Source organism: Triturus cristatus, chromosome 2_2 (assembly GCF_964204655.1).
Source record: "Triturus cristatus chromosome 2_2, aTriCri1.1, whole genome shotgun sequence".
NCBI lineage: Eukaryota > Metazoa > Chordata > Amphibia > Caudata > Salamandridae > Triturus > Triturus cristatus.
The window spans coordinates 467,567,479-467,711,657 of NC_140582.1; the positions used below are offsets into that span (position 1 = coordinate 467,567,479).

The 144,179-nt window shown below is 43.8% G+C and overlaps 1 long non-coding RNA gene across 1 annotated transcript; it reads left to right on the plus strand.

Moving 5' to 3' along the window:
- Window positions 1-3,979: 3,979 nt before the first annotated feature.
- Window positions 3,980-85,399, plus strand: LOC146862375 (uncharacterized). The gene is made up of 3 exons (XR_014978434.1): window positions 3,980-4,017; window positions 29,436-29,591; window positions 85,039-85,399. It is a non-coding gene; the product is annotated as an uncharacterized LOC146862375 (long non-coding RNA).
- Window positions 85,400-144,179: the final 58,780 nt, after the last annotated feature.

Sequence of the window (144,179 nt, forward strand, 5' to 3'; positions counted from 1 at the left end):
TTAACACAAAACGTGTTATCTATCAAAACATATGTACATTTTAGCTGATTTTAAAACAGGCTACTGATACAGCATTCTCAAAAAAGTGTGTGCCCTATGGGGTTTCTCATCTTTCAAATGTGTATTGTATTAACCCATATCTTTAAACTACGTGAAGTTGTAAAGTTTAAAGGATACATTTGGTGGATTCTGATGTTAATGCAAAAAGACTCCACCCTTGGAGAGTGATGCACTTTTGAGTGTCAGAATTTCAGACTCCAAGAACTCGGTTGGAGAAGAATGGGGGCAAAGGTTAGACAAACACGGGAGGCATCTTCTGAGGTTTTGTACCAGCTTCACAGATATTGGTCATTGTTCACACACAGATATACTAGCAAATGTACCGTCAGTACCACCCAATAAAATGTCATAGGGTATAGTTAATACAAAGTGGTATCACCTCCAACCACACCACCACTGGATTTACCAGGTTCTCAGTAAGGGGTTGCCAGGAACCTGTCAAAAGTACTGGTAACCATCCTGCTACCTGGAGAGCCTGAGGACTGGGACGAGGATCAAGTGAGGTGCAGCAGCTATGGAGCCGATGAGGGGTAACATGAGGAGGTACCAGCTGAATACGCCTGTCAGGTATGTTTGGAGCACAACAGGGTCTACTAGATATTGGATATAGGAATCTATAAGCCAAAACAAGGTCGATGACTGCAAAGTGGAGGAAACAAGGAACGGAAGGTGGAAAACAACTCAGGTGCAGACAAGGATTATATGGTTGGTGAGATTATGAATTGGAGTGCCGGACAACTAAGCAGTAATGAACAGACCACTGTTACTGACATTTCCCAAATTCTCCTGGAAGCTCCCACCTACCCTTGGGTATCATTCCGTGTGGTTTCCTTGTGATCTTGGCCTGGAAGGCCTGCCTGACACATTTGTGCCCCAGCTGCCACTGGCCAGCCTTCCAAACCTCCAGTCCTGCTTCCTTGCCATGTCATTTCTACTGGGAAAAGATCTTCCATAGGCTGTTCTCCAATGGTATTATAATACCGTGACCACATCTTGGCAGGGGAGCTTGGGTGTACCAATGTATAAAAAAAAGAATGAAAACTCAACTCAAAATAGCTTTATTAAATGTCTCAGGTAAAATATTTGCTGTCTTCTTCAGCATTTGCAAGCACAGGTTGGTGAAAAGCAAATAATGTGTATACTTTGGAGGGATTTTCTTACTAACTATAGTGTAATTGGTATCGCATTAGCACTAAAGCTAAGCGTTGAAGTGTAATGTGAGTCACATACAGATAGTTGCATCCTTCCCCAACATCAAAAGTATTTGGAAAAGTTGATCAAAATATATCACTCTTCAAATTATTCCTGGAGTATCCAAAACAGGCTTTTAAAACTTTTTTTGATGAACAATTGTATTGCTTTTGACAGTAAACAAACACCAGTAAATCAGCAGTGTACAGAGAGAATAACAATTCCCAAGCAAATGAATAATCGTTCCCAGAACGCTCGACCCCACAAGGTTCAATTGGGTATCAACAGTCAGCACACAGTCATGACTAATCCACGGTACCCAGCCATTTGCCCCATACCCTACAGTATTTCTTCGGGTATCCCCAAGCTTCATACATAGGTTTTTCTTGTGTCGCACACCAGTCCACCCCCCTCCGCCACTTCCCAGAGCAGGTTTGAGCTGGAAGTTTCCAGGAGGCGGCTAGCCACGACCATAGCCATATTGAAAAACAGCTTTTCATTCCTGGACCCGTCCAGCCCATCTGTAATCCCCAGGAGCGAGTGTCGGCTTTTTAAACTTTTAAACATTGTGAACGTTCTGATCGCCACAAGTAAAGAATGTCCTCAAAAAATCTTTATGGAAAATGCCCTCAAATAGGGTGTGTACTCCTCCGCCTGTCTCTTTCACGTGAATAAGGCAGATTTTCTGAAAGTCATAGCTGGATGGCATAGTTATTCCCAGAGCTAGGTGAATGCCAAGTACCAGTCATTATGTATGCTGACGATCTAGTATCCTTTGATAAGACACCTGTAAATCTTCAATAATGGTTGGCATTTGTAATATCATAGCCTTGCACAGATCAATTATAAACATGATCAAAACTAAAGTCTTATTATGTGCTTGGGACGATATCGACGCTCCCAGGAAATGTGCAATATTGAATACAGAAACTGAATTAGAAACTCTGTATACCTACCTGGGGACCGCATTTCAGAATATCTTTACCTTTAATAGGCATGTTGTAAAACAAAAGTTGTTTTTCCCCCAAATGTTTTTATTTTGGAATATCTATAAACAAAGAAAAAACTGAAAAACAATGAGCTGATACATCGTGAATGATATTTGCACACTACAAGGTAAGATGGGAGACTTCAGGCTTCCTGTAGGTAATGATGAGATAGTATGGATGGCCCGAGCTGGGTGGATAAGGTGAGTTGGCCAGACCTACACTAGTAGGTGGGCATATGAGATGCCCGATTGTGCAAAAGAGAGAAAGATAGTGGAGAGAGAGAGAAAGAAAGTGAGGACAGGAGGGAGAAGAAGTGTAGTGGGGGGGAGGGGGAATGTTGTAAAACAAAAGTTTAAAGCCACATCAACAAGTTTAGTTTTACTGCGCTTCTTTGCAGGTATGGTCAGGGAGAATGTGCAACTCCTATTTTCAGTATGCACAACAAATATTCCATCAATTGAGCTATATTGCATAAAATGTATACAATTAAAGCACTTGCTCGCTATGAAATAAATTGAAGGACTTCTGCGGAAGACCCATCTATCCCCTAGGAAAGCACCTCTCTCGAAACGCTAGGTTTAATTGGCCTGAGTTATAGAGACCGTGCTCAAATAATTCCATTATTTTTGCATTGAGCTTAACTGTGCCAAATCCCATTTGGGCAGTAACTTCCGCAGAGTTACAGAATGAAGTAAATTATACATGCTCAACAAACTAAATAATGTGGCATTGTTTCGTCTCGGTGTGACTGTCTAAAGTGAAAGAGCAGATCTTTTGTCCAAGCTATTATCACTGGAAAAACATTAGGTGATTACATACATTTTGTAGCCCTGCTTTAGATGGGAAAATGCAGTTATATTTAGCACCAAATATAGATCCAGAGATTAGGAGGTTTTGTTTGACTTTCAAGACTGTTGGTCTTCAATTAGGCAAAATACATGACAAACCCAGCAGGAGAATTTTACATGCAGGTTTTACATTTGTTGTATGCATGGCTTAGTGCATGTGTTATTTTTCTTTCCTGGTGCGGAGCTGGTAGATATAGAGTTTTGCTGCCTTTGTATTAAATATTAATGCACCTACAATTTTAGGTATTTTGCATTGATTATATAATTAAGAATCTGTGAATTCTTGCTATCAGTTATTTATTTTGTTAATTGCTTAGTGTTATTTAAATCACGAACATTGCCTATTATGTATTTTAACCATCTGTATGAATTTACATATTAGTAAACTTACGTACTAAGAACCCACCAACTCTTTGAAGGTTTTATGGTGTTCTATCGAGGCGTAATCAGGTCCAACAGATTTATCATCAGCTGCGGCTCCTCCGCTTAAGCGGAGGAGCGTCACCCCACTGCTTTTCAGTAGTGGAAAAAAGGGCAAAAAATGATAATAACATATTGTTATTATTTTTCCTTATGGAGGCAGTTTTGGGGGGTAACAGGGCTAGGCTGTCTCACAGCCAGTAGGAGGAAGAAGTGGCTTGTGCACTTAAGTGCACATCACTGTTTGGCTGGCCGTCTTGGGCAAGCCAAACAGTTATGCACACTTAGCATGTTTTTCACCGGGCTGTAATGCACTGCCTGGGTGGAGAACATGCCCAGTCTCCCGGTCCTCGTCTGAGCACTGAACCACAGAGCTCAGACCAAAAAAACGACGCTGCTGCCATGGTGACAGCAGCGTCGTGTTTGGCTTCTAGGAGCCTGGGTGCTCCCTGCTTCAGAGGAGAGACAACACTCGGAGGAAACAGAGAGACGGCAGCCCTGCAGGGGAGGTAAATGGGATTTGTTGCTTCAATTTTCACATCCCCCAACCCTCCTGCCCGCCACCCCCATTCTGTACCAGCCGCCACTGCTTATCATTGGGAAAGCCTGCAATCTTTGTAAGACTTTTTCAAGAAAAAAAGGTTGTTCCACCCTAAGCGCATTCTGCTTTTCTAAAATTCTATTCAGTTACATTCCTTTGAAGTAATCAATTTTTTCATGCGATCTTGAACAATCATTAGATGAAATTTTTGCTTAAATTATCCAAAGACCCTTACATGTATTCATAGTATCTCATATCGTCATGTCATACATTGTAGCTGTTGTGTTTTCTGAGGTCTTTTCTCTGAGTTTGAGAGCACTAACTATAACTTGTGCCTTCCCGATGCACTGTCTATTCCATTTCATATTACATCACTTATAGCATGCTAAATGATAGCATTCATAACAAGACTGATGACATGTTAAATTACATCATTTATGAGAAGCGTGTGCATGGTGGCGGGGCGAGTTATAGTTACTGTATTGTGGCTAGCGAGTTGACAACACAGTGTACGGAGGAGCATGAGTTATAGTAAGTTTTGCTCAGTGCACAAATTCTAACTTTAAGTTATAACTATAACTTTAGAATTTCTATGGTTTGTGTACTTTAAGTTGATTTTCCATACAAATAATTAATTAAGTTTTCCTAATTACAGCTTATCCTCATCCTTTGTATTTTCCATTACATTTCAATGTTTTTTAAATAAAGATGTGTTTGAAATCATATAATGTTGTTTAATATGGTATTAACTGTTTAGAATGTTTTTTTTGGTACCCTGGTACTTTTGCGAAAGTTCAAAGGTAATTATGAGGAGTGTTGTTGCATAAAGTGGAGTGGTGTAGAGTGGAGTGGCACATGGTGGAGTAGAATGGAGTAGAGAGTCGGAGAGTCGAATGTCATAGAAAACAGTGCAGTGGCGTGCCATTATTTGGCGTGTCTTAGAGTGTCTTAGAGAGGAGGGGCATAGAGTGGAGTGGCATAGAGTGGAGTGGCATGTCATAGAGTGGAGTGGCATATCATAGAGTGGAGTGGGGTGTCATAGAGTTGAATCGACTGGGGTATCGTCGAGTAGAGTTTCATAGAGTGGCATAGAGTGGAGTTCTGTGTTGTAGATTGTAGTGGCATAAAGTGGTGTAGAGTGGGGTGTCGCTGAGTTAAGTGTCGTAGAGTAGAGTGGAAGACAGTGTCGTAGAGTCAAGTGTCGTAGAGTGGAGTGTCATAGAGTGGAGTGTTGAATAGTGGAATGTTGTAGAGTGTCATAAAGTGGAGTGGCGTAGAGTTACGTAGAGTGGAGCAGATTTGAGTACAGTGGATTAGTGTGCCATAGAATAGAGTTGAGTAGAGTGGAGTTAAGTGGCACTGAGTGGCGTAGAATGTGTTGCATAGAATATCATCAAGTGGAGTAGGGTGTCCTAGATAGGCATAGAGTGGAGTAGAGTGTTGTGTGGTGGCATAGAGTGGAGTTAAGTGTTGTAAAGTGTAGTGGCATAGAGTGCAGTTGAGTGTCGCTGAGTGGAAGGAAGTAGAGTGGCATAGAGTCTAGTGGCAGAGAGTAGAGTGTCTCCTGGAATATGCATATAGAATTATGTAATATGAAATTATTAAGAACAATAGAGGGCATTTTTAGATTTTCAGCAAAAATAGGAAATAAACCAGTCCGGGAAATTGTTGCCCTGTATAGAAGTAAGTGTGTTACAGGTGCCTGTTATGGAGGAGCTATATGGGGGAGAGCCAATATTGCCCCTTTACAAGTTCAAGAAAATACATTTTTAAAAAGAGTGTTGGCAGTCCCAAGTTCCACAGCCAATTATATAGTTGATAAAGAATTATCCATACCGTATCTAAGCGATATTATAAATATGTCAGGACTTACTTTTTGGCAAGGGATTTCGGCGAAAGATGAGACCAAATTCACCAAGGATCTAATTATGGATTGCTTGGCCCTCGACTGCGGTAAAAAAAGTCCTTGGCTAGAGCATATACGTAATCTTTTTAAAAGTTGTAAGGCAGACTCCGACATAAAGACCCCTGCCATCATTCAGAAATATAGCAAAAAAGACCTGAAGATAAGATATATTACAGCCAGGGAATGTGAAAGAGAGGCTGAAGTCAGCCTAAAACAAAGTATGACCGCTTACTGTGAGCATCCATCATCGATGAGCACCCAAGGATATTTAACCATGGTGAGAAATACCCAACACAGATTTTATTTAACGAGGCTTACGATTGGCACATTGCATTAGTTAATAGCATTTCCAAAAATGGATAAGTGGTGTCATGACCTCCCTAACTGTCCATGTGACGGAAAGTCTGCCCAGTCTACGTTACATTTTATACTCTTTTGTAATTTTTATAGGTATATACGGAAATTGGTTTTAAAACCCCTTTTCTTATCTAATAATTTTTTTATTATAATCACGCTTTTAACTTTATATGCTTTTTGGAAGATGAAAAAACAATGAATGCTGTCATCCTTTTTCTGCAAATGGCAATCAAGAGAAGAAAGGACTATTCATATCTGGATGCCCTAAGATATGAAAAACCTGATGATTGCAATCAGTAGTATTATTTTATTAGTCTATTAGTCTAAATTTATTCTAAGATCTTGCACTTTGCACTTCATGCATTTCTTCTTATAATATAGGCGTCCGCTTTACCCTGATTTATGTTGACGCTCTTGACCCAATGTCTTTATGATATCGGCTATTTTACAATTAAAATAATGTATAAATGTGTATTTTATTAGGAAGTATTGAATGTTCATGAAATATGATGTTTTTTAACTTGAATGATTAACTACCCTCTCTGTTTAGGATGCTTTTATGGATTTTTTTTTTACACCGAATAAAGCTGATTTGACTTGACTTGACTTGAGTAGAGTGTCATAGAGTATCATCTCGTACAGTGTTGTGGCGATAAGTGTTGTGACGTAGCGTGTCATGGTGTAGTGTAACTTGGCATAGAGTGGAATGGCGTGTCCGAGAGTACAGGGGAGCGGCGTGTCATTGAGTGGCATGTTGTAGAATGTTTTGGAGTGGAGGAGCATAGACCTGAATAACATGCCACAGAGTGGAGTGGTGTGTCAAAGAGTGAAGTGGCGTGTTTTAGAGTGGTATGTCGTCGAGTGGAGTGTTGTAGAGTGGCATAGGGTGGAGTACAATGTTGTACAGTGGAGTGGCATAGAGTGGAGTATTGTTGAGTTGAGTGTCGTAAAATAGACTGGAGGAGAGTGTTTTAAAGAGGGGATTCTTGGAGTGGAGTGTTGTGGAGTGGAGTGTTGTAGAGTGTAGTGTCATAGAGTGTTGAAGAGTGGACTAAAGTGGAGGGACCCCGGAACACAGTGGTTTCCCTGCCCACACCCACACGGGCAGAAATACCTGCGTTCACTCCCGCTTGGCGTGAGAATTTTTGATTCTTCCACAATGTGGGAGCAAACACAAAGTCTGCTCCCAGCTGGTGGGAGCTTAGAAAATGCTCACGCCAGCTGGGAGCAGACTTTTGATCTGTTTTCCTGCCCGCACTTAAGCAGACATGGAAACAGTTCAAAATATTGCTCCACCTAAGAGGGCGCAGCATAAGTAGCAAAGCCGGCTCCCCTGCATACCCCAACATGTGCATGGGTGGCCACCAGGGCACTCAACTTTAATAGTGCAGGCCCCAGGGGATAGGGTCCTCTGGGCCGATAACGGCTCAGGAGGGGGGCGTACAGCTCCTCTTCTCTTTATTTTGTGGAGTGGTCCTGGGGGGTGGTGTCCCCATGCCCTAACAAGACTTGAGGAGGGGGGCCCCATCCCCTTTAATTGAAACCTATGGCCTATTTGGATGCGGTCCCTAGGGCCTAACATGGCTCGGTGAGGCGAGCCACGTGGCCCCCCTGTAATGTAATGTAATGTAAAAGGATCTGTAGAGTGCAAACTAATCACAGGTGAGGGTCGCTAGGTGCTGAGTAGGTGCAGAAGGTCTGGAGCATCAGTTGAAGAGAGTCCACCCTAGAAAACAAAACTAAATAATACTATCCTTCCTAGCTCAGTTTGACACTGTCAAGAACTGTGTGTCCCCTAAAAATGTATAGGGAAAAACAATGTTTTGATAAAATAACCCTCACCCCCCAAAAGGTCCCTTGGTGGCATGCTTCATCATCGGGTTCTTCCCACCCCGCTGCGGGGCGGGCGTGCTACGACCGATGAAGACGTGGGAGCACTTAGAAGTGAGAAGATACTATGTGTAATGTGAGAGTGAAGGGGCCAAAAGTGAATGAAATGTGATTAAAAAAAATACCTGGCTATGCGGAAACTACAATTTAATACTCCTAGCTGGTATTGATAGAAGTGGGGAGTGGAGGATGTATGCTATGATGGGCTACTACCTCCTTAGTCTACATGTTTCAAAGCCGTCACCAGGCTTCTCATCAGGACCAACTGAATGATCCCTACACCACTCTACAAAAAAAAAACAACAACATTGTGGTCTGCAGAATTGCAGTGCGTATTAATAACATGCACTGTATACTGTACCCAGTTGGTATAGTTTCTTAGGTTTATATTATTATTACCACTCTATAGCCCCATGAGCTATTTTCACAGGAGGGGAGGGGCGCTTTTAGTCACACATTTATCAAAGCTGGTCTCTCACCCTAGTCAATTGTCATTGTGTTTCCCTATACATCTTTAGGGGACAAATAGTTCTTGACAGTGTCGAACTGAGCTAGGAAGGATACTATTATTTAGTTTTGTTTTCTAGGGTGGATTCTTTTTGGTTTGTCATGATACACAGAGGAGGGTGAGTCTACCACTTTTTCAACCTCTTCACTCTCTCTCTTGTTTATCAATTCAGCATCAGTTGAAGAGCCAGGACTTCAGTTTTATATGGCATGCTGTGAGCAAGGTGGAAGTTCTGATGTCCCTGGGAAAAGGCTTTCCAGGTCTTTGCTTCTAGATAGGCAAATGAGTGGCCTCCTGCCCTGCTTTTGAGAATGCACACTGGGGATGGGGTCCCCAGGGCCTAACAAGGCTCGGGGCGGAACGTCAGTGATGTCATAAATGATGTAATAGAACATGTCATGAGTGATGTATTATGTGAGTTCAAATGCACTGCATGGCTGGGGCGCAAGTTATAGTTTTGCCATAGTATAACTATAACTGGCATATTTCTGTGTTTTGTGTTAGTTCAAAATATTAATGTCACTGACATATTCTCCTAACTATAACAATACTTTAACCTTTGGTTTTTCCAGTGAATATAATCTATATATATGTATATATATCAGCAACACTCCATTGAAGTGTCAATTGTTCCTCGTAGAGAATGGAGCACGGACCACAATATATATATATATATATATATATATATATATATATATATATATATATATATATATATAGATATGTATATAGATAGATAGATATATAATCAATCCCCTCAATCCTCCAGAAATCGGGTGCAGGCACCAATTTTACTGCTTGCAATTATTTTATTCCATGTAAGAAGATGCTGTTACGATGCATTTCGGCCAGTCCTGGCCTTAACCACATGCACATATATATATATGTATACATGTATATGTATGGAGATAAACAGATTGGGAACACTTTAAATATATTAAACAGACAAATGGAAAAATAAATTCAATGACTATAGTAATAGACATGAAGACCATTTTCATATATATGTTCATCCTTCACTCTTGTGCATAGGGCACCTGTTTTTTGATGTTATCGCGGCCGCCCATCCGCGGAGAGCAGCACCACCCCGAGGATTGGAAAGGGGGCCGTGGGGCTTGGCATTTGCCGGGTTCCATGGAGCAGCTTTTGGGAGGATTTGGAACAGGAGCATTCATGTGGGGCCCATCCAGGGTTTCATTCCATCTATCCCAGCAGATGATATTGTGGGCAAGAAATTTTTCACACACTGTAAGTTCCAGAATCCATCTGGGACAGAAACCTCACCTGATTGGCCCATTGGAGGGCAGAAATAGAGACAGCTGCGTGATGCTGAAAAGTGGCTGTGATACACCAGGAAGAAGGGCGTTCCGCCAGAAACGCGTCGTGAATTACACAGCATATTTAGATTTATTGACTCTCAGCCTGTATCCTGTTCTTCCCTGAATAAAGGTTTGCCACAGACCGGCGCTGACTCGAGTTCACTCTTGTGCATAGGGCACCTGTTTTTGATATATATATATATATAAGCAATCAATCAATCAAGATATTTATAGAGCGCGCTACTCACCCGTTAGGGTCTCAAGGCGCTGGGGAAGGGGGGGGGGTGCCGCTACTGCTCGAAGAGCCAGGTCTTGAGGCTGAGATGGTCCTGTGTCAGTCGAAGGTGGGAGGGGAGTGAGTTCCAGGTCTTTGCTGCCAGGTAGGAGAAGGATCTTCCCCTGGAGGTGGCTCTGCGGATCCGTGGGACGATGGCGAGGGCGTGGCTGGTGGAGCGGAGCTGGCGGGTGGGGGTGTAAAACGTGAGACTACTGTTGAGGTATTTCGGTCCCATGTTGTGGATGGCTTTGTGTGCGTGGGTGAGCAGTCTGAACGTGATCCTCTTGTTGACGGGGAGCCAGTGGAGATTTCTTAGGTGCGTTGAGATGTGACTGCGGCGAGGGATGTTGAGGATGAGACGCGCAGAGGCGTTTTGTATGCGCTGGACACGGTTTTGGAGTTTGGTTGTTGTTCCAGCGTAAAGGGCGTTCCTGTAGTCCAGTCAGCTGGTGACGAGGGCCTGGGTGACTGTTCTTCTGGTTTCCATCGAAAGATTTTCCGGAGCATGCGCAGGGTGTTGAAGCATGCGGAGGAGACGGCGTTGACTTGCTTGGTCATTGTGAGCGAGGAGTCCAGGATGAAGCCCAGGTTGCGTGCGTGGTCGGTGGGAGTTGGTGCGGCGCCCAGTGCCGAGGGCCACCAGGAGTTGTCCCATGCGAAGGGGGATTGTCCGAGGACGAGGACCTCCGTCTTATCCGAGTTGAGTTTGAGACGGCTGTGCTTCATCCAGTCTGCTACCTCTTTCATTCCTTCCTGGAAGTTTGTTTTTGCGGTGGCTGGTTCCTTGGTGAGGGAGAGTATCAGCTGGGTGTCCTCGGCATAGGAGATGATGTTGAGGTTGTGTTTTCGTGCGATGGCGGCGAGGGGGCTCATGTAGATATTGAAGAGTGTTGGGCTCAGTGAGGATCCTTGGGGTACGCCGCAGATGATTTCGTATGCCGAGGAGCGGAAAGGGGGGAGGCGGACTCTAGGTTCTGCCGGTGAGGAAAGAGGTGATCCATGTGAGAAGTTGGCCTGATATAATATGTCGCTAGTTCTAGTGTACACCTTGTATCAGTCCAAACAACCCTTATGGTGATTGGTTGTAAAGTCAACCTTATAGACCAGCTATCCTAGTGGTAGCATGGACAAGAGCAGTCTTAGGCTAACTCTGTATGGCATGTGAAGCCAGCTGTTATACCATATGTAATCCCTTGAATACCAAATGAAAGGACACCACAACAGATATATATAAAAATAGAATGTATTTATTCTAGTCAAACCCTCAGCACTCTTTATGAGATTCGCGGTAAGTACAACACATGCTTATTTAAGCATACATTAAGTCACACAGGTAAGTAATACAGTTAGGCCCTAGGGGCCACGCAAACCATATACTAAGTAAGTGGTATAAGAACCACTGTCACGAACACAGGATAAAATCGCTGGGGCTACACTATACTACCAAAGGTTAGGAAGTGGGAGGTCCACGGGATTCAGGTGCAGAGTGGAAACACTCACGCGTAATGCGTAAAAGTCGATAGAAATAGAAGTTATTAGAATTTAACAGTTTTAGGACACTTCTTGAATAGCTAGGAAGTCGAGACTTGGAAACTAGACCCTAGGATAGTCAATACCCTTGTGAGCACCGGAGTACTCAAGTTACCTAGCCACGGGCTGCGGGTGCATAGGTGTGAACTTGCGTCGGGTTTCGTCGTTGACTCCTATGGATGCCTGAAGGAAAGTTGCTGACAGGCAGTCAGTGAAGAGTATCCGGTGGATCTCAAGGATGGAATCAAGAAGGAAGGATACCTGCAAGCAGAAGGGACAGAGTCTAGGTCACCAGCCAGGTGCCGGGAAGGAACCAGGAAGGAACCAGGCGATGTCGTGAAGATGCAGGTGAAGAGGTGAAGCTTGTCGCAGCAGCCACGGGTACCAGGAGACGTCGAGGACAACCAGGACCAGGAGGTGAGCTGTCCCACAAAGGCTCTTGCTGTCGGCGGCGTCGATGTCGAGTTAGGACCCAACAAGCCTTGGCAAGCGGAACCCACACAGGACGGAGGACTTGCTTCTGGTGCAGACCAGGAAGGTCTGGGGTGCTTCTCTTTCACAGAGGAGCGGGTGCCAGTCTGGAGGAGCCGGACCAGCAAGGTGAAAACAAAGGTTCGTCGTCGCAGAGGTCACTAGCCAATGGGCCATCAACCGGACAACACGTCGAGGCACTCAGGTGCAGAAGGGCCCCACGCAGAACACGTGAAGTGTGGGGAGCTGATCTTCTTTGCAGATGGTGCTCGGGATGGGGACTTCTCAATTCCCCAAGCACAGCCTAGAGGAAGCCTCAGAAGTTGCGCTAGTCAGGTACTAGCCACTTTTCCCAAGTCGCCGGTCCCACGTCCCTCGTCGCCACCATGGGTCTCAGCTTCACTGTGGATGTGGATGTGGATCTGGATCAGAGGTGTCTGGAAGTCTCGGCGCTGGTCAGTCTCTGCAGTCGTCCCTCGTAGGATCAGTCGCAAAGCAAGCAGCGGTCGCTGGATGGTACCTGGTTGCCCAGGGTGGTCACTCCTTGGCCACAAGGGAGATTTCTTCAGTCTTCTTCCTGAGGTCGAATGTCGAAGGTCCAGAGTTTCTGTTCAAGTTGCAGATTCAGGTTAATCTAATTTAGCTGGGCTCAGCTACCTACTGATATACTGGGCTAGTGGGCTGGGGTACCTGCAAGGTCCCTCCTATGGGTGGGACCAGGAAGGGGAGTGGCTACACCCCCTTTTCTTTGTCCAGTTTCACGCCAGAGCTGGGGCTGGAGTGCCCCAGCACTGGTTTGAACTGGACTATGCATGGAGCACCTTGTGTGCCCCAGGCATGTCTCATTCCTTTCAGCCCTCCCTGCCCCAATACACTAAAGTCTGTCTGGGGAGGTGCTAGCACCTCCCCAAGCAGGAAACCTATTGTCCAGGCCTCCCTGGCTGGGAGGGCTCCCAGCTGCAGGAGGTCAGACTCGTGTCTGTGGCAGCAGCATCCATTTTGTGATGCTGAGGCTTTGGTCAGAGTTAAACAGCAAAAATAGGATTTTAACATGTCTCTCCCTCTAGAAGGGGGGAACATTATCCTCATCACCAGAAATGGTATGGGGGTATTATTCCAAAGTGTTAGACACCTTACACAACATGTTTTGATAAAGCCAAACCATAGTTACCATAACCGTTTAAGATTATAAGGTACTTTAAGAGTATATGGTAGGCTATATCATAGAACAGCTATAAGGTCATGGTTCCGAAAGCTGCAGACAGGCTCAGCTCATGCTAGAGCACCATCTCACATGTTACTAAGCACTCTGCCTCCAGGATTGTTAAGGCCTGCCATAGAAGTGGCTCACAGGTACACATGTGTCTATTTTAAGGGTAGATATAGGTATACTATATCTAAGCAAGGGGTGATTACACGACCTTGCCCCAGCTGAGTGATCAGCCAGTTGTGTCTGATTGGAAGGCCAGGCCAGGGGTGGCATAATACATGTTGCAGCCCCTGGGAGGCCTAGGGTACACCTATGCCCTCGGTACCTAGGGTACACTGTACAGGGTCCAATAAGGTGACCCTTACCAATTGGGTATGTACCTAGGGTACATGGAGTCCATTTTAAAGAGAGAGCAGACAGCCTGAGACCCTGAATGGCAGGATCTCAGTCCAACTAAGTCGAAAAACCAGTTAGACACTAAGCAAAACGTTGGGGGTAACCATAGTCAGATATCCACCTTCCTACAATCCATTCCAGGGCCTTCCCCTGGATACCCGTTTTGTTGAGGCGGTGGACTAGGGTGCAGTGGCATACGGTGTCAAAGGCTGCTGAAGGTCCAGGAGGATGAGGGCGGCTGTTTCTCCGTTGTCCATTAAGGTTCTGATGTCGTCTGTGGCTGCGATGAGGGCGGTCTCGGTGCTGTGATTTGCTCGGAATCCGGATTGGGAAGGGTCGAGCGAGTTGTTGTCCTCGAGGAAGGCGGTCAGTTGTTTGTTGACGGTCTTCTTGATGACTTTGGCCGGGAAGGGGAGGAGTGAGATGGGCCGGAAGTTCTTGAGGTCCCTGGGGTCAGCGGTGGTTTTTTCCAGAAGAGCGTTGATCTCAGCGTGCTTCCAGCTCTCCGGGAAGGTGGCTGACGTGAAGGAGCTGTTTATGGTGTTCCGTAGGTGGGGTGCGATGATGGTGTCGGCCTTGTTGAAGATGTGATGGGGGCAAGGGTCGGCGGGGGAGCCGGAGTGGATGGTGTTCATGATGTGGATGGTGTCTTCGCTGCTGATGGGAGTCCAGGAGTTGATGGTGGTGGTGGGGGCCGTCGGGCTGGTGTCCGGAGGTGGAGGCTGGGGACCGAAGCTGTCGTGTATGTCAGCAAACTTGCGGTGGAAGAACGTGGCGAGGGAGTTGCAGATGTCTTGTGAAGGGGTGATGTCGTTGTTGTTGGCGTCTGGGTTCGAGAACTCTTTGACGATGCTGAAGAGTTCTTTGCTGTTGTGGGTGTTGTTGTCTAGTCGTTCCTTGAGTGATGTCCTCTTGGTGTTCCGGATCTGCTGATGGTATTCGCGGGTGGCAGCTTTGAGGGCTGTCATGTTGTCTGTTGTCCGTTCTTTGCGCCAGGTTTTTCCGAGAGTTCGGCAGGATTTCTTTGCAGTTTTGAGGGCGTCTGTGAACCATGCGGGTTTTCTGGTGGTGGACTTGCAGTGGGTGTTCTTTAGTGGAGCGAGGTCGTTGGTGCAGTTGGTGAGCCAATGGGTGAGGTTGAGTGCTGAGATGTTGGCGTCGGGTGTGTTGGTGTCAGCAGGTGGGTTCTGGCTCAGTGATGTGGTGAGTTGGTCCTTGGTGATTTGCTCCAGCATCTGCGGGGGATCCGAAGCGTGTGTTGGTGATGGGTGGGCTTCTTGAATGTGAAGTGTACGCAGCTGTGGTCGGTCCAGTGAAGTCTGGTGGCGTGGTTGAAGGTGATGTGGTTGCTGGCGGAGAAGATGGCATCGAGGGTGTGGCCGGCGTGGTGGGTGGGGGAGTCTACTAATTGCTTGAGTTCGAGGCTCCAGAAATCGGGTGCAAGCACCGATTTTACTGCTTGCAATTATTTTATTCCATGTAAGAAGATGCTGTTATGACACATTTCGGCCAGTCCTGGCCTTGACCACGTGCATATATATATATGTATACATATGCAGGTATACAGATTGGGAACACTTTAAATATATTAAACAGACAAATGGATAAATAAATTCAATGACTATAGTAATAGACATGAAGACCATTTTCACGTAGATGTTCATCCTTCATCATTTAAAAGTGCATGATTATAATCCTATTTTCTCTGACAGCATATCTCCCAGTGCAGATATGTTCTGTTGAGCTAGGTGAACACTCTGGGTCTTCATTAGAGCTGTGTTCTTCAGAGGCACTGTTAGGCGGCATGTGGGTTATTATTGTAATGAAGCCTGTCTCTGGTACTGGCTAGGAGTCTTGTGGTTAGATATCGAGCGGCTATGAGCCAATCAAAATGCAGCATTTTCGTAGTGTACAATAGTCTGATTTACAAAACTGTAAATAATGTGGTAAAGTGCTCATAACAGGTTTTGCTGTATATGTGAATCGCCAATACTGCTGCCAAACCATGTGCTTATAATGACATTATGTTTCCAAATGCTTTACTATCATTCTGAGCAATTGCTCTATTTAGATCCTCACTGTTTCACTTACACATCCTTTTTATCTTTAATTAGCTGCTGATATTGAGGTTCAGGTTGTGCAACATCAGCTCTTTCCTGTGGGACTGTCTGCCTTAAGTGCTTGAAGGAGTCCTCCCTTTCTTGTGTGGAGTATACTCTTCAAGCAATCACAATCCCTCTTCTAATTGAGAATCCATTAGCTTGGTTAGCCAGGTGGCAAGATTTCTAATTACGTCATGCCAAGTTAGATCTTCAGTATAGATTCTTTGTTTGTCATTTCGGAGCTAAAAATGATTTCTATATGGGGATTTGATTCATGTGCATAAATTGAATGCAAGTTGACTTGGGCTAATTTGATTTCATGACAATTGATAGACATCATCAAGGCTTTTGCAAATGGATGATCTTGCACATTACCTGCTCGTGGTTTATTAACAGAAATCATGTCTGGATTGGTTATTAGATCTCAAACTGTCCCATCTCAGGTACATGTAGCTCACCCAGTCCTGAATGTTCCTTTACATTTCGGTACCTCGAGTCCTCCATTTCGAATTTGAACTAAAAGAAAAAAAGACTGGATAAACTACTCCTGCGTGACAAGAGTTATCGTGAAAGCTCTGGTATATTGTGGTTCTTATAGTGGGAGAGCGCCACCAGCCTCCAATGTGGGCTATAGTATTTTCTCACTAGGGGGGGCGTGGCTAGGCGCCCGAGGATGATGGCGGCGTCGGCGTAGGAGCTCCATCCGTACCAGAGCTCACCGGCGGTTCGCGCTTCCCATGCGAACAATGGAGGGAAGCCTTCGCTGTCGGAAGGTGCCGGGCGTGTCCTGAGCCCACTTCTGACGCTGCGGCGGACTTGCTTTCAATTCTGCTGCCCTTTTGAATCCCGGTCGCGGCTCTGCATCAGCCGCGACCGCCATTTTACAAGAAACTGGGGTAGTAATGTATCAGAGGATGCACATCATAGCAATTATTGACATCAAATTGGGTGTATAGTAATACTTGCCGGAGAAACAGTGAAAACGGTAACAAATTGGATAAGTGGTGCCGCTCGGGATTAGAAAGCACCCTACTACCTGAGTGCTGAATTATACGTATCATGCAATGCAATCCCCGTAATTAACAGATTTTGTACATAAATTAATCCCGGCACTCTAAAGTCATCTAATACTCTTAATGGTTATTAGCCAAAAAAGTGAAGGACACAATGACAATAATGAAAAACTGGCTGCGGAACATATTAGGTCCTCACGAAAGTATATGTCAGAAAGTAATTTAATACACAATTTTTACAGAAAGGAAAAACACATTCATGAGCAAAAAATCATCAGAACTCCCTAGTGTATTTAGTTCTAGTTGTTATTTCATGAGAAGGGGAATTCAGTTTTCTGAATCTTGATACAGATGGATGACAGCCGACACGTGTTTCGTCACGTATAGTGACTTCCTCAGGGCTATAGAAAGAGTCTTTGGACGCTTTATAAGTCAAGCATAAATTGAACTTCTGTTGACGTGTAATGTTCAATGTAGATAATTTCGAACGAGGATTCTGACGTACAATATGGTTCCAAGGATTTTAGAACCTAGTAAAGTTTCGAAGAGACAAGTCTTGTTGCAAGAAAGTCTTCTGATAATTGTATAGTTGTCTGTAGGCAGTAACAGATCTTCCCCAGTAATTTCTACTATTACTATAGAGAAGATAGACCACGAATAGAAATTTTTTCACACTTCTGATTCATGTAACCTTAGACGAAAATTGTTCAAATCTCAGTGAAAGTTATTGATGGATTACAGCTTGTTTGGAAAAGAACCAGTCTCCACCAAGGTTTCCAATATTCAGGGATGCTGCACCGTGATATAAAATTGATTTGTGAGACAAAATTGATGGAACGGTCTTCGCGTGGTCGTCTATGTGGTAATTTTTAGTAAGTTGTTTGTTGGCTTCAACGTATTAGGTGAAGTGCACAAACCGGCTCTGGTAAGCCCTCCTAGTATGGTGGTTGTTGCCCGGAAATTGACCCCCGTCCCTTCGTATCGGTAATGGCCGATACGTGACGAAACACGTGTCGGCTGTCATCCATCTGTATCAAGATTCAGAAAACTGAATTCCCCTTCTCATGAAATAACAACTAGAACTAAATACACTAGGGAGTTCTGATGATTTTTTGCTCATGAATGTGTTTTTCCTTTCTGTAAAAATTGTGTATTAAATTACTTTCTGACATATACTTTCGTGAGGACCTAATATGTTCCGCAGCCAGTTTTTCATTATTGTCATTGTGTCCTTCACTTTTTTGGCTAATAACCATTAAGAGTATTAGATGACTTTAGAGTGCCGGGATTAATTTAAGCGACCGGCATTTTGTTTATGTCTGCCCGCGATCCCCTCAGCAGCGCGTTTTATTGCGCATTGGATTCCCGGCTGCTTCGCTGAACCTGCAATATTCCCAGCACTCCCAGCGACACAGATGTCACAGACCTGCATCTCTAGGTGACTTCTTATTAATTAGTATGGCTTTTTCATGGACTTAATTGATATTTTTTGCTCTCCTCAAATCCGGCAGCCATTTTAGGACCTCAATCTGCGTGTCCTGGCTCTTTGGTATTCTTGTCTCTTGTTTTTTTTTTTTTTTTCTGACCTAGCATATTTTCTCGCCAACTCTTTTTACTTGCTCCTCTTTTACTCTCCACGTTCTTTGGATCCTGCAAAGTACCTGTTTTTGTTTCCAGTCTGGCAGGGTGTTCTCAGTGAACCTGCACTTCATAGGCGCGTTGATGGCTGACTGTTCCAGCAAAGTCCAAAAGCGCAATTATATTAAAAACTCCAAGCTTTTCACGGAACTGGCTCATTTAGAAGCCTGTAGTCAAAAAAGAAGGATCTCCCTTGGATCTGTATATGCCAACAATCATATAAACACACAAACCTTTACTTTTTAAAAGAGTTTTTAGCAGCAGGGTGAAAATCAGCATCAATGAAGTAAACAAACAAATAACTAGATCATTAGTTTATTAAAATTAGTCACATAGATCTCACATAAAGCGAGCCGTTGTATACATCTATTAACACAATTGTATAACAATTTATCAGAATACACAAAAAGATTCTTGTTAAAAATACAATAAAAAATTGTACATATAATTCAATGACAAGTAGTGTAATAACACCACACCAATATAGCTCACTGTCAATATACAATAAAATAAAAATGTAATAGTAGAAGCAAAGGAAATTGGGAAAAAGGGAGAAAAACAGGAAAATTATTCCTACTTTCAAAGGGAAAATCGCTCAATCAAAAATTGATTCACTGTGACCCTGGTAACATTTCATTATGTTATGCATATCACATAACCCGTGTTGTCACAAAATGTATTCGATTTCCCTTAAATAGAGCATCGACGCGTTTCGGTAGGCCACAGGTAACGGCCAACACCTTCCTCAGGATTGTATGCTGATCCCAATTTAATAATTAGAAAATCTGAAAAACATGTACAACAAAGCTGACATGAGTGACTACCCATTATGCACATCTAAAACAATTATTTGTTATACTTCATTGACCACGATAAGACCCGTGCTATAACAACAATTCTATTTCACCACATACACACATTCTTGCACACCGCAATATGAAGATTCACAATGCTTTTTACGAGTTGCTTGATTACCACATTAATTTTCCTCAAGTGGAAGCAAATAGCTAATCGTCCAATATATTATGAACTAGATCAACTACGGGAGGATATCCTCTCTCACTAAACGATTCTATGTGTGTTATATTGTATACATGATGGCTTTCCAGAATTTAACAATTTGCCATCATGTGAGCCAAATACCAACAGTTCTATTTATCATATTTCTACCCCTGCTGGACACACAAACTCCGGCAACAATGCAGTGTTGATAAGTACCCCAATAAACGATCAAATCACTGCATCTATTAGAAGAGATATGGATGTTACCTTAAAATATTCTCTGGCTTGCGTAAGTCAAAGCACCGCAATACTGATGGTCCATCAATCAACTCATGGACAGCGGTCACAATAACCTCTGTTACCTAACATAAATGGGAAAACAGATGTACGATTTTCATTTACCCTACCAAAAAAGAGGGGCAAAGCTCCCTATCTATTAAGTTCGGTGTTGGTGGTAACACAGCCTTAGATCCTGTATTTACCATTAAAATCTTTTTATGCTGCCTGGTAGTATTCGTACCATTCCTTGACTGTAGATATTGTAATTTTAGAAAGTCTTCAGTCTCTTTCCAATGAGATATCTGAAACAAAAGAGACCTCTATTACTGCCCATAAAACCTCAAATGTCTTAGCTATTTTTTCTCTTAGGTCTCTATCTCAGTTAACTGTAACTCCTAATACCATATACACGGAGCTGTACTTACGTAGATATCACTACTGCTGGCTGAACTCTACCGCATGTGACTACATCCAGACCATTCTGTTCTTGGCTATATATGAAAAAACAGTCATATATTACCAACAACTCAACTGATAGAGACTACAATACGGCGCTGTCTATATCAGAACGGCGGCTATGAATCTAAAGGGCTTCAACAATACGGGCATCTTCCAAGCATGCCGCTGATAAGTCACCTCCCTAATAATAGATACCTTATAGTTCTTTTTATAGTCCCCTTTTAATACGGTGTGGACAGCAAATACCATCGGCAATGATATCCAGTACGACCCTGAGGCGAAAAAAGAAGGCAAGAGGTCAACTTTGCAAGTCCCGATATAGCTAAAGACGCAATTCACTCCTAGCCGCTAGCTATTCACGTACCTTAATAGGGTTCAATACTGTCAGTACACGGGATTCCTTCAAAAATGTTGAACACGGGATCCAGCCAGTAACCGGCTTAAATATAACCCGGAAGTTGTTAGCACCGGAACAAGAAGTTACACTTCCGGGGCAAGAAAAAAAGAAGAAGAAAAAGACGAACCCGATATAGCCTGAAACGTACATCACCGTAGTGACCGCCATCTTAGTATTGTTACACCAGTACACAAGACCAACAATTTAGTTAATTAGTTCTTTTGTATTGATGAAACAATGTTAGCTCAAAGTACTTATGACACGCCACCCAATACATGTTTACTAGAAACAGATACGTTCTCAAGCAACGATAATTTTTCACCATAGATGTCACGTGAATATATTTATATTGCAACCCAGCGGAAAAGAAGATATAACGGCAGGAGAAGCACCAAAGATGTAATTTTAGGGACTCATGTGCCGCATACCTTAATTGTTAGTATGTCTATCATAGGATTCACTAATAATTTATATTTCGTTGTACTATAAGGCCAAAGACAGGTTCTCGGTAAATAGCATAGAGAAAGATATTCACCACATGGATGATATTTTTCACAACTATCCTAGGCCTTAATCTACATAAGCGAGAAAAATTTAATAGGGTGATTATCATTTTAAAGAAGACTTTACCTCTATTTAGAGTCTTCACTGATGCTATTACCCCAACAAATGGGGCTGTCACAGGTGGTCATTAAGCCTAGGATGCAGAGAGGAAGCCAAAAGGTAAACATGGGCCAGAAGGTAATGAAATCACCCATCAGTTTACAGAACTCCAATATTAGATTTTATCTTGTTACCAGAGCTTCCCACTCCTCACGTGAGTTCAGACCTTTCCGTATGGTATTGAGATGAAAGATAAACCATTGTTCGCGGGCCTTACGTTTACAGGTGATGTTCCCACCTCTCTTGTCAAGCTTGACCTTTTCTAAGATGAACCAAGAAAAATCATTTTCACCATGTCCGACTTCAAGAATGTGCGATACGAGAGGTGCTGTTAGTTTTTTCATTTTAATGGCTGACCTATGTTCTTGAATTCTCACTCTCATCTCTCTACCCATTTCACCAACGTACCCCAGATTACAGGGGCAACGTAAGAAGTAGATCACATTTTTACTTCTACAGTTGTTAAGTGTTGTAGATCGAATACTAATGCCATTGTAAAAGATGTATTTTGTTTGTATGCATAGCGGGCATACATTACAGGTACCACATCTCACATTCCCCACTGCTGGAGTGTTGGTAATCGTTCTTTGAATCCAGTTGTTTTCCTCACGATATGTATGCACCAGCATATCTCTTAGATTGCTATTTCTCTTAAAGGCAAATAGCGGTTTCTCCAATTTTATTTCTTCATCGTGATTAATAATGTGCCAGTTTCTATTGACTACATTTTTAATCTGGTTGCTAAGGTGAGAAAATTTGCTGACAAACACGACCTTGTTAGGTGGTTCTTTTCTACCCATCGATTTTTTAACCAGTGCTTCGCGGTCATAGAATCTAGCACGTTTAAGGGAGTGTGAGAGGAGTTTGTTAGGATAGCCTCTATCCTTGAACTTGCGTTTGAGGTCTTCGGCATGTTTATAGAAGTCTTGAAGGTCAGAACAATTCCTTCGAACACGAAGGAAATGACTGAACGGAATGCTTTCCCTTTGGGACTTAGGATGGAAGCTGGAGAAGTGGAGGAGAGTGTTTTTGGCCATTGGTTTAGTAAACAACTCAACCTCCAGTCTTCCGTTCGAGTCTTTTATGGTGATATCAAGAAAATCTACCTTGCTTTTACTGTGGTATGATGTGAACCTCAAGTTCGAATCCCCCTGGTTAAGCCAATCAAGGAATTCATTCAGTGTCTCAGTGTCACCCTCCCAAATGAAAAAAATATCGTCAATGTAGCGGTACCAGCCCGCTACATTTTCGAAAAAGGGGGCTACCTCGTTATATATATGTTTGGACTCAAACTGGCCAACATAGAGGCAAGCCAGACTAGGAGCACAGGTAGCCCCCATGCTGGTCCCTTTGAGTTGTTTAAAGTATTCATCCTTGAACAAAAAGACATTATTTTTCAAGATCATGTTGACACACCTCACAATGAATTCTGCATTAGCTCCACCCAAGTCTTGATCTCCCAGAATATCGTGAATGTCTGCAACCGTGTCATTTTGCGGGATATTTGTGTAGAGAGACTCAATGTCCAGAGTGACCAGACACTGAGTCTCTCCACAGAAAGGAAGTCCCTCAACAAGTGAAATAATGTGGGCAGAATCTCTTACATAAGAGCTTAGATTGCAAACGATTGGACGTAGAAAGTGATCAACGTACTTACTTACAGGTTCTAACAAGGAGTTGATACTACTCACAATGGGTCTCATTGGTGGGTCAGTGGCATTTTTATGAATCTTCGGTAGACCATAGATGGCAGGAGTCTTGGGTTCCATGTTGTTTAAAAACTTAAATTCATCTTCACAGATCCAAGACTTATCTCTTGCCTCTCTCAAGAGTCCCAAACATTCTCGTGCCACAACTTCAAGACTTTGTACATTTGTCCACTTATAGTGCTCGTCAACATTGAGCAGTTTAAGCATTCTGTGTTCATAGTCCGTGGTATTGAAAACAACAACCCCCCCACCCTTGTCTGCAGGTTTGATAGTAAGGCATCTATCTGCTTCTAGGGAATTAAGGGCCTGTCTCTCATTTCTATTAACATTCTGACCAGAACTTGTCTTGTTGCATTTACCAAGAATATTACCAATCCCACTCTCAACTGCTTTTTCAAACGCTTCAATGTTTTTGCCAACCATGGCTAAAGTTGGAGTAAATACTGATTTAGGTTTTAAGCCAGAAAGATTTACCCGCTCCTGACTTTCCCGATTTTCAAAGAATCTTCTCAGTCGTACTTTACGAAAGAAGGAGCGCAAATCTTTTTCTAACTGGAATTTGTCTATGTTAGTAGACGGAACAAAACTAAAGCCCTTACTCAAGATGTTAATTTCCATATCATTAAGTACTCTATTAGACAGATTGATTACTGGTGCTCGGTCTGCCGCCAGTAGCGTTGACTCCTTGTGCGCATATACTCCTGCTGTTGAGGAGGACCCCTGTTCATTTGGTCTACCGAAGATTCATAAAAATGCCACTGACCCACCAATGAGACCCATTGTGAGTAGTATCAACTCCTTGTTAGAACCTGTAAGTAAGTACGTTGATCACTTTCTACGTCCAATCGTTTGCAATCTAAGATCTTATGTAAGAGATTCTGCCCACATAATTTCACTTGTTGAGGGACTTCCTTTCTGTGGAGAGACTCAGTGTCTGGTCACTCTGGACATTGAGTCTCTCTACACAAATATCCCGCAAAATGACACGGTTGCAGTCATTCGCGATATTCTGAGAGATCAAGACTTGGGTGGAGCTAATGCAGACTTCATTGTGAGGTGTGTCAACATGATCTTGAAAAATAATGTATTTTTGTTCAAGGATGAATACTTTAAACAACTCAAAGGGACCAGCATGGGGGCTACCTGTGCTCCTAGTCTGGCTTGCCTCTATGTTGGCCAGTTTGAGACCGCACATATATATAACGAGGTAGCCCCCTTTTTCGAAAATGTAGCGGGCTGGTACCGCTACATTGACGATATTTTTTTCATTTGGGAGGGTGACACTGAGACACTGAATGAATTCCTTGATTGGCTTAACCAGGGGGATTCGAACTTGAGGTTCACATCATACCACAGTAAAAGCAAGGTAGATTTTCTTGATATCACCATAAAAGACTCGAACGGAAGACTGGAGGTTGAGTTGTTTACTAAACCAATGGCCAAAAACACTCTCCTCCACTTCTCCAGCTTCCATCCTAAGTCCCAAAGGGAAAGCATTCCGTTCAGTCAATTCCTTCGTCTTCGAAGGAATTGTTCTGAACTTCAAGACTTCTATAAACATGCCGAAGACCTCAAACGCAAGTTCAAGGATAGAAGCTATCCTAACAAACTCCTCTCACACTCCCTTAAACGTGCTAGATTCTATGACCGCGAAGCACTGGTTAAAAAATCGATAGGTAGAAAAGAACCACCTAACAAGGTCGTGTTTGTCAGCAAATTTTCTCACCTTAGCAACCAGATTAAAAATGTAGTCAATAGAAACTGGCACATTATTAATCACGATGAAGAAATAAAATTGGAGAAACCGCTATTTGCCTTTAAGAGAAATAGCAATCTAAGAGATATGCTGGTGCATACATATCGTGAGGAAAACAACTGGATTCAAAGAACGATTACCAACACTCCAGCAGTGGGGAATGTGAGATGTGGTACCTGTAATGTATGCCCGCTATGCATACAAACAAAAGACATCTCTTACAATGGCATTAGTATTCGATCTACAACACTTAACAACTGTAGAAGTAAAAATGTGATCTACTTCTTACGTTGCCCCTGTAATCTGGGGTACGTTGGTGAAACGGGTAGAGAGATGAGAGTGAGAATTCAAGAACATAGGTCAGCCATTAAAATGAAAAAACTAACAGCACCTCTTGTATCGCACTTTCTTGAAGTCGGACATGGTGAAAATGATTTTTCTTGGTTCATCTTAGAAAAGGTCAAGCTTGACAAGAGAGGTGGGAACATCACCTGTAAACGTAAGGCCCGCGAACAATGGTTTATCTCTCATCTCAATACCATACGGAAAGGTCTGAACTCACGTGAGGAGTGGGAAGCTCTGGTAACAAGATAAAATCTAATATTGGAGTTCTGTAAACTGATGGGTGATTTCATTACCTTCTGGCCCATGTTTACCTTTTGGCTTCCTCTCTGCATCCTAGGCTTAATGACCACCTGTGACAGCCCCATTTGATGGGGTAATAGCATCAGTGAAGACTCTAAATAGAGGTAAAGTCTTCTTTAAAATGATAATCACCCTATTAAATTTTTCTCGCTTATGTAGATTAAGGCCTAGGATAGTTGTGAAAAATATCATCCATGTGGTGAATATCTTTCTCTATGCTATTTACCGAGAACCTGTCTTTGGCCTTATAGTACAACGAAATATAAATTATTAGTGAATCCTATGATAGACATACTAACAATTAAGGTATGCGGCACATGAGTCCCTAAAATTACATCTTTGGTGCTTCTCCTGCCGTTATATCTTCTTTTCCGCTGGGTTGCAATATAAATATATTCACGTGACATCTATGGTGAAAAATTATCGTTGCTTGAGAACGTATCTGTTTCTAGTAAACATGTATTGGGTGGCGTGTCATAAGTACTTTGAGCTAACATTGTTTCATCAATACAAAAGAACTAATTAACTAAATTGTTGGTCTTGTGTACTGGTGTAACAATACTAAGATGGCGGTCACTACGGTGATGTACGTTTCAGGCTATATCGGGTTCGTCTTTTTCTTCTTCTTTTTTTCTTGCCCCGGAAGTGTAACTTCTTGTTCCGGTGCTAACAACTTCCGGGTTATATTTAAGCCGGTTACTGGCTGGATCCCGTGTTCAACATTTTTGAAGGAATCCCGTGTACTGACAGTATTGAACCCTATTAAGGTACGTGAATAGCTAGCGGCTAGGAGTGAATTGCGTCTTTAGCTATATCGGGACTTGCAAAGTTGACCTCTTGCCTTCTTTTTTCGCCTCAGGGTCGTACTGGATATCATTGCCGATGGTATTTGCTGTCCACACCGTATTAAAAGGGGACTATAAAAAGTACTATAAGGTATCTATTATTAGGGAGGTGACTTATCAGCGGCATGCTTGGAAGATGCCCGTATTGTTGAAGCCCTTTAGATTCATAGCCGCCGTTCTGATATAGACAGCGCCGTATTGTAGTCTCTATCAGTTGAGTTGTTGGTAATATATGACTGTTTTTTCATATATAGCCAAGAACTGAATGGTCTGGATGTAGTCACATGCGGTAGAGTTCAGCCAGCAGTAGTGATATCTACGTAAGTACAGCTCCGTGTATATGGTATTAGGAGTTACAGTTAACTGAGATAGAGACCTAAGAGAAAAAATAGCTAAGACATTTGAGGTTTTATGGGCAGTAATAGAGGTCTCTTTTGTTTCAGATATCTCATTGGAAAGAGACTGAAGACTTTCTAAAATTACAATATCTACAGTCAAGGAATGGTACGAATACTACCAGGCAGCATAAAAAGATTTTAATGGTAAATACAGGATCTAAGGCTGTATTACCACTAACACCGAACTTAATAGATAGGGAGCTTTGCCCCTCTTTTTTGGTAGGGTAAATGAAAATCGTACATCTGTTTTCCCATTTATGTTAGGTAACAGAGGTTATTGTGACCGCTGTCCATGAGTTGATTGATGGACCATCAGTATTGCGGTGCTTTGACTTACGCAAGCCAGAGAATATTTTAAGGTAACATCCATATCTCTTCTAATAGATGCAGTGATTTGATCGTTTATTGGGGTACTTATCAACACTGCATTGTTGCCGGAGTTTGTGTGTCCAGCAGGGGTAGAAATATGATAAATAGAACTGTTGGTATTTGGCTCACATGATGGCAAATTGTTAAATTCTGGAAAGCCATCATGTATACAATATAACACACATAGAATTGTTTAGTGAGAGAGGATATCCTCCCGTAGTTGATCTAGTTCATAATATATTGGACGATTAGCTATTTGCTTCCACTTGAGGAAAATTAATGTGGTAATCAAGCCACTCGTAAAAAGCATTGTGAATCTTCATATTGCGGTGTGCAAGAATGTGTATATGTGGTGAAATAGAATTGTTGTTATAGCACGGGTCTTATCGTGGTCAATGAAGTATAACAAATAATTGTTTTAGATGTGCATAATGGGTAGTCACTCATGTCAGCTTTGTTGTACATGTTTTTCAGATTTTCTAATTATTAAATTGGGATCAGCATACAATCCTGAGGAAGGTGTTGGCCGTTACCTGTGGCCTACCGAAACGCGTCGATGCTCTATTTAAGGGAAATCGAATACATTTTGTGACAACACGGGTTATGTGATATGCATAACATAATGAAATGTTACCAGGGTCACAGTGAATCAATTTTTGATTGAGCGATTTTCCCTTTGAAAGTAGGAATAATTTTCCTGTTTTTCTCCCTTTTTCCCAATTTCCTTTGCTTCTACTATTACATTTTTATTTTATTGTATATTGACAGTGAGCTATATTGGTGTGGTGTTATTACACTACTTGTCATTGAATTATATGTACAATTTTTTATTGTATTTTTAACAAGAATCTTTTTGTGTATTCTGATAAATTGTTATACAATTGTGTTAATAGATGTGTACAACGGCTCGCTTTATGTGAGATCTATGTGACTAATTTTAATAAACTAATGATCTAGTTATTTGTTTGTTTACTTCATTGATGCTGATTTTCACCCTGCTGCTAAAAACTCTTTTAAAAAGTAAAGGTTTGTGTGTTTATATGATTGTTGGCATATACAGATCCAAGGGAGATCCTTCTTTTTTGACTACGGTCTTGCTTGGTACCCCTCTTCCTTGGTATAGGGGTCCCTCTCTCTTTGTTTGAGTCATTTAGAAGCCTCTCAGTCTCTCCCTACTACTGAGACGACGTAGAATATGGAAACCTCTTCACAGTCTTCAGTAAAAATGACGCCCAAGAGGTTAAAAAAAGATCCACCTTCGCCTCCTAAGTCCTCTTCGACCATTTTGATGGAGTTGCTCCTTGAAGAGATACGGGCCTTGCGCCCTTTCATGGAAGAAACCAATGCTAAGTTGCAGGTTCTTACTGACAATTGGGCTTTGATGGATGAAAGAATGTCATCGGTGGAGCGTGATGTCTCCTCTCTTCAGGACTCTGCAGCCATGGTCACCCATATGCATGCGCAGATCTCCTCTCTCCAGAAGCAGGTGGAGGACCTGGAAAATCGAAACAGACGCAACAACCTCCGCCTTTACGGCCTGGTGGAAGGCTGCGAGGGGAGTGATCCCATCAATTTTTTCAAATCTTTTCTTCCTAAGCTTTTACACTTGCCCGAGGATACCCCGCTCAACATCCAGCGTGCCCACAGGCTTGGACGAGCTTCCTCCTCTCTATCCACGCCAGTGAAGCCCAGAGGTGTAATAATGTATTTTCTGGAATACACAGATCTGCTGAAAGTTCTTTCAGCAGCCAGAGCCTCTCCTCGTCTCACATGGTCAGGTTCCACTTTGTTCTTTGCGCAGGATTACGCCAGAGCCACTGCAAATCGTCGTAAGGCCTTCTTGGACATGAGACCTGACCTTCGCTCCATTGGTGCCAGATATGGTCTCTTCCACCCTTGCTTATTCAAAGTCACCTACAATAATAAGACTACGACATATGAGGAGCCTACGCGACTTTGGAGTTTCCTGAACTCTTGTGGCCAGGTTCACATGGAGCTTTCTGGGCCTTCCTCTTCTCTCCCACCGTGACTTTTTCTGAAGTTGTATTATGATGTTCCAGTTTCTTATGTCTGCTGATTTTTCTAATTCAACTGTTCTTAAACTTGCATGTTCTCTTGATAAGTTTATGCTTTCCATTGTAGTATTTGTTATTGACGTTGTGGTTCCTTGGTTCGTCCCATTCATTGCTTGTCTTGTGCCCCTGTCGTCTGCCGTCGCCTAACATTGTTACCTTTCTTCCTTCACAGATCAATGTTCCGCGTTCCGTCCTGTTCCTCTGGTTGGACGTCTCACTGACCCTGAGTGTCCTGCCTTCTCCAGTTGGCCCTACCTCCCTCCCCCCGACTCCATGTACGTCCTTGCTTGTCCCTGTTCCTGATCGTATCTTCCCTAAATTACCCCTTGTAAGTATTCCTCATCCCATTTTTGACATGTCTGTTCTTGTTTCGCTTCTCCTTACTTTGATTTTTCCCTTCACATTTTCAGGTTTATTGGTGTCAGTATCTTTTCCGCGACCTCTTTCTTCTTCTCTCTTTCTCTCCTTCTTTCTCCTCATCGCTTATTGGCTCCCTTGGTCATGCTTCTTTCTCTTTATATATTTTATCCCCCTGTTACTTCACTTCTCCTTTGACTCATATTTACGTTCTTCTCCCTTCGGCCTTCTTCTCTCTTGTCTCGCTTGTTCATTGGTCTTTTTGCGCATGTTCTTTTTTCTCTTTCATTGGACCTTACTTATCAATATTTCTGGACTTCATTTTATCTTTTCATCGATGTCAGTATCACCTTGGCTTTTCTCTATCTTTATGGCATCTCTTAGTCTTCTTTTACTCTTCTTTCTCTTGTCCATTCCATTTCTTCTCTATTCTTATTTCTTTCTTTCTTTTTCCTACGTTCTTATTTTTCGCGAGGCTTTCTCTCGATGTTTTAATTTTTCTTTGCATTACTCTTTTAATAATCCTTAATGTCAGTACGTATTGTTTCTTGGAATGTTAAAGGTCTTCATTCTCCTATTAAAATTATCTCTCATCTAGCCAAGTTGAATGTAGACATTGCCTTCTTTCAAGAAACCCATTTGTCTGATATTGAAGCTGCTAAGCTCAAGAGGGGTTGGGTAGGTGATGTGTTCTCTGCTCCTGGTGATGGTAAAAGAAATGGTGTGGCTGTGTTAATTCGCAAATCTCTCTCTCATTCGCTCTTGACTTCTGAGTCAGACCCCGAAGGTAGATGGTTGTATGTCAAACTTTCCTCAAAGGGTATTCCCATCTCCCTTCTCAACATTTACGCACCTACTGGTGGTGACCCCGCCTTTTGGCGCACAATGGCTTCTCGTATTTCTGAATACGTTGATGACAATTTTATTATGGCAGGAGACTGCAATCTACCCCTTGATCCCTTTTTAGATAGACATTCCAAAGCATCTTATATCCCTAATAAGTCTCATAAACTGTTTGTTCAAGCAATATCCCAGCACAAACTCATTGATGCCTGGCGTTTATGTAACCCTACTACTAAAGAGTTTACCTTTTACTCCCCATCCCACCAATCACAGTCCCGCATTGATTACATCTTTCTTTCCCATCATATCTCTCAGTCCCTCACTCACGCCGATATTGGTCCCATCTTGTTCTCTGATCACGCCCCTGTACTGGTTAATATTGATGTCTTACCCAAGTCCACTGGGCCAAAACGATGGCGCTTTAATAATACTCTACTTCTTGATCCCAAATTTACCACCTCCTTTGTTGAATTTACTACAGAATTTTTTGCCATTAATGACACACCCACTTTGCCCAAGCATGCTATTTGGGACGCTTATAAGGCTACAGCCAGGGGTTTCATCATTGATCATGTGGCTAGAAAGCGTAAGACTGCTCGCAAGCGTGCTAGTGATCTTCTCCTCACGATTAAAAAACTGGAGCATTCTTTCTATACTTCCCATTCGCAGGAAAGTTTGACTACTCTTATTGAAGCTAAGATGCAATTTAACAAACAATCCACTGATGATGCTTCGTTATATTTGTTGAAATCTAGTTCAAAATTCTACGGGGGTAAGAACAAAGCGGGGAAGGTTTTAGCCAATTATTTAAAAGTCAAGCAACATAAATTGAATATTGAGTCTGTTTATGATGTTAATTCTGTTTTAAGGCACACAGATGTTGATATTTTAGAGGAATTTTCCCGCTTTTACTCCACGCTTTACTCTTCTGAAACTCACCCTACTGCCCAATCCCTCGCGACCTTTTTCTCCAGCATTCAGGCACCTCCCAATTTTCCTGTTGACTTATCCATTCTTGAACTGCCCATCTCTAGTTCCGAACTACACACTGCACTTCAGTCACTCAAGAAGGATAAAGCCCCGGGTCCGGACGGATTTACAGTTGAATTTTATTTGCACTTTTCTAAATTACTATTACCCAGATTACATTCTCTTATTGATTCTTTTATTCTTAGTGGCACTTCCTCTGGCACTTTCTCAGACGCCCACATATGTATTATACCCAAAGAAGGAAAAGACACCCAGCATTGCAAGAATTACAGACCAATCTCCTTGGTTAACATTGATTACAAGATATATGCTAAATCCCTTGCCATAAGATTAGACCCCTTTCTTCCTGAACTGTTGGGCCCGGAACAATCTGGATTTGTTAAAGGTCGTTTCATCACAGATAATACTAGACTTCTGTTCAATGTCCTGTCCAAATCCTCACGGTTCCAGGATTCGCTAGCGGCAATTGCTTTGGACGCAGAAAAAGCGTTTGATAGAGTAGAGTGGACTTTCCTTTTTTCCGCCCTCAGATGGTTTGGGTTTGGTCCTAATTTTATTTCCTTTGTTTCTTTCCTGTATTCCAGTCCCAGAGCGGCGGTTTGTGCTAATGGTCTAGTCTCTTCTTTCTTCAACTTAGGTAGAGGAGTTCGTCAGGGTTGTCCCCTTTCCCCCTTCCTTTTTAATCTGGCCTTAGAACCCTTTCTCTCAAAACTCCGCCGAAATCCTAATTTGCATGGTTTCCAAATCTCCCAAACAAACATCAAACTTGCTGCCTATGCAGATGATATCCTACTCTTTATGTCCAATCCTGCCATTTCTATTCCCGCATTTCTAACTGAAGTTCATGAATACTCCCAAATTTCTGGTTATAAGTTGAACAACGACAAATGTGAAATTCTACCCCTTACAAAATTTACCTTCAAACCTAATTTTGCTGCGTCCAATTTTACTTGGAGTCCCTCACATATCAAATATCTTGGTTTGTACATTACCCCCTCCCTTCCCGATACTGTCTTGTTGTGCCTCAATAAGTGTACCCAGAAATTGTCCGACCTCACTTCTAGATGGCACCCGCTTTACCTTTCCTGGTGGGGTCGCCTTGACACGATTAAAATGATGCTCTCCCCAATAGTTCTTTACACTATCTCCAATATTCCAGTTCCTATTCCAGCTAAATTGTTTAGGAAAATCAATACTATTCTCTCTTCTTTCCTCTGGTCCGGCCAAAAAAGCGCGTATGTCCTTGTTTAGACTACGACTTCCCAAGTCAGAGGGTGGGGTCAACTTTCCAGATTTTCCCACTTATCATAAAGCATTCCTTCTGCGACAAGCTTCCCTTTGGTTGCGGGATCCTGCTGAATCTTCCCCCTTATGGCTTGTTATTGAGCGTCTTTCTTTATCCCCCTTTACTTTCGCTGAGTATCTCTCATTTTCTCGTAAGCCCCAGTTTATTTCCACTCCCATCCATAAGTTCACTACCAAACTTCTTCTTTCCACTTCCCCAAGCCCTCCTGCCTCTGTAGCCGAATTTCTCAATACCACCATTTGGTATAATAATAGTATCCTCATTAATCACAAGCCCTTTTATTGGAAATCTTGGAGACAAAAGGGTTTGATCTGGGTATCCCATCTCTTTTCTGGCTCTGATTTCTTACCTTTCTCCGTTCTTAGCCAAAATTTCAATCTCCCTCACTCCTTTGCCCGTAAGTATCTCACGCTTAAGAATGCAGTTATGTCCACCTATACCCAATTCTCTAACTCTCCCACCCAACCCGACCCTCCGAATCCTACTCTGCACCTCCATTCCTTGCTGCGTACTCATCCCACAGCCTCCTCAATTTACCACTCATTTCACAAGACTCTCACACCTAGGCCAAAATACATGGTAGAGGAACAATGGCAGTCTGATTTTGACATCTCTTGGCCCACTTCTCTTTGGGATAAAATGTGGACCAAACTTCGCAAGTCGTCCAGGGCTGCTTCTCTCACACAAACCCTTTTTTTTATCTATAACAGACTTCTCTTTTCACCCCATATGTTGAATAAAAGGTTTCCTTTAATCCCTGACCTTTGTTGGTCCTGCTCGACACCTAAGGCTTTTTCACATGCTTTTTTCCTGTACTGCTACGCACAATTTTTGGAAACAAGTTTGGGCTCAAATTAATGCCATATTTCACACTGCATTTCCCTTCTCCTTTGTTAATTTTTTTTTAGGGAGTCTCTCTCCCTGTTGGGCAGATATTGATTTTAATGTGTAAATTGTTGACTTGTTGCTAGCTGTTGCATTCCAGCAAATTACTGTTAATTGGAAAATTTTTGCTAATATTTCTTTTAGCGCATGGTGGTACAATGTATGTCATAATCACAGGCTAGATACTGTCTTTATTTACCCCCTCAGTCTGGCCAAAAAGCGACATGATCCTTGGCTTCCTGTGACCCTGTACCTTGATATCTGTGCTAAGAGCTCTTCTCATTTGCCTCCTTTTCAGCAGGAGGTCTCTAAGCCTCCTTGATTGACCTTTTTGTTCCTTTGCATTTTTATAATTCATTTTTACTGCATATTATCTCCAGTTCTGCTTTCTGTTATATAGCCTCAATTATTTGTTATCTCTCAGTCTCATGTTTATTTCCACAGTCATGTTCTATTCCACCTCTCATATTGCTGTTATGTTTTAGGTTTTCTTATGTATCGACACCTTTATTTGTCTAATAAAAATCTTTTGAACTAGTATTTTCTCACTACACATGATGTGATCTCAGAATGCATCTGTAATAAGAAAATAACGCTTCCAATAATGTATTGCAAGGTAGTAATAATGTCCGATTTTTGGTGTGCAAGGACACCTGCTTATATTCAAACTGCACTTTTCAGTAACATACAGTTTGATCTGGTCTAACTTTGCTTTTGTCCACTGATTTTTATTGATTATTAGACCCCCAACTGGGTCACTATAAGAATGCAGAAAGTCACTTTAGAGTTCCATGCCACTCTAAAGGCTTTGAAGCTTCGGTCTCGTGCCTCTTTGTAGAGGGTAAATAACTCCATGTAAACAACAGATTTCATATCTGGCACAAGGTCCTCTTTTGCACCATTGGGTGCACCTGGCGTGGAAGAAAACCTTGAGCTCAATCAGCAAACAAAATGTGCCTACAGCAGCTCATACAGCTAACTCACAAAGGTAGCCCATGAACTGGATAGATCGCTGCAGGGAAACATAGAGCATCAGTTTAAAGCAATGCTTTGTGTTCTTCCGCATGATGCTCCCGCTCTTCAGGAGGATGGCCATGAAGGTGCGCCTGCTCTTCTCCAGTGGCTGCCTCTAGACCCCCTTCAGAGGTCATGGGGCTGGATGAGCAAGTAGAGCAATGCACAACCTTCTCCAGGGTTGCCTTTTGAGAGGAGCAGAGACTCAATGTGGAGAGAGGAGCCTATGATAATACTCTTTTTGGAGGATCATTCAGACCTTCTGGACCTTTACACATTGCACAGTTCTAAAATGTGCATCCACGCAGCGTGGATTATCAAAGGGGCCGGCAAGTGTCTGCATTCCCTTCTTTAATACAAAAGTACGCCTGCAGAAACAAGAAGAGTCTGAAGCGTACAGCCCCAATAGATTTAAGAACATACCATTGAGAGGTGACACTGGTCGATCTTCAAGACAGCTGCTTTCTACTGCAGCTTTGGGCTCCCTCTCCTAGGCTGTGTGTGGTGGCTTTGGGCAGGGAGTCAGGGGTGGGTGGACCTATGGCTGGCATATGAAGGAGTCACACACTCACGCAATGCCTGACTGGCAGCTTTGCACAGCACGGTCCTGAGGAAATTTGGTGCAGCAGGACCTTTGTTGTGGTGTGGAAAGAGTGCCTTCAAGATGGTGCCACTGGGTATTAAGTGGCTGTGATGAGAGAACAGGCCCACAAAAGAGGTGCAACCCTGAGCCAAATACATCCAAAGACAGTTGATCATGAGCCCTTGCTGGGACAACACAGTAGTTAATGCAGAGTATGACCCAAAAAAGCTGGAGAGAAAAGCAGGATTTCTGGCTATCCAGCTGCAAACACGAGCTAACGATACAGAACCAAAGAGAGTTCAAAGACTGCACTGTAGCTGTCATAAACAAGATGGAATCTGAACTGGAATTCCTCGAAAATACGACAAGAGGCACAAGAGTGTCAAATACTTTGGAGAGTGAGGCTATCAGAAGCAAGGTCTTTGAGGGTATTCAGCCAAAACCATTTGATATCCAGAAGCCAACTGGAATCCCTATCAGAGGGCTTAGAGACACCACGAATGGCATAGATGCCATGGCATCATTATGGATTTGGGCTCAGTTATGCAGAAGGGGAAACTTACAAAAGTGGCAACAAGAAGCAAGAGACTGTTTTGGAAGAACTACAAGATCCTCCTCTTCTCTGCTTTTCTCCCGGGCAATACAACGAATAAGACAAGGTTGTGAAAAAGGAGTTGAAATCTGGGCCTAACACCCCAAAAATCGGAGGGTGATGGCAGGTGGCTTTGTGCAGGTGTTTACCCAACTGGGGACTGACTGAAACTTCCTTACATCTGTGAAATTCAGAAATACTGGTGATTAAGTGTCTTCTACTGTTTGAATCCGCCTGTATTTATTAATTTTCTGGTGTACTGTATTGGTTAGTCCTCATCATTTTGCGTGTCCCCGAGTACCTGTAAGTTGGAGGGTAATTTGCTGAAGCATTTTTGTGGTTTCAGATATTGTGCTTCGTTACTCTTCAGGGTTAGAATACTGTGGAGCTGGGTCCTGTGTTTGAGATTTTTCACATCTTTTCTTCTTTCCTTCTGTATTTTTTGGGGGAGCAATAGTGTTATTTTATTTCCTTTATTGGTGATGTAGTGTGTATTATGACATAAAACAGGTCATAAAGCTTTGGCCTTTTGAGATTAACATGTGCTTAGTACCATTCCTTTAGACAAATGTCTTACTACTGGGTTAATTAGTGAATGCAGAGATTTAAACCATAAAATGTTACCATTTCGCACTACACTTTCTGAAAAAAACCTTTGGGTGAAAGAATACCCCTACTTATCTGTAAAGTGGTCTGTATATTTTACAAGGTTTTGGCCAATATTTCAGGAAAACTGCGCTTTCAGAAGCACCATTTGTCACTTCATTTGCCCAGCCAATCATCAGTCCATCCCCGGCCAGATGACCACCAGCACATTTCCCATAGCTCCTCCAACCTCCACATCCACCAATGCCTGCCACACAGTTCAAATGGTTCAAGTAGCACTGTGACAAAGAAGCTGGACATTAAAGTAATACTGGATCACTTAGTAATTGTCTAAATATTGTCACCGTCTTGATGCCTCTTCATCCTGCCTTCTGTTTTTGCTGTTACCTCCATAAATGGGCAATTTAGGAAGTGCAAGGAGGAGGGTGAGACCAAAATCCCAAAAATCGTCATACCGCCATTGAGTGGCGTTGTGAAAAAAACAATAGTGTTTCTTTGGTTGGTAAGATGTGATAGCACAGTGACTGACTCCATAGAGTGGATAAAGCCCTGTAGGGACTTTGATGAGGAACACCCAGAGTAAGGAAGACTATCAGGGTATTTCACAAGTGCAAGTAGCAGGGATGTAGAAGGGGATGGTTTGGCGTCCTAATTGTAGAGTACCGACATCATAGCTTTGGGTTCTACCCCTTGATCCACAAATTCTACGACCTGGGGTAAATCCCTGCGTTCAGTAGTTAAATCAACTTACAAAAATTAACGTTCTTATGAACAGGATAACTTTAGAATTCATTAGCATATGAAAACATTGATGCTGAGAGTACACTACTCACCACCAGAAGGTGCTACCCAAGACTCAGCAGTGAGCGTAGCTCTGCACATTTGTATTTTACTGATTCTCTTGAGAAAGATTGAGAATGATTTTATTTCATTGCTCTCGGCATGCACCTAAAAACAGAGGACTATCGCATCTTTAACAGGCAAGATAAAACAGAAGAACTAAAACTGTGGTTAACAGCTCCTGTTAGAGAGCTGACCTTCAAAATGACAACTCCCGGGTAGGGTGGCACTGATATGAACATTTTGTGGTAGGGAAAAAATGGATGGCAGCAGCATTATATAGCTCGGCAAATATACTTAATTAAATTAAGGACAAATGTTTCTTGAAATTCCAGGACAGTGTCTTCATTGCTCTCTACTGATAGAAACTAAGAATAGATCTTTTTTGTTCAATTGTCTTGAAAATCTATACAACATAAGAGAATACAATCCAGCAAAACAACGCTGATGTCGCAGGACAGCGTTGGCATCAAGATAGAAATTTAAATAGTTAGTCACAGTAGCGGCTGCCTTAAATAAACAAGTATTTGTAATGCAATATGTCTCGCATTTCTGAGAGTTTGAGCTATTGGCATTGTAAATGACGATGTCTTGTATTTATGTGTTGATTTTTAAAACATAAATTAAAAGCATTTTCATTTACAATGCCAGTAGCTGAAACTCTCGCAAATGCGAGACCTGTTGCATTGCAAATGCTTATTTTATCCTATGTACTTGCAGCGGCACTGAGCGTATCCATTAAAAAACACATGACAGTGGGCATTTCATATAAAAAAAAACATTATTTGCATATGAGGCAACTGCCCTTCTTGGCAAGTGAAATCATATACAGTTTAATTACAAAGCAGGTACACAAAAAGCAGGATAAAGTACTATAACATTTAAAGCGCAACGACTCTCGAGAAGAATGAAGACGACAGGGGCAGAAGCTAAGGCACCTCTTTAGAACACTTTGTGTGAGATTTCAGATGGCACAGTGAGAAATGGGGTAAACAAAAGGCATGTCCACAGCCCACATTTCATACACAATTTTATGTTTTGTGGAACATTTCCGTTCTGTTTTGAACAATTAGTCTAGTGGTAACAAACCTTAGCACGGGGTAATTTAATCCATATGGGTCCTTGTATTTTAGCTGACCTACTACGAGACTTGCTTCACAAACATCTTGCATTTCCAATTTGGGGGAGGTGAGACAGAGCTAGAAAAATGCACACTTGTGGAATCACAAAAGAAAACAGGCGGAGGCTGCAGCAGCCATAGGAAGGAAGGGACCCTGATGCCAGGCTGTTTGTTTCAAAAGCAGGAGGGAGGAGGAGGCAGCTGCAGCCAAAACAGACCTTGGTCTTTGAATGCACTGCAAATGTGGCAAGATAAGAGCAAGATCTACAGCCCTGTTTATAACAGAGCTCTGTAAACCACAAGCACTGGTCTCCAGTGATCCGGGTTAAAGAAAGAAATAGTGCTCACAAGCTCTGAGTAACAAGACATGTAACGGGGGCAGTCCCTGAAAATTGGACGAGCGTTTAAGCCCAAATCCTGAATACAGCATGCCTCACAGAGACAGCGCAAGCACTGCCTAGGCGAGGCCTAAAAATGGTGGGGTGCGAAGGTGCTATTCACTGTCAGCTGGAGCACAACTGCTGCAGCACTTCTCTCTTCCACAAGCAGGAAAAGGAAGGACTTCCTACTTGTGGAGCAGAACTACAACCAATACTGGAACTACTTTGAGCTGCTTTCATGCTGTGAAAGCAGCTCCAGGATTGGTGGGAGCAGACTCACCCAGCGCTCATTTTGAGGCTAGGGACCTGTGCCAGCAATCCCCAGGCTGTTTCACAGCCTAAGGTTTGCTGGGTCTACACTGCACATGTTGGATAGGACGGCTGTAGACAGCCGGCCAATCTGTGATGTGACCTGTAGACCAGTGCTGTAATCCTGCATTTGCAGGATTCAGCCCCACCCTTACGCTGTACACAGCGCAAGCTGTGTGGTGGCAAATAAATAAAATGTTATTGAAATGCTATTTTATTTATTTGTGTTTGCCTGCTGCACTCTCAGCAGGCGGGGAGACCCTTCTCCGCTCGTGAGGAGGAGTCACCCCTGGTTAGTCACAGCAAGCTCGGCAGAAAATTAATATCATGGCCAGCTTTAAGACGGTGCCACAGGTGTTGCCACATTGGGTGCTGATCTGGAGGGGGTACTGACCTCAAGGGGGGCACTGTATTTATCAGTAAGACACAGGAAGGAATGGTGGTATGGTTTGTAGGGAAATGGCGCCTAAAAGGGTAAGTCCACTCAGTATTAATTAAACAATCTCAGTTAGCACGGTGTTGTAGGGTGGAGAGAACCACCTGCCTCCCCAAATCCTGTGGCCTAAGCTACAACTCAACGTAATTTCAATCCCCAGCACATGTTAAAATTTGACAATGAAACAAATGACAGCAGTAGCTATAGTAAGTCACAAACAAATATATACAGAAATCAAAGTTGTTTCTTCTGCCTTTTTTTCCTTTTCATGGATTCTTCGTAAACAGATCTTAAGCCAACACGTGTTTTGTCGCCTCAGTTAATAGGTACATGCAACTTTTTCAAGGCTAAGTGGAAACATAGGATACAGTCACTAATACAGTCTTGCTAGCAACTGTATATCTACAATATATTTCTGTAATACCTCCACCGTGTATTGTTCACATGTTGCCGATAAATCTTTACTTCTCCTTTTACTCGTGCACCATTTGACCATAATCTGGTCTTGTTATCACCATAAACGTGAGTGAACACAAGAAAGTTTGGTGATCCAAAAACATTAGACCCTTCACATATCACCAGCAATGTGCTATGTGCTAAATTACATTCTTATGTGTGCCTATCTCACCATATACCTCGCATCAATGAGTCAATAAGATAGTCCAAAGACACAGCAACCCACCTGTAAGTGCCACACCACACACACAAGTGAAAACGTGTTAAAACCAAAACCAACCTTCACTGTCTTCATTTTTTTCATTCCACTTTCACTGGCTCTTTGGCCAGGTCATTGACATTGCACATTCACACTCGTCCAAATTCTAAATGTATTTACTTCTAATATCTTGGGACAGTGATGTGTGTTTTCAATACTGAAATACAGCAGCAGCTCACTAATATTACTGCAAATAATCTCTGTGACACCCTTCGATTTCTTATATGTGAGGTCCTGTTTTGATCTAAAAAAACTGTTTTATGAATGTTGCATGAAAACTGTAATTAAAACAATCTATTTAAGAATTACATATGGTCATCAGGGCAAGACTGCATCACAGAGTAGGCTCTATCAGGAGACCCCCTGTAAGACTAGGGCCCAGGGCCAGAGCCCACTTTGCCCATTTCTTAAAACGTTAACCAATTGGGGTGCGCCAAAAAAGATTGTCACACCAGGTGCCACCAGCGCTAAATAAACAACACTTACAATCCATTCGTTTAGCAACAATAAAACACGTAAAATTTGCATGAACTAAAATATTTTCAGTGGCTCTAACTATTACGAGCTTCCGCCAGGGGATTCAAGCTAGCCAGGCTGATGAATGGTAATACCCAGAAACCGGTCCCAGGATGCTTGTTTCCGGTTCAGGGAGGACCTCGCTTGGCAGTTCGGTCTGGACTGTTCCCATGAGCCACAGGGTCAAGATTGATTTGCATATGGCTGGGTCTAAACTGGGGTGGCATGTTGAGCAAAAGAACGATGGATTTCACCCACATCTCTTGACTGGGGGTGAATGTATGATTTATTCAGCATTCCGTCCATCATTTGTTTGCGTAGCACTTTTCACCCTAAGTGAGATGGGTATGCCCAGACGTGGGTCCCTTGCTCACTGTGCCACTGGATTCAAGCTAGCCTGGCTGATGAAGGGTAATACTCAGAAACTGGTCCCAGAATGCTTGTTTCCGGTCCAGGGAGTACCTGGCTTGGCAGTTCGGTCTGGACTGTTCCCATGAGGCACAGGGTCAAGACTGATTTGCATATGGCTGGGTCTAAACTGGGGTAGCATGGTGAGCAAAAAAACGATGGATTTAACCCAGATTTCTTGACTGGTGGTGAATGTATGATTTATTCAGCATTCCATCCATCATTTGCGTAGCACTTTTTACCCTAAGTGGGATGGGTATGCCCAGACGTGGGTCCCTTGCTCACTGTGCCACTGAATTCAAGCTAGCCTGGCTGATGAAGGGTAATACCCAGAAACCGTCCCCAGGATGCTTGTTTCTGATCCAGGGAGGACCTGACTTGGCAGTTCGTTCTCGACTGTTCCCATGAGGCATAGGGTCAAGACTGATTTACATATGGCTGGGTCTAAACTGGGGTGGCATGGTGAGTAAAAGAACGATGGATTTAACCCAGATCTCTTGACTGGGGGTGAATGTATGATTTATTCAGCATTCCGTCCATCATTTGTTTGCGTAGCACTAAAATTTAAATACAGCATTTCTCTCTAAAATGTCCCAAATATACTCTCTCACATCACCTACATTAAAAATAAATTAAAGTATAGCGGTGTTTAAAACAATTTGTTTAAGAATTGCCCACCTCATCAGTGTAAGACTCTCTGCAGAACACAAATGGCTCTATAAGGGGGCCCTTTAAAAGTCTGGGGCCTGGGCCAGAGCCCACTTTGCCCATGCCTTAAGCGTCTCTGCGATAAACGCACCTTGGTGTTCCTCCTCTTAAACTACACAGAAACACTTCACACGCAGTTTCAAACAAAAAACTGTCCACTTCCAATCACACACTCTACATGGTGTAGAGTGCTACCCACGTGGGCAGGCTCTTCAGCGGCCCATATAGGTGTAGTAAACAGTATATAAATATTACAATACAATACAATTAGTGAAATGGACCATATTCAGCATTTCCCTTGTGGTGGAATCATGTCATGCACACTTGGAAAGGCTTTTTGCAGGTAGGCCTTTAGAAGTTGCTGAGTTGAATAGCCGCCAAACATATAATCAAAAAGTTCAAGTCTGTTTATAGCTTCTATCATGACCTTAGGAGTAATTTTCAGGTGAGGTTCCCAGATTAAATCAATCTGAAAGATATTTATATTGCAAGACCGTCTCGAGCTAATGCGCCAATGAAAAGACCCATTATTCTTCCCAAATTCCAATACTTCTGTTTTCAATATATTTATGGTAAGGTGACCTTACAGAAACCAGTCAAAGTATCCAATAGGTGCCATAGGCTATTAGGCCCATCACAACCAATGGTCAGCATACAATCCTACGTTCAAGTGCTTTTGCAGTATCTTGGGTAGAAAGGCACTAACTAGTGATACATGCGAGAGCTCAGCAAGATATAAAGCAAACAATAATGGCGCCACGACACATCCCAGTTTCAAACCGTTTTTTTTACCAGATTTTATTGGGGTTTTACACAGTTACATTCAAGATATCAAATGTGCAATACATATTATGTAGAAGAGTGTTGACACATAATCATCATTGTCTTATGGTTAAAGTTTAATATCCCAACTCCCTCTCCCACCCCCTCACTGTATGCCCCCTGTTTCAAACCGTTTTGAGATTGAAATTCTTCCTTCCTCAAAGCAGACTTGGCCCATGTAGACGAGTGCAGGAGCTCAATCAGATTTACTTTTTGATCTTCTTACAACTATTTTCCCAAGTTAGTCCAAAGACTTCTTCAATCCACCATATTGAATGTCGCCTGGAAGTCGACAGAACAGGCGCACAATTTACCACCTGTCATTGACGTCCGAAAAATGCACCATAGGGAGTATATTGTATGTGTGCTTTTCAATAAATGGTGAAAACATACTTGCTTCATTGGGATAAATCCTAACTGTTCACCAACATCCTTCAAACAAGCAAGCATAAGTTTTTAAAATGACTGAGAAGCTGTGCATAATAAAGAAATTAACTAATAGGCAGCTGGGTTCTATCTATTGCCTTTTTTTCGAAGCTGAGTTATTAGAGAACTGAACCATGATGATGGCAGTGGTCAGCTGCTGCCACATGAAACAAGCATTAGTAAAGCAAAAAATAACACTTGCCTTAAGGAGCTATTGGCTCTGCTGCCATCTTTTTCATGCTTTACAGGGCCAAAACTAGAAGGAAGCGTTTAAAAAAGGAATAAAAATAAAACATAATGACACAGCCTCCGGGCCATGCCATTTTGTAGGTGTGTGCATGTATTAAACACACATGTGCGTGGCTACAAAATGACGCAGTCCAGAGGCTGTGTGTCACTGTGCCTATTTTCTTTTTATAGTTAATGGGGCCTAGTTAGGAGGTCGGGAGGGAAGGAATTGGGGCAGGTGGGAGCGGGGTTGAAGGCAGAGCAGTAAATACATGGCACTGCTTGCTCACGTCATAAGATCCTACAGAATCAACATTGTCTCATACGCAGATGACTCACAGCTCATCCTCTCCCTCACTGACAATGCCAACACCACCAGGACCAACTTCACCACATGCATGTCCAGTGTGGCGAACTGGATGAAACAGAAATGCCTAAAGCTCAACACCGACAAAACGGAAGTCCTGATCTTCAGAAACAATAGCTCTCCGTGGAACTACTCCTGGTGGCTAGTTGAACTGGGACCCCACTCCTACAGGTCACGCCACAAACCTTAGAGTCATACTATACATTAAACATACGATGACCCAACAGGTGAATTTCGTAACTTCTTCCTGCTTCCACATTTCACGTATGCTACACAAGATCTTGAAAATGGCTTCCACAAACCACCAAACACACCGCTCCTTGAGCCATCATTATCAGTAGATTGGACAACTGCAACACACTCTCCCTCACACAGATCAAATGCATCCATAAAAGCAGGGCAGGAGGTCGCTGTTTCTCCTACATCGCCGCCAAAACCTGGAATGACCTACCCCAACACATCAGGACTTCTCCCGCAAAAAACTGAAGACCTGGCTCTTCATCTAGATCCCCTTCTTCTCTGCAGTATCCCGCTGAGCTCCAGATCGGCATTCACATCTGCTCTAGCGCCTGAATACATTCATGGGTGATATGTGTACTCTATAACTCTACATAACATAACAAAGCATAAGATAACATTATACGTCATAACATAACATATAACAAAACAACTTAGAAGAGGCAACAAGGGGGGGCACAGAAGCACATGGGCGAGCTAGGGCAACATAAGCGCAGGTAGGGGCTACAAGCACATGTGTCATAAAGAGCAATACGGGGGCATACAAGCTCATGAGTGAGAGATTGGGTGGAGGATAGATGCACACCAGTAAAAGAGTGATATGGAGTGGGGAGAAGAGAAGCATATGAAGGAAACAGCTTGCAAACACATGCATTCTCATAGAGTGCTTCAACAAAAAGATAATAGTAACTCCAGAAACATGAGCAGTGGAAGAACTTTGCTTTGGGAATGCTCCAGGCTAGGGCCAAACACAAGAAGAGGAAGTGGAGCTGGTACGTGCTGACGAACGAGAAAGAAGCCTATGGCAATGAAGCCAACTAATGGTAGCCGTTGGGCAGGTTCTAAGCCAACAAATTGTGCCACAAGTGACGGTGCATGTACTCCCTCAGGCAAGACCGAAAAATAGGAGGGTAATTATAAAGTTGCCCATCTGGACTTTTTTGACAACCAGATGGGATGGGATCTCTATTCGGACCAAGAGCCCGACTGCCTTTTAATGATTTAATAAAGCTATAATATAGTTTGAAGTTAAAATTGTTAAATCTGCCTCACAGGAAAAATAGATTCTTGAACCTTCTCAGGATTTATTGGAGCCCAAACTAGGTGTCCAAGGTCAGCCACGTTGTCAAAATGTTGCACCCAAAATGACAAGCTTTTTCGTATATTGACGACTTCCACATGTTTTTTAATGTCCCGCACTGCAAGGCTATTGCCGACGCGTGAGTAGACTCATTTCCTCTATTCTGCAACAAGAAATGGAGGTGACATTTTGGTTCTATTTGTGAAAAGAAATGTGAAAGTGGGATGTCTTGGATGGAACAATGTTTATTGTTTCTTTTAACGTTACTTGTCAGACGTTAAACTAGTAAACAGTGGGTAATGAAACATGCTCCTTCTGCATTAGGAGGCCTACCTTCTGTAAAACTGGTACATAAATTGGATATGAGCAGCTGTATAAGATAAAGACCAAAGTTTCGGTTCTTGACGAATCTTGTTTGGGAGGGGATAGTTCAATAGTGGTCTAACATCCAGCGGTGGCTCCTCCGTTATGGCGTAGGAGCGTCGCCCTGCCTGCTGCGAGTGCAACAGGCACACACACTAACAAAATGGTAATAAATAACATTTTATTAATGTGTCCCAGGCTCACGCTGTTATAGTGTGATGGCACGGGGTGGGGCTGATTAGTGCAATTGCACTATTAATTCAGCCCCCTGCCAGTCCGCAGGCCAGATTGGCTGGCTGCCTACAGCCAACCAATCTGAGCTGCGCACTTCAGAGCCTGCAATCCCAATGCTGAGAAAAAGCTGAGGAATTGCAGCCGCAGCCCCCCCCCCCCCCCCCCTCGTCTCAAAATGAGCACCGGGTTAGCCTGCTCCAACCAATCCTGGAGCTGTGGTGCAGCTTTGGTTGGTTTTGCATTGTAGGGCAGAAGTCCTTCCCTTTACGCCTGAGTCAGCGCCTAGAGGAAGAAGGCAACAGCATCCAAAGAACATGGAAGAGAGCGTCAGGTGGCAGGTAAGTTATTCATGTTTGTTTTTTTAACGCTTGTTTTCCCTCCCCCCCTCCCTGTCGTCCCCCGGCCCACTTTCCAGCCCACCACTCTGTCCACACACCAGCTGCTACTGCTAACATCATGTGATAAAACCTCCTCTTTAAGCAGATTGACGATGGGCTTTATGACCAGGGGATTTCTGCCCACTGAAATAATTAGATACAGGGGCGTGGCTTGGTGAGTAACGTTGGCATATACTGTTAAAATACATTATACAAGCAGGGCTCATGAGAGGGGCTCAATAGGCAGTGAAAAAGGGAGAGGAATGAGGATTGGTAGGAGTACTAAGGGATAGAAACACAATATTTTGTGTAAAATAATCAAGATTTCAGGGCTTTCAAAACAGATGAGTGTGTGTGTGTGTGTGTTTTTTGTCAGTGTGCGCTTGCAAAAATCCTAGGTGAAATCCGACAGCCACCTCACCATATCCGACTGAAAGCACCTGTACCAAACTATTCATCAGAAAATACAATTACTACGGGGATGTAACACCAGATAGTCTAGGTTGATGGTAATGCTTCAAGGCTTGTGGATAGTTGTATAAATCTAGAGGCTATATGAGCGTTTACAATAATAAAACTCACTTTGGCTCTGAGGGGCCGGTCACATAAGCCAATCACACCTCTTCTCTCATATTCAAGTCGGCCCCAGAGGTCAGAGTTGCAGCCTGTAGCCTCCAAAGCCCAGACTCTGCCACTCAACTTCTGCAAGAGCTGATGCCATTAGCGACCAGGCTTTAGGTGTGCACATAAAAAAACACATGCTCTCTTTTCAGAGAGAGAGTGTGAGGCAGAGATTGGGAAACAAAGAGATAAGGAGAGTGAAAGAAGGAGCTGCTTCAGCTACTTTGTAATTGTGACAAGAAACACTACAGCTGCACTTAGTGTATGATAACCAAAACCAACTCCAGGTTGTCCATCAGACAAGACTGAGTAAAATGAGGGCCTATTGCAGAATGAAGTCTTTTTAGCTTTTTTGGTGCTCTTGTGGGAGTAAGGGAAGATTTTCAAATGTAAAAGATAATGAATTATTGATATCCATCAGTTTAAAATTGTTTATATGATTAGAACCAGATCCCACAAAACACCAGCTATCAAAACCAAAGGAGCATGAAAAGCAGACGTAAGGTGAACTGTGTCAAGTTATTACGTCATTCAAGAAGCAGGCATTAAACTACATCTAGACGTACTTGGGGCTTCATTAAAAGTTTTGCACCAGGCTTTTCCCTTTTCTTTGGAGTTTCCATTGATAATGAGGAAGCACTTGTGTAAAAGGTGTTCGTGCCTGTGACTGAGCTCATTTTGCACATTGCGTCATCAGTAGCCTACAGCTGATGGTACAATGCAATGCACACAATTGAGCGTCCTATCTGTGCACAACTCACAAGAGGTGCAACGTGCAAAAAAAAACAAAAAAACACTAAATTACAATTTACGCCTGATTTGGAGAGCCTTTTAATGAGCCATTAAGGTGCAAAAAAAGTTACTTCAAACAAGTGGAAGGTAGTGCTAGCACTCGAATATTACTTCGATTCTCCTCCTATTCCAGCTGTAAAAGGTTGATTTTGCTTCAGCTACTAAAATGCAATGAGCACAACTTTTAAAAGACCTAAATCCCGCTTTATGAGTTCCAGTATGGGACTGATCCAGCTATCCCAGTCATCCTTTTTTAATTCAGACTACAACATAATCCTGAGGGTGCCATTGTGAGTACCTGCGTCTCAGATGTTCACAGATCTGAATAACAATTCCATGTCCACCATTTTGACACAGAAAACCCTCTAATTTCAGGGTAGTTAATACTGAGGCATAATTTCCTCACCGTACTAACTTGTCTCCAAAATATTGCATGGCCATGCTACTGCTTTGTCTAAGTTTGGAATGGCTTCTCGAAAGTCAGTCAGTCTCAATGACGTGATTGATACTTTACCTTGGTTTAGCCGACAGAAGTTGAGCAAGTTTGTGACAAAACATTAGTTGTCTTGACCTCCAGATTGGACCCTATACATCAGTGAAAGACTGGACCTTATATCGCTTTGAATAGGCTAGACACTATAGCTCACTGAATAGGTTGGACCATGTTCCCCAATGACTGATTGGACCCTATATCTCAGTAAATAGATTGCATATCATTGAATGAATCTTGTGCACTGATCAATTTCAAACACCTTCTGCTCTCAAACTATGCTTAGGTTTGGAACATTTATTCAACACCTAAAGAATGTATTTTCTACTGACAAGATGTATGTAAAATCCCAAGGTTCGGACTCACACTTGTAGCATTATGCAAGTTCTTGAGAGAAGTTCCAGCACACCTTTCTTTTTTTTGGTAGAAGCGCCACCAGTATGTACGTTTGTACTAAGGAGCGCTTACGCCCTTCCCCCCTGGGCAGGCCATCCGGCTGATGGTGGAAAACATGCATCCAGCATGATGTTAATGTGGAAGCCCAGGGCGCCTTGTATTTCCAATGGTACAATGTTGGACTTTGAAACGTGCCTTCCGATCTTCGGCTGAGCAGCATTGTTCAAAGGAGCCCAAGAGCAGCAGCAAAGACTTTCCCAGTCAGAGTGAAGAGCATGGCACTGTCCGCACGAGGGCCGAGATGCTAATCATTTGTGAGTGTTGGCATTAGGGCCTGAAGGGTGAAAACCATATCATTTTTAAAGATAAGTAGATTTCAATGGACTCAAATAGATCCCAGCAAAGTGCACATTGGTTAAAGCCTTTGAGAAGCTTGGGGTGGTAAATTGCATTAAAGTCCACTTCCATATCCATGGAGAAGAGAGCAGTGGTCCCTTGGCAGACAAAAGATACTGCATAGTGCAGTGAAGATGAAAGGATTGATTAACTGTCCCTACACCGTCTCCGAAGCATAGAGATAGAGAACAGGACTGCAGAACAGCTGAGGATCAATTTACAGAACAGCTTCTCTGCAATATTGAGGAAAGAGAGAAGCCATTATTTGGGGGGCAGAGATATGTCCCCCTCCTTTTTTTATGTCCCTACACAAGCTTCAGGGAACTACACGAGGCAGCGGACAACTTTTCCTATGTTTCTATGAAAGAGACCCTGGTAACGATCTACTACCGGCACCAAGCTAGGACCCAGTGGTTCCTTGTATTTTATTGAGGACGAAGAACCATCATCCAAAGTGCAGATATGAATGCTTCCCAGAATCTGGGCCGTGTAGAATTGCTGCAGACACATCAAAACAAGCATTTACAATTAATAATATTGAGTTAGGAAGTTTCCAGCTTGTGTCTGAGGTTAAGCTGTCTGGTTTGGGCTTCAGTCTTGAGCTTCCCAGATTACTCATGTCCAGGATGGCACAGAGTCATGCTGCATGATGGATTTCTTCAGCTTGGGTCAGTTTGGGTGAAAGTAAATATCGTTTCTCTTCAATTATATTTTTGTGGGTGCACGTCCCTACTGCTGCGCCGAAGATAAAGTTGATGTTAACATATTTCTTAAACGGCCTGCAAGAGTTCTTGCTCTGCTTATATTATAGCATGAAGATAAAAAAGGGGGGAGAATGGACCACTTGTACCTGTGTTACCAGGGTCAAAAACGGTGTGATTCCAGAGCGAGCACAAGAAAGCACTCCTGCAGCTACAGTAGGCTGGGAGAGACTCGTCGAAGCCTACAATAGGGATCCCGAGGTACTATTGACCTGCCAATTCAGTGGATTAAATATAACCCACTCTACATTGCCGTACAAGTAGCGACAGTTCACATTCACTGGTCCTGAAGAAAGCCCCCTGGACCCGGCTGGGCATAATGGGGGTGAAACATGTCGACCTCACATATGGACTTAACTAGTGCGTAAGATCAGTAACGCTGTCTACATACGCACACTCTTTGTTTTAACTTCTTACACATCCCCACACAATAAATACATTTAGAACAACGAGCATGTAGAAAGAATTTTAACCTCACTTAACATTGAGCACTTTACCCTCCTTTTTGGTCTCTGGGCACTAGTGTTATACCAGTGGTTTTACCTCCAGGTGGAGGTTAGCATACCAAAAACGACCCTATGGTGATGCTGTCACGTTACGATTAGGCGGAGGACCAAGATATACCACCTTTCCACACACGTACATGTATGAGGGTTTTTATGAAAGGTACCAACCGTTTTTGACCCTGGTAACACAGGTACAAGTGGTCCATCCCCCCCCCCCCTTTTTGATCTTTGTACCTTATCTGGATGCTGAATGGACCTTCGCTTCTTCTTCCCTACCCCCTTGTGATTAAATATATTATATCATGCCCACATTAGTGGAGTCCATTTTTAGCATATCGCTACAAACATCTGTTGCTGAGTGCTAATGTCATCCTTTTTCATTAAGGACCCAGGCATATTGCAGATTACTACATGGCTATAAATGATGTAATTGACTTAAAGTTACGGTTCTCTTATGACATAAAGTAATTTAAATTCTAATATGCGTGAAATAATGTCATTACCTTGTGGGGAGCTGTGTGGGTGACACACATATATTCAGAATGCAAACGAGACGCACTACATGTGCTAATGCTTGGTTGCCTAAGGGTTTGGATAAACACCAGTAAGCTTTAAGAACTATGTCACTATAGTTCTGGAGGTCTCTAAAATGATTAGCGCCGGCATCATCAATTATGCAGAACTGTGTGAATAAACTACGGTGTAAATTAATTCAGATCAACAGAGGCTCCTGTGATTGATTTTCTGTTAGACGATAAGAAATTGTTTCCAGCGCTGTCAATCCTGCTAATACTAGACACCTACATAGCCATGTGTATTCAGAGATACCGAGCACCCGCATGTGTGAGTGATAGTTGATTAAACACTTTTGTATAGAATATCGAAACTGTAAGATATGTCCTAAAGCAGAGGCCTTAGAACTGTAAGAAGTTCATCCCATGATGGTCGTCACTTGATGTCCAAGGGGGGGGGGAGGTTAGCAGACCCTGGCCACAAAGAACATTTATTACACCCTGAAAGTATAAAGACAAACCTCGTGCAGAAAAACAGCGCTGCAATTTTAGTGAAATAATTCATAGTGGTGGTAAGCCCCTCTATACTGGGCCATCAGTAATGTGTTTTGAACAGTCGTGTACTAGCTGGGAGTAGGTGTCCAATCGGGGCCTCCAAATAACCACAACCTCAGCCCCCTCATTTTCGATGAAGGGGACACTTTTAGGGTGACAGGTCTGAAAAATGTATATCGCCACGTTTAAAAGGATTAACCACACTAAACTGCAATATTTACATTGCTAATATACGGAGTACGGCCTGCACTGCCAGGAGAACTAGGTGGAGGTAAACAGCCATGTTTTCAGAGCCTTCCTAAAAAGCTGCCGATTGGATTGAAATCTCATGGCCGTTGGCATTTTGTTCCTCAACTTTGCTTCACAATTCGATAAAGTCCTACCACCCCATCTTGACCGCCTGATTTTGAGAGTCTGGATAAGGCCCAGATTTGCAGACCTAAGAGCTCGAGAAGGGGTGTAAGGTAAGAATTTTTTTTGGATGTCCTCGGAACCACCACCGTAAAGTGCCTTATGCACCAGGCATAGAGCCTTAAATTCCACGTGCTGCTGAATGGGAAGTCAGTGCAGTGACTTGATCCCTGCCGAGGTAGAATGTCCTTTGGGTATATTTAGAAGTAGTCGTGCTGCAGCGTTCTGTAGAGACTGCAGTTTCCTCATCTGGGTCTTGTCAATGCCCAGGAAAAGGGCGTTGCTGGGCATTGCAATAATCCAATTTGGACAAGAAGAGAGCCACCACCACCGTCTTTTGCAGTTCTTGTGATATAAAAGGGTTTTTTTTTTCGCTGGGTTTTAATAAGAAAGAAGCAGGAGGAAGTGAGACTGTTGACCTGGGCAAAAAAATTCAGCTGGTCGTCGAAGATAACTCCGAGGTTCCTGACCTTAGAGACCGGGCAGGGGAACTTCCCAGCCTCAACCGGCCACCAGGATTCGTTCCACAGTGATCGGCCCTTGCCAAACTCTACCACCTCTGTTTTATCGGTGTTAATTTTCAGGAAACTATGGTTCATCCAGGTCCTGATCTCAGTGAGACAAACATGAAAACTGATGGCTGTGGTCTCAGGCTGGTTGGATATAGAGATCACAAGCTGAGAGTCATGAGCGTAGGAGACCAGGGCAAAACCATGCCTCTTGATGAGTCTGGCCAACAATGTCGGGGACAGGGCCGATCCCTGTGGGACCCCGCATGGAAGATGGAAGCTATCAGATTGCAGACCATCCCAGTTTAGACTCTGCTCCCTTGCCTCCAAAAAAGAGGAGAGGAGGGCAAGAGGTGTGCCCTCGATTCCCACGTTCTTCAGCCGCTCGGTGCACTAACACCGTGTGATTCACGATGTCAAATACTGCTGATAGGTCTAGGAGGATGAGGACCGCTCTGCCCTCTCCATCCACTATTCTGCAGTAATCAGGGCTGACTCAGTGGAATGACAGGACCGAAAACCATGCTGTGTAGAATCAAGCAGGTTGTTAGCATTTAGATTGTAAGACAGCACCTTATTAATTGACTTCTCCAGAATTTTGGCTACTATCGACAAGCCAGCAATTGGGCCGTAGTTCTTAGGTTCAGTAGGGTCCAGAGTCGGCTTTTTGAGAATTGGCCTCCCAGAGTCTTTAAGAGGTCATTATAAATCAGTTGCACCTTATTCTGAAAGTATAAGGCCACTTTGTTACACATGTCTTGGTCTGCTTTAAATGCATTGTCCTGCTGCGGTTTAGCCAGTAGTTTAACAGATTAAAAAAGTTCCTTACCGGAGTTTCCGGCTTCCTCAATCTTCGTCGTAAAAAATAGCCTCTTAGCTGCAATAATTGCTTCCTTGTACTCTTGCAGAGCTAGATTTTAGGCTGCTTTCTTTTCACTACTGTAGTCTAGTCTCCAGAGACGTTCAGCTCTCCTACAGTTTATTTTTAGGCACTTAAGCTCAGGGCCATACCAAGGTGTCAACGTCTTACACCTTTTTACCGTCACTAGTTGTTCAGGCGCAACACAATTGGCTGCTGCCAGAAGCCAGTCATTGAACTGGGACGCTGCTGCATTATTGTACTTAGCTAACATAATGGGGAATTGACCTAGGGCAGTTTCTAGATCCCTGCCTTGAACCTTATTTCAACTTCGAATTTTTACCTTGGAAGGCTTAATTTGAGTACAGTAAATGGGCAGCGTAACCTTGATTTTAAAATAGACGGCCTTATGGTCCGTCCATTGAAGAGTTGATGTTTTAGTCAGATTGATGTCAGAGTTGTTAGTAAAAATGCCATCCAAAGTATGGCCAGCCAGGTGGGTGGGTTCGGTTACTAGTTGGGTTAAGCCGTATGCTGCTAAATTGTTAAGCAGTCTGACTGTGTCCGAATTGTTCATTAGTTCCAGGGGGTAGTTAAAATCACCCAGAATAGTGAGGGAGTGGGAGACTGTATAGGACTCCAACAGTGTCAGCAGTGCCTGGGTGAAAACAGCTCTGGGCCTAGGTGGGCGATAAATGAGTAGCCCCTGAAAGGTAGAAAGATTGTTTAATTTTATACAAAAATGCAGCGCCACTGCTGGTAGAACTGAGATGGCTTCCACACGCACCTTCAAATGGTCTCGGTGGATCATGGCTATGCCTCCCCCCTTTACCTTCATCCCTATCTTGAGAGCTGACTACATAGCCCCCTAGCAGGGCAATGTTCCAGTCCGGGGCTGAGGTTTTGTCCGTCCAGCTCTCTGTCAGAAAGATTATGTCTGGGTTAGAAATCTGAATCAAGTCATCTAGCTGGTATTTATGTTTTACTACCGAGCGGACATTCAGCAGAAAACACTGAACGGACTGCTCGTGTATTACCTTTGGGACTCTGACTAACCCATTCGTGGTGATGTTATTAGTCATCCCCCCCGTTTCTCTATTCATACGAGTGTCAGTCTTCTCTCCTCCCGTTCCTCTCCCTGCCATGTTTGTGTGCCCATAACTGTTATCAGAAATCGGATTCAGCCGGTAGAGACATTTGGAGCATAAGGACTCACCCGTATTGTTGTTTTCAAGGAGCATATCAGGGGCACTTCATATGCTCTTCTGAGATTAAACAGCTGATTTCTGCAGTAGCTTTGGGACATAAAACGGCCACGGGTTGTGGCGCAGGTCGCTCTCCGGGCGCCGATGGGTGCAGACGGGCTTGCTTTTGGCGCGCCTTTGGCGCGACCGCTGCGTGCACCCGCTGTGCGGTCGCTCCAGCATGGTTTAAATAGTGGAGAGTAAAGGACTAGACCGTCAACCCCAGTGCAGTGACATATGGGTACCGCCGGGGTCGAGGAAGGAAACTAAATTGTAAGCACAGTAATAAAATCACTATGATAAAACACCTAAGAGATAAACATGTGCAAAAACGCAGCTAACTGTAGAGCATTTAGCAGCAGTACATCGGGCTCGCTATCCCTACCTCATGGGGACTCACGCAATCTCCCTTGAAACATCTGTCTTGTTTGCTATGTTTTACCCTGCATATATTTATTATAAGAGATTGAAAAGCATCAATGAAAGTATATTTTCTCTACATGTTGTAGAAGGTCCTAAACCCTGACTGGACAGTGGTGGAAGCAGTAACATCCTGACGAAAATGACATTGATCACTGGTACACAATTCTCTGCTATCAGAACCTGAACAGGCCCACACTTCAGGGATTTTTTGTAGGGGAAGTTTGTGAGCATACAATGTATTGCTCAGGCCCTAAAGGGCTGCATAAGAACAAAGAGAGTCTGTCGCAGCCAACTGTCCTGACCTGGTTGGATTGTGGTGAAGAATATCAGAGAATACACAGCGATTGGCTTCAAAGATTTTTTCTGAATATAAAACGGTGATATTAAGTTCTCTCCACAGAAAATATCCAGCGCTAGGATGATATGGTTACCGAAAGATGATTGCTTTTAAAGATCTAGGTCCTGTATAAACATAGAAACCCACGCAGACCGCATGTCGTAAAATGCAGCCCAGAAGGTTCAATTTTAAAACCACCTTGAGAATAGGCTTACTGCATTAGTGATATGATGCAGAATTGTGGCAGGTACTTATTCTTCATTTCTGTGCTTAATGTGTGAAAAATGATGGCGGCTGACAGCCACATCATGGCGTTCTGCACGCACACAGATTATGGCATCCATTAGCCCATGTGTCTGCGGAATAATCGCAAAGCGCTGTGCACAGCTCTCTTGTCCTGTCGCCGCACACTGCACCCAACGTATTGAGCAAATCCTCAAGTTCATTGTATTAAAGCAGATTTAAGGATTCTACTAGAAACCTCTGACAGGACTACTGTGTGCGCGGGGGACCCCCAATTTTGACACCCTAAAATTTACCTCAACAGAACAGCCACAATGCGGTGAATCAGAGACGGTGTTAAACCCCAATTTCATGAGGCAATGTGTCCTCGAGTTAAGGCATCTCCCAGTACATTAAAAATATCAGAAATACAGTCAATTAAACAAAAGGGCCTACTCAATAATTGAATTCTAGATCGTCAATAGTTTAGAGGATTTATTATAAAATTCAAAAAGGTGCGGTACAGAGTAGTTGCCATGAAGGCACCCAGCAAACTAGAGCATTACAGAGAAGTTCAATTCAAAATAATTCTAATTCCCAAGTGGGCAGCAAAATCAGGAGAGAAACTGACAACATGTCAGGTAGCATTCAGGGAAGCTCAGGAAAGCTCTGACTCACTCCCAGATTTGGGGGTTTTATATATAATTTTAAAATACGAAATATCGTAAACTGCAGATTCATAGTCGTGTGAGCAAACATAGCATCTCATTAGCACATTATAACACAGTTTTATTAAATGTTATAATGCCTTAACAACTAAGCACTATCCCACTACATGCTAATGCCATCCAGAGATGGTGGAACAATGTAGATACACAAACAACAGCAAGTAGGGTACAATGAGCTTGACGAAGGACCTTGAAATGTAGTTACAGTTTTATGACTCAGCCCGGGAAAGCTCATCGAAAACAGCATGAACAATGACAATGGAAATAAAGAGATATGATTCTGCTTGAACATAGTGGCGGCTGGTGGATTTCACTAGGGGTGAGGCAAAATGGTTCAACACGACAATAACAAGCAAGCTAATGCAACCTGCAAGCCTGTGTGGAAAGAGGACATGCGAGGGACTTTTTATCACCTGGATGCACATTTTTTATTTTGCCTAATATATTTTAAGAAAAACCAATACACTTTTTTTTTTTTAAAGGGTGCAAATGTTACCTTTCTGCACTCACCATACTGCACACACAGACCCAAGTCTCACCCTGCATTCTGACACACGCACACTTCTCTCTGCCCTCACACAGGAACAAAGCTCCCCCTGCACTCAGACAGCCCCCCACCTCTCTTTGCCCTCACTCAGATACAAAGCTCTCCCTGCTCTCACATAGCTACACTGCTCTCCCCGCACTCACACAGTTTACCCTGTACTCAAACACACATACAGCTCACCCTGTACTGAGACAGGCACACAGCTCACCTTGCATTTACAAAGGCACAACATTCACATTGACACCACTCCCCCAGCACTCACAAAGGCACACTGCTCACTCTGCTTTCTCAAAGACACAACACTTATCCTGCACTAACAGACACACTGAACACGTTTAGTTACACTGCTTACTTTGCATTCACACATGCTCACTATTCTCACACTGGTACACTGCTGGTCCTGCACTTTGAAAATGGACTCATGAAGCATTCCAGTACTGTCTTGGTCTGGATTGGGGGAGGGCATTGTCTGGGGTATGAGAACGGCTGCTTCTTGTCAACAGTTCCTGGGAACCTGGATTCTGTGGCAGTCATTACAGTGGAATATGTTGTGCCTGCAATAAACACAGTTTACCATGGTGCATAGGTTAAATGGAATAGAATGAGATTTATAAAGTTTTTTTTTTTTTTTGTGTCTGGTCCGGCAGGTGATCTATCCCACACAGTACAATCTTACAGTTTGTGTTGTACAGAAATTAGATATACATATGAACAATTGTCAACAGACAGTTATCTGCAGGTGCATTGAATCGGTCACAGTACCTTGACATTTCCTAGTGGCCAGGGAGGCATCCCACATATTATAACAATTACATGCCATTATTCGCCCCAGTGCAGTGTATTTAGATAACAGGCACATGTTCATACTCCCCATCCCCCTTAATATACCCAGTCATCTCCGCCCATCTCGTACAGTGGTTGTTCAAATCTCCAAACTTGACTTACTCATCACTCTGTCTTTGCTGAAGGTATTGCCTTAGCGGTTCCCAGAAATCCCCAGGCCTTGATGCTTGTGGTAGTTCTTCCGCATAAACCTCCATAGTTTCCCTGCAGTATGTCATGTCTACCAGCCAGTCCTTGAACTTAGGGGGGCACTTGCTACCCCATCTAATTGCCACCCATCTTTTTGCCAGAAGCAGGGATACCGCTAGGAATTTACGCTTCTTCACGGGCTTTAGTTTATATATCCCCAACAAACACACCAGAGAAGTGCTCGGCACTAGTTCAGCCAGCAAGCTCATTATTGCATCCATTATTTCTTGCCAGTATGTGTGTATCTGAGGGCATGCCCACACTAGGTGCAGGAAATCTGCGTGTACTGCGCCACATCTTTGACGTTTGTCATGCGTTCTGAGACCATATCTATGCATCGGGGAGTAATAGAATTGATGCAGAAATTTAAAGTGTATGATATGCAGATTGCAATTTGATGTCAATAACCTTAATTGCGTGCAGCTATATTCCCAGTCCTGTACCGCAATTGCCTCACCCAGTAGTGTTTCCCACCTGATAAGTGATATATTACTAAGCTCTTTTTGCTCTGCTTGTAAGGCAGTGTATAAACGAGTAATTAATTTCTGACGTGTTGGTGCTTTCAGCATAGCTTGTAGTGCTAGTAGTGTTGATGGTTCCTCCGGGTAGGTTATATACATATCCCTGATCGCCATCTGCAAGCGCAGAAGGGCGAAAATCTTCATTGGTGTGTTATGTATGCACAATGATGGGTCGCCCGTTGTATAACTCTGCCATGCGGGAAAGCATCCCCCATGACGGAGATCTTCATGTCCGACAATAGCTTTGTCATCTTCGGTTCCTGAGATTTATAAAGTCCACTAAACCCAAAGGTATCAAAGCGCTAGTGCTGGGAAACGACCGAAGGAGACCAAGGAACCACACTCACAGGAGAGAGAAGAGCCAGATTTTACCATGCTTGTGAAACACGGAGAAAGAATTCAGGGCCACGATGTGCACAGGTAAAGTATTCCAAAATTTAGACGCCACCACGGAGAAGGAGTGGCCACCCTATCTGGTTTTGCAGAATCCGGGGACAATCACCTTCTTGACAGAGGATGACCTGAGCAGTCTATTAGGTGTATACCGCTGAAAGGCTGTTCTGAACAGCACAGGACCTTGATGGTAGAGAGCCTGGAAGGCCATGCAAAGGCTTTATATACCTCTCGCTTTCTTCCTGGCAGCCAGTGTGGGGAGCTAATTCCCTTTCTCACTGAGAGATGTTCAGGCACCTTTAAAACAAGGCTGGCTTCCACATTCTGAATATTCTAAAGCCTGTTCAGCAAGGACTTGTTGATGTTCGTATATGAAGCATTGCAGTAGTCTAAGCAAGATTTTATCAAGGATATGACCATTGCAACTGGAAGTTCAGGAGGGATTTGAGAAAAGATTTTCCTCAAAGTCCTGATGATGAAAATACAGGAGATGGCGGTCCGATTGATCTGAGTGTCAAAATCAAGAGAATTATCAAAAAAGCTCCATGTTTGTAGCAAATTCAACTGGAGATGGTAAAGGACCTCATGTCTCTGGCCACCCAATCTTGGACCACATTGAGTGCTGAGCCCCAAACACCAGAATCTCTGTTTCTTTCAGCATTTAATTTTAAACAGTTGTCTTTCATCCAAACACTGATGGAATTCATACACTGTTTAAACGTATCTGCTACCAGATCGTCCGATAAGGAAACAATAATTTGAGTGTCAGCTGCATAAGATAACACTTGGACACTGAACAAGCGCACCAACTCAGAAAGGGGGGGAGATGTACAAACTGAAAATAGTGGGGCATAGGGAACCCCACAGGGAGCTTGAAAGCCTCAGCTCTAAAATCTTCACAACTGACTGTTTGGACCGTTAGGAAGAAGCAGAGGAGGGCCAAAGCAATGGCCCTCACACCCACCTGATCGAGTCTTTAGACCAGGCGAGAGGGTGATATACTGTCAATTGCTGCAGACAGGTCCAGCATTACCAAGATGGCAACACCTCCTTTGTCTGACCAACCTAGCAATGAATTGAGACTGCAGCGGCAACCACTGAAGACTCTGTGCTATGACCACTTCTGAACCCATTCTGGGACGGACCCAGGAGATCCTGAGTATTAATGAGTTTAAGCAGCTCATGGTTAATTTACTTTTCTAACATATTTTTTTTTGCAGAATAATAACAATATCTTCCTTCCAAAGACTGGGATAGACAACTGTTTCCAATGTCTGGTTGATGACTTTATGTAAAAAAGTCGCAATCTGATCAGGTGTAAGTTGAAAAATTCTGGGTGGGCAAGGATCGTCATGCAAACCAGATTTCATATTCATCAGATAGTTTTTTACTTGCAGAGAAGAGATTGGTGGAAATGCAGGCACAACCGCGGTGGGATTCAAGTCAGCAGTCTATAGATGGGTCAAGCGTTTCTTCATTAAAGTTGAAGTCTGAATAAATCTTAGGATTTTATCCCTAAAATAGACAGCAACTTTATCGCAAAAACTTTGTGCATTCTCCATAGACTGTTGGACTGGATGAGTAGAGAGCTCCTTTACCACCTTGAAGAGTTAATAAGGAGAATTACTTGCAGATCTAATTTTGATTTGGCAATGCCAATAGCACGTTTTTAAGTAAGTAATAACCTTTTGTGTTTTTCTTTATCTTCTGGGGCAAAGTTCACCGTCCATTTACGTTCTTGCCTCCGACATAGCTGCCTAAGGCCTTTAAGGTCATCCGAGAACCAGGGAGCAGAGGCTTTGACCTAGTGCAGACCTTAGCTTTCAATGGAGCAACCTTATCTATTGTGGACTTTACCCAACCTACAAAATCTTCTGCATTAGGACCCTGGGAATGGTTGTTCCCCACCAAGGAGGTTTTTTGAGGGCAGAATCCATATCATCTGATGAGATTTTACTCCAATTTCTGTATGATACCGATTTTTGCTGCGCCTGCTCCGCCCTCACCTGCATTACAATTCTAAAAGTTACCGCCTGGTGATTGACCCAACTTAAAGGGAGAATATCCCCAACAACCAATCCTGAATAGTTAGTAAAAATAGCATCCAGCGATTGGCCAGCAAAATGAGTGGGGGATTTAACCATCTGGATAAAACCAAAATTTGTTATAAATTCAAGAAAGGCATTTTAATCATTAGAATTGTCTTCGAAATGAAAGTTAAAATCACGAAATATTGTGAAGTTAGAATTAGCAACAAAAGGTTCCAAAACTTGACCCAGGCATCAAAAAAGTGAACCGCAACACCTCACATGCGTCTAGCAGGCCAAGGCTAACTGGTTCTTTGGTTTTGTTAATCAAATTGCTTGATATAATGGCTAGCCCCCCACCCCTACGGAGAGGATCGTCAAGCCTGACAATAACATTGCTGGAGGGACCGCTGCACCAAATTTGGCCAGAGAATCTTTCGCCCAGATTTATGCAATAAACAAGCAATCCAGACGCAAGGATTGCATCAAATCACAGACTTCCAAATTATGTTTATCAAAGAGCGCACATTGATTAGAGCACAGGTGATCTCCTTTTGTATGTGTGATCTCCTCTTAATGACCTCCACCCCTTCTCTAACCGTAGGTGCAAGCAGTCCTCGAACGTCAGTCAAATTAGTATGCTAAGTACAATTCAATCAGTAATTAATCATTCTGTTTTCTAAGTTGAGGGTACTACACCCCTCATTTTAAACTTTATGATGCCACTCAAGTATTTCTGACCGAAAGCACTGTTTTCAAATACTCTCTTTAGGGGTAATGTAAAAACAGTCGGTATTCCTGCCCTTTGGTGCCGCGGACGGGCGCAGACAGGCTTGCATTTGATGTGCCTTCGGCACGCCAGTAGTAAGCCCGCCATACATATCTGCTACACGTGCATCAGCTGGCTTTTTGTGGCCGATATGGCACATTGCTGTAATCAGCACTAGACTGCTGACTTGCACCTCTCTATGGGTGGGACAAAAAAGCTGCTAAGGAGAGGAAAGTGTGCCCTATTACAGTACAAACAGCGTGATCCCCAGTAACACAGTTTCCCCCCCCTCACAACCAAATTCACATAAGGTGATAAAGCACAAAATTCAAAGTAAGTCACAAGTCACATTTAACAAGTGCAGTTCTAAAGCACGTATTCACCAAATGCAGCCCTCTATGAACAATTAGTGCAGTTACTGTGGAGCATTCAACAAGTGTATTTGACTATGAATAGTCAATAATTAAATGAAGCTTTTAAAGTATGCTTTAAGGCTTAGTGAGTTGATCCGTCACTGCTTACAATGAACCAATGGTCAAGAATTCAATCAAATCCTGACAAGGCAGACTTCCATCCTTCTGAGGTCAGTAAATGGATCATCACAAATTAAGTAATAATCACATATGTTATTTACATTGCTCAGAAAAGACAGAGTGTAGGAAGCTGGCTCTGCATATACTATACCAAAGTGAGGTATAGTGTGCACGGTGTCCAGTGGGTCCCCAAAGGTAAGCAGAGGTTAATGTAGATAGTGCTTTACTCTCTATTTATGGTAGTGTAAGCGAGCAGTAAGGCCTGATCAGAGGGCAGTGTTAAGCATTTATTATACACACTCAGGGAAAACATGGTTTCACACACTCAAGGACTGAACTACCAATTTGTTTTGTATAAAAATATTATTAAGTTGTGTTTTATTTCCTAGAACCAAACCAGGCCTGGTACAGGTAAGTGAAATGATACGTTGCAGAAACAATACAGTTGAACGCAATTGTATATACTTGGTCTTGGTTACAGATAAATCACTTATAAAAAGCAACTGTTGAATTACTGCATATATACCTTATAATTACTTGGTGAGCATTGATTATATTACTTTACAGGTTACTTTTCTTACACAGTGTGGTATACCTGGATGCCACACTGGGAAATTCCCTGAAAAAGGTAAGCAAATGCAGTTTTGTAATACAATTAGAGTTTTGCATGGTTATTCACGAGGCACTCTTAGTCCTGAAAGAAAAAAAATGAGGTTACAGTCCGTGAGTAGGATTCGGTCAGATGGACACTCGGTTTGCACCGCCAGCGGCACAGCGGTAGCCGGTTGCAGAGTGTAGGGACCACACGTCAGCCAACGGCCTAAGCAAGGTCGTTGGTTTTGGGACTGCGACAGAGCAGGCCACCTTGTTGATGGAACACAAAAAGCTCCTTGTGTCTAGGTTAGCACTGAAGGCCCCAATGGCCAACACAAGAACTACACTGCCAGCGGCACAGAGGCCGCTGGGTGTAGGATGAAGTCTTTGAGGATCCCAGGGTTTCTCAGGGAAGACCTTCGGTCTTGGGCCAAGCGGCAGATTCGGTCGAGGATTCCTGGAAGGCGGTCAGCGACCGGGTAGGCGAATGGGGTCTTTGGGACTTGAAGCCTTGTAGCCACAAGTGCTCGCAGAAGGAGTCGGTCGGGCAGTCATGGTTAGGCTCCTTAGACCACTTCGATAAGAGAGACAGCCAGGGTGTCGCCTTCGGACGCGGTTGGAGAGGATCTCCCAGATAATGGCTGCAGGCTCTGGTTACAAGCTAGTGGAGGTTCAGGGGTCACCATAACCCAGGCTAGGATCGCTGGGGGACCTTCCTAGTGTGTTGGGCCACTTGAGTTTGGGTACAAGGCGCGGGGTGCTGAGTGGTGGGAGACTCACGGAGTCAGTTGGTCTTGAGCAAGTCCAGTGCTTACAGGAGACAAAGTCTTTGAATTATGAAGGAAGGGCAGGTCCTCTGGGTTCTTGAGGGCTGATGGCTGCAGGACACACTGAGGTTTTGCTGGAGGAGTCTGAGGTCGGGACAGGCCAGTAGGGCTGGGGCCAGGTCAGTGGGTGTCCACCTCTTTGTCTTTCAGCCTGGCAGTTTGGTCCTTCTTCTTCTTGTCAGCTCTTGTCTGAGGAGGCAATGTTCAGGGTTGCCCCTAAATACTAAATATAGGGGTGTTACAGATAGGTACAGGTACGGACCAATGGGTCTCTTTACTGAGGTGGGTACACCCACTATTATTTCACCCTTCAATGGGATGGGTGAATAAGCCTCACTCTGGTTAGCTGAGTCCCGCCATCTGTAAGACGGCAGGGACTGAGAGTTGTGCTTCACCTCGCCTCTCCCACCTGAGGGGTGGGATTGGCAAAGTGGGCACACCTCTCCTCCTAACTTGGTTCTCCTGCCAATTCTCTGGCCCAAAGTAGGGGTCAGAACCGGTGAGGGCCAGTTGCTGGGAGCAGCCAAATGCTGGGGTAGCTCACAAAGTCAGCAAGCCTTTGAAGCTTCCCCTTCGTGGACCCAGCCATCCTGGGACAGGAGGCTTGGCACCTCGACCCAGGATGGGCTTTGTTTCAGGACCCTGGGAGCAGCAGGCTCTCGACCCAGGGGTCAGGAAACATGTCCAGTGATGGCAGCTGGCGAGCAGCCACTTAGCCAGGACACTAGAGTTAGATCATTTTTCAAGGGGCATCTCTAAGATGCCCTCTGAGTGCATTTTTCATTAAATCCCACACTGGCATCTGTGTGGGTTTAATGTGCTGCCTGGCAGTAACCAAGTCCTGAATAACTGTTCTTTGGGCTGGAACAGGAAGACATCCACAGATTTTCCTAAGCCATTTTAATAATCCAAAACATTTGGATGCAACCTTGGTGATCTTCTGGTTCATAGACAGCCTGTTGTCAAGTCAAAAACCAAGATTCTTGACAACGGGTATTGGAGTTGGAGATGCACCCAGAACCTCAGGGCAGAGATGGGGTCCTCAAAGGGGAGGTTGTTTCCCACCAACAATATTTCAGTCTTTTCTCCATTCAATTTGAGGGAGTTAGCATTCATCCATGCTGAAACTTTTGTAAGTCAGGTATTCAAAGCATCAGCAATTAGATTGTCCTGAGGTGACAATAATACCAGAAACTAGGTGTCGTCAGCATATAAAAAAAGTGTGAGACCACAGCTTTCCACAACATCCGCAAGTGGCCTTTTGTAAAGATTAAATAGGGTCGGACTGAGAGTGGAGCCCTGAGTTACGCCAGATGATAATGGGTAAGGCTTTGAGCGACGCTGTTGAGTGTGTACCTGGAAGACTTGGTCCTGCAGGAAAGAACTTAGCCAGGTCAAGGCTTTGCCCTGCACATCCATCTTCTCTAATCTTTGGAGAAGGATATTATAGTTAACCATGTCAAACGCGGCACTAAGATCTAAAGGAATCAATCAGTAGTACCACCTTTATCTAACTGACACCTTAGATCTTCAGTGATGTCGAGAAGAGCTGACTCCGTGCTATGGCCAGCTCTGAAACCTGATTGAAAGGGGTGGAGCAGACCATTTAGTTCCGCATACGCTGTGAGTTGTTTATTCATGTGTGTGAGTCTGCTGGGTCTTCATCAAGAGAACCCAAAAAGGAGGTTCAGCAGACGTTACGCTATTCAGATGCTGAGTTAGTATTTCCAGAAATTGTGGAGCAAATTTGCTACACACCAAAGGCAGAAAAGGGTCTGAAGGTGAACCTGATTTGGTAGCCTTAAGAAGCAAGGTAAAAGTCAGGAGGTCCAAGGGCAGAAAGGAATTCAGATAGCAAGATGAGGGAGGTCCTGGGGTGAAATCCTCCCTTTTATGAAAGTGTGAGCATACTAGTGCATCACAGGCATTGTCAAATGTAGAATTGGAGATGTTAACATAGGTCATAGGTGCAGCACAGGTGCCATCTAAATTCAGTTGTAATTCAAAGCAGTTAGGGTCGGCCGAAGAGACACATTGAGATTGCGAGAGGCAACAGGAGCAATATTCGTTGGATCTGATAATGTTTTTAATACTTGAAAAATGGTTTTAGCACAATTTTGTGCCGTGGTTATTTTTAAGTCTCGCCTATGCAGCGCGCATGCGCTGATAGGAAAAAGACCTTCAGAAATCGCTTCGGCTTTTCAGCCAAAAACGTGCACGCATTGCATTGCTTTCAATGGCAATGCGTGCATGTTTGGCGATTCCCTTGCGGGAGCGAGCTTTGGCAAGGCTCGCTCCCGCAAGGGAATCGCTGTGTGTTCTCTCGCACTCACCCCACCCCTCCCCCTTGTTTCTTCTCTCTGTGGCGCGGACCGGTTAGCTAGCAGTCATGGTAAGCGGGCTGCAACTTACAGAAGTTACATTTTAGGTGTTTTTGCGTGTTTCTTTACCCACGAGGTGTTTCTGCGGTTGGCCGATACCGCTATTAAATGATCCGCTCATTGGGAGATAAATTAATCGCTTATTAACATTTAATTATTTAATTAACTGTGTAGACCTAGGCTGCTGCTCCGGCGCGTGGCAGTACTAAATCTCCCGTTTCGCCCTCTTTGATTCGAGCAGGCTCTATGTGTCTTCTGTGCATCGCTAAACTTTGTTCTTGTGGCACAAAATGGATTAGGTTTATCTCCATTTTGCTTCCACGAGGAGAGACATAAAATGGAGGGAAACTAGAAAATAAGTGACTTGGTTGAAATTTTTCGAGCGAGCTGTCACTCTCGTCTCAAGCATGCGCTGCCCTGGCGAGACTTTTAGTAGCGGCTTTTCGAAGTGCTCCCAAAGCGCCCACCAGCTTGCTGTCATGCGCACCACCGCGCGCGCTGCTGCACCCGCATCCCTCACGTGCTTTAGCACATCATCGCGATCACTTTCGCTTTCACAGTGATCGCGATCACTTTCGTGGCCGCGCAGCGTTACTTTTACTGCCGCGCGGCCAATGCTTGTTTTTTGTGCAAAAGGTACATTGCATCGGCAAAACCCTTCTTTTTTTAAATTTTAACCTGTGCTACTCAGCATGGGAAAAACACTTTGGCTAAGCCAATAGGGCAATACGGCGAGTCCTGTTGGCTATGTCAATGCTTCTTTCAGTTTTGGAATGTTCATTTTGATCACTATTTGCTCCCCCGCCCCCTGTGACTTCTTGCTCTCCACCACTGCATTCACCCTAGAGTTGCAATGGCATTCTTGGAGCACGACTTTCCCAGGCTTGCTGTTGCCACTCCGTCTTTTGATGTGTTTCCAATGCCTCCTCCTCTTCCTGTGCTCTTGCAGTCCCACTTCAGCTTGCTCTCGCTGTCCCTATTCTGGGGACACATGCCTGGATTGACAAACTGTTGCATGTGAATTATTGTGTTATTGAGATTTATGAAGTGGAGAAGGTCGTATATTGAAATTAGGATTCTCTAACGTCCAAGCAGACACATGGCACCCATACCACTTACGATTCTGATTCTCTCTTTAGGCATTTATGGCATGTCCTCCCTAAGAGATAGCTCATCTGCTGTGACCAGTAAATCTATCAGTCTAGTGCTATCCTTTACAATTGCAAACTAATGCAAACTAATTTTAACATGTGCCCAGGGCACAAGTCCTAAAAAAAGAAGTGGGGGGACGCTGTCACCGGAAGTGACGAGAAGTGGGGGGACGCTGTCACCGGAAGTGACGTCACAACAGGAATCTCATGGGTATTCATATGCCTTTAGATGAAAGGTGGTCTGCACCCTACCTCGCGGAGGCTGCGTTTAATCCCCCCGCAGTGGGAGTGTCTCTCAGATGTCAGGCCCAATACTTCTTCGTGTAGCTGCTCGTTCGAGCTCTGCAGTATGTCAGGAGATCTTGCCGTTTGTGGAACGGCTTCCTTGGTGACAGTTTGCTTACGCGACTGGCGAAAACAAATCGTCCGGCATTACATTGTTGGTCATGTTTGTGCTGTTCTTGGCAACGGGCCCCGCAATGATGCCAAAGAGTGAAGTCCAGCTTTTGGGCAGGGGGGACGGCATCCACCCGTTAAAACCTGGTAAAATAAGTGGGGGGACGCCGTCCACCCGCGTGGTACCCCGACTCAAGCCCTGCATGTGCCCTTGTTCATGCTTTCTCACTCCACTCCTTGTTACAACAGCCTGTGTGCTCCGGACTGTGGCTTCCATTTCGTAGAGATTTCACTTTGGAGTTCAGGTGTTATGTGAACTGTGTCACACAGGCCAGCACACGTGACACATCAGGACTTCAGCAGCTAGGACGGATACTTAGCTGGTGAAGGATCTTGGTGGTCATAAAAGAAGACAACAGGAGTGAGGTTTTAGAAATGAAAGCAGGAACAGAAACACATTGAAACATCCAGTCAAATCATTATAGGATACTACAATTCATTTGAATTCCACATTCTGTCTGTTATTGCAGTTTTGGCCTTTAAACGGCCTCCTTCCTTGTACACTGACCATTGCCAAGAACCGGTGTCTGTATTCCGTGTGGTGTCATTTCCAATATTGCATTATTGGCTGAAATCTTTCACCCAATTGCACAGTCGGCTGTTAATGTCCTTGCTTGCTCCCTCCTCTGTCCTTCTAATCATTGCAGTGAGGTTCTGGTGTATTTGATATTTCTGTGATGTGTTAGTGGGGAAAGCCAATGTCTATTCTTCATTTCTGTTCATCTAAACTTAAAACAATCAGCCCCCCCACTGCAGCCTTTAACAAAAGAGAGCAAGATCAAGTCCTTTGAAGAAGAAGCATTAGCATAGCCAATAGGTCTCGCTTTTGGGACCTTATAAGTATTTAGTTATGCAGCACAATGTCCTTGGTGCAACAAAATTAACTGTTGCATGGTTAAACACTTACAAGGTCCCAAAGGCTAGACCTATTGGCTATGCCAATGCTTGTCACTATTGTAAATGTCGATGATTTGTAGGGGGTGAGCGGGGGTTCTTGACGGAGCATTTTTTTTCCCTATTTTTATTTAGTCGCCTGGTAGAATACGTTTAAGGCGTGGTGCGTCATTGAAGTGGCTGTTTGATCGATTTGACATTGAGGATTGCTTTGTTTTCTTAACTTTTATTTCAGAGAACAGTAGCTTAAACAAACAAGCTAGTTGGTGCCTTTATGATTGTTTTATTGTTGCCAATCACTGTTACTTATGTAGCTTTGCTTAAAAAAAAAAGTTAGGGAAAAAAAGCTGCACGTCACCGAGGTCACTGCGGATTACGACCGAAGCTATTCTTTTTTGGGTAATGTGGCGTTCTGATAACATTTAAATGTAGGTTTTGGGCGTGCCTGATCGTTTGCTGTGCCCATAAAGTACGACGATGCTGAGGGGGAGGGGGGGGGGCGGTGGTGTATGTACCTCGAACCACTAGGGGCTGTGAGCGCGGCTGCTGACCGTCTGGCTGCTGTCACGAGGGATCTGATCTATGGGGAGTCGCTCGCATCATCACATCAGGTGAAGCGGTTGCACTTCGTAGCACTAAAGATGTGTTAGCCCCCGCCCCCTTTGTAGATCTCAGGGTAGAAGGGGGTGGATGTTGGGGTGACCTGCGCACCTGTTCCGTCATACGGGTGGGGTAAGCAATACGTTTTGGCTTGTCACCACTTTCTCCACTTTTGGCACTTAAATGACCGAGTGCGCGTCTCCTCTTCGTCTGTCATTTGGTAAATCTACTTAATCAGCTAGAGGCCTGGAGCTGGTTGGGGGCTGATCATTTTCTTAAACAGCTGAGCAAATCTATAGTTGCCATTAACCGACGACTTCGGCCAGGCTTGACATCTTTTGCCAGTGGTGCTGTGCATTGTGGGACTTGAAGTTTCACTCTAACCATAAAAGTTTGCTCCAGGAGCGTGGGGCGCGGGAACTATTCAAGGAGGCCTCAGTAAGGCCAATGTATATCGCGATATGGGGTCTCTCCCCCGCATCACTTTCTTAGGAGGGGGGTGGCATCATTTTTCCTTACGCCACTGGTTTGTGCTTAAATATATCAGTTTGCAAAATACTGTCGGATAAAGGTCTGGGTTGGCCAAAGGAGAAGCACCCCTGCAAGAGGCCCAGACTACGTCTGGCCACCTCATCCCCAGCGGCTCCTGCTGGGGAAAGAATCAAGGCCTTGTGCATGATTTAAGCCTGCCAGGAATGTTGTGCCCCACATACAAAAGCTAAAACCGCACAACCTGTCCTATAACCTCCACAGGATACACACAGTACATCAAGAATCAAAAATAACAAGCATCGGCATAGCCAATAGGTCTCGCCTTTGGGATCGTATAAGTGTTTAGCCATGCAACAGTTTATGTTGTTGCACCAAGAATATTGTGCTGCATAGGTAAAGACTTATAACGTCCCAAAAGCGAGACCTATTGGCTATGCCAATGCTTGTTTTAAGATAGGAAGAGGCTCTGCTAGTGCAGCATTGTTCATGATAGTTTTTAGAGCCAACTTATACCTTTGTTTATGCTTTTCACAGTTGGACTTACTATTTCCAAGTATTTACAGATCTTTTTGTCTTCACGCAAGGCATCATTAAACCATGGGGCTGGCGGAAGGGATCTGTGATGCATCCTGAACTAAAGAGTCAAGCGAGGACTGAAGCCAAATCAGTGGTGGTTGAGTCTGACTCCACTGATTTGCTCACTGTTGGGAGATTTGATTTGAGAGTGGAATTCAAAGAAGAAGTATTATGTTCGATAAGTTCCTGGAAAAGGAGACTGGCCAATCCTCCCATATTCTGAGCACCGAGGGGATAAAAAAGGGAGGAAGGAACAGCAAAGTGATCAGACCAAGGTAGGGGCATCGGAAGGTTTCCCCGCAGGCTCTTCAGTTTAGACAATAGGGGGTCAAGCAGATGCCCAGCCGCATGAGTAGGTGCGTAGTTAATAAGCTCGACACATAGGACCTTATAATCCTCTATCAACGAGGAGGCAGTTTTACAGGTCATATTATCGAAAATAATGAAGAAATCACCAGGAATGGTGAAATTAGGATGTTTCAAAATGAACAGAGAGAGGGCCTCTGAGATGCAAGTACTTCACTTACCAGCAGGTTCAAGAGGGTGATAAATTAAGGTGACATACAAGGCTAAGTTAATACTTAGAGACAGGAAGAACAGCAAAGCCTATCTATGTTTTAAAAAATGATCACAATCCCTCCCCCTCCCCCTCCCCCTCTCCTGTCCTGGCGATCCACTCTATGCATAAGATATTCTGAGGGCAGTTCAGCAACAATATCCTACACCAAGGCAGCATTGAGCCCAGGGCCGTTTCTACCATTAGGCAAGAATAGGCGGCCGCCTAGGGTGGCAAAAGGGGGAGGGCGGCAAAAAACATGAGTTTGGGAATATCTAATGCATTAATTTCTTCTAGCCTGGATGACAGGGGGAGAGAGTGATGGTAGTAAAAGGGAGGGGGTGGCATTTTTCAATTCTTGCCTAGGGCGGCAAAACACTAAGAAACGGCCCTGATTGAGCCACGTTTCTGGGGGAAAAAAGGGCATCGGGCCATGACCAATTAAGAAGTTAAACATTTCAGTTTGGTGTTTGGCTAGAGAGCGATCATTAATATTAACAAGCATTTGCAGTGGAAATCGGTCTCACTTTTGGGGCCTTATAAGTGTTTAGCTATGCAGCACAATATCCTGGTTGTTTTGCCACCAGGGATTGAATAGCTATACAATTACTACACACTGGGTGATGCAGTGTGATGTACAACTGTAATTAATATTTAAGACAAAAAAAGTGTTATCTTTATTTTTGTGAAAAAGTCAAATGGAGATCAGCTCCGAATGAGAGGGAAATTATCATGTTTGGCCCTTTATCAAGATAAATGCTGAGAGAAGGGACAGAGACGCATAATGGACAGAAAAAGAAAAGTGGATTAATCCGCTGAAAGAAGCCAGGCTAGAAGCATTGCAGGTGATTTAAGGCTGAGACCTTCCAAAGTGCTTCGGTTGTATCACACAGACATTAATTCATTCATCAAATGAAATGTGTGCCCCCAGAGAAGTTGGAACAGGATCAGCACTAGCTAGGTAACTATTACAGTGCTCCAGACCAGGCGCACAAATGTATCCATTGGAACACATTAGAGAGACAATCTGAAATACTTTGAACACAGAACAGATAAACCATAGTGATGACTCCAGCACTGCCTGAGGTGCTTCATTGGTTGTGTGGTGCAGGGAAAAGATGTGTTTACTTGATGTGACAACGGTTGTGTCATGGTGGTACCTTCATTTCATACTGGGGAAAGATCGCCTGCTTTTGGTGATCTGTAGTATGCTAATTGTTCACTCATAGCCCGTGTGGTATGTTCATTCCCTTAGCTGCCAGCTTATCAGCATGTGTATGAGTGACATTTTTAGGTTTTGTCTGCACCTATGAGTGACATTTTGAGTGAGACTTTACCAAGTGCAGTTAGCAAGGAAACCTGTATGAGACAACACAGCAAATCTTTCATATTTTGCAGGACCTGGCTTAGATTATCAACTCCTACTTGACATACGACATTGTTTTTAAATAATGCAATTGTCTTACTTTAAAAGGCAGGCTATGTCTCATGAACTTAGATTCAGTGATCCGTAAATCTGCTAATTTCTGAACTGCACTAAATGCACTGCAGTTTTAATCACCCAAACATCACGCAGACAACAAATAATACGCAGCTGACTTTGAATAATTCTGTGAAAACCACATTCATATGTTCTATAAAAACAGCTCTTCAGACGAGTTGCAGACGGCTGCAGTAAGACCCTAAATCATGGATTTCTATCTGATTGTGGAAAGGTCTGAAGAACCTGAATAAGCCAGTCTCGGGCTCTGCCCTTCCCCCACTCCTGGAGACATGAAAAACTCATGCTGAGGAAGGCCAAACGCCAACTGTCGAAGAGCGCGCTCAGAATTGATCCCGTTTGTTAACAGCACCTGAAATATTGAAAATCAACATGCGAGGCACAGCTACCCAAGTTGCTTCGATGTTAGAGTTAGACAGTATATTCGCTATATTGAGAAGTGTTGGAGGCGCCACACCTTTGTGTGCAAATAAATACCTCCCTGCTTTTGATTCCTCTTTAATTATGGGCATGTTTCACAGCTGATCATTATACACGTCACCGCCTGCTTGTTTGCAGGGAATGCTGTGTTTTGCTGGCGTGTATTTTTTAATAAATTTTTTAACGTGACACTTTGCAGCAGGCAGAAGAGGGAAGAGGCAGCTGGTGCTGCAGTCTCTCACAGGCAGGGTCCGTACTACAAAGCGGTGAAGCGAGGGAGCCCGGCTGTAGGCTGGAAGCATTTAGCCCTTAGTTTGTAGACTCCAGAAGCTTACTCCACATATGCTGACTGGCTTCAAAAACAAGTAAACACAACACCAATTCGCAGTATAGCCCACTCACCCGAGCCCAGTCCTTGCTCACGGGGCTGAAGCGCAGACTGAAGCTATCTGCCACCAGCACGGCTTGCAGGGGGGGTTTCTCTTCCTGCTGAGCTCCAGCCGGCCCCAGTACTTGTGCGCTTCCCTCTCCGACTTGGTACAGTGGCCGCCATGTCTAACTGAAGCCCTAGGCCACGCGCGATGACGTCAAACAGGATCTGCTGTCAGTGACAGGGTGCCGTGGACGGGGAAAAGAGACTACAGCATACAGACATCAAAACAAAAACGTCTGTATTGCACATGTGTTGTGCATATTGACATGTTTTGATCAGGCAAAATGTCGTGCGACACCAAAAAAGAGTGCGATCACCCAGCCAATCCCACAACAAACAAGCATTTCTTAATGCAATCGGACACGTATCTACGCGAGACCTATTGCATGCATTGGAAACGGGAGGGTGGGGGTCCAAGAAGGCACGAACAGGAATGGGGGGGGATGAGGGGGGATGAGGGGGGGCCCAAAAGTCACGGACTGCGGGAGAGGGTGGGGGGGACACAGGGCCAAAAATAGTTTTGGAGTATAGGGGCCAATAGCCAGGTAAGGATATAAATGACAACATGGCCGTCAGGAGGTGGGACTAACAAGCCGAAAACAAATCAAAATGCAGCATTTATGTTTGAAGCCAATCAAAAATATGGCCAGAAAGTGGGTGGGGCTTTCCACAACTATAGTGTATACTGCATGCCTCGCAAAGCGACAGCGCATGTGCTGCAACGCTAGGCGAGACTTAAAAAACTAAAGCAGCGGATTAGGGGGCCAACGTGTCTGCGCCCTTATTGGGCGGGAGGTGGCTCTTAGAGGGAGGGGAGGACAGCTTAGTATGAACGTCAAGCACTGGGTGAGGTTTGGGAGCCATAACATCACAATAGGAACACTTTCCCCTCACTAATGTTATAGGGTTTGTGAAAGATCCAAACATCACACGAAAAAACAAAAGTAGCGACTGTGCCATGCCAATTCAGGAGGAGAGTAGTTGGAGAGTGGTATGTAGCTGGTGATGCCTTTTTGAGCACTGGTGAGGTAGCGCACTGTCATTTACTGAGAGCACATTTCCCGTTGAAATGGCCACTAAATTTGCATAGACATGCAGTTTTACTGGCAAAATATGTAGCGTAATAATAAATATGTGTGGAAATCTGGTTTCCGTGAATATTTATCATTTGCGCATCGTAAGTAAAGTGTCTTGATTTGTTTTGATTCTATTAATTCTCTGTTTCCATCACACTTCAGAGTTCCAAAAGCGTGCTTCATTTGTGCTTTCATAATTGGTGAAATAATTTGAAATGTGAGTATTGAGAATTTAACCTTTGTCTTTGAACGCACAGCAAATGTAACAAGATACACAAAATGAAAGGTGTCTTTATTGCCCATTCAGCTTCTGAACTCCAACATGATTATTTCTGGGGGTCCTGTAGCAGCCCCAGCACCTATGATCCTGTGGCAGCGAATGAGGGTAAGAAGGTGGCCACTGTGACTATAAGCACATGTGTGAAGCAGGCCATCTCTCAGGCATATGTCTCTGCTGAGTATGAGGTTCCTGAGGGTCTTCAAACCAGGTCAACTAGGGCAGGTTCCGCATCTTGGGCAGAATCTGCAGGGGTTTCTTCGCAAGACATCTGTATAACTGTGACCTGGTCAACTCCTAATACGTTTGTTACACATTATAGATTGGATGTGAATAACGACGATTCTTTAAATTTTGTTACAGGTTTTTTTATGGCTGCAGTGAAGTCATTGTGTTGGCTCTTTACTGTAGTAACTATATATTTGTTCCTGGTGTAATATCCTGATTTGCAGAAATGAAGATTACCAGTAAGTAATGGGCTCATTTCAAAGAGGTGTTTAAAGGATGCAAGCCCCAATATCCTTCAACCACAGCAGGAGGTAGTGTAAAGCAAGTATAGCAGCTGCTTCATGGCACCACCCGAAGGAACAGCAGAGGGCATCACATTGCAATTGGGACTTGCAATTCCTGATGTTTTATTGGTGGCTAGGCACAAAAACAGCAACGTGCAATTTTGTCCTTGGCACCACACTCTTTGAACTGTTTAAGACTCCAAAAGCTATTTTATTCTTGCCTGCCTGTTTTTGTCAAATAAATTCCTTATTTGAAATTGGAGTATCTCAGATGGTGTTTGGTCTCGGAGACTTTCATAAGCTGAATTTCCAGAGTGAAAAGGAAGCCCTACATGTTTATTGTGGATGAGAATTCTTAGTAATGTAGGAGTATGTTGGGCAACATCGCACATTCCAATCAGAGAATCGGCCACCTATACTTTGTGAGCTCATTTTACCTAACCAGTGGAAATCATTATTTTGTTTTGCAGTCACCTAGCAATTAGATCACACTTGTTGCTTTGCCCGTTGTATGTTGTGGTGCAAGTGAGCAGCCAGAAAATTAAAGTATCCCCCACTTTGAACCTTACCTCAAAAGCCATCAGGTGAGTGAAACAAATAAGTTGTACCCGGCCTAGATGAGCTCTCTTCATCGCACCTTCCTTCCATCTAGCTCTCCATCCTTTAAGACTTCCATCCATCCATCGAGCCATCTTTTCATGTTTCCATCCAACCATCCTTCACTTACCATTTGGTCTATCCATTCTTTCATTACAATCTTTCATCAATCGTTCTGCCCTTCCACTCCCACTTCCAGTCATTCATCCTTCCTCCTGTTGTGTAGTTCCTAAAAATACATAGGATCTTCGTGTTTAGACAACATAAACAAAGGGATTGTTGTCCAGATTGATTCCAGACAAACCCAAAGCATATGTTAGCCTTTAGACCAGCTAGCTCACAGTGCCAACATAAGCCCCTTAACCTTACCACGGAGTGAATAGTTTCTGGCAACTATTGAACATGACAACCCTTGATCCTTGACGGATCGTGGAAACAGTGCAGTACTTTTCACTCAGCCAATCGTGCTCACTTAGTCTCGGAGAGATCCACAGAAAAGACGATGGGGACGTTTGCAATAAGTATTTATTGAACCAGCATCATTCTGGTATAAAACATGTTCGCTGCGACAATCATTAGACAGAAACAGATGTATATGATTACAAGCGCCAACAGAGTAAATAAAAGGTAGAATTCTACCATAGTGCTAAAACAGTGAATATATGCAGGCATATAGATACATGATGCTAATCAAGTGTACTACTACGATGCAAACCCTAGCCTATGTGTACCTAGCATGTATTTGGGTGTAAAGTTAAGAATCCCCTACAAAAGAGCCAACCCTTTTACTTGATTTGAGAGAACGAAGGATCATCTTAGTCTCGAGTTGGACACCCCGCAAGGTACACCAGCCCACTGCGTGCTGGAGCTTCTGCAGGCCGGGACCTCAGCGTCTAGTGCCAACGTGAAGCTTTTCCTCCATCTATCTAGTGTTGGTATGGTTCTTTTATGATTCCTTTCACAATCGATATGCTGTGTGTACGATTATGCAAATGAGCCTAAACAATACCTGCAATTATGCAAAGCAGTTCTTTCGCCCTAGGATGAAGATGACCATGACTTTTACACAGGATATGTTCATGCTGTTATATACATCATGTACAGAGACTTTTCTAAGAATCCTCACGCATAATAAATGAGGCTAGTTTCCAGGAAACTGATCGACATTTATTCAGCATATAACTGGGTAAAAGGTCAGTGCTAGAACCGCTATGCAGAGCAAGGTAGAACACATTTAGGTAAAAGGTTGTGTAGCTACCTAAGCCTAGATTGGTGTACATTTGGGTACATAACACTCCCATCCATACATTCATTCTTTTTTATCCATACATCATTTCACCCTCCTTTTATCAATTCACCCATCCATCCAGACTTCCATTTGCCCATCCACACATTGTTCCAGCCTTTTATAATTCCAGCCATTCTTTCACCCACCAATGCAAATATTGTTTTAAACTACCATGAGACCTTTCATCCTTGCATGCATCTTTTCATGTATATTGGCCTTCCTTCTTCTCATTTTCTTTTTTTCTTTTTATATGCCATTGTTTTCACTCTTCCTTCCAGGTCTCTCTTAAAGTCTGAGTAGCATAGCCAGTGTATTGTGGGCATTAGAGCTGGCATTTAATTGTTAAAATACAGAAAACATCGGCTTTCAGTGGATCCATTAAGCCTCTTGGCCTCAGTGGCACAGCACCTGCTGCACCTAAGAAAGCTACGCCTCTGCAAACTCTTTTCCTCTCTTTCCTTCATCATTTCACCTTTTGGGCCTCTTTTTCTCTGATTGGATTTGCATCCTGGAGCTCGATTTCAGTTTCCTTTACACTGTGCTTTAAAAGCTTCTGTCTGGAGAGGTGCAGACAGACAAGGCTTGTAAAAAGTTATATGTGAACACCACCTCTGCTTAAGCTGACAAAGCGGGGGGGGGGGGGTGGTGGAGGAGTCACTACGCCACTGTTGGAGTGTTTACGCAGCGTGAACTTAGATAGATAGTGGAGTAAAGGAGAATAGGGGGGTGAGAGACGATTGGGGCGGGTAGTTGCTTAGGGCTGCAGGGATCTACCCCGTGCCCGCTCCACTTCAATTCCTGCCTCAATTACTACCTACTATTTTTTCAAATTTTGCATTCAGAATCACTATACTTTCAGACTGTGTCCCTCGCTCTGCATGAGAGTCAGGCAAAATCAGGCACTTTCAAAAGGACCCTTGCTAAAGCTCATGTTCTTGCAGTCACAGGTTTAATAGGGATTACCTAGTTTCAGCCCTTGACATCGGTGCCCTACAAGATAGTAAAGCCACTGCCCCCTGTGATGCATTGCGTCCTCGCTGATTGAAAACAGCCTGGGTGCCTTAATCTTAAGGCCTGGGTTTCCCACGGCTGTTTGTCAGTCAGTGAGTGTGAAATGTGTACCCCTGCACCCCACCCATTTCCTAACTTGTCACAGGGTAGGATGGGAGCAAGCTTTCATGACCTCATCCCATTGTGGGAGGAGGTGGGAAAGGTTTAAGGGGCATGTAAGCCTGGCTGTCCACAATGTGATCTGTGGCACACATGCCTTATGATGAAGCAAGCAGCAGACGTAATTGAAGGAAGGCTGCCAGCTAGTGTCAGGAACGTGTGGCCACTCTGGAATACAGTGGGAGGGGGTTTCAGAAAAGGTTTTTGATGGGGTGGGTCATACCTGTGCTAAGCACTGGCAGTGAAAAAATGGACTTTGAAATGGGTTCCTACTGGGTTCTCATTTCTTATCTATCACTCATTAGCTAAAAACAAAAAAGAACACTATTCAGCTAAAAACCACTACATGAGAGCGCTGGTGTAATGCAAGGCTAATTTCTGCCAATATCGTCCTCAACATGCACTTGAGGGAATGGAGGAGGAGAAAAGGAAAGCTAAATATCTTTTTTTTTTTAACTCATCCCATGCCTGTCATTCTTTCTTTTTTGGTGTCTAACTGCAAATGAATAAGCCAGTTTAGTGGTTTGGAGAAGGCCTGTTAAGGGTAATCTTCTGCAAACCCGTTGATTCTTCCCACAGAGGAGTAAAAGAATTGTGGGGTTAAAAGTTTTGAGTGCTCTCATCTAGCATGATTTCTGCTTGTTAGGGATGCATTTCTGTTCCATGTTCACTCACCACAAACTTAAAGGATTTAAAAAAGTGTTGTGTAGAAATATTCACACTGAACAAATGTGCTGCAGCTTCAACAGAAGTCGGGCAGACGCTTGGTCAGTGTGATCATTGTTCATGTCTGTGTGATATCTTTTAAATGATTTAATTTTATGGTGCGTGAACATGATGCTGTGAGCAGATGTACCGTCCATTGCATACCCTTGCAGTCTGCAGTATTCTGGTATGCTTGAATGGGTCGAAGAAGTTGTCATTGCAATCCCAGCCTTTCTCCCTCCTGCAGCAGTTAAGGAGTATGCACAATGCACTCTCCTAAGACTCGGTTGGTATGTTATATTGATTTGTATAGTTAACCAATCACTTGAGAGGGTATCCAGGCACATGGGCAGGCCTACAGGTGTGTGACCCCCAAGGTGCTTATACAATGGGCCAGGGGTTCAGCTTCTTGCAGAACTCAAGAAGTGTGAAGGTGGCTCTGATGTGTTTATGGAGGTTGTTCCTTGTCTTGGGTGTGATATAGGAGAATGAGCTACCTCCAGTTTTGCTTTTGCGGATGCGGGCAATGTGTGCCAGTGAGAGTGAGGCATAGCGTAGGTGTCTGGTGGGTTGGTGACAGTGTATGCAACTGTTCAGGTATTCTGGTCCTGTATTGTGTAGTGCCTTGTATGTATGCGTGAGAAGTTTGAATTGACTGCCCTTGTGAATAGGGAGCCAATGAAGCTAATTTACGCCAAACTCTGTCCTCTGGGCATCTCACTTGCACCGTCCTAAATTTGTTTTTGTATGAGACCTTCGGGTGTCTTGGACATGATTACCAGGTTGGCTTGGAAACAGTCCTGGATTTCTCAGGCACAGTCATCCCATGGGTTCTTACTCTGAGGCACTATACTTTGGGTAGCCTTGTCATGCTTTCATGTCTGTGTTGGCAAGAGACAGAGCCTCATAGTTCCATAGATAGATTTCCTTAGTATCTTTTGCAACCCCTTTCATCTCCTTCAAAGCTGCCTTGGGGCAGCTTTGCTCAGTCATGCAGGCAAATTTAGGATTGCGTCCTATGCTCCACCATCTTCAAAGTTCACCAGCCGCAAATGGACAAATCAAGTTTGGATGCACCAAATGGAGTTTTCCTTATTTTCATTACACATCTGCTCTGTTACATGATGTGAGTTCCAATTAATTCCAAAGCCAGGATTGGAACCTAGGTTCTTAAAATGCAAAGTCAGTAATTTAATCCAAAATTACTTGCTTTCCCTGTGCCTCATAAGAATGTATAACATAGTTTGGTTCTATAGACCTTCTGCTAAGTTTGCGCTGTAAAAAACAGCAAAAAAACGACCAAAATTGGGGGGGGGGGGGGGGGTTCAGGGGTTGTAGAATGACCTTGTAAATTTGTTAGAACAACTCAAACACACTTCTCACTGGGAGAGTAACTTGACAGCCAAAACACGTCTTCGAACCAATAATACCTGAGTTTGCTAAGAACGCAGGGTTGATTTTGAACCAAGCGTACTAATATTTACATAGATTTACACTTATCCACATTGAACTTGAAAGAACGGCCACACATTGAAAAGCTGTATCTAAGGGCCTAGGGTCAAGGAGAGGGCAAACCATTGATTAAAGTATGGGTGCCATTAATGTGGCTTGTTGATCTCTCCTTGAAATCATCTCACTTGAGTCCCCTACCTGGGGACAGGTAAAGCTGTCCTGGGGGCGCCTCAGAGTCCTGATGTATCAAATAAGGCGTAGACCTGGACAATTTTCAGATTAAGAGATGGCAGGGTTTCATTCAAGCTTTCAGATCCTCTTTACCTGCTCCACCCAACAAACAGGCTAGTTGGGAGGCAGGGAAAGGCTTTCTTAATCACAAGACAAAAGTCACGTTAAATTATCTGTTTAACAGATACTTAGCACTTCTAGGAAACATGGATTCTCAAAATAGCTCAGAAACACTTTGCTTATTACCAAAAGCGGATCCATTAAACTCTAAAGCATGTCCTTAATGAATAAATGCTCTCTGTGCAATTAGAAACAATTTATCATAGCTTGCAGCAAGAAAACTCAAAGTGCAACAGTGTACAATAAAACAGTTTATAAATTTACAAACAGTGAGAGTAGATTGCTGAACAATGATTAATGCAGTGGTAACAGGCACCGTTTTCTGTGTGATTTAAGGTGGTCTCTCATGTACTGGCAGGGAGAGTCTTGTTAGTGTCTTACTCTTGAAAGTGAAATGTTCCTGGGACTTGCCCTTTCACTTCCCATTTGTTTAAAGACTGACATCATCTTCTTAATCTTCAAAAGCTGCAATCTGGTGCTGGGCTTGACCCTTTCTTTGCAGCAGCAGACCAGGCAAATAGACACAGGAGTTGTCACCATCTCAAACATATCTCTCCAGCAATACAGATTTCGCTTTTGCTCTGTGCAGACCCATGGCAGGGTGTCCTATTTTTAATATCGCTTGCTGTACTCACCTGCCAATCAGAAGGAATTCGCTTGTAACATTTCAGAAGGTTGTGACTAGTCTACCTCTGTGAACATGGGTGCTCAGTAAATCATAAAAATGTCACAATAAATGTATATGTGCTGGAAAAGTTTCCTAATCGAGGCATACATTAGAAAGGATTGTGACTTAACCGTTCCACGCTAATTTGAGAGAGAAACAATTATGTAGGTCCTCCAATTAATTTTCTCTCACTTAATAATTAGAGCAGTGAATGTCATTGTTTATAGGATAGAGGTGGACAGAAGAGCGGTCTGACGGCTAGAGCTGCTGACCTTGGTGCTGGAAACCTGGGTTTGAGCCTCGTGGTCGTGTCCACATCCTGTGATTCTGGGCAAATCACTTAATCTCCCCGTGCCTGAACGTGTAATGTAAATACGGTGCTCATGTAAAGCGCTCCAACACCTTCTGGTCGAGTTCGCGCTATATAAATCTGCATAAAAACATAGGCCTATGCTTCATGGTAATAACTTCACTAGATATTAAGCTCTGTAATAGCATATAACGTACATTTGTTATTATTCAGTTAACACAGAGTTAGTATACCAATACACGTCATTTCCTTCTTGGATGGAGCTTCGGGGACTCGCAGTGGATGTTCATAGCATACCATCGTCATGAATGAAGTAAATGTTTAGCTAAAGTCGCTTTTTATAATATAAATTCCAGTATTGTTAAGCAAACAGCTACAAAAATATATAGATTATTAACCATATGTTTTGATGTTGACGGCAGAAATTTCACTAGAAGCTACACTTCACTGTAGTTGTTTTTGGACTGAAGGGATATACTTTTCTTGTGCATATTGATTTAAATTGTAATAGTTCAAATTATCTATCATTTTGGTTGGCAGCCCTGAAGACGTTCCACTATGTGGGAACGGAACGCCCTGGCTTCATGTGTTTTTTGATGTGGAAGAAAGGATTTTTGTGATTAAAGATGAAACGAAATAAAAAATCATCAAATAAAAAAAAATCTGAACTTTTATGAGCATTGGACTCTCTGAAGACACTCTGAAACACACAGTAACCTGTGTATATGAATGAGAAAACTGCCTTCTTTAAGCAGTGACTCACCTTCGGATAACAAAATACATCGCAAGCATAGTTTACGCTGCCAATTAGACACTCGAATGCATTCTGAAGAATCCCTTTAATTACAACAAATTTAAACCACCACCTATGGAAGCAGCTTAGCATAACATAGGACCACTACAATGATACAATAAAGGAGAGCAAAGCTGTGTTACCTAGAATATATGTCAAGGGGAACCATATATTGTATGATGTGTTATGTGATCATAGGCAAATGCTGTAGTTTATTCTGTGCCATCATAATGTATCTTTTTCACATACTCATGGACACACAAGACATACGATTGTTATAGAAAATGCAGATGTCTATGCACATTGAGAAGATCCTTTCCAAAATGGTATTAACCTGTGATGAGTAATTTTGTCTTTTGCTGAAGCATAGGAATAACTTTTTATTAATACTGCTTTTTCGATCTACCTAGGTAAAACATTCTGTATAAAACTGATAAAGATTTGCAATCAGCAGAAAACAGGTCTACTGTTATCTCTTTTTGTTATAAAAAGTGTGCCTCCTTTATTCTGAACATCCTAGCTTTGTTTGGTAACGGGTGCTCTTAAGTAGAGGTGGGTGGAATTTGCGAAATTGACTTTGGCAAATTATCGTGAAATTTGCTCAAAATCTCCGCGAGCATGCGAAACTTTCGCGAAGACGCGGAGATTGTTTTTCCCGCCCGTTCGCAATGTGTTTTTGCGTGCTTGCGGGAAAATATATCTCCAACTTGCCCATGCGGTCGCTAATGGGCGCGGCCATCTTGCTCGCGATGCTTATTTCCTGTTCGCGATCACAATGACGTGTTCGCGATCGCAAACTCTCGCGGGATAGCGCGACCGGCTACCAACAATCCAACATCTTGTGGCGCGCGCGAACGGATAGGAAAACTCATCGTCGAAAGCAGGGACCCGGTAAGTCGCGACTGCGAGAATGCATTTTTAAAGCGCGAACAAGAAAAATACTTCCGTTTCGCGGCAGGTTGCGAAAGTTTTGACATTTTCGGGCGTTCCACGGAATGCGAAAATGTCAAAATAACGCAAATTCCGCGAGCGGAACGAAATTTACTGCCCAGGCCTACTCTTAAGCTTAGATTCGGGTCTGCCCGTCTTGCCACTATTGTGCCTCTAAAAGCTTCTATTTCCAACAGGAAGCAGCGCTGCACAATTGTTTTGTTCATTATGCAGGTTTTATATAAATGTGGCTCAACTATGCACCTTAACCCCTTTGCTGCTAAACTTTTCCCCCTGGAATTCTAAGCACTTTTTTGGCATTTGGGGAATTTCGTACTTACGCCTTCGTAACCTATTTTCATCACAAGGTATCTGCTCCAAATTTATGTCCTTTTTTCCAACATCATAAGGATTCTAAAGTTACCTAGATTTTGTGGATCCCTCGAGAGCGGATGGAGAGAATAACCAAAACATAGCAACATTTTTTCCCCAAAGAAAAATGATAGCATATGGTATTATCAAAAGGTTTGCTGTGCTTGGAACTACAGTTTTCCCACCTTTCCCAACAAGCACAGTTGTATCAAAAACATTTTTTTACCACAGTTTTTTAATTTTTTTAAGAGGTAGTCTTTTTTGCCTAATTATTGTGGTTTCAACATACTTGCAGTTTATGGTGGAAACAGATGCAAAATCCCTGGGTTATCCCAGATGAGCTTTACATGTTTTAAAAGTAGACACATTTCTGAGTTCAGCAAGGGGTCATTTGTGTAGATCACCAAGATTTTCCCAAATAAGCTAACTGTTGAAACAACAAATAATGGAAATTAGAAGTAAAATACAGCCATTTGGGACAAAACTTTCTTTTCACAATGGCAGATTTACAAAAGTAATATACTGTTACATCCACTAGACTCTTCTGGTCATGGGGACTTATAGGATTTGTAGGTTCTCCAAGAACTTGATGTACCCAGAGCCAACAACTCAGCTGCACCTTACAATAATTTCTCTCTGTGTACAGACTATACAGCAATTCGTATTGTAAACTAAAAGAATGACAATTAGATGAAAAGGAAACCTATTTATTTCTGAAATGTATACAAGATACTACGTTTAGGAACAGTGGTCATTTTTACACCTCTATATTTAGGTTTGCACAGCCTATCATGTGATTTAGAGGGTATTTTGTAAAATGTTTTCTCTCTTGCTGATTGGCTTACATTGGGGTGCCATATTATAATATTAAAAAACTACTATCTCCCAGTCTTATAACCCTTCATAAGGGGGGGGGGGGAGTTCAGCCCTGATGCCAAGTTGCTCATACCTTATGGGGTGAACTGGTTCAATGCCAATAAAGGGAAGTATTTCCAGTATCCACATGTTCACTTTAAAAAAATATAATTTTGGGGGGTTCGACGTTCTAAAGAGGAAATTAAAGTGTATATATATGTAAAGAACACCATCCATATATTTAAGAAACACTAACTAGATAAATATATTAAACAAAAGTAATAAGTCATACCTATTTACTAATAAACGCACACTATCTTTCAAGTACAGTGTGTCGGAAGAAGGCAAACATTCCGTGTTCGGCCGTCTCCAAACTCGTAAATAACTCTTACAAGTGGAACTATCCCCTCTAGAAAATATATAAAGAGGGGCAATGAAACCGCATGTTGTAGCCTACCATAATTAAAAATTGCGGTATAGAGCATACTAACAGCGGCCAACGTGGCTTGCACAAACATACCTCAACTGTTAGGATGTAATCAGGGGGCGGGCACCAAAGGCGCCTTTCAGTATCGAGTTTCACTGAATCAAGATCCCGATACTTGCATCAAACCCCTACAACAGTATCTGACAGCATATATGTATGTCCATTTGTTAATACACGGGCCCGCTCCAGGTTATGCCATAATGCACTACATTTTATAAGCAAGCATATGTGATATAAAATAATATTCTGAGCGTACCTATCAATACTTGTGGTCGGGACAGTTCACCCCCATAAGGGATGAGCAACTTGACATCAGGGATGAAACCTCCCCCCACCTTATGGAGGGTTATAAGACTGGGAGATAGTAGTTTTTAAATATTATAATATGGCGAGCATGCCGCCAACCAATTTTGTCGCTAAGACAGTTGGACAGTAACATAATTCAATTTTGTCATTTCTCTGAAAGTGAGATGTGTGCTTGATTGTACACGGGTGAATTAACTTTTTTGTCAACTCTGGAGAACCTGATAATAATTATGAGACATTAGGGAAGGGGTGGGTTTACTGTTTTAAACTATTGCCTTCACTCTGTATATATGGTTTCATCATTAGTATGGATTTTTGTACTAGAACTTATATGTAGGAACATTTTATTGTGATATTTTATTGTGATATAGATATGTGGATGTTTGATACATATTCACATACATTTTGTCTTGATACAGATATATATATGTCTTTGTGCTAAATCTAAGAGAGAGACACTTACCCTGGAAAGTCCTGATGAAGGTGGGGCATCATTTGGCAGCACACGAAATGCGTCGACGCCCATGTTGTTTTAAATTCGAGGAACTATTGAGTCTGGAATTTCCTATGTGGTTATGACTCTATCTGAATAGATTCAATCGAATTAATGTTTTTATGATGATTTTTTAAGATATCACGCGCCGTTGTCTCTTGTTGTCACTTTTTTTATGAGGATCCATTACACTCATGTTATATGAATTTGTGTTTTTTAATTTGTATCACTAATGAATGTTCACAATAATGGGAAACAAATAAAATCTTTTTGATGTTTTTATATGATTAATTGTTAGTCTATAAATATATTGGGCTTCTCTCCTGTTGATATATATGTGTGAGTATGACGTATATTTTGGATATATGATTGTGCGTTACAAGTGAGTTCATTCCAAGGGAAAATTTCTCTTACATTGATGTCATATTTCACCCAGCACAACTCAAGATTTTTTTTACAGTGTGGTTAACTGGTGTTTTTGGGCCATAGCTCAGCCACTACCCGGGAAAACTTACCAAACACATACATTTCAAAATCTAGATTCCGGGTAGGGTTCCTGGGTAACATGACTTGTGTGACTCACACCAGGTTTTCTTACTCGAAAGCCATTGTAAACCTCAAACTTTAGATGCTATACATTCGAATGGCACCCACACATCTCCCAGCATATCTGATTATCTGAGGGCTGTCCAAGGGTCCCCTTCTTGGTTGACCCGTCAATGGAAAATGCTGCTCTACATCGTGCTCTTCAGGACCCGGGGAGGTGAGACTGCAACCTCCGGAGCATTCCTTTCCTCCTCTCCTGGTGCTGTCTTGCTAATTGCCTCTGCCACAGCTGGGTGTGAACCTGGCCAGGAGTTGATGCCAAGATGGAGTGTCCTGATGGCCTAATAACCCTCAGACAAGGAGAGGCACCTGCTTTGAAAGCAGTGTGCTGAACGGCAGCGCTGCAGAGCGTAAATCGGAGATGGATTGGACCAGCCCCTCCACTAGTTGCCAGTGGTATTTGCAGGCTACATGAAACCGTCTCCCCCCTCTCCTGTTTCCTTCCATGGTGGCCATCTCAGACTGGGCTCACTGTGAAAAGAGGACTTTCTCTCTTGTATCCTTGGTGGCAGACACCTTTTCTTTTTTTTGCAGTTTTTATAGCATGTACTTGACCTAAAGGTAGTGCAACGCTTTACTTGAGGACCAGTTACAGTACACAAAGATATATTCATTTATGGAGGCACACCACAGGATAATTAAGTGATTTGGCCATAATCACAGGATGTTGAGCTGACATCAAGTCTCGGTCCTTGTTCCTTAGTTCCAGTGTCGGCAGGTCTTGCTGTTACTCCACATCCTCTCTTCTCTTGAATTTGTCTTCTTCTCTTTCTCTCCTGCATTTGTAATGGTTTTTTTGTGGCTCCAGGACAACTGCTCATAAGTGGCTTACTGCCCAGTTTGAATAACTGCCTGCGAAAATGACTTTCCATCCCTCCGTGCCCCTCTGGCTTATAGGGACCTATGTAACACCAAACCCATGGACACACATTCTCTTCACACTTCTGCCCTGGAGGGCATATGCTGCATCGAAAACCCAACCCAACCATACAACTGTTTTTTTGGAGATGTCAGGGAAGAGCCCACAGCCCTCCCTAGTGATCCTGATCATCAGTTCTGCACTTGAGAACCGGAAATAATGTTATCAACAATATTGAAGGAACTATCGGACATTGAACTCTGCATTGTCTTAGTGAACTCGACAGTGGGAGCTACAACGGTGAAAGTTCAGTTTTGGCGTTGGGACATAAACTCCTTCCAAACCCAGCTTACTTCCTTATAGGGTAGGTTGTGGACCTGAAATGCAGAATGAATGGTACCTCTGAATGGGGAAGCAAAATTGGGTGGCTGCACAGGAAAACCATTGACCTCGAGGATCGCAGGCGCACAGACAACATGTGTATTATAGGAGTCCCAAAAGGCGTTGTTCCTACAAACTTTCATTCCAGCAATATTGCAGCTCACCTATGACCCCCCAATTAGAGTTCCACAGAGCCCACCGTCTGCAGACATGCTTGAGTTCCTCTTCCAACCATTCCCGTCACATACTAATTTGCTGTACCTGACATCATAATGCCCTCAGGATCATCACCAAAGCCAAGGCACATGGACATATGAGAACTTATCGGACTTCTTTGCAGCTGACCTTTCTCACAACACCAACGCCAAGAGGAAGAGATTCCTTGCCCTTTGTCCCAGGCTGCATAAACTGGTCCTCAAATTTGGTTTTCATGAATCTGCTTTGATGATAGTCACAGTGAATGGTTGCACTTGTGAATTCAAGGAACTGGAGGATCTTCAAACGTTTCTGGAAACCAGCTTCAAATGCCGTGAATGGAAACTCACAACACAGAGGGATAAATCTAGGTTCCACTTGAGAACTAACATGCCTTCACTCAAGTGCTGATCTGCTCCTGACCCCCTCACGGTTACCCCAGGGATCTCCAGTGACCTCTCCATGCATTCTAAGAGATACATGGACCACTTGCTGCAGTGACCACACCTCAACCCCCACATAGTGGCGACCATCCCAAACGCTTCTCACAAATTGAAGGTCTTATTCCTCAACGTCCATGGGTTCTCACATTATGTTAAACATTTAAAAAAACCTCTCCTTTCTAGAGAAACAGAGACCAGACATTGTCCTCCTTCAGGAGATGCACCTGACTCCTACAGAATGTTACAAACATTGCAAAGATGATGATAATAATAAAAATAATAATAATAATAACAATAATAATAAAATATTAATAATAATAAAGAAGATTTATAACCCCTTCAGTGCCCGCCCCTTTCCCCGCCCAGTGCCGGCCGTTGCATTAGCGGGCGGGGTCTATGACGAGCTGGACTCGTCATGGGCACAGCGCCACCGCGGCCCATGACGAGTCCAGCTCGTCATGGGCACTGAAGGGGTTAAAGCGCACTGCTACTCAGAGAGAGTTCCGGCGCAACTCAGACAGAGAACCATCCTACCAAAATGCTTAGCGGAAGAGTCACTTTTTCAAATTCCACCTGAAGCAGTGCTCATCCTACAATGCACAGAAATGTGAGGGGAGAGCATTCCAGGCTGTGGAAGCAAGGTAGGTAAAAGAAGAGCCAGCCCATATTTTCCTTTTTATTCAAGGAACCGTGACCAAAAGAGCACCAGAGGAGCAAAGGGTTCTCGCAGGGCAATAAGTGGTAAATCTCTTAGCCGGATATGCAGGGCCAGTCTGGTGAAAAGCTCTAAGAGCCAGAATAAGGCCTTTAAACCATATCCTCTCTTTGATTGGCAACCAAAGTGGTGGTAGATCTGCTCTGGAAACATTTGTAAGAAGCCGAGCAGCAACATTCTGATTCTGACCCAACTGAAGCCTCTTCAACTGGTAGGCCCCAGTAAAGGGCATTGGAATAATCAAGCCGAAAGGTAATGAGAGCATGAATTACAGTTTTCTGGGTCTCCAATTGTAGTAAACACTGACATTTCTTTATAGATTTTAAAAGTCCAAAACACAAGCCCACAACGCCTGCCACCAGGGGGTAAAAGGTATCGAGATTGTCAAACCTTACCCCCAAGTTGCGCAACATGGAGGCCAGGGCAGGTAGGGCTGGGGTATGACTGGGCTAGAAATCACCATTCCACAGCGGGTGAGAACCAAATAAGAAACTCCCGGTTCTATTGGCATTGCATTGACGGTTACAGCACCGCATCCAATGGATAACTGCCGTCAAACATTACTGAAATCTGCAGAAAGCATTTGGGACATTCTTGTTCAGGGTAACAAGAAAGTGAGTGTCATTAACGTAAGACACAATCTGAACTCCAAAAGATTCCACCAAAATTGCCAGGGGAGTCAAGTTTATATGAATTAGCGTCAGGCTATAGAGCCCTTCCAGACACCCAGCTTTGAAGGTTTGGAATCCAAAGCATATGGAGCTATCCATACCGATTGGCGTCTGCCTGTCAAAAAGGAACAAATTCCGGCGGAAGATGATCTGTCCACACTGATATTTTCCAAACGGTGCACCAAAAAAAGAATGAGACACCGTATCGAATGCCGCTGATAGATCAAGGAGAATCAAAGCAACTTGTTTCCCCTTATCCAACACTAACTTGATTCCATCTTTGACCTTCACCAAGATGGTCTCAGTACTAAAACAGGGGCGGGAGCCTGATTGAGAGGGGTGTAACAGTTAGCCTTATTCCAAGTAACTGAACAGTTGACTATTAGTTAGCTTTTCCTGGGTCTTAGAAAAGCCAGGCAATAAAGAGGGCGGCCCAAAATTCAACAGATTTGATCAGTCAGCAGAACGTTATTTGAATAGCGGTATGAGCTTGACTTGTTTCCTGCAACTCTGAACCATAGCTGACTGGAGAGAGCCATTTAAAAGAGAACTAAGAATGGGATTGATGACCTTAAGACTTGGATGTAAGTCCCAGAGGGGCAGGTGTCATCAGGCAAGCCTACCAAGGCTTGTTCTGGCTCCTCAAGAATGATAGGGGCAAAGTCCCGTAATGACTCTCGCAGCAACATAGGATGACTACTGCTTGCAGAATTTAAATCACACTGTCAGAGGCAGTTGGGTGGGCTTAGAGTCGCTCACCTCCCCTTACAGCTGATGTGAACACCCTGATATGGAAGAAGTGCTTAACTATACTCCTCCACAAATCACTCCCCCTCAAAGTCCTACAGACTTTGTCCCAGAAGGCTGTTACATCTTCGTCAAGCTTATAATTTAGGCTGTGGCCCTAGTCGTGGGTCGGTGTATGCCCACATCAGGGGTAAAGAGGAGTTTTTATGTTCGATTACGGAACTCTTTGCCTCTATCTGCAGGGTACGGGTGCTGACTGGGGGAGACTGGAACATCACAATCGACCCCATATTAGACAGGTGAGGTCCACCTGACACTCATATTAGAGACACACGTCTTCTGATGGATTTAATTTAGGACCTTGCCGTTCTGGAATCTTGGCACCTATTCCACCTACAAGGAATGGATTATATGTTTACATCACTGGCATATGGTGTCCGAATCGGAATACATTTAATTTCTAATCACCTCCCTACTAGCGCAAAGTAGCCTGGGTGCAAACCCTGTGGTATGCTGGCAAGACCTGCCTTTGTGGCCCTGTGATGTACAATACAGGGCTTGCAAAGAAATGTGCTATCGAGACCAAGACGTGATTGGAATTCACAGCCTGTGCATCCACAGAGCAATACTGGAGAACCCAATCACATGCAGATCTCTGAAAGTTATTAAAAGTTAAATTCGACCTCAATGAGATATAGACAAAAGAGACTGAGACTCCACTCTTTCACCTTCATCAATGGCACTACGAAAGGGAAGAAAAAGCAAGACGGCTCCTAACCTTTCCATTGCACCAAATCGCAGCCTCTGGGTCCATCCTGGCAATCCAAACAACTGCTGGAGCCTTGGTCACCCACCCAGTGGCGATTGCTTACTGAGTTTCAATCGTACTATGAATCGCTCTTCACATCTGACCTTCACCCAGTGGTAGGTGTGGAAGAGGCTTTCTTTGATGGTCTGAACATTCCCTGCTGATAGGAGAGGAAGCTCGATCATTGAACTGAGCTATCTCTGAAGACAAGATTCTCATAGTAATTGACAGTATGGCTACCATCAAAACCCCGAGGGAAGACGGCTTCCCTATAGAATTCTATAAATTTACAAAACCCCTAATTGCCCTTTTGTTATCGTCAGTGTTTTGTGAAGCATTGGTCTCAAGTCACTAGAGCATTAAATTTACTATAGCCTGCATCTCCGTCATCCCTAAACTGGGCAAAAAACCCTTGATCTGCTCCAGCTACAGGCCTATCACCCTCATTAACGTTAATCTTAAAATTCTGGCTACAATCTGTAGGGATCCACAAGTTATCCACAGCCCAGCATTCCCCCAAGTCTCTTGACTTCACTTGTATGGCTGGGCCTAGCATCTACGAAAGGAAAGGGCCCAAAACACAATATGGATACATTACATTTTCCTCTGAAAACCAATCCTATTTTTCAATTTGGGCAGATGTAGATTTTGGGCTCTAGCTCAGCCGGCACCCTGAAAAACCTACCCATCTTGTATATTTCTGAAAACTAGGCATCCGGAGGAGTCCACGATAGTGTGACTTGTAAAGCTCTAACCATGTTTTCTTACCCTGAAGCCCTTGCAAACCTCAAACTTTCTTTAAAAACACACATTTTCCACACACTTCGGTGAGGGAAACTCTGGAGTATGTGAGAACCACAAATGTCTTACCTCCCAGTTTTCCCCCAGGTCTCCCAATAAAAATCGTACTTCATTTCTGTGGCTGGAAAAGGCTCAAAACACAATATCGACACTCCAAATTTTTCAACTAAACACTAACCCTTTTTTGCAATATGGGTAGCTGTACATTTTGGGCCCTCGCTCAACCAGCACCTAGAGACACCTATCAAACCCATGCATTTCTGAAAACTAGGCGTCATGGAGAGTCCAGGGTGGGATGGCTTGTGTGACTCTTGCCAGATTTTCGTACCCAGATGACCTTGCAAACCTCAAACTTTGGCCAAAAACACACATTCTTTCCACATTTCTTTGTGGGGAAACATCCAGAATATGTGGGGAGTAGCAAATGTCCTACCACCTAGCATTCCTCCACGTTTCCTGTTCAAAATGGTACCTCAGTAGTGTGGCTGGGCCCACTGCTGGTGACAGGAAAGGGCCAAAAACACAACATGGACACCACATTTTTACACTGAGACTCAACCCTTATTTTGCAATTTGGGTAATGTGGATTTTGGGTCCTAGCTCAGCCAGCATCTAGGGAAACCTACCAAACCCAGGTTTTGTATCTCACATGGATCCCACAAAGGTTTCTTACCCACAATGTACTGCAAACCGCAAACATTGCCTAACAACACCCATTTTCCTCACATTTCTGTAAGGAAATGTTCTGGAATCTGCGGGGATCCCAAACTGTCCTACCACCTGGCGTCCCCCCATGTCTCCTGATAAAAATTGTACCTCACCTGTGTGGGTAGGCCTACTGCCTACTACATGAAAGGGTCTAAAACGAGCTATGGCAACATCAACAAAAAGTATAGCTGTGGTTTTTGCCCAGGCTCAGTGGCCACCAGGGAAACCAGACATTTCTAAAAACTAAACAACCATGGAAGTCCATGGTGGTATGTCTTCCGTGGATCCCATGATGTTTTTTAACCCATAATGCCCTGCAAACCTCAAACTTTGCCGAACATCCCACATTTTCCTTACATTTCTGTGACATAAACTTCCAGAATCTGCAAGGATCCATAAAATTCCTCCCATCCAGTGTTCCCCCACTTGTCCCGATAAAACGGGATATCACTTGTGTGTATGGGCCTAGTGCCTGTGATAGCCATGGACCAAACAAGGGTCAATAGGAAACTCTCCTAATTATTAATTTCAAAAACATTATTTAATGTAAGTAATTGTAGGAATATAGATTTATTGTAGTAAACATGTAATTTATTAAAAATCACAAAAAGTCACTAAAGCAGATGTAAACGCATTGAAAATTATACAAAATAATAACAAATACATTCATGTTTTTAGAATTGAATTTACAGTATACAAATATTGTCATACTCTTTAAAACAGTTTTTTACTTCTTTTTCCGGAGGATTTCCATTTGTTTCTATGTTGCAAATTGTCGTTTTTGTTTTGTTTGGGCCATCAGCTTTCTTTACTTTACGAAGTAGAGGTACTGCATTCAGATAAGAAATTTGTTGTTTGAAATATTACTGGTATATAGTGGTACTTTATGATAAGGAAAGGATATTAGAGGTTAGAAAAATTGTGGACATTATGGATTGTTTTTGTGTGCTGTCATGTACTTTTGTTTTAAAGGTAACCAATATCAGAGGTGTTTTATTGTTTAAGTAGTTGTCCAGGGACATTTTTTACTTTTTGGGGGAGGGGGGTTAGTGGATGGAGGAGTTTAATAGATAGCAAAACACACACGATGATGGACGGAATGTTGAACATTGGCAAAACATTCACCCCCAGTCACAGATCTGGGTTTAATCCATCATTATTTTGCTCAACACGCCACCCCAGTTCAGAAATGGCCATATGCAAATCAGTCTTGACCCTGTGCCTCATGGGAACAGTCCAGCCCGAACTGCCAAGCCATGTCTTCCCTGGACCGGAATCAAGCATCCTAGGACCGGTTTCGGGGTTTCACCCCTCTTCAGCCAGGATAGCTTGACTCCAGTGGCGTAGTGAGCACGGGACCCACGTCTGGGCATACCCTTCCCACATAGGGCGAACAGCAAAACACACAAGATGATGGACGGAATGTTGCACGTTGGCCAAACTTTCAACCCCAGTCACAGATCTGGGTTTAATCCATCGTTATTTTGCTCACCACGCCACCCCAGTTCAGAAATGGCCATATGCAAATCCGTCTTGTCCCTGTGCCTCATGGGAACAGTCCAGTCCGAACTGCCAAGCCATGTCTTCCCTGGACCGGAATCAAGCATCCTACGACCGGTTTCGGGGTTTCACCCCTCTTCAGCCAGGATAGCTTGACTCCAGTGGTGTAGTGAGCACGGGACCCACGTCTGGGCATACCCTTCCCACACCTGTGTGGGTAGGCCTACTGCCTACTACATGAAAGGGTCCAAAACGCGCTATGGCAACATCAACAAAAAGTATAGCTGTGGTTTTTGACCGGGCTCAGTGGCCCCCCAGGGAAACCAGACATTTCTGAAAACTAAACAACCAGGGAAGTCCAGGGTGGTATGTCTTCCGTGGATCCCATGATGTTTTTTAACCCATAATGCCCTGCAAACCTCAAACTTTGCCTAACATCCCACATTTTCCTTACATTTCTGTGACATAAACTTCCAGAATCTGCAGGGATCCATAAAATTCCTACCATCCAGTGTTCCCCCACTTGTCCCGATAAAACGGGATATCACTTGTGAGTATGGGCCTAGTGCCTGTAATAGGCATGGACCAAACAAAGGTCAATAGGAAATTCTCCTAATTATTAATTTCAAAAACATTATTTAATGTAAGTAATTGTAGGAATATAGATTTATTGTAGTAAATATGTAATTTATTACAAATCACAAAAAAGCACTAAAGCAGATGTAAACGCTCTGAAAATTATACAAAATAATAATAAATACATCCATGTTTTTAGAATTGATTTTACAGTATACAAATAATTTCATACTTTTTAAAACATTTTTTTACTTCTTTTTCCGAAAGATTTCCATTTGTTGCTATGGTGCAAATTGTTGTTTTTGTTTTTTTCTCGGGCATCAGCTTTCTTTACTTTACGAAGTAGAGGTACTGTGTTCAGATAAGAAATTTGTTGTTTGAAATATTACTGGTATATAGTGGTACTTTATTATAAGGAAAGGCTATTAGAGCTTAGCAAAACTGTGGATATTATGGATTGTTTTTGTGTGCTGTCATGTACTTTTGTTAAGTAGTTTTTCCAGGGACATTTTTAACTTTTTGGGGGGGTGTTTAGTGGATGGAGGAGTTTAATAGATAGTACATGTTTGAACCTTGATGGTTGGAAGGGTGTTGAGTGTCTTTCCATGACTAATTACCTCCCTAACATAGTTTCTCTATTTTTAAGGTATTTTTTTAGAACATTTCTAGAGTTTTTGAGGTTTTAATGGTAAAGTAGCTGAAGTAACTATAACTCATGCCCTAAATTAACTGTAACTCACACCCTCGCCATGCACTGCTAATTACCTCACATATTATATCACTCGTGTCATGCTTTATGACACCATTGATAAATCAATGCAACATCTGAAATGTCATAATTGATGACAACACTATGCATGTGTCATGGGTCTGTCCATGAAACAAGTACAAATAGAGTCAGGGCGAGATAGGGCGTGCTGTGTAAAAGAGTTGGTTAATTTCCTTCAGGTTAAAGTATAACTGAAAAAACGTTCTGTGTTATAAATGGGCGTCTTCTGTCTGTTTTTCCCCGGTTCGGTGTCCAGAGTTCTCCTGCCGCTTTCCTTCAGGCAAAGAAGACAAAGCAGGTAAGTAAACAACTTTACTATAATTCGATTTCTCCACCGTGAATACACATGCAGGCGTGCAGGGAATGAGTGCTCCAAAAACGAATTTGTTGCTCAAAAGAACAGAGCTTGAGCCGTTCTCATGGTATCCTGACACAAGTGACTCGCACCCTCCAGTGACCCTTGTGGAGGCCCGTTATCACCCTCCCTCCAGCCCCAAACCTGGATTTTATCACGCACCTGCTTTAGCCACGCACCTCCAGGTGCTTGGCTGGGAACGTTGAAAGACCAGCATTTCACTCCGTCAGGAGGGTTTTCGGAATCTTTCTAGAGACAAGAGTCGCCTCGCCATGTCATCCTCGCTGGGACTCTCCGCTTTCTCTCTGTTCCAGTATGTCAGACGGCTTCTCCATTGCAGTCCATGGTGCAGCGTCCTCAGGGGCTTTCCTCCTTGGCATCGTTCTCACAACACGAGCACACCTTCCGGGCCCGGAGTCAAATAGGCATCCGCCCTTCAGGGCCAGAGGTTGAGTCTCGCCCCCTCATGGTCCATTGCGTGGTGTTTAAAGACACAGGACTCTGTTGAACCCTGTGAATGTCCAAAATGTGTGCTTTTTGATGTCCGAGTGGAAGGGAAGGGAAGGGAAGGGCCAAGGTATAGGGTCGTGAAAACCCTCCTCCCTGTCACACACCCCCAATAGGATTTTTCCGATTGTGGAAAGGGGGGAAATGGAAGAAGTAATCAGCGTTGCTCTGTTCCTTGCCTTTCCTGTGCTTTACCTCGAACTGGAAAAGTTGCAGGGACAAAAACCACTGAAGAATGTGGTTATTTCCCATGTTCCAGGTAAGGGGAGCATGGTCTGTATATAGTACAAAAGGCTTTCCCTCCAGGCAATAAGGGCGAGGCATTCCTTTTCAATTGTGGGGTTTACGCGCTCCCGAGGAAACAAATTTAGACTGATATACACAATTAAACATTCATTCGCTTCCTGGGCCAGTTGAGATCAATCAATCATCAGTCATACAGTACTTGTAAAGCATGGCTTGTCACCCGTGAGGGTATCCAGGTGCTGGACGAAGGGTTTCAGTAGAAGAGCCAGGTTTTGAGCTTCCTCCTTAAGTCTGTCAGCGAGGGTGATTTTCGGAGGTGTAGGGGGAGGGCCTTCCTGGATTTGGCCACGAGGTACGAGAACGAGCATGCTTCGGTGCGGGGAGGTGGGCAGAGCTGAGGTTTCTGGAAGGTTGGTGGAAGTTCAAGCGGTGGTTCATGTATGCAGGTCCTTGGTCGTGAAGGGCTTTGTAGGCGTAGGTCAGGAGTTTGAAAAGTCATCTTTCCTGAATGGGGAGCCAGTGGAGGTCTGTCAGGTTCTGGGTGATGTAAGTCCTTTTGGGCAGGCCGAGGGTGAGTTTGGCTGCTGCGTTCTGCATTGTCTGAAGTTTTCTCATGAATTCGATGGTGGTGCCTGCATAGAGTGCGTTGCCGTAGTCCAAACGGCTGGTGATGAGGGCCTGCATCACTGTTTTTCCGGTGCTGATGAGGATCCATTTGTAGATTCTGCAGAGCATTGGCAAGTGGGGAAGCAGGCTTAGGAGATGGTGTTGACCTGCCATTTCATGGAGGGTTCGCTGTACAGAATGATGCCGATGTTGCCAGCGTGGTCTTACGGAGTGTGGGGTGGGTCCGAGTTCCGATGGCCACCAGAAGTCTTTCCAGAGGGTGGTGTGGCTGCTGAAAATCAGCACTTTGGTTTGGTCCGCGTTGAGCTTCACGCAGCTGTCCATCATCTAGTCTGAGACATTCTTCACGCAGTCGTGGAAGTTGGACTTCATTGTGGTGCGGTCCGCTGAGACCGAAAGAGTGAGCTGGGTGTCTTTGGCATAGGTGATGAAGTTAATGTTGCGGGTTCTGATGAAGTCTGCTAGCAGTGTCATGTATATGTTGAAGAGGGTTGAACTGAGGGACGAACCATGAGGAACGCAGCAGATGGTGCGTTTGGGTTGTGAGTGGAAGGGGGGAGCGCTGATTCCATGGGTGCGCCCCGTGAGGAATGGAGCCATACATCTGAGAGTGTCCTCTATGATTCCGATCTGGTGTAAACGTTTGATGAGTGTGTGGTGGGAGATGATTTGGAAGGCTGCAGAGAGGTCAAGAAGGATCAGGGCGGCCGAACTCCTCTGTCGAGTAGAGTGCGTATGTCGTTTGTCTTGGCAATCAAGGTCATCTTGTTGTTGTGGTTGGCTCTGAATCCTGATTGGGAGGGGTCCAGCACGTTGTTTCTTTCCAGGTGTTTGTGAGTTGGAGCTATTGGCCTTCTCCAGGACTTTGGCGGGAAACAGGAATAGCGAGATGGGGTGGAAGTTCAGGAGATCGCTGGGATCTGTGGATGGTTTCTTGAGGAGGGGTCTGACCTCTGAGTGTTTTCAGGCATCGAGGAGGGTGGCTGTGGCGATGTAGGTGCTGAGGATGGTGGTGAGCTGGTGGCTGATCTCGTAGCTTCTGAGGATGAAGAGTCAATGGGGTCATGGGTCAGAGGGTGCTCCCAAGTGGACGGAGTTCATTAAGACAGTAGTGTTCTGTGTGCTGAACTGTTCCCATGTGGTGAGTGGGTGGTCGGTGGCGGTCTTCGTGAAAGTGGGGAGGCTGGAGAGGTCAGTTGGTTGGGGGACGAAGTTCCTGTATATGGTGGGTAGCTTGTTGTGGAAGTGGTCTGCTAGAGTGTTGCAGAGTTCCCGTAAGGAGGGGATTGTGTTTTCAGTGGCTGATGGGCAGGTGAACTCTTTGACGATGGTGAAGAGTTTCTTGGACTGGTTGGCACTAGCCTTGATGCGGTTTGCCAGGGCCTTCTTTTTAGTAATGGTAGTTGTTGAGGGTGGACTTGAAGGGGACCCGATCTGTGTTGTGTCTGCTGCCACGCCATTTACTTCCTAGTTGTTTGCCTCTGCGTTTCACCGACTGAGTTCTGGGGCACACCAGCGGCTTTTTTGGTGGATCTGTGAATTTTGACTGGTCTGGTGAGGACCACTCGGTCAGTTGCACTGGTGATCCAGGTGTTGAAGTTCTCAACTGCCAGATCCAGGTTGGTGAAGATGTCGGGTAGGCTGATGCTGAGGGCGTCAGTTCATTGGTGCTGTGCAACTTCGTTCCAGCTGCGGAAGGGGGTGCTGTGGTGGTTGAGGTGGGTGCAAGGTGGGCCAGCGTTGGTGAAGTGTACGATGAAATGGTTGGGCCAGGTGAGTTCTGTGGTCTGGCTATATCTGACTCTGTTGTTGCACGTGAAGCTAGGGTCCAGCATGTGTCCTGCTCTGTGCGTGGGGTTTGGGACTAGTTGCGTGAGACCGATGTTGTCCATTCATTCCAGGAGGTCAATGGAGTCGATGTCTGTGGGGTCGTCGAGGTGGAAGTTGAGATCTCTCAGGGAAACATAGTGTTCAGATTCAGTGGCGAGCAGGGTGAGGAATTCTGTGATGGTGTCGCTGAAGCCTGTTCATGGTCCTGGAGATCTTTATGCCAGGGTGTCTTTGATGGTGGTTTTGTGTTCGGTGTGGATTAGGAAGTTTAGGTGTTCCATGATTAGCGTGGTGTCATCTGCGATGGTGGTGCAGGTGATTCCTTATGTACGATGGCAATGCCACCTCCGTGTCTGTTGGTGCGGTCTCGGTGTTTCATCTTGTAGCCGTGGGATGTTGCAGTGTGGTGATGCCTGGGGTGGAAGCCAGGTTGAGCCAGGTCTCTGCGATGACGGCCACGTCGGAGACGAGGGTGGAGATTGTGTCCCAGATTTCGGTGGTGTGTTTTGCAGAATGATCTGGCATTTATCAGGAGACATTAGATTTCTGCAAGGGTGGAAGGTCCTGGGATGGAACTAAACCTGCAGCTGCGGTGGGTAAACGGTCCGAGCGGGAAAATATGCGGTAGCAGTTGTTGCACCTGGGGTCCAGGGCATAAAGGTCTGCGGCGGCGTACCTCTGGGAGTGCGGAGAGCTAGGTTTCCTGCTTCTGGGCATGGTCCAGGCATGGACAGGCACAGACGCGCTTGCCTTTGGCATGCCAGTGGTGGGGTCGCGCTGCACCTTGCATTAAATAGGTCAGGAGGAAGAGGGGGGCGGGGGAGTCGGGAAGGACTGCCCCAACCCTGACATTGGAGGCATCGGTTTGCATGATGAAGGATTTGTTGAAATTGGGTGACATTAAGACTAGGCTTGTGGTAAGGGCAGTTTAAAATTTCTGGAAGACGACAAGCACCAAGGGAGAGGGGTTCTTAAATACTGAAGGGAAGACAAGCTCTTTTAGCAGATCCGTAAGGGGAGCGGATAAATCGGAATATTGAGGAATTAATGTCCTATAGTATCCTAGGAAACCCAAAATAGCTCTCATATTTTTGTGGTAGGAATGGGGGTTTATGTAATGGGGTTGACTTTTTCTGCTTGGGGTTCTATGACACCTTTCCCGAGGAGATAACCCAGGTACTTGGCTTTCTGGTGCTCAAACTTGGATTTCTTTGCATTGATGTGCAAACGGGCCCTCTGAAGCTTAGACAGGATCAACTCAAGATAGTTTAGAACCTACCAGGTCCTACTGTACACAACAATGTCATCCAACTAGGCAGATGTATACCCCTGATTTTATTGAAGCAGGGTGTTCATGAGCCTCTGGAAGGTGGCTGGAACGCCATGAAGAACAAATGGTAAGATTGTGAATTGATCCACGTCGTCAGTGGTGGCAAAGGCTGTTATCTCTTGGTCAAGGGAGTTCAAAGGGACTGGCCAATAGCCTTTCGTTAAATTAATGGTTGTTATAAAACAAGCATCACCTAACTTTTCTATTAGTTCGTCTACCTTAGGCAGAGGATATCCGTCCAACTTGGAAATTCGGTTAATGGCTCTAAAAATGATACAAAGTGGAGTTGGTCATTATGAACTCCACAGCTCCATAATGGCTTTACTAAAAGCTGGAAAGTTTGTTAGCAAACTTCTCAGCACATTAAATCCACACTGAGGCCCATGTGGAATTTAATGTAAAATGCACTCAGAGGGCCTCTTAGAGATGCCCCCTGAAAAACAGCCAGCCCTGGTGTGATTCTTGAATGGCTGCCTGCCATTTGCCACCACCAGACAAGTTTCTGGACCACTGGGTAGAGAGCCTTTGCTTTCTGGGTCCAGAAATAAATCCCATCCTGGGAGAGGTGTCATGCCTCCTCCCCCAGGATGGGCTGGGTCCACGAATGGGATGCTTCAAAGGCCTACCGCCTTTGTGAGCTGTCCCTGCCTTTTGCTGCCCCCAGCAACTGGCTCCCATGGGTTCTGCCCCCCACTTTGGCTGGGAGAATCAACAGGACAATAAGCTAGGAGTAGAGGTTTGTCCCCCTTTGCCAACTCCACACCTCATGTGGGGGTAGGCGAGGTGAAGCACACATTTCAGTCCCCTCCGTCTTGAAGATGAGGGGATCCAACCAATCAGGAAGAGGCTCATGCCTCCTCCCACTGGGGGGGTGGCATACTAGAGGGAGTACCCACCCCAAGGAAGGGACCCATTGGTCGCGACCTGCACACCCTTTATAACCCCCCTAAGTTTGGTATTTAGGGGCGACCCTGAACCTTGCCTCCTCAGATTCGAGAAAGAAAGAAGGAGGTTCGAAGAGCCTTGCTCACTCAGGAAGAAGAGGACACCTACTGCTTTAGCCCAGCCCTACCGGCCTGTCCCATCTTCGACCTGCCTACTGCAAAGAACCCGGCATGTCCAGCATGCCCCAGAACCTTGAGGACCTGTCCTAAAATAATCTTACAGACTCTGTGTCCTGTGAGCACCAGAGTTGCTCAAGCAAAGACTTACCCATCATGGGCGTCCGCAGGAATGTTTCCAGGGGGGGGGGGGGGGGGGGGGGGCAAAATTTTAACTTCATCACCATCCTCCGACATGATTGAACACAAGTATTAAATACATTTTTTAAAAATCTAATAAGACAATGAGCTTAAATAAACAAAGAAACCCATAGGGGGGGAAGAGACAAATCTTGAGAGGTGCCACAGCAGACGACCTGGCAACTACAATGAAACAGAGGGAAAAACTAAAAATGGCCGGAAAAAAAAAAATATAAATCAGGTTGATGTGGTTCTAGAGAGATCCACATCCTCAAACCTTTCAATGATGATACAGTGGACGATTGTGTCAAATTCAAGAGCTAGTAGGATCAGACTCGCAAAGCCACAATAAGGATGGACAGAATGGAGTTCATGGGTTTGGTGAGATGGGGTTCTGAGAGACTTGGGAGTTACATTCAGCTAGGAGTAGGAGGGCAAGAAAATGGAAGACAAGCTTGATGCTGTATATTACGTTATTCAGGGGCCTTGCCTATTCTAGGGAAGAAACCGTGTTTTGAGGTCACTTAATAAAAAGGTGATGTGGTGAGAGTATAATAGTACTGTAGATGGAGCAGGGGAGGAGGGGGATTATGAGGTAGCCCCAGCTCTTTCTGGTGTTGCAAAGCAAGGACACAGATGCCCAGGGCTAACAGATACATTTAGGAGAAAAGTAATCTGCTAAAGAGGCAGGGCCGGAAGCAATAAATCATATCAAGTAAGACTTGCTGGGGATTGATGAGGGATGATGAAAAGGTGGAGATGGACGAATACAGTTGCTTCTAGTTTTAACAAAAAGGGGGTGGGTTAGCCAATCAAGTGAACATTCTATCTCTTAATTTGTCTAGAGGGTCCGGGTCAGACATGATCCCTGGAATCACTGAGATATGGCAGTGCTGGCCTGATACCGGTAAGTTTGAGAAAGGACTAAAAGATCAGTGTGAAGAAGGGGTCTGGTAGGCCTAAGAGGAGACCAATATGCCAATGCAAAGTGGACAGTGTCCAGAACCCAAAGAACTAGGTAAAGTGGTGTGGTGAGAGAGCTGAGAGTCACATACAGGCTAGGTTATTGCATAGTAGAAGGTAATGGTATGATGTATTCGTTTTTGCTGTTGACCGTTCTATTAATTCATAAACTAAAGGGGTGGGGAATTATTTTTAGTTTTTTCTTGTCTCAATAATAACATTAACTTAATTCAACTTTAAAGTTTGCCTGTGCTGATTTCATTGCCCCTTTTCGTCCTTCAATGACAAGCCAATTAGTTGGATCCGAAAGAGATACTTCTCCAGTTGCTAGCCCAAGAGAAGTGGCTTCAAATATGCACACCCCATGTTGACACCATTGCATACACACACATACATAGTCTCCACACCCATTCCTGCCTAAAGAGCTGCACTTCACACCGACAATGCCCCTATGGTGCTGCAGGCTACATTTTGTTCAAAATAGTGACACCTCACACAGATCCCAACAGAAGCATAGCGCTTTGCAGACACTTCTTCAAAAGAACTGCATCTCTCAAATACACCAAGGAAGACTTCTTCCTTTCTGAGACACTGCCCGTTGGTGCTACATATGTAAGGCGACAAGATGCCTGCAAGTTACGGGGAGAATGACTTTTCCAGACCTAGGCTTTGCTTTTACATTATTAGCTAGTGTTTGACCAATTGGTTGAACTAAAATTAACCTAGACTACAGCTCCCAGAATGCACTGGTATGGCAAATCAAAACAGGAAAAGTTGTGCCCTGTTGAGAGTCATCTGGTCACCCTATACATATGACTGACCCTGCCCCGAAAAATGTATATTTGCAGACAGTGCCCAACCACCACGTCACCAAAGCTCTGCATTTCACACAAACAAAGACCCACATAAAGGGTGAGCCTCACACCAATACTTATTTCTTCCAAACAACATTAATATCGACCCCCGGTAAAATAACAATGCCTCGACATGGAGTACTTAATGCCAGCACAGTACTCCCAGAGACGTAGCCAACACAAGTGGGTTTAGCTGCAACTCCCCGAAGAGGCGCTCCTCAGAAATAACCCCCAAAGCACACACAGAAAAGAGCGAAACGTTAGGGTATGTGGTGGATGTGCTGTGCAGCTAAAATTATGACTGAAGTGTAGGCCAGGTAACATATAGATGTAGGGTTCAGCCCTAAAAGTTCAAGAAGGGCTGAGACACGCAACCACTTGCAGTGAAATGGCAGCAAAACACGCAATATTGCAACAGATTATAGCCGGACCAAACGATGGGGCCCGTTCACAAACTATTAGATGGAGAATATGAAAGCTGAAGCAGGCCCCACTTGAACGGACGGGATTTTTTAAAATAACTTTTATATTTGTCTGCATGTGAGGTACGGTGTCTGATAAAAAAACAAGTTGAAAAAGAGCTGTACTGCTCAAGCACTTTTAACTTCTGACAGGCAGCTGAAAGTTTGACCTCCATATTTCAGCCCTTACTGGTCTTAGCCGGCTCCATTCGAATATCAAAATTAAATTAAATTCCAAAGCTCAGCACACAGTCTCACAGTCATCCAAGGGTTAATGAAGCCACTCACTGCGGATTGATTCTGGAAGTTTCCATGTTCGGACCATGCAAGCATGATCCGTGTTTTTCAGGCGCTGTGGAAACAGTTTAACTCCCTGCCTTCAAATGTTTGCACTCGCACCGCGCACTTAACAATCTAAGCAGCGAAAAGAAGAGAAACTGGTGGCCCGGCCTACTTACTATAAAGTTGTGAGACGTACATGGATCAATGCTGCTAAAGGATAAATTAAAATGCATATTGGTATTCTAGCAGCAGGGAGCTTTCGACATTGATAGTAAGTACTCTGTATGTTGTATGTTTTATGCGTGTGTTTTATAAATGTTTCACTAACGTTATGTTTAGTAGTGTTTTTATTTAGGCTAAAATAGGTTGAATTGAAAGTGAGGTGGAGCGCTGGTGACTCAGAGGATATGATGACCCTTCGCAGATGAGGGTGATGGAACTCGGGGTGGGGTTCGTCCCAGATGGAGGTAGGGTGACCAACAGGCATGGGTGCAAATTCAGGACAGTGAGTGAAAAAATTCAGGACAAAGGCTCAAAATTCAGGACAAAAATTCAGGACAGACGGTCAAACTAGTCCATCCTACATTCAACTCTTGAAGTGCTTTTACCTCATGGCCTGGGGTACAGTTTGGCTGCAGAAATGATAGCTATGACCTTGGCAGGGGCAGCTTTAGTGTTTGTGGCACCCGGTGCGACAATCTCTGTTGACGCACCCTCCTCTGAAAGGTGGCATAACGCAAAACTATGGGGGGGGGGGGGCCTGCAGAATTAAATGTGGGCCCACTGAGTCTCCCATATCTCACATATGAACATTGGCTTTAGGCTGTACGAGGCCTCCTGAAGGTTTGGGGTTCCCTTGAAGGGTTGCCACCTCCTCCACACTGCATGGGATACAGAGGCCTTCAGCCTTCATTACACCCCTTTACCAAAGACCTCTCTCTGAGTCCCCCACTATCAACCTCCAATGGTGCCCCTCATCTCCATATAGACTCTATCTTCTGTGTATTTCATTTATTTTATAGTGCTAGTCAGCCCAATGTAGGGTGCTGAGCACTTTAGCTCACACACATTGTTCAGAGACAATGACTCATATATGTATGTAAATCAATGTATAGGAAATGTTAATTATGACAATGGGGGCTGCAAGGTGTAGGAGTCACATGTCATCCATACTGGTAGGTAATATTTGCAGAGCCACTGGAATTATGCAGCAGGGGAGGGCCAAATTATGCTGCAGGCTTGACTAAATTATTTGGCAAGAAAAGGGAAATTCTGCAGCTGCAAATGTTGTGATATAACTACATTATTTTCTCATGTTTGCACTTTTTAATACTTTCTGGGCATAGTTTGGACCTCATTGGTACCTGTATAACACCCAAATATAGCAATATGCATAAGAAAGGTGACCAGTCAACCTTTCCAAAGAGCCTTTGCAACCATTCACGTCGTCATGTTTAAAATCTCACACAGAAGATAGGCATCCCCTGTACAATCACCATTTTGGGTAGAGAACAATAAAAACATAACTCACAACGTTTTGCGCATTATTTTAGTTACATGTTTTTTGTTGGGTAAAGTGGGGGAAAAATATGCGCTGGTGTCTAGCCTTTTGGCTTTGTCAATGCATGTTATTTTCTGATTTTTGTACAACTAGACTGTTGGTAAAGTTGGTGGTCCCTTGAAAATATATATTAAAAAATATTGGCTAAATGCTAAATCTTTTTGGGTCTCTAAAAGCATGCATTGCCGTAGTGGTCCATGGCACAGAAGGAGATTTCTCTGTATGTGGAAGCGCTCCGTGTGAAACAGTATGCAGTCACTCGTAATTAAATTAGCCAGTGGCTGAAGTGTGCGGACATCATTCCCCATGCTGAATGTGATAATAAGTGAAAGAAAAAGAATGCGAATGTCACAACAAACGGCTGTGAGGGAAGAGGGCTGACAGGATGCCCCTATGAGTAAATATATTATACAGAGACGTTTAGTAAAATCTTAAGGTTTTGGCTAAAGCCAGATCTAAAAGATAAATCCCTTATCAACTTTAAGATGACCAGCTGGGAGCTTGTATGCATTTATCTTCGAGTACAAACAGTTTTCTTTGTTTGTTCTTGTATGCTGGTGGTCATGTGCAGAGAATATTGTTCAGACCACATTGATAATTTTGAAAACGCAGTATTTCTCCGATTGATGTCTAGCTAAGGTTTCGATGAAGCCCTGGAATTAACACCTGGTTGCAGGGTTTGAGGATCTAATTTCCGTTTGCTTTTTTTTTTAACTGTTTAAACTCGTATTTATTTTTTGCTAAAATATTAAACATTCCTTCTGAACCGAGTTTCTCAGCCTCATGCAGTTTTGCACGAGGCTGAGAAACTCGGTTCAGAAGGAATGTTTAATATTTACAAATAAAAAATAAATACGAGCTAAACAGTTAAGGCAAAAAAAAAGCAAACGGATCTAATAGTAATAGTAGATTTATTTTAATCAGATGTGCGTGGTATAATCTACTGGCTTCAATGGAGTCACTCGCCTTCAAGGCACGTTAAAGGCAGGCGGCCCATTGTCATTCTTTAAGTGATGCTCAGCAGCAGGCACAATGACAATGGGCCTGTCCTAAGTAAGTCTGCTCGAGTTCGGGGAGGGGCTGCTGCAGTCTCTAGAGTTCAAAGAGAAGTGCGAGAGGCCCCGAGGGAGAGAACATTTAAACTCCTGGGGCTTCTCGCAGGGGAACAGCACAGCCTGCTGTAATCGTGATAATTACGGACCAAAGACCCTAGGTGGAGGGAGGTGGGTGGCTGCCTCCCTGCTCAGAACACATGGGCGCCGCTACTGCAACGTGCGCTGCTTGAGTGACAATACCACAATGTCACTGGGCCAGCACCGGACGGCCTGGCAATCCAGGGGGGGGGCAAGCGCCCCCCCTTGCCCCTCCTGCGGACGCCCATGTTACCCATGGAATCAGGATCCCATCAGCTCGATTCTGCACCATTCTGCACCCGATGCCCACGGCTCCAGTTAGATTGCCTCAACACCATGCAGAGGTCTCCCCAGTGATCTTGACCTGGGATCTGGTGATTCCCGACCTCCCTTAACCCTCATGAGGACACCTGCAGCCTCAACCTGAAGGGTCCCCCCGACCGCGACCGGAGCTGGGGTAAGAAGACCTCACACCAGAAGACATCCCAGGACCCTAAGCCCCACGGCCTTGGGTGACAAATGCAAAAATAACAATTGATGGACAGAATGCAGAACAATGTCATACATTCACCCCGGTACAGAGATCTGTGCCTAAATCCATCGTTTTTTTGCTCACCATGCCATTCCAGTTTGGACTCAGTCATATGCAAATCAGTCTTGACCCTGCGCCCCATGGGAACAGTCTAGCCCGAGCTGCCAGGCCAGGTCCTCCCTGGACTGGAGACAAGCCTCCTAGGACCGGTTTCAGGCTTTCAGCCATCATCAGCCAGGACAGCTTAACTCCAGAGGCATGGAGAGCACGGGACCCATGTCTGGGCATACCCGTCCCACTCGGGTGACAAATTCAAAAACAACAATTGATGGACAGAATGCGTAACAATGTCATACATTCGCCCCAGTACAGAGATCTGGGCCTAAATCCATAGTTTTTTTACTCCCCATGCCATTCCAGTTTGGACCCAGCAATATGCAAATCAGTCTTGACCCTGCGCTCAATGGGAACAGTCCAGCCCGTACTGCCAGGCCAGGCCCTCCCTGGACTGGAAACAAGCATCCTAGGACAGGTTTTGGGCCTTCAGCCCTCATCAGCCAGGATAGCTTGACTCCAGTGGCATGGAAAGCAAGGGACCCACGTCTGGGAATACCTGTCCCACTCGGGTGACAAATGCAAAAACAACAATTGATGGACAGAATGCAGAACAATGTCATACATTCACCCCAGTACAGAGATCTGACCCTAAATCCATCGTTTTTTTGCTCACCATGCCATTCCAGTTTGGACCCAGCCATATGCAAATCAGTCTTGAGCCTGCACCCAGTGGGAACAGTCCAGCCCGAACTGCCAGGCCAGGACCTCCCTGGACTGGAAACAAGCATCCTAGGACCGGTTTCGAGTTTTCAGCCCTCATCAGCCAGGATAGCTTGACTCCAGTGGCATGGAGAGCACGGGACCCGCGTCTGGGCATACCCGTCCCACTCGGGTGACAAATGCAAAAACAACAATTGATGGACAGAATGCAGAACAATGTCATACATTCACCCCAGTATAGAGATATGGGCCGAAATCCATAGTTATTTTGCTCACCATGCCATTTAAGTTTGAACCCAGCCATATGCATATCAGTCTTGACCCTGCGCCCAATGGGAACAGTCCAGCCCGAACTCCCAGGCCAGGTCCTCCCTGGACTGGAAACAAGCATCCTAGGACCGGATGGCACAGTCAACGATGTCCAGGCATGCCCCGAGAACCCAACTTACCTCTCCAGCCTGTGGTTGCCTTCAAGAAGCCACCTTGCCCGAGCCTGCAGCCTCTTTGCCGAACCGGAGGTCTCCATTGGAAAACACAGGGTCCCCGACGTCCTCTTGGCACCCTGCACCCAGCCGACCCTGTGTCGCTGGTGGTGCAGCTCCTGTGGTGGTTGTTTGCCCCTGCAGTGCAGACCTTAACCCCATGAGCCTTGTTCCCTCACCCAAGTGGCCTGCTCGTAAGCAGTCCCTAACCAAAGGCCCCCTTAGCCCCATTGCTAACATTGGGCCCCTGCACTCTGCACCAGGACACCCCAGTGCCACTGGTAATGCAACTTGAGTGCCTACATAGACATTGGGGAACCTTGGTCCTAACCCCCAAAACTCCCACTCATAAGACGTTTACCTACCTGTGAAACTGATAACCATTTTTCTCCCATAGTCACCCATGTTATGAGTTTTTATGCCAAAAATGTTCTTTGTTGAACTTATGTTGGTATAGAGAAAGAGTAACTAAACTGCAAAGCTTTAAAAGTCTTACTTACTGTTCATTGTGAGATCCCTCGGTGTGGTATCTAGGCATACCACCCCAAGTAGTCGATGTAATCTAAAAGTAATCAAAAAGTATTCTAAAAGTAATTACTGTGTATTCTAAACTGCTTTTTGAAACCATACCAACCTGCAACTATTGCAAATACATTCCCAATTGCATTTCTGTGTAATGATTTACAGTTGGAAGTACATTTAACTACCTGTACCAAGTCCTATTTGGTTCTAGAAATAAAATACAAGTATATATTTTTTTTATAATTACCCAGTTGGTCTGGATTCTGTCCCTGAGTGTGTCTAATCAGTCCTTGAGTGAGTGGATACAATAAATGCTTAACACACCCTCTGTATAAGCCTAACTGCTGGCCCACACTACCACAAAGAGAGCTGTTAGTACTTATCTAATTTAGCCTCTGCTATACCTCTGGGGACTCCCTGGACCCTGTGCACACTATACCTTACTTTGGGATAGTATATGCAGAGCCAGCTTCCTACAGCTTCTATTTGGCTTTTCTATAAGAACAATTGGAGAACACCAATCCCTTTTGGAAGAAGGCACTATGACCCCCATTAATAGCATGTGTTTTACCTCTGCCTGAAGAACCAATCAGCGGACTGCTACACTGAGGTTCATTGCTTAACCACAATGCCCTCATGGGTAGGAATGGAGTATACTGCCAAGTGGGTTCTGCCTGGTTCATCATAATTTGTTTTCGAAAAGGAGTTTAATTCTTCAAGAAGACTTGACCTTTTCTCACTAGGAAGAACAGGGTTGATGTTAGTATTTCCTTTGGTATGGCCGGATGGTTCTAGGGGTTTGGCTGTTTGTACCACTTTAGGGGGGGGAAAGGTCCTAATCATTTGTTTAAGAGATTGATATGGTACAGCTGTTCCTTTTTAGAGGAAAAACATAACCGGTAGCTAACTCTTCCTATCTTTTCAGTGATTTCATACAGACCCTGCCACTCTGACACAGGACTCCATTGTACCCTGTGAATGCAAAAATAGTGTTTCGTGAACTCCCTTCTTCCTGTCATAGAATGGTAGAGGCGTGGGTTATAGTTAATTTAGGGCACGATTTATAGTGACTTGAGATAACAGCAACTGCTTTTGCGCATCAGATTTGCTGTTTCATGGACTGTGTGTTCATTCAGTACTTGTTCACCTTTCATCAGTGTACACATGTGAAGTATATGTGTCTTGGTATTCAGTTTTCCATGATGCTTTTGTCCACATGCACATTTTTTTAACTAAATTTAGCTGAGCTACATGGATTATTGTTTCCAACCAATGTTAAGTGCAACACTGTTCATAGTAACTCATTCTCACTATGTTTGATGTGCTGATTAATGACGATTATGAGTTATCAATTTTCTTTGACATCCATACCCATCTACATTGATTTTGTTCTTATCATTCCATGATGGCGCCCACAATGTTACTGAGATGTTATAGCACTTGTGAGTCTGTTGTTCATTTTCACTCTTTTTCTGTATACACTATGATGTCACCTATAACTGTACATGTGAGCAAGGCCACCTTTTTGGCCGAAACACATCATGTTGAAGTAAAGATTTTCCATGTCTCCTCGAGTGAGCATCAATTCTTTGACCAGGGCCTGCTCCTGCTACGTCCCAAGGTGCCCACCCTCAGAAGGTAGCTGTTTGATTTTTGCAAGCTGGAGCTCTCAAATAGCATGGCTTGCAGAATGCTGAGTTTTCACCTGTTTCCCTGCATGCAAATCTGTGTGCCGGAAAACAGGTGAAAAATTGCTGTAACAGAAGGCAAACTCCCATTCAGCAGCCCCCTGTCTGTCGGAGAAATGCCAGCTCCTGCAGAAGGTGGGAGGCTGGCTGGGATCACGGGGCCCTGTGGTCCCATTGCAGACTGGGTGCCCTAGGGTCACCCGGGATGGGGTCCCTAGGCCAAAAATCAGCCTGTGGAGGGGACCGTGGAGGCACCCCTCCACATAGTAAATAAAAATCATCAGAGTGTGTTGCCTCTGCAGTTCCACCTTGTAAAGTTATCAGTTGTAAATGCTCAAGCAACAATCACATTGGCAAAGTTACGGACACACAAAGTCCCTGGAGACATTTCATCGACACCCTTTACGCAGCAGTAGTGTAGGAGATGCACTATACATTTACCCAACAAGGTAGCACTAGCTAATTAGCCAATAGAAAGTACTCCAGTTGGGTGGAGGTGTTGCACAAAAGGTAGAGTCTTGGATAAATATGCCAGGCAGGATTTATTCTGGCACAATGCTCATTTAACTGAAATGAAACCTCAACTGGAACCCCTTCCAGATATAAACGAATCAGGTGCCCACGTTGAAGTTGCACTTCTGTAAAAGTACTAATCATCCTATGTTTGTACCCATGGCCAAGGCAAGCGAGTGTGTTTTCTCTGCATGCCCACTGAAAAGTGATCTGTAATTTGTGATGGAGATGTTTGCGTCCTTGCTTTGCTCAAGCGCAATATCTCACGTGGTCTCTGTGGCAAAGAGATTCTTTCTTGTCACCTGCTGCTGAGACTAGAGATTGTTTTCTAAACTTTTAAAAACTACAAATATGTAAAAATGCCTAAAAGCCCGGCCTGTTTGGTCTCATCTCGTAGCGGTATGCAACGTCTTCGCGCCCTTTTCCCAGGATGATGGACAGCTTACTAAAAGGCCTCCCCGAGTGTGTTTCCCATCGATTTTGAAGCCGGGTCTTGATGTCTAGGAATATGATTGCATCTCCACCAAACAAAGAAGCACTTACTTCTGTAAAGTACAAATCATCGAGTGTGTTTTCTCTGCTGTTCCACCTTGTAAAGTTATCTGTTGAAGACTCTCAAGCAGCAATCACATTGACAAAGTTACAGACACACAAGGTCACTGGAGACAATTTCTCGATGTTCTTTTCACAACTATAGTGTAGGAGATGCACTATACACTTACCTAATGGAGTTGTACTTACTAATTAGTCAGCAGAAAGTACTTCAGTTGGGTAGGGTTTTGTACAAAATTGTGGCCTAAATAAGCAGGGCATGACTCATTCTGGCACAATGCCCTTTTTTTTTAAAAAATATTTTTATTGTCATAAACAAATGGGGCAGCAAATAAATAACATACATAGGGTAAGTCAATGTAAATAGTACCTATCGCCTAGATAGTTAGGTTAGTCAAAAGATAAGATGGAAGAAAAACAAAAAACAAGAAAACAAAAGCATTTACGAGAGAAACATTTGCCTATGACCCAAGTAGTTCGAAACAATAACATAGCATAAAGATTTATAACATAAAGATCTAATTAAACCATATTATTTGATTAATCTGATGCCACCATATCCATAGGACCCCAAATTACTTCGATTTTAGACATGGAACGAATACCCCTAGCTTTGGCCAGGGCAGTTTCCTAACAGAATGTTTCCCTAATAATGGTCCACCATTCGCAAATAGATAGCGGCATCGAGGAAACCCATGCCTTAGCAATAGCTAATCTAGCGGCGACCATCATAATTGAGAAAAGTCGTGCCAATGCAGGTTTATCTGCCTTATAGCCTAGCATAATTTCTAAGACAGTTAATGAGGGACCCAATCCTAATTTAAAATGGAGCACCTGACCTATCTTCTGCCAGTAAGTCTTCAATTCCAGACATTCTATAAACATATGAATTAGATTAGCGGCATAAGTCCCGCATTTAGGACATTTTGTCTTTTCTCCAAAGTTGTTCCCTTTGGCCCATTTAGCTATCCTTTCAGGCGTATGATAGAGCATACATATTGTACGGAATTGCTGTAATTGTAAGTTCACAGAATTGGCGGAATTGGCTATGTTACCCAGGGCCTGTTTGATCGTGCCGGGTGCTACATCTATACTCAATGCTTGACTCCAGCGTTTTGCTAATATTTTGCATCCATCCAACTTACGATTGGACAGATGTTTGTACATGTTACCAATTAGAGGCTTAGGTTTTTCCCCGTATAGACAGTCCCAGATCATAGAATGAGTTATCACGTTCGGCCGCAAGTTTTTCCCCAAATAGTCCCTAATCTGCAAGTATTTAAAGAAAAAATGAGTGGGTAGTTTGTAATAAAGTCGTAGCACTTCAAATGACTTAATTCCACTCACATCGTAGAGATCCCCTATACATGTAATCCCATACTTAGACCAGGATTTACCAGCATGGTCATGGAATGCATCAGGAAACATAGGGTTCCCCCACAATGGGAGTTTATTGTCGATTGTGAACCCATCTAATGATTAGTCTGCTTCAAGGATGCCCCAATGTTTGTTCATACTTTTTACCAAAGATTTGGACATACCATTAAAATTGGTTATTAATTAGCAAGAAACAAATATAGCAAGACACAAATAGAATTTCATGATATAGAGCTCTATGTCAGAGGCAGCACACTGCACAGCAAACTTCACCGAAAACCAACTGCCTGTAATTCACTCTTACATGCTAACAGTGCTCTCCCCCCACACCAGATCTAAGCAATACCATTTGGGGAATTTACAAGGGCAAGGAGAAACTGTAGTGAAGATAAAGAATTAATCTTGTGTTTGGGAGAGATGAAAGATAGATTCAGAAAAAGAGGATGCAATGAACAGACACTCAAGAACTCTGAACGTAGATACACTGAAGAACAAAACAGAAACATTGACACAAAACAACCAGTCAGATTAATAACCAATTTTAATAGCATGTCCAAATCATTACATAGGTTCAAAGGTTCACCACCGGGTGACCACTTATAACATATGGAAGGAACAGGACACTGAAAACCATTCTTAGCCCTAGCATCCCACAGAGTAGAAAGAAAACAAATTGGCTCACGAATCACTCGTTGGGTTTCCAGAAATGTGGGTCGTGTGGTGTCTGTAGATGGGCAGAGGACAAGAAGAAGAGCTTCAAGGGACATGACGGACAGAGTTATACAATACGACAGAACATCAATTGTACATCCAAATTTGTGGTTTATGTAATTGTAAGTAAGTGTAACCAAATGTATGTGGGAAGTACAATTAGGACACTTAAAGAAAGAATCATTGAACATGCCAGGGCTCTAAAACAAGGAGATGAGAGGTACCCCATGGCTGTACATGCCAGTACTTGCAACTCACAAGGTCTATACAAACAATTCTCCTTTTTTGGAATTGATCACATCTTGCCCAATCAAAGAGGGGGCAATAGTGAATTAATGTTGCGTCGCTCTGAGGCGACGTGGATCATGCACCTTAAAATGGTAGAGAGGGGATTAAACACGGACCATGAGATGCAATTTTTTCCTAGTCGACTGACCGTCTAATGAATTGTAGATACCCTAAGGAGTGACTTACATAATCCCAGTACTGTCTGACAAAGAGGCATCGTATGGGTGTCTGCAAAGAAGTGGACAACCCCTGCTGACACCAGAACAGCTATATACAAGTAAGTCCCGTGTGGGACACATGAAGAATAGAACACCTCCTGGTATACAATATGTGCACATCTATATGAATTTATTATCGTCACTGCCACCACCCACACTTAACTTGGGCTTGATCAAAATTTTGCACGTTCCATACTCTGCGATTTGATTAACTTCACACACCAGATATATGTGTATCAATCGTAAGAAAAAATATGGTACAGGATCATTGCTGATAAACGTTACGATATCAGGATTGTAAATATTCATGAATACCTATCTGTAAATCAACAGATAAACCTTTCACATGGCTCTATCTGTCTGTAAACATTTGCTCAATACTTGAAACTGTGATATACTCCTATCCATGAGTCATCTGAGACGTCTATCCCAATCTTTTATATGTCTACGAACCTTCCAGTTCTGAGGTGACATTCATGGTTATAAACGAACGAGAAATAGATTTTATATGACTATATCAGTAACCACATGTGAACACCACAAAATTAACTGGATAAGATTTAGTGGGATCACGCGGCTTTGATATTATGAATAACGAGGGACCACATGGAATAAGAAAGTCTATTTAAAATAAAGGAAGGCTAAAACCAAAACCACTTCCGGGGAGGGACGGGACCCACGGTAAGTTTGGGTTCACGTTCTAGCTATTTTAGGATTCTCAGGCGTTTTTTTAATATTGGGAATAACAAAGAACAGAATGGAACACCAAAGTTTATTTAACTTGTTGCCTGCTCATGACGAGCTCAGCTCATCATGAGTCACAGTGGAGCTGTGCTCATGACGAGCTGAACTCATAATAACGTCCGCTGCCCACCCACGCGCGAGTAATTCCCCGCCTGTGCGGGAGAATTAATCAGTGGGCGGGGTCGTGACGAGCTCAGCTCATCATGGGCACAGCTCCACCGTGAGTCATGAAGAGCTGAGCTCGTAACGAGCACAGCGGCGCCGCGCCCCCCCCCACGCTGCGGGGGAATTACCCCCGCAGGGAAGGGGTTAAAGTAAAGAAAGGCTACAAACCAAAAACACTTCCGGGGAGGGACGGAACCCACAGTGATGTTTGGGTTCGCGTTCTAGTTATATTGGGTATCGCCAAGGATGAAAAAATTACCCGGGGAGGTATACTCAGAACTACCGGGTCATCATTGATACATGCACGGTTACGGCAGCGGACTAAGATGTACTCGCTTAGGTAAGAGCACTGAATGTAGGGGGAATCCCTAGAAGGGAGGGTTAGTCTTTCAATAATTGATGGGGAATAATGCATAACTTTAATAATACCCACACATTCGAAGCACGGAATAAGCACTTGGGCGTCCATAATTAAGAAGTAAACCATAAGTAAGAGAACACTTCACGATTCTCGATTGGAGTTAAAAAAATTAGGTAAGATTTAACAGCCACTTAAACCGGAAGGGATACAACTTTTGAAACCATTATACAGAAGAAAATCGGGTCTTTGGTAATCTCATAATCATGAATTACTGATCTAGGGAGACTGCAGCGATTATCGTCCATGACAGTAGAAATCGGAAGCCGCCTTATTCACAGCCGGGACGGAAGTAGAACCGGCAGGGAGGTGAGTGATCTCTCACCGACCTGAGTGAAAGACAACCTTTTGAACAGTAATGAGACGCTGCATTAAATGAGAACAAGTGTGTATACAAGCACCTTCTTGCACCCTTTGTGTTTTACAGAATGCCATAGAGATTGTCCACTTGCTCAACAGGTAGAGGGGCTGACCTGAATACAGGCTCTTACTTGAAATCTAAATAGTTTATAGACACGATAAACATGAATGTCACACCTTGACTTAAGTAAATTGAAGATGGGAACATTTGGTCTTATCTTCCCGCTTCACCCCCACCCAATCATAACACTCAACGTTTTCGCAGCTCTAAATAATTTGAAGTACAAGGACCATCCTTGAACAACAACTCCAGATATTTCAGTTGTCTAATCACTTAACGAAACTAAGTTTCAAACGCACCATCACCATTTGGAAGGTCTTCTATGGGTACACATATGCTCACGTTTAAGCTTTTGTACAGGAAACACTGTCACATGTACACTGTGACGTGTACACTGTGTAAGTCACTGGGTGTTCACTTTAACAATTGTCATTTATTCGCAATCAAACTGTGGATCGGCTGATCCCAATTGTATATTTTCTCTTGTAGCCCTGAAGAAGTCGATTGGGATATAACCCACGACGAAACATGTATTGGCTGGGCAATCCTTCTAAAAATAAAGAACAAAACAACACCTAACAACCATAATTATTGAAAAGAAACTTTATTGTCATCAATGTGTGTCTAATGTGCAATGCAGTGATAAGACGTAGTCACAAATGTCAATGAATATAGCGCGTGCATAGGATTATGGTATAAGTTTATAGTGGACCGCACCAAGGGTCCCGTTCTTGAGGATTTAGGGTGTTAGTTTCCCTCACCTTTTTGCACCGCATGGATAGCTCACACGAAATTGCGTACACTCAGGAGGCCCCAGTTCGACACCACGAAAAACACCCCACCGTTAGTCTTTACTAATAAAGTTGCACTATTATTAAAAACATATATTTTAAATTATATTACATTTTTTAAGTGTACTGTTATAAAAATACATAGATAAGTCATATACATATATAAAGTAACACTAGTATTAAAAACGTATATTAATCATTAGATTTAATTTTTTTAAGTATACTGTTATAAAAACATATATATATATATATATATATATATATATGGGCTTGATGAAGGTTTGACGCCTATTAATCAATTTTATTAGCATAACATTAAGAGTTTGATTCTCATTGAATGTTTGGTATCATTCCGTTGCCTCAAACTCGTCATTGCTAATGTCAATATTAATTTTGAAATGTATTATTATGTCGGCATAATTATGCTGTTGCGCGCCGATCAGCGCTTCTTCATTTATAATAATGCTTTATTTATGTAAGTCTTTCATTCATGTTGATTACAAATGAACCGGAAATGCAATCAGTGAACCGGATATAATTGCACCTAATGAATTGCATTCTGTAAACACAGTTGAAAAAGGCGCGAATGCCGAAACACGTCCTGGCGTTTATCTCGGAATAATACATTGAAAAATCCGAGAACCTTGTCAGTGTGCGGTCCCCTTCATTCTATGAGTGGAGTTTCAGAGCTGAATATATATATATATATATATGTTTTTATAACAGTACACTTACATTTTTTATATATTGTAAAATGTGATTTTTAATATAGTGTTTATTTATATATATGTATAAATAAATGTACACACACCTATGTGTGTTTATATAAGTATATATTTTTACATGGTATTTAATATTAGGTAAATGTATCTAAATTACACTATATTAATATTAATATTTAAAATGTACTATTTTAAACTATGTGTATATATATATTTTTTTATATATATATAAAAAAATATGTTTGTATGGTTTTTACCAATATTAGTGGAAAACGATATTTATTTTTACAGTTTTTGTACTTACCATTATAGGTATAGGAAAAAAATATTTTTATAATTAATATGTTTGACAGAATATTTTTGGTCACTATTGTTGGTTCCGATATTGTCAGTGATCCTAACAGGGATGACTTCCATCTTGTTCTATCTTGTTCAAGATGGCGTTTTACACAGAAATGTGGCTTAACTGAAACACATATTACCTACCAGTAGGTAGTTATAGTTAGGACCATGTTTCCATAGGAATATAGTTTTTTGTTTTGCCAATAACTTTAGCGCCGCTTGACGAATTTTCACTAAAGTTTCACAACTTTTGCTACAGTCGGTTCAGCTGCTCTGTTGAATGTTTTGGGGTGATCTGTCAAGTGGGGCTGAGAAAACAGGGGGGTCCCAAAACACATTTTCCTCATGTATTTTCCCATTGAGATTTTGAACACGACAAACGAAATTACACCGAATTTGGCAGAAAAATAGATGGTAGTCCCGAAACCGTGCTTTTTTATGATTTGGTGTAAATCCATTAAGTAGTTTTAGAGATATTTAAGTTTAAAAAATATCAATATCTGGGGATATGGATCCTTGCAGTGGACTCGCGGATCCACAGTCCCCGTGCTGAAATTTTATTGCCTGCCAATACTTCAATCAGGAAGTGTTAGCAGCCATCTTGGGACTCAGCTTGAAGCTGAGTCTCATCAAAAATGTAAAAAATAAAGAAAAGGGGGCAGGCTAGGAATACCCTGACCCCCCAGATTTTTAACCCAGCAGTAGGTTATAAGCATTTTTAAATTTAATTTTGCCACGACTTTGCAAGTGGACCCGTGGAAAAATAGAAATAAAAAGTGGGCAGAATCCCACGTGTCTTTTATAGGAAGCCCCCGGGTTGGCCAAATCCCTAGGGCAGTGTATTTTAATTATGCAGGGGTGCCCATGGGCACCCCCCATGCCCTGGGGACTATCCCCTCCCAGGAAAAACAATATTAAAATGATGCAGGGGCCTGTACGCCCCTCGCAGCCCTGGGGACAGCCACCTCCCTGCTGCAAAAAATATTAAAATGATGCACAGGGCCTGCCTGGTCCCCCGCAGGCCCTGCAGGCCCTGCAGACTGTACGGCCTCCTCTTGCACCCCGGGGACCGCCACCACCCCGGGGCATTGTTCATATTTTGTGCTGGGTTTGCCTGCTGGCTATCCCTGTGCCCTGGAGACCGCCACCTTCCCAGGGCAAATGTTGAATTAATGCGAGGGGACCCAGTGACCACCAACACCTCCCACTTAAAAAAATTATATAAAGATGAAAGATATACGTAAACAAATATTTTAAAAGTAAAAAATAAACAAATAATAATAATAGATATATTTAAGCAATATTAGGAAAAGACTAACAATAACAGATATACTATTCCCACTCTACCCTGTGTAATATTGGGGAAACTATTGAACTTTGGAGGGGTAAGATTTACTATTACCACGCCAGTCTGTCCAACAGTAACGAAAGCATAAGACTTAAGAGGGGTAAAACATACTATTCCCACTCCAGTCTATACAACAGTAGGGAAAGCGTTGGACTTCAGGGGGATTCAATTTAATATTCCCACTCCAGTCTGTGCAAAAGTAGGGAAAGTGTTGGACTTCGGAGGGGTAACATTTTCTATTCCCACTCCAGTCAGTGCAACAGTAGAGAAAGTGTTGGACTTCGGAGGGGTAAATTTACTATTGCAACTCCAGTTTGTGAAACAGTAGGTAAAGCATTGGAATTCGGATGGGTAAAATTTACTATTCCAACTCGAATCTTTGCAACAGTAGGGTACGCATTGGACTTTTGAGGGATTAAAGTTAATATTCTCACTCCAGTCTGTACAACAGCAGAAAAAGCGTTGGAGTTCACAGGGATTGCATTTACTATTCCCACTCCTGTTTGTTCAACAGTAAGGAAAGATTTGGACTTTGGAGGGGTTAAATTTACTATCCCCACTCCAGTCTGTGCAACTAGGGAACGCATTAGAGTTGGGAGGGATTACATTTACTATTCCCACTCCAGTCAATGCAATAGTAGGGAAAGCATTGGACTTTGGAGGAGTAACAGTTACTATTCCCACTCCAGTCTGTGCAACAGTAGAGAAAGCGTTGGACTTCAGAGATTAAATTTACTATCCCCACTCCAATCTGTGCAACAGTAGTTAAATCATTGGACTTCGGAGGGTTTAAATTCACTGTTTCCACTCAAATCGGTGCAACAGTAGGGAAAGTGTTGGACTTTGTAGGGGTTACATTTTTTTCACACTCCAGTCTGTGCAACAATTAGGAAAACATTGGTCTTCGGAGGGATTACATTTACTATTCCGACTCCAGTCTATGCAAGAGTAGGGAAAGTACTTCACTTTAAACACAAAACATATCTAAATTACCATATTAATTTTTGACAAATATGATAATCTTAATAGGAAAATTATTAATTAGCCAGAAAATAAATTATATATTAAAACAAAAAACATTCAAACATGTTACATGATTATTAAACAATTTAATAATTATCACTAAAGTAATATGTATTACCTAATTACCTTCCCACGCTATAGCCCCACAAACCAAGCAGACCACACTTAGAGTATAACTGAAATAAATAAGTAAAACACAATTAATATAATTATCAATTAAATTATTCATTATTACTTTAATAACTTCCCAACCTATGCCCGTACAAACCCAGGAGCCCACACCTAATATATAATTTTAAAAATATAATTGTTACACGATTTACATTAATAATTAATGAAATAACAATAATGTAATATTCAATTATAAATGAATTATTGCATAATTAACATTCTACCCTATACCCATACAAACCCACCAACCCCCACCTAATATACAACTAAAAATATACTAATTTGACAATTTACATTAGCAATATTCAAATAATTAATTGTTAATTATTATTAATTAATTAACTTCCCACCCTACACCCCTACAAACCAGGCAGCCCACATCTGATATATCACTGACGAAATATAACACACAATTTACACTATTAATAAGCAAGTAAATAGTTAAAAATAAATTAATAATTGATTGTTAATTATTACTTAATTAATTTCTCACCCTTTAACCCTACAAACCCAGCAAACCGCACCTAATATATAACAAACAAATAGGACCTGATTACAATGCAGTCGGACCAATTTCCGTGGTCCTGAATGAGGCGGTCGGACTGCTGTGGTCTTGTTAGAAGCGGTCGGTCCAACCACCAGATTACGATGCATGCATCCTGTGACCAACCGCTGAAATATCGCAGACTCTGACAGCCTTCCTCCGACCGCCGATATGGGGGTCGGAGAAAAACAGCATCCACAGGGCAGTACAGAGATCTCCAACCGCTGTCCGGATTACGATGTGGGTTAACGACAAACTGATCATGGCGTTACGACCAACTGCCTCGAATCATCGGAAATTATGGATTTGGGGTCCATAGTCATCCAAATCCGCTTCTCTCCAGCAGTCTCCCCCTTGGATCCCTTCCTCAAGCTCCCCCCTACACCTGAGCAGCTGCAACCCGATGACTATGGAATCCAAGTAAGTCTTCATGCAGTATGTATCTCCATTGACTGGACTGTGCACATTCTGCCACACTCCAACAATGGGGTACATGGTGCAAATGGCATATCCCTACATATGTCATGCATGTGTGTACAATTCACATGTTTTCTGCGATTTTGTATGCACTTGCAGCAACATATTCATAGATATGTGCTCTGCTGTAGATGCAACAGCCACAGTAGCAGCGGTTGCATCGTAATACAGCGGGTGAAACTTCCTGGCCTTGGCAGTCGGAAACGCCCCGCGAAGATGATGATTGGACGGTCGATCCAACCCGCATCATAATCAGGCCCATAGGTATTACACAATTTACATAATTAACAATTACTTTTTTTTTTATAATTGCGAATAAATTATTACTAAACTACCTTCCCACAATTACATAGCTATTTATCAATTAAACGAATTCATTATAAATAAAAAACTTAATTGTTAATTATTTATACTTAATTAACTTCCTACCCGTTACCCTCACAAACCTAGCAATCCGCTACAACACTATAAATTTCCATGTTTACAAATATTATTAACAATTATACAAACAGCACCTACATTTTATATATGAACTAAAACACATAAATATCTTTACAAAATTATATTTTGACAACTATATTATTTAAAACTATATTAACAACAAAGATATTCTTGAAAACGATATTACTTATCAAAAAAATCCATATTCTTGATATTTCACAATTTTTTTGTATCACAATATTTGTTTCCGATATTTCTGTAATTTGATATTTCAAACTTCATGTTTTGTCTAAATACCCTCTGTTACTCACTCCTTCTTCCCCCTCTGCACAAATCTTCTTCCTACAACCTCCGCAGCACAGAATTAAGCTGATATCATGCTAGTTTATTTTTCTTGCTGATATTGTTCTGCTTATAATGAACCCTATACAGTGAGATGCATTGCTGTTCAGTAGCGGCTCCTGAAGGGAGTGCTGCCAGGCGGTGACGCAGGGCGGGGGACGGGTAGGATGGGGGTAGTAAACGCCGGATTATGGTTGAACGGAGGTAAGTATACAAATAAATAAATAAAACGAATTTCTTTGCTCGTGCTGCATCGCCAAATGCGGGGTCGGGGTCCCAGTTATTAACACGCAGTGTTAACGCATGGTATGATATGACAATGACTTGGTCTGTACTTAACAACAATATTGAAAAAAGGCTGTTCTGCTCTGCTGTATAAAAAAAAATAGTGTATAGAAAAAACCTTGATTCTGGGGGTGAGCCAGATGATTTTGAGCTTTTCCTGATGTTGCAAGTGTGCCATCCATTTTGGTAACGATTTTGCCGCACATTGAGGCTTAGAATCTTTTCTGATTTGCACATACTTTGTATAGCTTTGCCTTTGAGAGCCTTCATGGTACTGAGTCTGTGCTGCATTTTTTAATTTTGAAAAATATCACTTGAACTTTTTATTTATGTAGAACTCAGTTATTGAGTGGGCCCAAATTATTCTTACATTACATTTTTTTTAACTGTATTTTGATTGTTTTGCATGTTCTGGGATGTGTCCTAACACGGGGATACATTGCCCCATGAAACTGAGGTTCAGCAACCTTTCTGACCCAGTAAATTGTGGGTTGTTCAGTTGAGGTAAAATCTGGGGTGTCTTAATTTTAAGGTACCCTCGATTTGCTCCTACGGTCTATATGTGAAAGGCAGGCTAAAAACAATGGAATGGAATGCTGCCAAGGGAACTACTAGTGGCTGAGATTAATTCAAGCATTTAGCTATGACTAAGCTAGTACCCCTATGTGGAAGTGTTACTGAAGCTGCACTTCATTGATTAGGTTCAAAGATGGCATGAAAACATTTTCAAAACCAAAACAGGGACAAGCTGCACCTAAAGAAGTAAGAGTACAAAGTGGGAATATTAGCATAGGGCTACATTAACAGGACCTACAGACATAGGAGTGTGGCGACACGCAGTTCCAAAGGCATTGCTATATACACTTCACCATTAAACCCAACACCAATAAACCGATCTTAATAGTAACAAATATTCAGATTTTCGTTGTGATCACACGGAAAAAAAATATATATATATATATATATATATATATATATATATATATATATATATATATATATATATATATATATATATATATATATATATATATATATATATATAGACATATATGCATGCTTTGGAAAAAGCCTATGGGAACCTAATGTCGAGTTAAGACACGTTGATGGTTGTGATCCTGGGCCAATGAGAGCTGCTGGGTTTGTGATGTCATTTAACGTTCCCTATTGCACGTACTCTGATAGTTTTTTCTCCCAGAAAAGTAATACTTTCTTTAGCATGGAACAACACAAAAACATATTTGAAGAGCTCCTTAAAGAGGCACAGAACACAATAGATTAGTAAACTTGCACTTGCTGTTTCAGACATCCAGTTCGGTTGCTAACACTCCTCGTGGAGAGAAGGTGAGGCAAGGCAGCTCTTCTGGCAGAGGGGTGCCTGCCTCCCTACCATGTAGTCAGGGCCACTGGAATAATGCCAGTGAGCGCTTTTGCGACTTTCACATAATTATAGATTTGTTGCATTTACCACATAATCCAACATCTGCTGCATAATCTGCATATTTCCACATTTTTTTTGTTTCTTGCGCAAATGATTAAAAAGTTACTAAAACTGCTGTTACACATATTGCTGCACAATGGAAGCAAACCTGCAAACTTTGACTGGTCACCTATCTGTAGCTTATTGCTATATTTGGGTGTAAACTGGTACTAAGGAGGTGCAACTAATGCCCAGACAGTGTTAACAAGTTTAAAAATGACAAAATAACGAAGTAATGCTATCACAAAATGTGCCACATAATGCTGCATAATTTGCCTTTTCTTGCTGCATAATTTTCTCGACTCTGCCGCATAATTTGTCCGTCTCTTGCCACCTAATTCCAGTGGCCCTGCATATAGTATGAGAGTAAGGCTACAGAGATGTCTGCATAGGTCATAGTGGCTTTTTGCTGAACAGCAGTAGGCAGTGCTTCAAATGGAAAAATAGAAGTGCTGGCACCCTATACCAGAGCACCTGCTTATTTCTGAGAAGTGCACGTACTGTCCAATCAATTAAAAGGTCTGCACCTCTGCTGAGAAGTGCAGGTACTCAGTACCTGACAGTATTGGCCATTTAAAGCACTGGCAGTTGACTTCCCTGGAAAGCCTTTGCTCATTCTGGAGCACGTGCGTTACCTCGACAGAATGTGTCAAAAGGCCTCTGAGACTCCTTTCAGATAGTCATAGGCTTTACACTGAATTGCCGCGCCCTGCCTCCTCCCCCGAAGAGTGCACCTCAGGGCTGCAAGGCCCGGCGTTACACCCCCGTGTTTCTGCTGCAGACATTATCACATGAACGGTGGAGCTGCAGAGGGTTCTTGAATGTCCATGAAAATCCAAAGCATCTGCTCACTGTACTCAAAGATGCCAAACAAGGCCAAAACGTGTCTTTGATTGCTGTCCCTTTCACTGCGGTGCCAAGTTTGCATATGGCCCTTGTCTGTAATGGCACCGATGAGCTACGAAACAATGCAAAGCAGTTTGGAGTAATTACAAGTGGCTGGGATGATTTAAACATTCCATCCATCACAGTTTTTGCTATCTAAGTGAGACTCTCTAAATAGGAGGGATATGCACAGACATGGATCCTAAAGCTGCTTGTCTGGGGATTACTTGTGTGACACCCCTGAGGCGGAAGCCGGGGGCCGTGTGAGTGTAAACGCTGCTTTTTAAAACTTTTTGTGTTGTGTGTTGTGCGCTGTGTTACTATCAGCCTCATTACACCTTGCACGCGCTCGCCTTTGTTTTTAAACTTAAAGTGTATACTTTGCGCACTGTGCATCTGGCATTGCCGAACATCTCTGTCATTTCACTCTGCTCTTACCTCGGTTCCCCCCTGGTCGGATTCCTTCCTCGCTCGGCAGTTTTGCCACTGGGTTGAGCCGAGGGTGGCCGCCATCTTGGGAGAAGGCAGGGGTAGCCTCCAGTTGCGGCTGCCTCCCGCCCTCCCGGACTACTTAAACTGCCTTTAATCACTCCCGCACAGATTACTTGTGTGACACCCCTGAGGCGGAAGCCGGGGGCTGTGTGAGTGTAAACGCTGCTTTTTTTAACTTTTTGTGTTGTGTGTTGTGCGCTGTGTTACTATCAGCCTCATTACACCTTGCACGCGCTCGCCTTTGTTTTTAAACTTAAAGTGTATACTTTGCGCACTGTGCATCTGGCATTGCCGAACATCTCTGTCATTTCACTCTGCTCTTACCTCGGTTCCCCCCCTGGTCGGATTCCTTCCTCGCTCAGCAGTTTTGCCACTGGGTTGAGCTGAGGGTGGCCGCCATCTTGGGAGAAGGCAGGGGTAGCGCTCCAGTTGCGGCTGCCTCCCGCCCTCCTCTCCTCCCATAAAATGAACACCGCTCCCCGACAGCGCAGCGGGCGGTGCAGCGGGCGCGCCAGCGGCACGCCAAAGGTGTGCCAAAGGCAAGCCCTTCTGCGCCCGTCCGCAACCGGCCGGGACCAGGGGCCACAAACCCTGCCTCTGCTATAAGGTATACCCCCGGTCAGCTACTCACTTACCAAGGCACTTGGCCCCTTAATCCCTCAACGCTCAGTCTCATTCAGGTTCTTAATATTGCCGCTCCTCCCCTCCTTTCACCTGTTACTTTCGGGCCTAGTCAGCAACTGCCTATTTCCCCTGCACATTTTCCTTTTCCCCCCTCTTGCTCCCCGACGGCGGCCTCTGCCTATCTCCTTAACACTCGCTCAACTGGCAGGCATCAGCTGGAACTTTATAATCTCCTTGAAACCGAGTCACCCGACTTCTTGTTCTTGACGGAAACTTAGTTTTCCGCTGACTCCCAGCCTGATGTCCTATCCGCTCTCCCTGATTCATATTACATTCTTCGGGCTGATCGCCCTGATGGGAAAGTTGGTGGGGGTGTTGCATTGATAGTTCGGTCCACTTTCCAGTTTCAGCCCTTACCCTTCCCCCTAATATCTAAAATCGACTTCGTAGTGGCCCGCTCGGTGAATATTTCCACTCCTCTCACCATAGTTCTTGTTTATCGCCCTCCTCAAGCAATGTCCCATTTTCTACCTGCTCTGCAAGAACTCTTGGCCACTCTTGTGATCAATAATACGTCAGTTCTTTTGCTGGGCGATTTTAACTATTGGCCTGGCGACCCTAAAGAAGATCTGGCTTCCAAAGATTTCTCTGACACCCTCTGCTGTCTCAATTTTACCCCCCACATCCACGCCCCTACCCACACTCAAGGCCATATTCTTGACCAGATTTGGTCGGCCAACCGGACCCTTTCTCCGACCACCATTCTCCCCTGTACCTGGTCAGACCACTCACTTATCTCTTTTTCCATTGACTTAGCAGTCACAGACAAGTCCCCCCTGCCTAAGAATGTTTCTGCGCGAAATTGGAATCGGGTAGATTTTAATTCTCTCCATTCCTCGCTGATGACCACCTCTCCAGACTTGTCGGTCCTCTCTCTCGATCTCCAAGTGGACGCCATTAACACCTGGCTATCTACCTCATGTGACTGGATCGCTCCGCTCAGGATGGTCAAAGCTTGTCGTTTCCACGAAGCCAATAAATGGTTTTCGAGCGACCTTAAAACTCTTAAACTGGCTCTTCGCCAGTCTGAGCGCCAGTGGAGACGCAACTATTGCCCCTCTCTGAGAGATCAATATAGGTCTCTCTTAAACAACCATAAGAGAGCTATTCTCTTGGCGAAATCGGAATATTTTTCAGGTAAAATCCTATCTGCGGCCAATAAACCCAAGGAAATTTTCACTGTTGTTCATAATCTGGCCTTATCTGACCGAGTTAATCTCAACCCTATCCCTCTCTTGCTCTCTGTCTTTCTCTTAATGACTATTTCTTTGAGAAGATTGCCAACATTAAACGGAACATCCCCTTACCATCTTCTCACCTTCCTCCCTTTTCTTCCCCTCCTTTGCTTTCTTCCCTCACCCACTTCCCTCCAATTTCCAAAGAATCCTTTTTGGCTCTGCTCAGGATAGTCAAATCTGGCTCCCCTGTTGATTATGGACCAGCCCGCATCTTAAGGGAGCTATTTGCTGGCTGTCCCGACCCCCCTTTGTCCCTCCTCAATTCTTCTATCTCTCTGGGAATTGTCCCGCCACAATTTAAATCAACCATCGTTATTCCCATTCTAAAAAAACCTGGCTCTGACCCCACCCTCCCTGTTAACTTTAGGCCTATCTCTTTGCTCCCATATCTAGGCAAGATCCTAGAGAGCCATACAACTTCTTGCCTATCGACATATATTGAGGACATTCGTCTGTTGGCCTCCCATCAAGCAGGTTTTCGCCCGGCTCATTGGACCGAAACTGTGGTCCTCTCCGTCCTCGACGAGCTCAAGGGTAAGACGGATTCCAACTGCCCCCAAGCCTTGGTGCTTCTTGATTTGTCCGCTGCCTTTGACACGGTCGATCATTCCATTCTTTTAGACCGTGTCAGGGCAGCGGGCATCCAGGGCACCGCCTTCTCTTGGCTCGCGTCATTCCTTCAAGGCCGGTCTCAGGCTGTTCAGCTCTCTGGTTTCTCTGCCCCGCTTCGTACGGTGTCTTGTGGGGTTCCCCAGGGCTCCTCCCTTTCCCCTCTTCTTTTCAATCTCTATATCTACCCTCTTATTGTTTCTTTGCTCAGAATGGAGGTATCCGTCTACAATTACGCGGATGACCTTCAGCTTATTTTTGATCTTTCCCATTCCACCGATCCCCTTCTTAAATTTCAAACCACTCTTACCTTTATTTCTGATTGGACGAGTTTAAACCACCTCAAACTCAACCCCGATAAAACTGAGCTGATCCTGACTGGTGGCTCCTCCAGCCCCTGGTCGTCTGCTTTCTGGCCTTCCAGCCTTGGTTCCCCCCCCGGCCCCCTCTGCCTCAGTCAGAACCCTCGGCATCAAAATCAGCCAGGATCTTTCCATGCGCCCCCAGATCAGCTCCGTTGTTTCATTCTGTTTTCTATCTTTACGGATCATCCGCAAGATTTCCCGTTTTTTTTCTCTGGATGCCCTTAAAATCATCATTTTAGCCATGGTCCTTTCTCGTCTGGACTACGGGAACTGCCTGTATGTTGGCGTTCCCGCCTACGAGCTGCGGCGCCTCCAGACTATCCAAAATCAGGCGGCTCGCCTTATCCATCGGCTCCCTAAATTTCACCACACATCCATTCTCCTAAAATCCCTTCACTGGTTACCTATTTTGTACCGTACCCTCTTCAAAATGGGATGCATAGTTTTCATGGCCCGTGCTCGCACAGCACCTCTCTTCATTAACTCCATGGTCTCTCATTATCTTCTCAGCCGCAATCTCCGCTTATCCAGTCAGGCTCTTCTTACTGTTCCCCGATTCCGTAAGTCTCGAGCTGGTGGCACTAGGTTCTCCACCCTCGCTCCTCGCTTTTGGAACAGCCTCCCACCCATTATTCGATCCATTACCACCTATCTACATTTCCGGAAAGAGCTTAAGACCCATTTGTTCGCCCAGGCGTTTCCCTCCCACTGACCTCCCTTGTTCTCTTTCCGCCTCTAGTAATCTTCTAAGCGCCAGGAAACCGCCCGGTCACAGTGCGCTCTATAAATACTTTTAACTTCAACTTTGTCTTGTCAGAGGAGACGTGGCCTAGTAGTTTGGGCTGGACTATCCCTTTTGAGGCGGCACCGAGGAGCTATAAAATGATGGAAGATGTTCGTAGAAATTAACAGTGCCTGTGAATAATTCAAGCATCCGTTTGTGCTACTAACAGGGCTTAATTTCTGTCTTCTCCTAAAGCTATGTTTCATTCTGCAGAATGTCTATTTATAGGTCCCAGAATTCTGATTACTTCACATTATTTTTTTGGGAACTGCACAGGCAGCCTGGGTATTCATATTCCGTCTACGTTCTCTCACTCTACTCTGAAGGTGCTTGCGACAACCCAGATATCTGGTTGATGAAATATTTCTGAAGGATCCTGAGGCATCAGGAAGCACAAAATCCTATGCCTTTAAATCCCCATGTTTCACTGAGCTAGACATTCCACCCAAGCTCTGGGTTTACAGAAGTACGTTATAATTATAAGTCACCAGGGCATAGATGACGATTTAAGACATTAGTGGATTCACAAAAGTTTCTTAAAGTACCTCTAGAAACCTGCAACAGCAGCAGTTTTCCAAGCCTGTTGCAGGTTTCCAGATTTCAAGCATAACCACTGGAAAACTTCAGAATTCCATGTTCTCACGTGGGAAATATTCAGGCATGTATTTAGTATTAAAGAATCAGCATTGCCCGTGCAAATGCGCAGTTTTACTGCTTTAAAGCCCTTTTCCAGTACAGAAACCACATCACCTACACCTTCACTTGTGATGGTCTGGTTGGTTTGCCTTCACAGTTGTTCCTTCACTAAGGCCCCCACATAATCATTCCCTTGCCGTGGCCTCCAAGAGCCACACTATGCTTGTGACCTCTTACCGCCAGCAAACCCCATGCCCTGCTTCGAGATCTCAGTCACTGTTCAGCCCCTTCCCCCTGAACTCTGACGCTCTCTCTTCTCTCCTGGTTCTGAGTTCCTCTGGTGGATCCCAGCTGTCTTAGAACAATATTTCTATTTTCCCTCAGGAAGCCTTGAGGGATTCGTGCAAGATCCAGAACTTTGTGTCATGACAGCAACTATCTGGGACATGGTCCTATTTATTCTGTGTCCTCACTTTGGATTCCTACTGAGAGGAGAGCTGTTCCATACCAATGTTGATTCAGTTTTTATGGCTACCAACAACTTTCCACCTCGAAATCTTCTCGGAACCCATGTCTTCTCCTTTGAGTTACTGCATTCTGGCAAACATCTCAGAATCCTATCTTCCACAGACATCTTTGGAGATAAAATACGAAAGACAAGGTCTTTGACAGGCTTCAGTGTTTCAGTAAATGCACACACACGACAATGCAAAGGATGTTCTGGGACTAAGCCCATGAGAGGCTTAGCTGAGCTTTGCTACCATTGTGGAACACATATTAACATTAAATTCGCATTAACCCTTCAAAGAACTAAGCAGTATTTTGATATCTTTGTGGACACTTCTTATTACAGCCTACTAGAATATCGTGGGTTGATTGTTACTAAATTAATTGTGGAACTAACTTTTTGACTGCATAGATTTATCAAAAACAGACAAGGCTCGAAAAAAGAAAACACAGAAGAGCTTGAGACTGTTAACAAGTGTCTTGACTGTGAAAGTTACAGCCCAAATCAGAAGCACCAATATGGTCGATGGTAGACCTAGAGATAGTTCCTGTATTAGGCTGGCTTTGGAGTGCACGATGAGCCATTGTTGTGTTACAGATTGCAAGTTGTGTGCAGATGGCCAAGCATTTACCAGTCAGCTACTGGCTACCCTACCTGGCAAAAGTCAGGGAGACGATGATAACGCGTAGCCATACACCTCACTGACAACCATCTCCTCAACACCACTCAATCTGGATTCAGGCCCAACCACAGTACAGAGAACACCCTCATTTCCACCATGGACAACATCTGGATGATCATAGACAGAGTTGGCACCGCTACCCTCATCCTACTGGATCTTTCCGCGGCCTTCAACACCTTCTCCCACTTCATCCTTATCCAATGACTGCACGAAGCCGTCATCCAAGATCTTGCACTTTGTTAGATTTTCTCCTTCCTGACAGTCGGTTAGCCTGGCCCTCTTCACTTCGGATGTCGTCAACCTGATCTGCGGAGTTCTACGAGGATTCTCACTCAGCTCCACTCTGTTCAACACCTACATGACCCCACTTGCCAGCATCATCTGCACCCACATAACCAACTTCATATTCCTTGATGACGACGCCCAGCTCATACGCTCCCTCTCCAACAAGATACCACACACCTGGATAATTTTCTCCATCTGCATGACCGAAGTCACCAGAAGGAAGGAAACCAACTGCCTAAAGCTCTAGAGAGATAAGACAGAAATAGTATTCAGCAAAGACACCTCACTCAGGGACTTCACCTGGTGCATTCTCTTACCTTGCTCCTAAAGCCTGGGATACCCAGCCCCTGCACATCAGAGCCACCTTCTCAGTTCTTCAATTCGATAAAAAAAAAATGAAGACCAAAAAAATGAAGATCTGGCTCTTCCCGTAGCCTTGACCCTGGTTCAACCCTTACAGATCCTGCTTCAGTGCCATAATACCCTTCCGGGTGAGTTGTGCGCTATACAAATAGACAACATAACATATATTAACTTATTTATTATTTGTTTTTAGGATATTCTATTGTATATCACTAAGGTAATATAGAAGGTTAGCCTTAAAAGGAGTAAATATAAATTAAAAGATGTTTAGCACATTTTATATATTAATAATTCACATTACGGTAGCGTTCTAAGCTTTTTGAATTTCAATTACACTGTGGGAAGATATAAGACGTCTAGAGCAAACATAATGCATGTTAATGATAACCTTTCAAACACATTTTTAAACCATTCATAAAACATTGCACAGATACGAGCGATTGCTTTGACATAAGCTTTAAAAGCGCTTCTGGACAGAGGGGATAACACAATATCGATCTTTTACCAGCATTCTCTCTTTAGCTTATTGGATGATCTATCATTCACTGAAGCTCAACCACGGTATGTGTCTCCTCAGCAAGAGACAGCTGTGCGGCGCTTATTGAACCGCATTTCAAATGTAATCTGTCGAATGAAAGAAAACAGAACCCACCCTGACATTTTGGATGCATGTTTAAACGTCTCTAAAGTGCATTTAGCAGATTCTTTCTATAATTCGATAGCATTTTTCCAAAGCAAACATTTAAATATGCTTCTTAATATTTTGGGTCAGACTGCATCTTTCCAGAGCTCAGCACTGGCAGACTCATGTGTGCCTATTTGCAATGTGCACATCGATAGTATTGATCTAGAGGACACCGCTTTCTAGATCTGTTTGCCCGGTCTGTTTGGACGTGAGTCAAATGCATTTACTTGTTAATTCACCCCCACGCAGTTATCATTAGCCTGGGCTGTAAAGGGGGCAATTTTTAATCAGGCATTTCCCGTGTCTCAGAAAATAAAACCGCAGGAATGCTCAGCTAAAAGCTATTTGCAGGGGTGCATTCATTGTCACTGGCAGTAACTGCACAGCACTAGTTTTTTTTTATCACCACTGTGGTTTTGCGCTCATTGGTCCCCATAATGTGCACTTAGCTCTGCCCGGGAGCAGGCCTATGAAATCGAGCTGAATGTGTTTTGTTTACATGCTTTTATCCATACACATATACGATTTTCTGACATTTTTTCCTTACACGTTACAAGGGTCCTGCCCATCAGAGTGACTTGCGGTGCCCTGGTTTTTGAACCATCCTTAATTTTGACACACCTGAAGTGCCTGTAATGAGAATAGCATTAGAAATCTTTGGGCCCTTGGTAAAGGGAAAGAAAACAACATCCTGCCCAGTGACAGGCCGAGGCATTTTTATTAATGAAGCAATCTTTCTCCCTTTGGAAGTGCTGATGTGATGTGAATGAAGAGTGAGGACCATCATTTCCAGGGCACAGGACAGGGCTGTTTGCTCTACTCAGTCGATTCTTGCTGTAGGGAAGATGGAAAAATCATTTTCTGACGTAGGGTAGGCGAAGGGTTTCTTCCTGGCTGAGGGTTTAGGATTTGAAAGCAAAGTGAAATGGAAAAGGGTAATAAACCTCAGTTTTCAGAAGGTGCAGATATGCAAATAGTCTTCAAGCTCAGAGTAAGGTATTTATTAAGGGTGGGCATCAAATTCCATTCCGCTCGCGGAATTTGCGATATTTTGACATCTTTACGTTCCGCGGAGAGCGCGAAAATGCCAACATTTCCACCATTCGCAGCGTTGCGGAGATTTTTTTCATGTTCACACTTTGAAAATGCGTTCTCACGCGCGCGATCACCTTACCGGGATCCCCGCGTTCGCCGACGAGTTTTCCGATCCGTTCGCGTGCTCCACGAGATGTTGATAGCCGGTCGTGCTATCCCGCGAGAGTTCGCGATCACGTCATTCGCCTCGCCATCACACACCGCGAGAGTCTGAGATCGCGAACACGTCATTTTCCACCGCGAGAGAGAGCGCGATGTCATGAACACGTCAATCTCCACCGCGACAGAGAGCATGAGATCGCGAACACGTCATTTTGGACGCGCCATCGACATCCGGTGGAAGTGTGGTGAAGCATGCGATCGCGAACACGCCAAATTTTCAATCTGAGAGAATATTATCTCTAGCAGCATAAAACCTTCTGTAAATGATGATTTGGATGAAATAAACTCCTCAGATTGACATTTGGCTGTCTTTTTTATGCAAAGAGTCCTTTTTAAAAAAAAACTTTTGGGGGGGAGAGGGAGGAAGTGCCACAGAGTCTCCAACTTCCTGTTCCTGTCCAGCAGGCTCCTCCCAGTGCTTTGTCCATCTCCTGTTCATTCTGCCTTTGGATTTTGAGCTGGAAGGATCACTCTTTGTGTCTGCTGCATCATTATCATTGGATTTGAGGACTTTTGAATTTGATATTTTACAAGTAAGTTGGTGTTGTGTCTGTTTGATTGGGGGCATTGCAGTTGCTGCAACTACAATTTTGGTACATATCATTCTTTTTAAAAAAAATTGTTGTGGGTAGCCAGTAGGCCCAGAGCTAGTCATGGGTGGGTGCATGATGAAGCAACTGTTCCTTTGGTGTGTGTTGAATGTTTTTCAAACATCATTTAGGGCATGGATGGCATTGGATTGAGTTGGAAAATGTGTTTTTTGGGGGTATATCTGTTTTTGGGTGTGTGTTAAAGAAATGCCTTTGTTGTGTGTGCCTAGTGTGCACCCTGCAGACCTTCTTTTTCCCTGTGGATTTTGTTTTTTGCATTTTATTCCATTAAAAAGGCAAAGCAGTGTGGTCTAGCATGCATCCTTTGCCTGGCTTCTTTTATAGGCCTTTTATCAGTTCATTGTTTCCCAGGCCTCCTGCTTGTTGCTTGTGATTTGTTTGTGAGTGTCCATGTGGCCGGTGGCCTTTTCTGGTGGGAGTTATTAGTGTGCTGCTTTTGCCATATAGGCCTGCATGGATTTCCTATTGGCTTACTGCTTCCATCCATCCCCTTTGCCAGCAGCAGCTCCCTTCCATTACATTTGTATTTTGGTTGTTGTTCTTATTCTTTCCTATCCTTCCTGAGAGTGTAGTGTGTACACTGTACACAGTAAGTAGTATACCATAGCCCTTGTTGCCAAAGTCTCACAAATGGCTGCACTATATCTTTTATTTGTTTGTTTGTACTAGTAGTAATTGAACCACAACAACAAATGCAACATTTCACTGATGTTCTTCTCCTGGCTTATTTGCTTTTAGGTGCACAAAAAGACAGAGGAGGAGGTATCAACATCATCCGTTGTACTGCCAGACAGAAGTCCTGCTGCGCACCATATCACGTCCACGTGTGAACACAGACATCTCTGCAAATTGTGCACCTGCATTCTGCCTGACATCTGAAGAAGATGGCCCCAAAGAAATGTACCAGGTCCTCCAGTACCAAGAAAGTTGCCAGTGAGAAGAAGAAGGAACAGAAAAAGGAAGTGGCACTAACCACGACTGGTGTGCCGGCCAATGTGTTTTTTGGGACCAAAAAAATTACGCCTGCAGCAGCGTTGTCCGGGAACCAACCTGGGAGCAGCACCTCCGCACCAGCAGGACAACCCCACCAACCTAGGCTCAAGCCCATGAGTGTCGCAGAGGTAGCCAGTCTACTAACGAGCAGCGATGTTGAAATGTCATTATCGCAAAGTAGTACACAATCAACGCAGGCAGAAACTCAGCAGATAAGTGTGCAGCAGCAGGCGCAGCTGCAAGAACAGCAGCAGCCGCAAGAAGAGCAGCAGCCGCAAGAACAGCAGCCGCCACAAGAACAGCAGCAGCCACAACAACAGCTACAACAACAGCCCACAATAGTAGTTGTTCCTCCTGAAGTAGGGGCATTTCAGGACTGCAGACAAAGTGGAGCAAACCACTGTTTCAGAAGATCCATTGTCTTCCAGACCCCTAGCAAGGAAAAGGAGGGTTAGTCCATCATCTTCTTCTTCAAGCCCCGCTTCTGATGATCTAGATGCCACTTGGAAGCCACCAGCTCAGTCTGAGAGTGAGGCATGCCACAAGACAAGGCTAGTGAAAAGGAAGGTTCCAGAAAGCCTTAGAGTTATGGAGGTAGATGTACAAGAGGGGGATGATGATGATGACGAGCCAGTCATCACAGACATCACTCCCGGCCCAAAGGAGATGGAGACCAATATTATTACCCTATCCAAAATGGCTGCAAGGGATGTAGCACAGATACCACCAACACAGGTAACACCACCACGACCTCCAACTTCCATATTTACATTTGCAAAGGAAAGGCAGGGACCTATATCCAGCTCAACCACCACCTCAGTAGGTAGTGGTAGAAGTCACAGTGTAGCTGCACAGAGTAACATTCCAAGCACACCCTCCAGTTCATCTGGTATTGAAAGTGGCACATCCAGCAGCACCAGAAAGTTATCCTCCCCAGTTTGGGACTTCTTTTCGGTTAGCAGTAAGGAGGAGAACATTGCTATATGCTCAATTTGTCGAGATGCTGTTAGGCGGGGTAAGCTTGGTACAAACTATGGTACCGAAGGCCAAACAAGTCATCTCAAAATACATCACACTATCGTTTGGGAGGCTCACCTACTTTGCTTAGAACAAAGTAAAACTCAGCCCATTGTTGGGCATGAAGAATCAGGGGACGATATTATCACGGTGGAAGGTGAACAAGAGGGAGACATTTCTAGCCCTGTCCCCAGTAGTGTAGTGGTACCGCCCACATCCTCAGCAACATCTCAGTGGCACCGCAGTAAGAGTCAGAGTCAGGCTGAGACACCAATGCGACCGAGTAGTACTGCAATGAAACTAAGTGCATCGTTGAGCCTAACTGGGTTAAAGAAAACAACTGCACCACAAAGGAAAACAATCCAGCCTACCATTGACAGCATGCTTAGGTTGGAGGGGCAGTACCAACACAACCACCCAACGCCACGGTTGTACAATGCGAAGCTGGCTAAAATGTTAGCGCTGGACCTTTTCCCTTTTTAATTTGTGGAAGGGGTGGGTTTCCTTGAATTTGTGTCAACCATCTGTCCTAAATGGAAGGTTCCCAGCCGGTCCTTTTTTGCAAGAGTTGCTGTTCCAGCACTACATCATGATGTGCTGGAATTGGTTGGACAAGCTTTGCAGCAGAGTGCTGTTCACAATATCCACCTGACAACAGACATGTGGACCAGTTGCCAAGCCACTGATTACATGTGCATCACTGCACACTGGGTCTCTTTTGTGGGGGTTAGATATAAGCTATCTGAAGTAGGTGCTGTTGACACAGCTGAGATTTTTAGAGCTACTCGGAAACATGCAACTGTATCCATGTTCACCATGGAGAAATCTCATACTGCTGTAAACATATTGGAAGAGTTTCACAGCAAGGTTTTTGAATGGCTGCGCCCAAGAGGGCTTAAGATTGGTTTTGTTTCCACAGATAATGGCAGTAATGTACTTAAGGCCATGGAGCTTGGTTCCTATTTCAGGGTTCCGTGCTTGGCACACTGCATTAACATTATAGTTCAAGACTTTCTGAAAAAGGAAGCCATAGTCAGCAACTTACTGACCACCTGCCGAAGAATATGCACCAAAGAAAGGTACCAGGTCCTCCAGTACCAAGAAAGTTGCCGGTGAGAAGAAGAAGGAACAGAAAAAGGAAGTGGCACTAACCACGACTGGTGTGCCGGCCAATGTGTTTTTTGGGACCAAAAAAATTACGCCTGCAGCAGCGTTGTCCGGGAACCAACCTGGGAGCAGCACCTCCGCTCCAGCAGGACAACCCCACCAACCTAGGCTCAAGCCCATGAGTATCGCAGAGGTAGCCAGTCTACTAACGAGCAGCGATGTTGAAATGTCATTATCGCAAAGTAGTACACAATCAACGCAGGCAGAAACTCAGCAGATACGTGTGCAGCAGCAGGCGCAGCCGCAAGAACAGCAGCAGCCGCAAGAAGAGCAGCAGCCGCAAGAACAGCAGCCGCCACAAGAACAGCAGCAGCCACAACAACAGCTACAACAACAGCCCACAATAGTAGTTGTTCCTCCTGAAGTAGGGGCATTTCAGGACTGCAGACAAAGTGGAGCAAACCACTGTTTCAGAAGATCCATTGTCTTCCAGACCCTAGCAAGGAAAAGGAGGGTTAGTCCATCATCTTCTTCTTCAAGCCCCGCTTCTGATGATCTAGATGCCACTTGGAAGCCACCAGCTCAGTCTGAGAGTGAGGCACGCCACAAGACAAGGCTAGTGAAAAGGAATGTTCCAGAAAGCCTTAGAGTTATGGAGGTAGATGTACGAGAGGGGGATGATGATGATGACGAGCCAGTCATCACAGACATCACTCCCGGCCCAAAGGAGATGGAGACCAACATTATTACCCTATCCAAAATGGCTGCAAGGGATGTAGCACAGATACCACCAACACAGGTAACACCACCACGACCTCCAACTTCCATATTTACATTTGCAAAGGAAAGGCAGGGACCTATATCCAGCTCAACCACCACCTCAGTAGGTAGTGGTAGAAGTCAAAGTGTAGCTGCACAGAGTAACATTCCAAGCACACCCTCCAGTTCATCTGGTATTGAAAGTGGCACATCCAGCAGCACCAGAAAGTTATCCTCCCCAGTTTGGGACTTCTTTTCGGTTAGCAGTAAGGAGGAGAACATTGCTATATGCTCAATTTGTCGAGATGCTGTTAGGCGGGGTAAGCTTGGTACAAACTATGGTACCGGAGGCCAAACAAGTCATCTCAAAATACATCACACTATCGTTTGGGAGGCTCACCTACTTTGCTTAGAACAAAGTAAAACTCAGCCCATTGTTGGGCATGAAGAATCAGGGGACGATATTATCACGGTGGAAGGTGAACAAGAGGGAGACATTTCTAGCCCTGTCCCCAGTAGTGTAGTGGTACCGCCCACATCCTCAGCAACATCTCAGTGGCACCGCAGTAAGAGTCAGAGTCAGGCTGAGACACCAATGCGATCGAGTAGTACTGCAATGAAACTAAGTGCATCGTTGAACCTAACTGGGTTAAAGAAAACAACTGCACCACAAAGGAAAACAATCCAGCCTACCATTGACAGCATGCTTAGGTTAGAGGGGCAGTACCAACACAACCACCCAACGCCACGGTTGTACAATGCGAAGCTGGCTAAAATGTTAGCGCTGGACCTTTTCCCTTTTTAATTTGTGGAAGGGGTGGGTTTCCTTGAATTTGTGTCAACCATCTGTCCTAAATGGAAGGTTCCCAGCCGGTCCTTTTTTGCAAGAGTTGCTGTTCCAGCACTACATCATGATGTGCTGGAATTGGTTGGACAAGCTTTGCAGCAGAGTGCTGTTCACAATATCCACCTGACAACAGACATGTGGACCAGTTGCCAAGCCACTGATTACATGTGCATCACTGCACACTGGGTCTCTTTTGTGGGGGTTAGAGATAAGCTATCTGAAGTAGGTGCTGTTGACACAGCTGAGATTTTTAGAGCTACTCGGAAACATGCAACTGTATCCATGTTCACCATGGAGAAATCTCATACTGCTGTAAACATATTGGAAGAGTTTCACAGCAAGGTTTTTGAATGGCTGCGCCCAAGAGGGCTTAAGATTGGTTTTGTTTCCACAGATAATGGCAGTAATGTACTTAAGGCCATGGAGCTTGGTTCCTATTTCAGGGTTCCGTGCTTGGCACACTGCATTAACATTATAGTTCAAGACTTTCTGAAAAAAGAAGCCATAGTCAGCAACTTACTGACCACCTGCCGAAGAATATGCACTCATTTCAGCCATTCTTTTAAAGCTCAGAAGCAGCTGACGATCATTCAACGTGACTATAGAATGCCAGTCAAAGCACTCATCCAGGAGGTGGCAACACGTTGGAACTCAACTTATTACATGCTTGACCGTCTGTTTGAGCAGTACAGGCCAATCAATGAATATATCATGCGAAGAGGGAATGCTACTGTGAAAGGCATGACCCTTAAGAGGGACCAATGGTGCCTAGTTAAATGCCTGACTGAGATGCTTCTTCCTTTCGAGGTCTTCAAACGTGAAGTTAGCAAGGAGGACTGTACTATGGGCCAAGCTATCCCATTGTTGCAAATGCTAGAGCATCAGCTGAAGGAGGTGTCTGAAGCATACAAAGGTGTAGAGGAAAAAAATGAAGCATATGAGTTGGTGGAGAGCTTAGCCCGTCACTTAGCTGACAATACAAGGGTGCAAAATAAGATTTTGTCACAAAAACATTACATTTGTGCCACAAATCTGGATCCACGGACAAAATGGGCACTGAAGACATTAATTCCTTTTTCAGAAATGGATGTTGCCCGGTACAAAACTTGGATAGCTGAGTCAGCGAGTAAGTTGGAAAATGAACGGCTGCTAATTAAAAGCCCGCTAGTTAAACCCACAAGAAGTACTGCAGCAGGGCATCTGGCGTCAAGTTTAACTTCGGAGCCTGAGGGTAGTGCGTTTGGCTCAGAACACTCACCAGCACTATCGACAACAGCAAGAACTGGATTATTAGGCCCAGTAAAATCGTTAAACGATTGGTATTTACAGCAAGGCATTGGTAAGTCCAGTGCTGATGCAACGAGAAAAGAGCCTGAAAAAAGTTTAGCACCCCTGAACATTGAGCAGATGGTCCAGGCCTATCTCGACGACCCAACAGAGGTGTACATTGATCAAAACCCATTGCGGTATTGCTATGGGAAAAGGGGTCAATGGCCACTGCTCAGCAGGCTGGCGATAAACTATCTGGCTTGCCCAGTCACAAGTGTCACTTCTGAACGGGTTTTCAGTGCTGCTGGTTCCATTGTAACAGTGAAAAGGACCAGTCTCTTGCCCAAAAACGTGGAGAGATTAACCATGATCAAAATGAATCAGCACTTTATACCACCGAATTACACAATACATGAATCAAGGGAGGAAGATGAGGACATCGGCTCAGGTGACGGAAGGGGTGTGTTAGATGATGATTACCTACGTCTGGTTGAACCCCCAGAGTTTGAGGACGAGCCATACTTCCCTGACAATTAGTCATGCACTTCTTACTGTCTTCCTCCCTTATTTTCTTTTATTTGCGTGTCTGTCTTTCTGGTTAGAAACTTCGAATCACAACAAATCCATCACCACCGTCTTCTACTCTTTTTATTGCCATATACGAGTTTCAGCTGTCTGCATTTCACAGTACACTCCTCTGAATCCTGCTCCTCCATACTCCTGAATCTCCCTAAATCCATTGCCCTCAAGAAGACAGATGATGATTGGATGATGCAAAATAGAAGAAAAAATAAAATCTTTCCTAGTCCCTCCAAAAGAAGTGGAACATAATGATGACTACTATAGCTATCCTCCTTTCTGATCCGAAAGAGACTGCCCATTAACTGAAGATGAGAAGGAACAGGTAATGAATGATGCCATGCATTGGACGCTGACTGAGTGATTCTGTTGTTGTTTGTTGTGCATGAAGTTACTTCATTATGTACTATATGTAATAATCCACACACTAAAAGTAACTCAAGGCCCTTTTTCCCTTCTTGTATTTTTAATAACAAATTTGTACTTCTACTGCAGGCCGATACATTGCATTTTGAATATAGGAAGGGGACTCAATCTGTACACTGCACACTGAATAGGACAACACCATGATGATGATGGCGAGAGAGACGGCCCCTTCACTTAAGATGAGAAGGAACAGGTAATGAATGGCATGCATTGGACACCGACTCTGAGTGATTGGTGTTTGTGTTTTTGTTGTTTGCTGTGCATGAAGTGAAGTCAGAGTGTACTAATATTTACTCTACACACTAACAGTGACTCAAGCCAATATTTCCACTCTTGTTGTTTAATAACAAAATTGTACTTCTACTGCAGGCCGATCCATTGCATTTTTGAATATGGAATCTGAACTCACTCGGTACACTGCAGACTGAGTTGAACAACACCATCATGATGACCACAGTGACATAGTATCTTCACAGTCACTCAGTACAAGGATCGGAGATGATTGATGGAGTAAGTCAGGGCGTTTTATGAGTGGCATAAAAGGTAAACAAGTAACCAACAACCACAGCAGACCTAAATGTCTGTGTAGCGGTGGAGTCAAGTGTAGCGGTGGTATGATTGCGGTGCATTGATTTAGTCACTTAAATTGTAAAATGCTATGTTGCTGGATATGTGCTTTGTCCAACTCTTTCAAAAAATGTACGCTAAATTGAGGATGTGCAAAGGGTGCCATCACCGTGGGCCTGCTCTGTCCTGTTGGTGTTGTAGGTTAATGCTGGAAACAGACTAGAGTAGACATGATGCATCCATGCCGCCTCGAAAAGTGTTCTTGTTGCATTACACCATAACTTGTGCATTTTTTTCAACTTGGGTTCTCAATATCCCTTTTGTTTTTCCATCTACAATTACAGGCCGGGCCTTACCCTGTGCTATACTTGGGAAAACAATGCACACTTACCTTACCAATGAATCTACATCTGCCAGGCAGGCAGTGGCGTCACCCAAGATTGATGGACGGAGCATCCATGGAAGGAGGACTAAGAGGAATTCCGAGATGCAACTCCCCATTTGACCGGGATAACACCGTAACAGTATCAACTTTCATCGGGGCATATCACCAAGGGCCGGCGATAATTATTGCTCAGCGCGCTTAGCGCGAGGATAATTATCGCCGGCTAGTGCTGAATTTCATCGCTGAGATAGCGTGCTATCAGCAACGCTTATCTCAAAAGCGATAAAATTCCAGGTGCAAGCTGCCAAATGTGCGATTCCAGCGATAATCGCACAACGTTTGGCGATAGCTTGCTGATAGGGCAGGGCAGACTTAACCATGATATCCACCTTCCATTGGATATCATGGCTAAGTCAAACTAAAAGCAGGCGTAAGGAAAGTAGCGATAACCGCGGTTAGCGCTACTTTTCTTATCGCTATGCTTGTTAGCGTGCCCATTGATAATTGGAGAAATGTCGGTTAGCGACATTTCTCCAGTTATTTTGGGACGGAACGCCCACTTTGCATCTCATTAGAGATGCAAAGCGGGGCGTTGTTGTGACGGACGCTAAGTCAGCAAAGCACACGATAGCGTGTCTTTGCTGATAAGGCGATGAAATTATCGCCGCTTTTCGCCCGAAAACGGACGCAAAAGTGGCAATAATTTCATAACGCCGCCTTAATGATATGCCCCTAAATCTTTTAAATAACTCAATTAATTTTTTTGTCTACAATCATTACAACAGTGTGTTCTTGTTATTATTTTCATTAGGTTTGCTCTCTGTTTATAATTCATCCCTACAGATATTTTCAAATTTTCTTTGCTATCTGTAAAAGTAAGCCCGGTACAACTGAACACAAACTGTATGTAATCGGGTCTCCTTATCATCATCATGCATGCATTTCCTTTTTCTCCCTTAACATATGGATATGGTAGTCTACAAAGATTCTGTTGTTTGTCCATGTGTACTATTTTTCTTTCTCAAACCTTTCCCCAAACCCCCCTTCCCAACCATTCAACAAACCCTAACCCTCTTCCCCCGGGCTGTGTGACTTATTGAGGTGTGACTAAATTAAATGTACACCAATAATTATCACACACTTGCTGGGGCGAATGTGGCAAAAGCACAGTACTTCAATTTCAAGGCAGGGCGGGGATCTTCTTCTGCTTGCCCACCCATGAGCAGTATATTTGTGAGGTAATTTTTTTACCAAAGGAACCTAATACATCAGCATTAATTGCCGGCATCGATTGGATTAATGGATTTGTTGTCATCCTCCTACACAGCACTAACAGTTACGCTTGTGTCCAGTGTACTGTAGGCCTAGTCAAGTGACTCGACACAACTAGAGTTTATAACTCTGTGTACTAGGCTATCCCCACCACCATTATGTTTTGTTGTATTTTTGCATATTATTGTTTGGCAGTAAGTTCTGTACTGTACTTCTTTCTACTACTCCTTGAAGAGTCTCTCTCAGGCTACTGGCTGTCTCATTTTCTTTTTTTTGCAAATGCTGCTGCCAGTGTCTACTACTACTACTACCACCACAACCATGGCATGTTAGGAAAGAAAACCATCATCACCATGCAGCCATCGCTGTGCCTAAGTTAAACTTTGAACAAAGGTAAGAGAAGTTTGGGGGAGGCATAATTAATAATGGACATGTTTTCATTAATTCAATATCACACACCCCTTTGAGTCCAGTTGCAGAAAGCATAGAGTAGAAGAGACTGACAGTACTAGTAGGACAAGTCACTCAGTGAGGGGTGCCGCATCTATCTGTTTGTTTCTTACAAAGTCGGCCAATTATTTAAATCAAACACTGGCTGTGGGCTGCCCTGCACCAGCAAGGAAACAGTGTGATGTAAAACAGTAACCCCACCCAGAAAACATTAACAACATCGTATGTAAAGTAGAAATATATTATTTAATCCCCTAACAAAAATTAACTCTGTAAAAATATCCCACAACACCTGACCCACCCCTCTCCCTAACCCCAACCAATGTCTATAAAGAAAAAGTCCAACCTAATGTCCAATTGTCCAAAGAAAACCCAACGCCCGATTCCCACCCACCAAAAGAATAAATAAAAAAGGGGCAATGAACAGGGTCTTATGCTCGGCGGGCTCGACTCTGGAGGACACGTACTTGCTCCTCTAGGCGGGCAACACGGCGCTTCAATGCGCGGCAGTTGCATCCACGGGGGGGGCAGCAGTGATGTTAAAGGAGGGGCGGTGGCAGGTGGCTACCAGACGGTGGCGACGTAACACTGGAGGGTGGTGGCTGGGGCCCGGGGCATTGGAGGAGGCTGCAGCTGCTGCTGCCTCCTCCTCTTCCAGAACCACCAGTCGACGGTATTCACGCTGTATGGCCTCCAGCTTCCGGCGCCAGGCCTTGGCTGCCAACTCCTTCCTGTCAGGTTTCCCCTTGGAAGGGGTAGCTATATATCA